Genomic DNA, 144,179 nt, shown 5'->3' with positions numbered 1-144,179 from the left:
ATGTCTGTATTTACCTGGCTTGGAAATATTGGTTTCTAATCAGCATATCTGTACTTATTAATGTTTGGTAACCATACATTTTGTTAACTTGTGTTTTCATTAATTGTTAAACCCAAGCAATTTAGATGTGTCATTGATTAAACTGTTTGTCCAGGACTGACAACAGCAGGGACTGAAGTAAATATAAACTCCTGGGCAGCAGAAGGCAGGAGGAACAGTCCACAGAAAACGCTGCCAAGGCACTCGGACAGAGCACAGGGGCTTGCAGGCAGACAAGGGTACATGGCTGGCACGACGTGAGGCACAAGGACGGCAACACTTCCAGGGAGGAAGAGACAGCTCCACAAAGAGACGCCGGATGTGGGTTCAGCGAGAGAGGGAATCCGCATGAAAGGACCAAGTGAAGCTGACAGACAAGAAATCAGGCGTGCCTAGGTCCCAGCAACACAAGGAGCCCAGAGTGGAAGAAAAAGGAACAACGAAGAGACGCTGACAGGGATTCAACAATTTGACACAACTTCTGTAGGGGAACGAGTGTCCGGGGAACAGAGTGCATCCATGGACAGCTGAACAATTAAGTGTTGGGGTAACACAGTGCACAAACTGGACTCTGCACCACTAAAGGTTGTATCCTCCAATTCTTGTTTTTAACGGACATTTAGAGGGTGGACTGTGTATTTTCCTTTTTTAAAAAAAGGGAAATTGATTCCTGATATGTTTAGTTTTTGTTATGTTCGTTTATCTTTTTAATGTGCCTTATATTGTCTTGTGTGATAGAACTTACTGTTGCTTTTTCTAAAATTACTGTTGTGTCTTTCATTGTGTGTTTACTCACCACTCAATTTAAAGAAACCTGTGTGCTATTATTGGTAAATTTCAGGAGTTCCCAGTCTCTTAATAAAACTGGGTGGCGTAGTCGGATATTTTAATGGTGTCTAAGTTAGATTACCTATAAGTGTGACCAGACATCTGTGACACTTAACTTGCACGTCCTTTGGGATTTGTGGAAGTTTTAGAATGAAAATTCTGGTGTAATCGCACACTACTGAAGAGAGGTGCTGTTGAAAGTGGCACAGACAATCTGAGAAGCCGTGCAGAGAGTGCTTGTGTTTGTGTGTGGGACAGATCACATTGGACAGATTGTATTGCCTCTGATTGCACACAAGGGATGTGAGTTGGCATGAATCTGTAGGGAACATGGCAGAGAAAAGATCACTGGAGAAACATGGAAGGAGCTGTGAAACACAGGAGCAGCGATGTTAGAGTATGGCCAAGGAAAGTTATGGCCTCCACTAAACCCTGTGTTAGTTACCAATGGAGGGAAACAGTGTTTCACAAAATATTAGACTACTAGCACCAGCGATAACAAAATGGCAGCAGAATAATGCCAGAAAAAAATCATGAAAAATGAACACCTATCAACATATTATTTTGTCATACAGTAGAACATGCAAAGGGTAATGTTAAAAGATATCTCAATTTGAACTTCAACTGCTCAGCATCTAAAGCAGAAATGCAAATGAACTTTCATAAATTTCATTTTTTTTCAATGGACAAAGCGATAATCATATTGTACATAAGTACTCAACATGCTTTGTGATAATGATAACTGATTGATGATAATGATTTAAGTATAAATTACCTATTTAACCCTAATTGTTGTACATAATTGATTCCCTAAGCAAAGGTAAGCCTAGAATGCTGCAGGATGCAAGGGCCTACCCAATCAATCCAGGAAATAAGCTGGTGGCAGCAGGCACGCAAAGAATTTCACATGCTCAAAAAATAAATATTTTTCCAAATAAGAAATTTGATGGAGCATACTGTGAAAAATTTGAAACATTTTAATTAAGCTTGCTTTAAGCATTTTAGTAAGACTTTAAATGATTAAAGTGAGGTTGCTACTTACTTAATGTTTTGCAAACAGCGCCATCTTCTGGGAGATGGGGAGCAGTGACCCATATGTCCTTAATGCAGGGAAGAAACAGTCTGAGTCACAAATCAGCATACCTGAGTTAAATACACACACAAGCATAGGGAAAATCTGTAAAGAAAAAAAAAACATGGAAAATGTCCAAGCAAAAGAATTCATGGATAGTTCCACACTCAGTGGTTAAAATCTTATTTAAAAATGCAAAGTAGGACATATATCAAATAGCAGATTTGCAAAAGTTGTGACAGGAATAAAGGTGATGCTTCTAATATGCTTTGCATTGCATTACTGACTACAGGTTATAACAAAGCTAATCTTCATAAGGGCTACAATATTAATTTTGATCTAGTTTACCATTCATCAATAACAACAGCTGGCATTTCTCCATAAACTGAAGCAGTTGCCAGTTTGGAGAGCAATCTTTAATTTGTCCTCTGTTGCAGCCTCTGAAATGTTCAATGCCCAGAAATTATTCCTATGTGTATTTTATTTTTCTACTTTGAGAAAATGTCCAACAATATGTGAGAATGTGGGAGCTTACTGAAAGGGTCAGTAGAACATTTGATTTTTTTCGTTTACCATGAGAATAAACAAGTGAGATTAATGGAGCATGTTTTGTGCCTTCACATAAATAGTATCAGAGCCCGATATAAAGATAGAATAAATCCCATATGGCGTTTTGCTCTCCATCCAAACTAACTACTCAGCTTTGTGACCTTCTGGCATGAAGAATTAATTTTAGTGCCCCTTGGAGACCCTCAATAAAGACATCATCAGCATGCTTAAGGACTAGATGAGTATCAACCTAAAGATTTTGATGAATAATTGTTAGTAAGTTGAATAATCCAGTATTTCACTGAGTTACAATATTAAACATTAGTGTGATTAACTGTTGCAGAAAGATGCCAAGTGCATTTCCTCCTATGGATAAAAAAAATACTCAAAGTACAGTGACCAAAAAGAATTAGAAAAAAAGAGGTGGTACAAGATGATCCATTACATTACATACCATCCATGTGACTTTTCAATTCAAGTGAGTATTAGGCAATATCGCAAATTTATGCTTTGGATTTTTACAGGCTAGTGAAGAACTTAATGAATCAAATCTAGACGTTGCTCCTCTGCATTATCTAATGTGTCCTATATGTCCTTTGCCCCACTTTGAGTAAGTTTAGCAAATCATCCAATTCACAGTAACACTTAAGAGAATTTATTGTTCATCTTTAGTATTTATTTAAAGTTACACTAACACATACAGTATAACACAATTTATAGATGCATATATTCATACAATTAGAGCGGAGATGGGGGAGGTCATTGGCACAGGCCATTAGAAAATCAACATTAAGACTGAGCGTCAAGCTACCTGCTATAACTGCCAGGTCACAATGCTTTTGTCTGTCTATTAACTTTCTGACTGTGGGAATCCAAAATCTAAACCAAACCGGTATGAGCTGCCAATTCATTAAAAGACCTGTGTCATGCTAATTTCAAGCAAACAAACATATTAACATGTATTTTAAATGTAAGAGGAAATCAGAGTACCCAGAAAAAAAAAATCCACACAGACCTCAGGACAATGTGCACACCTGACATAAATCGCTGCCCGACTGTTGCTGTGGTGCAAAAGTGCCAGACAGTGAACCACTGGGCCACCTTTCATTAAAACATCAAGCCACTCATTTTCAAACTTGTTTAATTTAATGCAAGTCAGGGAGCCCATGCTGAGTCCATGACAGTGTACAGCAAGTACCCATACCTGGACAGATCTGCAGTCCATGACAACATACATCCACTCATATTGGGACAATTTAATGTACAAACTACCATAACTGACATGTCAATGAGATATGGAAAGACCACTGAAGTACATAGAGTAAAATCCAAACAGACACAGGCAAAATGTGCAAACTCTACAAACACTACGACTGACCCTGGAGTTAAACCAAGGACTGTGGAGCTGTGAGACAGCAAAACCAACTCTAGCCAAAATATACACACTTTATTACAATAGATTTGATCAGAAGGCTGGTCTTGTGCAAAATTAGAAATAGCAGATCATTAGAAACTATAAACACATTACTGCATTATAATTGCATATAATATTATTGCTGTATTATAAATGTATTTTATTTTAATTCAATTCATGTGAATGACAGACTCTAGACATTATGGATTTCAAATGGATTAGTCACTCATTGCCAATATGTATGTCTGTTTTTCAGAATTTCAGATGGCCATGTTTTTCATTTTTATATACAGTAACTTATCCAGTTTAGAAATTATGTGTCTTTTTTGTTTTGTTCTATTGCAATCTCTTTCTGTTCCTGTCTTATTAAATGAAGCACTGTCTAAAAGTTACATCAATCCATCACTTTTCTGAAGCACCTTTACCTACTACCGTGTCATTCTGCTATCAGCTTTTTTCACATAACCACAATAAACAACATTTGTCATCCAATCTTCTGACTTATATGAGTCTCATACAAATTGAAAAAATGTATAAATACATGACATATCCCCTTATTTGTTTTAAGATTATCAGACAATTGCCTTTTATACCATACTTGTCAACCCTTCCAAATAATATAAATAACTGCATGTGTTAAATAATGAATTCAGAGCTCTCGCTGGTTCTTTTGTCAAGTTCATTCATTCATTTTGTAATCTGCTTCTTGAGTTAGGTTTTCAGGAAACTGGTATTTATCTTGGTAGCAGTAGGCACAATGTGGGAACCAAGGGAAGCAAGTCCATTATAGAGCATACCTGAGAACCAGTATTAAACCAGTATAGAGAATGTTCAAACTGTAGACAATTACAAAACACAACTCAAAAACCAGAGAACATGCAAAATCTATCTATTAAACTTGTATTGTGTATATTTTATATAAAGCTCAGGGTCTTACACCTGTATAATAATTTGCAGTTTGTTTTATTTTTTATTGTTTTGTAATGTTTTATATATTTTATGATCCTGCTGGAGCAAGTGTTCCTTAAATTGAAATCTATCTATCTATCTATCTATCTATCTATCTATCTATCTATCTATCTATCTATCTATCTATCTATCTATCTATCTATCTATCTATCTATCTATCTATCTATCTATCTATCTATCTATCTATCTATCTATGCAGATGCCAAGGAGGATTTACAGGGTCAGAATAAATTGCAACAATTTGGAGCACAGGCAAAATGCTCAAATAGTCTGTACAGTCTTATTCTTGACTGCACAGCCTTGTGTATCTGTACTTGGGAGATTTCAGGTTCTAAAATATAAGTTACAAATGGGGCACCCATGACCACCAGGATCAGTCTGAAGACTGAGAAGCAGGCAGAGCCTACTAATAAATACATTCTAGATAAGTTACACAATTAGTTAAAAATGCCTTCCTCTTTCAAAGTTCAGCACTGTTCACAGTTCAACAGTTAATTAATGGAGAAATATTGCTGGCCTCCATTTACGTTAGTAAGTATTAAACCAATTTGTTTCCTGTGTGTTTAAACAAATCTGTGTCTTTATGTGTACACATCATGTAATAAGTAATTTTTAAAGTCTGCATTTGTATATACCTATGAACTTTTCATAGTGCTCTGAGCCTGCATTTCAGACTAAACTGAATTCATTTTTGATGTTGGATATTACTTAAACAATAATCAGCATATCCTTTCCATAGATGTAAAAGGCAAAAATATTTGTAAAACTGTTGCAGAGGTACACAGCATGACAAAAAGAGAAAGAAAAAGAAAGAAACAGCACAATTTCTGGAAAAAGTTAACCGTGTGCAATGTGATCATCTTTTGGAATTCTTGATGGTCTTTTTGGCCAATGTCCCCATAAGCACACATTGGCATCCCCTACTCTGTTAATTAAGAAAGCATTCCTATACAAGCATACTTCCCCTTTCAAACAATTACAAGTCCCCTTTCGCCTCTTTTTACAAGAGCACTGGCTGCTGCCCTGAGTCTACTTATGTGCTAAGATATATTAACTTCTGTAATAGGGTTTGATGTGTTCCTGGGATTTTTTTGTTCCTACACAAATATAACTATATAAATTAAAAGAATATAGATATACTTAGTGCAACATATATACTGTAATCTGTAGCCTAAATTGTGTCTGCAGCTTTGACTATTTATAAAGTAAACACAGTATATATAAGTGACAACTGTGGAAAGTCACTCTAAACCTTGAAAAATAAAATTGTGTGCCCCTCTGGGCTTTTCTAGTTTAGGTTCTCTCTTTCTCTACCCACCTCTCAAGTAACAAATCATAGCCTCATTTTGTCAGAGTCCAAGTTGACTCTACATTCTATAGCTTTGTTCTAAGTGAAGAAATTGTTATGATAAGGGAATAGAAGGAGGAGCTGCTTGCACATTTCACCTTTACAATTAGGATAATAAATAATGTTCTAATATGAAATGTGATATGAACTCTTGTGACTGTTGGTTGCTTACTGAGCCTACTCTATTTCTTCCATGCTACAGTAAATCATTTTTCATTCTTCTCTTTTAAGTAAAAGAAAAAAGTCTCTTATCTGAGAGAAGATTTCTGAATTTCAGAAAGGGTATTTCTCTTTCGCCTCAGAATTTCCAAATGTAACGTCCCCAGTGCATAACCTGTTTGCTATAACAGCAGAGGACACCATCCTTTTGGAAAGTAGGCTGCGCTTCCATTTTCCAGCCAAGCATGAGCCACATGCCTAGAGTCATTCTTCCATTTGTTTTTTTCAGACAGAATTTATTATAGTAAACAGAGACTTAGGTTTACTGATGCCACTATTTATTTCAGGCCACTCTTGGCTTATTATTATGGCTTGAGAAGGAGATGAAAGTACTATAAAACAAATGGGTCACATCAGCTTTCTACAGGTAAGTCTAACAATGGTAGTTGTGTCTTAGTACATGCATGTATTTTTATTTAAAGAATTAAAAACAAGTTACTGTACGTCAGTCCTAGAGTCAAAATAGAAATTGACTTTTTTCCAATAATAATACCTCACACCAGGGGTTAACTATACAGGAATAGACAAAAAGTGCATAATACTGTTTATGCTGGCTTCAACTTCATTCTATAAGTTTATCTAGCTGGGGACAAAGAGGCATTAAGTGTCCAGGCCCCCTGCATTTATAATAACAGCTGTTCTCATTCATGTCTCTTATGATAATAGTCTTAGACCTCCCAGTTTTCTGTCACCAACTTGGTTCTGGCCACTGGGAAGTGCTACATCTTTTGTGGCGGCCTTCTCTCCATTGTTCTAGTTGGCTCAGGCTCAAGCCTTTTTTCCTGGAGCATCCCACAATGACAGTCAGTTAATTTTGTAAGATCTTCCATGGTTTTCTTTGCCCAGGAATTTTCTCCGGGTAATGTCATCATTTATCTCTTCTCAGTAAATCTTTCTGTGGCATCACAATGCTCAATACTGCCCACTGGTTGTGAGCCGGAGACTGTAAGATTATGAAGAAACTGTCTCATTTTGACCATCTGATAAAAGATCCCCCTCACCCTGTGAACAAGACAATTACCAAACTATAAATATGCACTTCTGTGTGTGCGATACCAGACTGGCTCTGGCCCATCACCCACGCCTGCATTGTCCTGGAGTGTTACAACTGTGATCCAGGAGTGATTCTGCATGAACCTGGGTAGAGAAATTAGGAGACTCTGGAACAAATTTTTGACTGTAACCATTTCTACAATTTTTTTCCAGAATTAATAAGTCAAACACTTGGTGTCTTAGCCCCTTCTCTGGGACATTAGTGTTTTTTAGTACTTCATATTTGTGGGTAGGTTATGGTATGAAGTTGAAAAAATGACTGGAGGGGCTTAAAGTGATGATATGAGCCCTTTTTATGGTTGACTACCAATACCTGGTCATAGTCCTACCAAACATCATTAAAAAATCTTCAGAATCATACCACTGGGTGAGTTTAGTGAAAACCTTCATTAGTTTAACCTCACATGATGTTAAATGGTACAAGACCTCTTCTGCTGTTCTTGTAGCACTGAATTCAGCTAGAAGTGTATTATGGTTGTCATACATGCACAATCTGTAGCTTCAGCTGTTGAACTGACTTCACCAGTTGACACAGAATCTCTACCTTGGTCTAAAATCATTGAGTGTTGATGAATAAGTTATTATTTGGAGAAAGTGAATTGGAAATGTCATAGTAGTGCTGTTGTCAGTGACAGTCCTGCAAGTAATCTTTTGCTTCGCCAGGATAGATCAGAAACTAGAAACTTTTTTATACTTCAAACCTGAAAAGGAGGATTAACTTGCAGAGACAGATTGAGGATATTGCAACACCAGGGCTGTAAGGCAAGGAAGATGGTATATGAAGGGTAGACATCAAACCCTTACCTTTAATTTGGCACCTGTAAGACTGGTGGAATGGTCACAATCTGGACAATGTTAGGTAAGCACTGCCCAGATATGAGCAAACACTGATCCTCCAGAAGGAAAAGCAGAGCCGTCCGGGTATACCACAACATGTCCAACAAAAACTGCTGTGTTCACCAAGAGAGGAATTACAGTTCAAGTCAAGTCAGCAAGGAAACAGACATGACAGATCAATAGGTCAATAGTCCAAACACAATAATACAAAGGCAGGCAAGAGGACAGAACAAATGAAAGCAATCACAGATAAAGATATCCAAAGTGCTAGACAAAATATCAGTATCTTGATTCCAATATGTTTATTCTGTGTATAATATGGGTTAGATAATGGATGATAACCAGCTCTTGTTCTGTCACTAGGCCTCACTAGACAAGTTTGGAAACTGAGATGATCTAATTAATGGAATACCTCTAAAATATAACATCTTTCTAACTTTCCATGTACCTCTCTATCACGACTCCAGCCTCTTGTGAATTTTCCCTTAGGATTAATAAAGTATCTATCTATCTATCTATCTATCTATCTATCTATCTATCTATCTATCTATCTATCTATCTATCTATCTATCTATCTATCTATCTATCTATCTATCTATCTATCTATCTATCTATCTATCTTCTACTAAATATTGGGTTTTTCCACCAAAATCTCTTCTTGACTCTACACACCATTTTCTCTTTGTCACATGAGTGCTTCAAACTCTATATTAGGGTTACTTTAGGTTAATTTTAGAATTAGTTCCAGAATTAATCATGTCAATTTTTGACTGTACAGATTCTAGGTTAGAACACTCTCAATTGGCTCCTAGTATCTCTGCATCCCTAGTTTATGTCACCAAATCAATGTTCTAATTTCCCAGTCCCTCAAAAGGACAACAATCTGCTGTGTCCTAGCAGTGAGTCATAACATTACCTTCAGCATCTTGCCTTTAAAAACAAACAACCTGGGAACACTGTGCCTCTGCCTATGGGCAAGTGGTCTTATAGTTTCTTGCCAGCCAACTCTTTTCTCTCTCTCTCCTTGAAGTTCAGGGGACAAATGCTTCAAGCATCTGCTTAGTAGCCTGCCCGATATCCTGGAAGAAAATGGTAAGTTTCCATCTGGACCACCATTGTCTCTCACACTACTGCCCATGCCTATTACACTTTCACACTCTATTTTCTAAATAATTAAGTATTAAATGTTGAATGTGGCAGCTAACAGTTAAATGTTATGTCTTAATGTTCATAAACACAAATCATCTGTCACTAGACAGACCTCAAGAGAGCATAACCAGCACCTATCCATTACTTCACACTTTGTTTACTTCTAAATATTTTAATTTTTCAAGTGTGTGGCTTTTCCTAATGTAAAAATACATTACAGTGTGACTTATTTTACGAGGGGATTATTGTAGGTCACCAAACATTGCCACTGGCAAACCAAAACAGTTTTATATTAATAAGATTTATGTTTTATAATTGGAACTCCGTTAATGTCTCTAGGTTAAAGGTTAGTCAAAGAAAGGCTTTGTTCATATATTAAAAAAGTAAATAATGTTAAAATTTATAAAACAAAACATGGGCATCTTCCTGTGCTGAAAGCATAAACTATCACTAATATAAACATTAGACATTAAAACTCGGTGGAGCAAAAATACATTATTAAACAATTATTCCAGAGATTACAATTCTTGACTTTTAAGATTAAAATACAAAAAATCAATTGTATCTATGATGTAGACAATATGTTTTAGTGTCAAAAATGTACTGTGCTGCAAGTTAAGTTAAATATACATTTTTAATTACAAAGTATCATATGGAAGGATAAAGATCTCACTAACATCCAGATTCCTTTCTACTCCTTGCTGCTTCACTTTAACATAACCTAAAATTCTTAAAAACTCTTAACCCACCTCAAGGTCGGGGGATGAATCTCATCCTAACAACATCGGACACCTGGTAGAAACCCCTCCGTCTGAAGTCCCACATGCTTATGTACCCACACACACATCCACACTTACTCCAAAACAGGATCTTTTTAAAATCATCAATTAACTTACAAATACTATCTCATAATAAATCAACAATGAAAGATATGTTTTGGAGAAAATACTAAGTTTTTAAATAATCAAATTATGAACTATAATACAGTAAATGGCAATATTTGGAATATTGATTAGAACATGCAAATAAGAATTTCTCTACTTTGTACATGTCATGATTATGATCCTATAATAACAATATTCCTAAGATAGTACCGTACCATTTTCTAAGCCCGTTTAATCATGAGCAGGGTCATAGGGGGTTGAGCCTATTCCAGCAAGCATAAAGTGCAAGGCAGAAACAATTCCCAGACAAAACAGAGTCCATCTCAAGGTAAACAAACACATATATCACACACACTCTAAGGCCAATTTCTAGTTGTCAAAATGTAATGAATTATTATTATTATTATTATAATGTCTTTAGACCAGGGGTCCCCAACTCCGGTACTGGAGGGCCCCAGTGGCTGCAGGTTTTCATTCCAGCCTTTTTCTTAATTAGTGACCTGTTTTTGCTCCAAATTAATTTCTTTTGAATTAATTTTACTTACCTTGCTTTTGAAGACTCAGACGCCTTAATTATTTCATTTTCTTTAATTAGCGGCCAAACAATAATGAGATACAAAATGAACCAAAACATGACCATCATATAATGTCTGATAATTAAAGAAAGGTGAAAGTCTAAGGAATGCTGATCTGCTCAGGCCACCAAAACAATAATCAGAGCCTAATTAAGCAACTGGTTGGAGTTTCAGGCCCTGACTTAGTTGGTCTTCTGTTGGCTCACTCACTGGGGCCCTCCAGGACCGAAGTTGGGGACACCTGCTTTAGACTATGGGAGGAAACCGGAGCCCCCAAAGGAAACTCACATGGGCATGGGAAGAACATGCAAACTCCATGCAGGGAAGACCCAGGACATGAACCCTTGTCTAATTTCTGCAAGGCAGCAACACTACGACTGCACCACCTTGCAGTCCCATTCCTGTAATAGAAGAGGGCGCTTGCCACAACCACAAATTTTGCATGTGGCAGGACTCCAAGTTGTGTTGGAAGTCCGATGTATATAGGCTGAACAGGATCGGAGAAAGTACAGTCCCTTGTGGAGCTCCTGTGTTGCTGACCACAATGTCAGACGTGCAGTTCCCAAGACGCACATACTGAGGTATGTCTTTAAGATAGTCCACGATCCATGCCACCAGGTATGAATCTACTCCCATCTCTGTCAGCTTGTACCTAAGGAGCAGAGGTTGGATTGTGTTGAAGGTGCTAGAGAAGTCTAGAAACATAATTCTTACAGCACCACTGCCTCTGTTCAAGTGAGAGAGGGATCGATGTAGCATATAGATGATGGCATCCTCCACTCCCACCTTCTCCTGATATGCAAACTGCAGAGGGTCGAGGGCATGTTGAACCTGTGGCTTCAGGTGGTGAAGCAGCAGCCTCTCCATGGTCTTCATCACATGTGATGTCAGAGCAACAGGCCGGAAGTCATCCAGCTCACTAGGACGTGATACCTTTGGGACTGGGGTGATGCAAGATGTTTTCCAAAGCCTCGGATAAATAAATAAATAAACAATAAACCGAATAAAAATAATAATTTCTTTCTTATACTTCTGTAACCATAGCACTTTTTGAAAATTGTAGCTCCGTAATATTTTTATTCAACCAAACACTATTTAAGGAAACACTATGATTATATTGTAGCACTGATGTTGAGCTGGAATGGAGCCTTTGCTATTTTCAAGGCTCTTTTAGGTGGCTTGCTATTCCTAAAATGACTGATTGCTTTTGACACACTAGATGGAATTTTGCTTGCAAAAATTGCACACTTGCTGGTTTCATAGGCACACCTGCCGCTGACTTTCAAGATGCTCATTTGCATGATGGAGTGCCAGCTCATAGTGGTGGTGACTCATGCCTGGCTGTTGCCAGCACTTCTACATAGCTCTCCCTTCAACTCACTGTCTCCAGTGACCACGTCCAAGTCCTTGAAACAGCACACAGCTCTTAAAAACAGTGGGGTTATCTTTCCCACTGCAGTTGTGCTGACTGTGATGAGGGCATAGCAGGGTTCTTGGTGGCTTGGTTGTCAAGTGGTGCAGTAGGGATGTTACATGCTGCATTGTCTGTTGGCGCAGTGATAAACACTGCACTTCTGTCTATTACAAGTGAATAGGTGAACCTCCTTATCTTAAGCTGCAGATGAATCTCTTGGCTGTTTTCCTTCACTGAACTAACACTGCAAACACCACTCCAGGTCTTTGCAATCTGCTTTGTCCTTTGCTTGCACAGTTTTATAAACCTGCCGTGCTTCACATGGCTCACCTGAAGTCATCTTGAAGAAGGGGCCTGAGTTGCCTCGAATGCTTGCATATTGTAATCTTTTAGTTAGCCAATAAAAGGTGTCATTTTGCTTGACTTCTGACTACAAAGTCTTCTTTTATTAGTTTCAGTGTAACTAATCATGATCAATTTATTTACATTATTACATTTTTATGGTTTACCACCACCTTTAAAATGTTTCTTTTTGAAATAATACTGTTATTTAGTAACATAATCTTATTCTGTCTCATACAGTATAAACAAAGTAAGTATAAATCATTTCACCGCATAGTAATTTGGAATCCCTAGAAACAATCACATTGAGAAAGATAATATATTGTGTAATGCAGATTTATATTAAAAATGTTAAAGAGAAATAATGAGTACACAGGGAAAGTTTGCTGACTATAGCACAGTTTCTCAGTTGTAAAATGAACATAATGTGAGCTGATGCCTGTTAAAGCCTCGGTCGCCCTTGCTGCATGTAGTAGAAGTTTGCATCTCCAGACAGCATTTAGGTCTTTCTTATTTCACCTGGCAAATTGTTAATCAGTTTGTGACAGCATAAATAAATTTAAAGAGTTTAATTAAAACTAATGAATAAGCATGTGGAGAGTGCATCTTCTGCTGGCAAAGCATTTGTGCTCTAAATAATTAAAAATGTCAGCTACAATACCATGTTTTAGTAGAAGAATTCAAATTACTATTAGGATTGTATACTATTGGGGGGGCTTCTTGAATTTTAGTAAGAATTGAAGTAAGATTTTTCATTAAGAAATAAAACAATTAGCAAAAAAGGTAATACAATGAACTACATCTTCTTTTCACTGTAGAATTAACCAGAGAAAATAATTAAGACAAGCCTTGTCATTGTTTGTGTGTAGTTTATGCATTCTCCCCATGTCTCTTTGGGTTTTCTCCTAGTGCTCTGGTTATTCTTTATATCTCATGCTAAGATTATTGGTAAATTAGCCTACAGTGAATTAGTGTGGATGTCTCATTTTAAAAAGTGCATATTTAATTTGACTGGCAACTATAAATTGAGCCAGGGATATTATGCCCTTTAGTGGACTAGTATCCCTTTCATGGTCAGTTCCTGCTTTGTGTCTACTATTGACTAATGATTGTTTCAAAAACAAGTTGAAAGAATTTTTGTGCTGTTTTCAAATATTTGCATTATTTGTGTTATTTTTGAGGGCCTGCAATGGATTAGTGCCACGGATATGATTGGATCCTAACATGTACCTGATACTTCAGGCATAGCTTCTGACCCGCATGACTGTGAATTGGATTACGAAGAATTGAAAATATTATATTGTGTTTACGTTGTAATTTTCTTCCTACTGCATTTTTCTGGCCCAGTATTCCTTGCTTTTTTAAATTCCAAAGCGACTATAGATGTTTCGACTTCACTTCCATACTCATCATTCTCACGCAAGTATAAGACACAGATGTACACATGTTTACATGTTTACATATGCCTGGCATATATTGTACCAACAATCTTTATTTTCCTACAAAATGGGACTTAATAAATTTAGAAGTTCTGCATTTCAGAACTGTGTTAGAAAACAAAATATTACCCAACTGATATTATTACTACAACTGTTATTATCAGTCTTAAGTTTCTTTTGTGCCTTTTGGTTTTGTTCTTTAATTACTCTTTTTGAGTGCTTTAGGTTTTGTGTTTTTCATTCTCATCTTTTTTGCTTTTTAGCAATGCTCTGACTGGAACTCACTGGTAGCAAATTATTTAGGCCAAGCTTGCCTGACCAAACAAGAACATTTAGTGCTTAGTGTCCATTTTAGGTTAGCACTAGGGCTTTACATTATGTGCTGTTTTTAGAAAATCTCCATGTCTAGCAACTATCTAGGTAATTCAGTAAAACATATTCTGTGTTCTAATGAAATCTATCCTTTATGTATCAGCAGAGTTGTGACACCAGGACAAAATCAAGTCACAATCAAACTGTAAAAGAATAAACAGGGTCAGAAAAAGGATGCCCATTCTGGATTGGCTTCTGCTTTGCACCTGACGCTGCTGAGACAGGCTGTGGTCCCATATGACACTTAAAATCAATTGAATTGGTTTCAATAGATGGATGAAGGAATGGATGAATAAAAAATGAGAGACAAAGGACCACATTAGAGTTCTTCCTTATTCACTGTCTTCATTTTTGGTTAGTAGTTTACTTTTTTATTGTTTACTTATTTGCTCCATCTTTAAATTTTAGCATCAGCAGTTTTACTTCCTTAACAACATTCTTTATGAAAGACATCAATCATCTGGTTTAATTGGTCATAACCATCAGGTATTACTTATAGATCCAAAATTTGATTTTGATCTGTGATCGATACTGAATAAACATCTTACAATGCAAGATACTATTGATATTACATAAACTTCAGCACTTGTTTATGTCAATAGCATGATTGTTCACATATGCCTAATGGGACTGAGCACAGGGAATCACAGGATATGCTAGGGACACAAACGTCTGTCCAACATCACAGATCCAGAAGAAAACAGTAACTCCTGGCTTGCTCCACATGCTTCTCTTACTTTTCCCACTCTCATTCCCTCAACATATAAACTACAAAACAATCCATAAATGTCACGGATGATTAGAGGTTTAAGGGAAAGCTGCACTGTGCTTTGACTGACATTAGTATTGTCTTAACGCACCAGCAGCCTCAAATCACTATTAAATATGCACCTGAATTTGAAATCCAAATCATTCCATTGTTTCACTCCCACTCTTTGCACTATTTTATCTCTTGAATTGTTAAAAATGTTTAATAATTATAATAACTAATCATGGTGCCAGAGTGTGGCAATGTGTTGATTAGCGCAAGCAAATAAGAATTTCACTGTATTCTGTATATGTGACAGTAACAAATCTATAAATCTATGAAGCTATAAAATTAAGTAATATTTTTGCAGTAAGTTTCACCTTCAAGGAAAACTTCAATTGAAACCATTTTCATCATTGAGTTTCTGCAGTATCTTTAGTTGAAAATCACTGAGTTTAAGAAAAAGTTTATTTATATGTACCATATTAAATGGTGGGTTATCACACACCAACCAGTATGTATTCCAAGAACAGTGTGAGAGAAGACATTAGGGAAGAGATGTATCATCAATACTTCAACAGAGATGTCTAATCATTATCAGTGCCACCAAAAGGAGAATGGAAGTGCTACAGCTGCTGGGTTTGTCCTACAAAAGATGGATGTGAAACAAATACTGTGATAACCAAGGGTTTTCTTCCACAAACTTTTTTCCTTTTTTTGTGTGGAAGAGAATAAAAATGTGCTAAGCATAAACTGTAATACTGAACATTCAAGCAAACTTTCATAAAAGGATAGACCAGTAATCGCAGCAAGTGGGCATAGTCAGTAAAATGAAATATTTAAATATGCTTAATTTTTAAAATTGCTTTGTTAGAAGCCTTTATTTTATTTTAAAGAGCATAGGCAATATTTACTGACTTACACGTATTTCAGTCAGTCTGTCTGAAATAAGGTGGTGTCTAACATCAATCATCAATTGCCACATGTGCAGTTTCTCCTGGCAATAGGACCACATCCTAGGTTACCAAGCACAAGGATAAACAACAGATGACATCATTATAATTACGTCAAAAATATCTAGAAACTATAAACAAAGCTCATTTTCAAGGAATCAAAATGGGAGATAAAATTATCCAGAAGGAACACAAATGAATTTGTTCTGTGATACCAACCGAAATGGTTATGAGAAAGACAATTGACAAAATACTTTCTCAGAGATAAGGAATGTGAATAGGAAGAGGAACCTTTGGAATGCAAAGGAATCTGTACCTAAATGGTGATGTTAGGTTTTGCAGTTATATATACCTTGTTTTCTTCTGCTCTGCTATAATACAATTGTTTCCTCATGGCTACCTAATTAAAATCACATTCTGTAATAATATAAATCACCCAACTACATAAGTACTTCTTGTTGTAGGTAGGAGTGAGGGGGCTGTGGCCATCCAATCAGACTGCTAGGCCCACCCAGTGCTAAGTTTTTTAAAGAGGAAAAAATACTCTTTTGTATAAAATATACATACAGGTAGATCAAGAAGGATCGGAATAGCTTATTTTGATGGATAGGTAACCTCCTAGCGAGTATAACTGTGTTTCATATCTGGTTAGTCAGCTCTGGTGTTATGTACATCCACAAGTTGGACCACTGATAATTACAAAGTAGAGTCAATCATTTTCAAAATCTTTTTCTTTTTCAAAAAATTACATTATACATATTACAAAATTCCTGAAATTGCCTTCCACCATGGAATTACATGATTTCCTATCTGATGTTGCATCAGAAGACCCTCACATTGATAAAAGAATTCAGGTATCAAGCAGTAGGAGTGGGACTTGCACTGGCATTAACCATGAAGAAGATGTCATGCAAAGTTGGACGTTTCAAGTTCGATCACTGTGGATGACTTGGGCATGGACAGTTCTAACCAAGTTTTACTGAACAAATAGGAAGGAAGCTCCATATGGAGTGATTTTTTTGCTTTCTTTTGTGCTTTGCAGCATGTTTTCATGTCTTGCACCCACCATGGTGTTGCTTTATAAACACAAGTATTGTCTGGCATGGTGATGCTCTGTTCTTGTGTGGAGTATGCCATTAACATGCTCTGTAGCATTTAGATTAAATTAATATAATATCTGATTTATATAGTCTTGTACTCTTTTTTTCTTTAAAACAACAAATGTGGCTCACCAAAGTGCTGTACAGAGTTAAGACCATATGTAACAGATAATATGAACAAAAAAATAATACTGAAAACATCACATTACGTCAACACTAAATTGAACCAATGGATATGTTCCCATCATCAGACATCATATGCAAATACTTTACACTGCATCCTCAAAAGCTAAAGTGAAAAAGTGGGAATTTAGGTGTGATTCAGAGCATTGGGAGAAATCTAACATCCAAAAGTAGGACATTCCAAAATTTTGGGGTATCCACTGAAAAAATTTGATCACATCTGTATGTGACAAGAATGTAGTACAGCTAGAAGAGATTGAGAAGAGAATCTGAGGGAACTGGAGGTGGAATGCTTGAAAAGAAGGTCTGAAAAATAATGAGGAGTCAGGCTATTTAGGGCTTCAAACACAAACTAAAGCACCTTAAACTCAATCTTATATCTAACAGTTAGCCAACGAAGAGAGACTAACACAGGAGTGAGGTGTTCCCTCTTTCAGGTGTGTGTTAGTAATTTTATCTAACGCATTTTAAACCAGCTGTGCCAGCTAAACAGGGCTAACTGATACCAAATAACAGTGAATTACAGTAGTCCAAATGACTAAAGATAAAAGCATGGATAACTGTCTCCAGGTTTTTAGGTGATAGAAAATGTTTAATGTTAACTGTATTTCTAAGATGGAAGAAACTACCCTTGACCAAAGCATTTATCTCGTAGTCAAAATAGAGGGAAGAGTCAAAATGACCTACATATTTTTGCATATGATTTGATATAAGGGGAAAACTGCTAATGACTGTATTAGGACCAAATTTTAAATTTTCATTTAGCTGGAGAAAATGACTTGCCATCCAGCATTCAATATCTTTGTGGTATTATGCCTGTGGTACTCATCAAGGTGTGCAAAGCCTGTGTAGCAAAGGACCACTTTATCTTTCGTATGTTCAGGACTTATAGTGTTCACTCCGGAGTGTCGGTCAGGACACTGGCAAATGATGCAGAATATTCCACACAGCAGCTTAGTTTGAAATTGAACTTATTTATTTTGGAGATATACACCTGCATTCGAATAGGTATAGGTGTATTTGTAGTTGTGTGTGTGGTCTCTGGTCATCAACGCACACTTATCTTAACTCGGTACACTGCTGATTCTTACTTAAAACAAATAAATGTTTCTTTTTGTGGATTGACTATTGCGACACCTTCTTCACTTTTTATTTATTTATTTTTTTTATATTTTTATTTTATTAATTTTCATTGTAATCATTCCATACAAACAGATCCATTTATAACCCAACAAATTTGAAAACAAATCAAACCCCATCCCTGAGAAGGAGAGCTTAGCTAAAGGAAAATTTCTTTAAGCTTTTTAATAAGGCAACATTAGACAAAAGAAGGGGAGAAGTAAATATCTATATAAATAAGAGATGGAGAAGGGAGTTAAATACAATAATAGTTAATTCTCTTATTCTAAAATAATATTGATTAAATCCTGCCAAGTTTTGAAAAAATTTTGTACAGATCCTCTAACTGAAAATTTGATTTTTTCCAATTTCAAATAATATAAAACATCAGTTTCCCACTGACTTATAAGAGGAGAATTAGGATTCTTCCAATTTAACAAAATAAGTCTGCGTGCCAAGAGTGTAGTGAATGCAATCACCGTTTGTTTGTCCTTCTCCAATTCAAGTCCATCTGGAAGGACACCAAACACAGCTGTTAGTGGGTTAGGAGGGTTTGTGATACTAAGGCTGTCTGAGAGGCACTTAAAAATTTTTGTCCAAAATGATGTTAGTTTGGTGCAGGCCCAGAACATGTGACCCAGTGAGGCAGGAGCTTGGTTGCAGCGCTCGCAGGTTGGATCCTGGCCTGGAAACATTTTGGACAGTTTTAAGCGAGACAGATGAGCTCGATATATAATTTTTAGTTGAATAATTCTATGCTTTGCGCATATAGAACTCGAGTGAATTCTCTGCTTTGCTACCTTCCACTCCTTTTCTGATATATTGATTAAGAGATCTTCTTCCCAATGTCCTCTTGGATCTTTGAAAGGTAGGGACTCTAATAAGATTTTATATATTGCGGAAATAGTGTTTGTTTCCTTGGAATTGAGCAGTATTTTTTCCAGCATTGTGGAGGGTGCAAGGTGGGGGAAATCGGGCAATTTCTGTTTAACAAAATTTCTAATTTGAAGATAGTAAAAGAAATGTGTAGCTGGGAGGTTAAATTTTGAACGTAATTGTTCAAAAGATGTAAATATGTTGTCTATATAAAGATCTCTGAGCATTTTAATCCCAAAACTTTTCCAGGTATTAAAAACTGGATATACTTGCGAAGGTTGAAAGAGGTGGTTCCCTTGCAAAGGTGCCACTGATAAAAGATTTTCCATCTTAAAATGCTTCCTAATTAGGTACCATATTCTGAGTGAGTAAAGCACAATTGGGTTATTAGTATATTTGCGATAACTTTCATTTATTGGAGAGCAAAGCAGGGAATATAAAGAAGTACTACAGGATTTTACTTCTATTGCAGACCAAGCCTGTGTATGTGCATTTATTTGTGTCCAGGTTTTTATGGCTTGTATGTTTGCTGCCCAGTAATAAAACTGAAAATTAGGTAAAGCCATGCCACCTTCTGCCTGAGGTCTTTGTAGGGTCGCTCTTCGGATACGTGGGTGTTTAGAGTTCCAAATGAATGAGGTTATTATTGAATCTAACTGTTTAAAAAACGATTTATTGATATATATTGAAATGTTTTGAAATAAAAAGAGAAGTTTAGGAAGGATATTCATCTTAACAATGTTAATTCTTCCGGCTAGAGTGAGATGAAGGGTTGACCATCTATGCAAGTCTTGCTTAATTTTTTCCATACAGACGCCAAAATTTTGTTGATAAAGAGCTTTATGTTTACTTGTGATATTTACCCCTAGGTATTTAAACTGATCTGCTATGGTAAAAGGTAGGGTGTCTAATCTAATATTATATGCTTGTGAGTTCACTGGAAAGAGTATACTTTTATTCAGATTAATTCTAAGACCAGATATCTTTTGAAATTCTGTTAGTGCTGTTAAAACAGCAGGGACAGTGTTTTCTGGGTCCGATATATATAAGACCATATCATCTGCATATAGAGAAATTTTCTGTTCCAGTCCTTCTCTGACAATCCCCTTTATCTGATGAGAATTTCGGCAGTGAACCGCCAGTGGTTCAATAGCGATTGCAAACAACAGTGGCGACAAGGGACATCCTTGTCTGGTACCACGTTCTAGTTTAAAGTAGTCTGAGCAAATTTTATTAATACAAACTGAAGCTTCTGGACTGGTATACAGTAGTTTAATCCAAGCACAAATATTCGGGCCAAACCCAAATTTCTCCAATGCAGTGAAAAGGTAATTCCATTCGATCATGTCAAATGCCTTTTCTGCGTCTAATGATAGTAATATCTCTGGGGTGTTTGATTTTGCTGGTGAATATATAACATTAAACAAGCGTCGGAGATTTGAAGATAGATGTCGGCCTTTAATAAATCCAGTTTGATCTTGTGATATTACCGAGGGCAGCACTTTCTCCATCCTTCTAGCTAGGATTTTTGAGAGTATCTTAACATCATTATTCAGGAGTGAAATTGGTCTATATGATGCACATTGTAACAAGTCCTTATTTTGTTTAGGAAAGACGGTGATTAATGCTTGTCGAAATGTTTGAGGTAGTATTTGGTGGTCTTTAGCTTCTGTAAATGTTACCAATAAGAGTGGAGCTAGCTGAGTGGAGAATTTCTTATAAAACTCTACGGGGTAACCATCAGGGCCTGATGATTTCCCGCTTTGTTATGACTTTATAGCGTCTAGTAATTCTGTTAGCGTTAGAGGTTTATCTAGTTCCTCAGCACTTAAAGCATCTATTTGTGGTATTTGTGAATTATCCAGAAATGCATTAGATTGCGTGTTGTCTTCTTTGAGCTCAGTGGAATATAAAGACTTATAGTAATCTCTAAATGTGTGCATTATTTTATTATGGTCGATGATTTCTTCTCCATTCTTGTTGGTGATTACTGGTATTGCATTGTGAACTTCTTGTTTATGAATTTGTTGAGCTAAAAGCTTATTAGCTTTTTCTCCGTGTTCATAGTAATGCTGTCTAGACTTATAAATAAGTTGTTCAGTTTCTTTAGTTGTTAAGATGTTAAGTTCTGTATGCAAGGCCTGCCTTTTCCTGTGAAGAGCTTCACTTGGACGCCTGGCTTGTTCTTCATCTATTCTAGTAATTTCATTTCTTAGCTCTGACACTTTCTTGGTTTCTAATTTATTTCTATGGGAAAGATATGAAATAATCTGGCCTCTTAGGAAGGCCTTTAGAGTTTCCCAGAGTGTTCCTGCAGAAACCTCTGTAGACGTGTTTGTCTCTAGGAAGAAGCTGATTTGTTTGGATATAAATTCTGTGCAGTTCTCGTCTGCCAATAAAAGAGGGTTAAGACGCCATCTGCGAGGTGAGTACGAGGGGCTTATTGATTTTAGCTCCAAGACTAGAGGGGCATGGTCAGAGATAACAATTGTGTCATATTTGCATGATTTAATTGTAGGCAGGAAATTATTATCTATAAAAAAATAATCAATTCTTGAGTAGCTATAATGCACTGGTGAGTAGAACGAGTATGTTCTTGAGTTTGGGTTAAGAAACCTCCAGGGGTCTGATAAGTTGTGATCATTTAAAAACTGTGTAATTATCTTTGCAGTATTAGATGTCGTCCCCCCTGTCACAGGAGTCCTATCTAAGAGTGGATTTAAAACACAATTAAAGTCCCCAGCCATTATAATTTTATGAGTGTTCACACTGGGAATGGATGCAAATAGATTTTGCATGAATTCCTTATCATCAACATTGGGTGCATAAACATTTATCAAAATCATTTTACTGTTATATAAGTTGCCCATGACCATCACATGTCTCCCTTCAGGGTCCGACACTACCTCTGATGCTACAAATGGAACTGTTCTATGTATGAGAATTCCCACCCCTCTAGTTTTCTTTATAAAGCTAGAATGGAACATTTGGCCAGTCCAGTCTTTTTGTAATCTGAACTGATCCTTGGTTAGTAAGTGGGTCTCCTGTAAAAATACTATTTTAGCGTTTAAGCCTGTTAGGTGAGAGCATACTTTCTTTCTCTTTAATTCGTGATTCAGGCCTTTAACATTCCAGCTCACAAAGTTAACTGTCCCATCATGGAGACATTGATTCTGAGTTTTTAATGTCATTTTATAGTTTTAATTGGTAATATGGCAGTTTTAATCTTAGTTTCAAGATTCCCCAGGAGTTGTTGCATGTTAGCCTGTTGCTGCATTGATATTTATAATTATAAGGATTATAAGAATAGATTAGATATAACCTGCTCTCCTTCTCTCCCCCCTTTATCCCCCCACCCCCCCCATTTTGCCTCCCCACATGAGGCTAGACCCCACTTCGCGATGTTCCAGTCCTCTGACATACGAAGAGACAGAGCACGTCCAAAACAAAACAAACCCCACCCTGCAGCGGCGTTACAGAATTAAAACAGAGATATCTTTTACAGTTAAATCCTTAATACTATCTGCCGAAAATGTTCTCATTAACAATATTTAATCTTGAAATAATCTTCAGCGCTTTTAAGTTAAGATATTAAGGTTAAAAAAAAAAAAAAAAAAAAAAAAAACAACCCTGGGAGTGATTTTAAAAACTAGTCCAGGATAAACCTGGTAATTCATACTGTAATAGTATAATGGTAATTGTATAAATAGTAGAACAAGCATTAAACCAAGGGTATGAAGTTAAACAGTCTACTTTAAGGTATAGTAAAATAAAAAAAATAAATAAATAAATTAAAAAAAAAAAAAAAGAAAAGAAATAAAAAAATAAATAAATAAAAATCAAAAATCCTACTTTAATCACTTCCACATTTTCACACTCACGTCTATAACTCTATAACTCTGATTAAAACATAAACATATAACATATAAAGTCCAGATAAAAAAAAAATTTAAAAAAAGAGAATAAGAGATGTATAATTATAATACCAGTCTCTTTAAACATGGATCCAGCGATCAGATCATGGGTCTTTCCCGTGCCTTGATAGAATACGGCTCTTTAATTTTAATTAACTTTCAAAAAAAGTGTCGGAAACAGCTTCTTTAATTCTTTTTCAGCTTCTTCTTTGCTGAAGAAAATATAATGTCCGTCTTGAACTTCCACTTTCAGTTTGGCAGGATACAAGAGGCTGTATTTGATATCGGCTTCCCGTAGCATCCTTTTAATGTCGTTGTAGGATCTGCGTTTTGCAGCTGTTGATGGTGAGAAGTCGGGAAAAATACGAATAAGATTATTTTCGAATATAATCTCTTGCTTGTGTCTGAGAAGTGCCATCACATCAAGCTTACATCTTAGTCGTTCGAAGCGGACAATAAAAGACCTAGATTTAAAGGCGCTTGGTATCTTTGTGCGATAAGCCGTGGCTATCTCATTGTCGAGTTTAAAGTCATCTCCAATTATTTTAGACAGTAATTCTACTGCAAATTTCACTGGGCTTGAGCTTTCTCGTTTCTCAGGTATACCCTCAATTCTTATATTATTTCTTCTGCACCCATCCTCCAGGGCTGCAAGTCTGTCTCCAAGTTTTTTGTATTCCGAGTTCGCAGCTGTGGCTTTTTCATCGGCGTTAGATGCCATTTGTTCCGCTGTTTCCACTCGAGCCGTGAGTCCCTGCTTAACGTCTTCCAGCTGGTCTGAAACGTCATTAATATGATCATCAAGCCTTTTCAGTTTGGAGTTAGTTTCTTCAATGTGTTCCACTAATTTCTCCAACATGCCTTTAAAGTTCACGTCGAAACGTTCAAATAGACGCGTTTCCTTATCTTTGTTATCCTTCTTGAGCTCAGTGGCCACCTTCTTAAGATCATTTGTGTTATCTTTCTTAAGCTCCTTCATGGCCGTAACCATGGCAGTGGCCAGTGTAGTGTTCATCTCTTTCTGTGTAGCTATCTGTGTAGCGATCATCTCTTTCAGTTCGGACAGTTCGCTTCTGCTTTCGTGCTCCGCAAGTGAAAATGCAGCTCCTGTTACAGGCTCGCGATGAGTAGATGAGAGCACGTCCTGCAGAGCCCTTTCTAGTCTCGAATGATCCTCAGTAATCGGCGATCCCTCGCGACCTGTATCACTTGCGCCTTCGCTCCCATTTTCACTCTCGACTGAAGACGATACAATGGAGCGGGGCCCCAGGAATTCTGCGCACTCTTCTGCCTGTTCCAGGTCAGTCTCCGTGATGCCATACCTTCTTCACTTTTTAACATCCCATAATAGACACACTCATGCATGCTGGGAGGTGCACCCTTAAATGTGATCCGTGGCTCTTTATAATTGATACCTCTCTAACATTGCCGCCCCCAAATGTGCTATGCATATTTGCTATTTATTTCAAACAAAAAATATTATTAAACTTATGATTTATTAATATCAGAGTCCTGATGTTGAATGTCTGGAAGGGGAATAAGACGAGCAACAGGCCTAGTATAGAGTCTATCCTTCACCTTCACCTCTACAGCTCTTACATGACCATCTGGGCTGGGGAAGGTTCTAACAATTCGGCCTATTGACCAAAGTGCTCGAGGAAGCTGAGGATCAATGAGCATGACTACCATCCCTTCTAGTAGGTTTTCAGGCTCCTTATGCCACTTCTGTCTGGCCTGTAAACTGGGTAGATAGTATTTAACAAAACTTGACCAGAATTGTTCAGTAAGCACTTGACTCTGTCTCCATCTCCGCCGCCCCATCAGCTCATTAACGGGATAGACAACCTGTGGTAGAGAACTATCAGACCGCCCCATCAGTAGGAAGTTAGGTGTAACTGGGTCCAAGTCGGCAATGTTTGATGACACATACCCCAGAGGCTTACTGTTCAAGATTCCTTCTATTTCAATGAGAACGGTTTTAAGCACTTCTTCAGACACCGACTGTGAACCTATTGTGGTGTAAAGGGCCTGCTTCACGGACCGAATTTCTCTCTCCCATGCGCCACCAAAATGTGGTGCTCCTGGTGGGTTAAATCGGAAACTGATTTTTTGCTTTGCAAGCAATTTCTGAAGCTCTGAACTAAGGGTGGAAAATGTTTCTGTTAACTCCCTCTCTCCACCACGGAAATTTGTGCCTTGGTCAGACAATAGCTCGTAGGGTGTGCCCCTTCGAGCTATGAACCTTCGGAGTGCCATTAGGAAGGAATCTGTGTCAATACTATTGAGAACATCCAAATGCACACATCGGGTAGTGAGACACTTAAAGATAATGCCCCATCTCTTCTCACAACGCCTACCTATCTTAACCTGAAATGGTCCAAAGCAGTCCATGCCAGTGCTGAAAAAAGCAGGTTTTTGAAGCCTCAATCTTGATAGGGGTAGGTCTGCCATTTTAGGGATAAGGGGCTTTGCCTTTTGTTTACGGCAATCGGTGCAAGTATGTTGGAATTTGCGAACTGCTTCTCTGCCTCTTAGGATCCAGACATTTCTCCTTAATTCGGCAAACACTCTCTCTAGACCTGGATGATGAAGTTTGGCATCATATTCTTGAATAATTAATTTAGTGACTGGATGGTGAGGGTCTAAAACAATAGGATGAATTGATGACTGCTCAATCTCTTCAATACGGCGCAATCGCCCTCCAACTCGGATAAGCTGACATGATGTGTCAAACTCTGGTGCTAAAGTAAGAAGTCGGCTGGTGGCAGGAACAGGCTTTCCATTCTTCAGCAACATATATTCCTCAGGAAAACTGTCTAACTGTGAATTTTGAAAGATAAGAAATTCTGACATTCGATAGTCTTCAGCGGTAGGAATGGTTTGGTCACTCCTGCTTTGAACTACAGCTTCTACTAATTCCATCCATGTATGGTATTCCTTAGGGTTAGGAATTAGATGAGACGTCACTGTACTACCACAGAAGACACTCTTCCGTTGCTCTGCTTCAACTTCTGGAACCGTAATATTTGGCCTTACTGGCCATTCTGACTCAGGTTTAAAAAGGAATGATGGGCCTTGATTCCATCTGTGTGGTACAGACAATTCAGCTAGTGTTCGACCCCGTGTGATATCATCTGCTGGATTCCTGTTGGAGTCCACATACCTCCAAGAATGGCGATCTGTTAATTCTTGGATTTCAGCTATTCTGGTTCCCACAAATACTTTAAAGCGGCAGGATTCAGACTGAAGCCAGGATAACACCGTTGTGGAATCAGACCACAGAACCACTTGGTTTATTATTAAAGTAAGCTCATTTTCTAAGAGTTTAGCTACCTGTGCTCCATTTAATGCAGCACATAGCTCTAGTCTTGGTATGGTTTGTCGACGCTTTGGTGCAACTCTAGATCTGGCCATAATGAAGGTAAGATGAATATTACCATCTTTATCTTCGGTTCTTAGGTAAGAAACGGACCCATAAGCTTGTTCAGAGGCATCACAGAATATGTGAATCTGTCTGGTAATAGGAAATAAGTCCATATCAACAGGTGTATAACATCTTGGGATACTAACGTTATCCAGAGCGTGAAGTTCTCCTTCCCATTCATTCCAGGCTCTTAATAGATCTTCAGGCAACATAGGGTCATCCCAATCTCTTTGTTTATCCCACAATTTTTGGACCAGGACTTTGGCACGTGTGGTGAATGGAAGAATATACCCCAAAGGATCATACTGACTGGCGAGTACTCTGTATATGTGGCGCATAGTAACAGTTGTCTTCTGCACTGGATGAGACTTGTACTTGAACGTGTCTGAGGAACAATGCCACTTCAAGCCTAAAGTGGATTCGGTGGAATCTGATCGATCCTGAGACAACCAGAGTTCTGTACTGATTGAACGAGCTTCTTGTGGCAGATGTTCTAGTATCTTGGGAAAATTGCTAGTCCATTGACGAAGGTCAAATCCACCATTTGACAAAAGATCTCTTAGTTTGTCTATCAGTTGCTTTGCCCTCTGGGTCGATGGTAGACTCTGCAAATAGTTGTCTACATAGAAGTTCCTTTCAACTAAGGATCGGATCTCATCCCCTGATTCAGTGTTGTCCATTACATGTCGTTGAAGAGCAAAAATTGCACAACAAGGACTACAGGTGGTGCCAAAGGGAAGTACTTGCCATTCATAGATAAGGGGGGAAATGCTACTTTCCAAATTACGCCATACAAAACGGAGAAGAGGTTTATCTTCAGGTAAAAGGCGGATTTGATGAAACATTCCTTTGATGTCGCTACCTACTGCTACAGGATGTTCCCTAAAACGTAAGAGCACTCCTAATAGGGACGGACTGAGGGCTGGCCCAGGGAGCAGGTATTCATTCAGGCTATGTCCATGATATTTAAAGGAGCAATTGAATACAACCCGGTTCTTACCATTATGCTGAACCAGATGGTGAGGAATAAACCAAGATTCTTCAGAGGAGGTGATTGTTTCTGCTGGCAACTTAATAACATATCCAGCCTCCTCCAGTTTTTTAATTTCTTCATTGTATGCAGCTGCCTTTGTAGAGTCCTTTGACAGACGTCTTTCAATGCTTCGCAAACTCGGCATAACAGCTTCTTGGTATGCTTGTAGACAAGGCATATCTTTCTTGCGTAGCAGTGGTGTGGCATAACGGTTTACACCATCTACCATTACCTTTATCGTTTTCGCATGCAGTAGATCTATGGCCTCTTGATCTTGTTTAGACCTTGTTAGGAGTCTCTCATTTCTGTAAGGTATGATGTCTGTTTGCCAGAGTCTTTCAACATTTCTGAAAAGTTCAGACATTAAAGGGGTGAGGGTAATATGAAGGCATTGCTGTGGTTGCAGGTTCTCCTTAAGTAGTTGTGCTGGACCTTGTAATGTCCACCCTAATCTGGTCTTAACTGCTGCAGGACCCCCTGGTGGTCCAAGGCGCACAGGTGCAATAGGGGTGATCAAGTGTGGATGATCAGCTCCAATTAACAAGAGAGGGCATGCTTTATGAACAGGTTGTAGTGGAAGACCCTTTAAGTGATTGTATCGTTGCTGTAGGTCTGCTATTGGGTATGAATGTTCTGCCAGACTCAGTTGATCAGCTGTAAAGGCTCTTGTGATAAGATAATTCTTTTTAGGTTGTGAAACTGAAGCTATTCTGAAGGATACTGAAGCACCATGCAGTGTCTTCACATCTTGTCTAATAGTCCTTAGTATTAGATCCTCTGGTTCTCCTTTCAGACCTAGTTTCTGGGTAGCATCAGATAACAGGATTGTTCTCTCTGATCCATCATCAAGAATAGCATAAGTGTCTAAAACTTTATCTTGGTGTTGTAGACGAACTTTGATTATTTTAAGGAGGACACAGCTGGAGCCTTCAGGTTTATCTAGGTAAAGAGTTTCACTTATAGAACTCACTAAACAAGTTTCTTCATTTGGTGATCTGTCGTTTACTTCATGCAGGATTTGAAGATGCTTCCTGTTACAGATATGACATGGTTTCTTCAGTGTGCACTGAGCAGCTTGATGGGCTCGTCCACACCTCCAGCATCTATTCTTAGTTTTAATCCAGTTGATTATCTGCTCCTTATTAAGCTGTTGAAATTGAGAGCATTGACTCAGGTAATGCTCAGTGCTATCACAGTATGGGCAGAAAACTTTGCTCTTCTCAGGCTTCTTACTTGTAGACTGTGACACGGATGCTGATGATGTCAAAGTAGGTGACGCTGAAGATTGCTCTGTGCCATGAAAGATAGTGGTCTGTCGGGTTTTAGCTCCTATATCTCTTCTGTTGTCTGGTCTGTGCATCGCTCGATCCTTGTGTCCTTTGCCTCTGGTCTGGCCTTCATAGTTTTGGCACCAAGATTCAAATTTAAGCCATTTTGCTAAATCCAGAAGGGAATAAATAGTGCCTGGTTGGTAGCACATTTGTCTTCTAAAAGATGATCGCAACTCCGAAGGTAATTTGGTTAGTAAACGAGCGACATGTGAGCCACAATGTAATTCGATATCACCTTTTGGACCTAAAGTTTGGAGTAGGCCCACTAAGGCTTGTATCTGAAGGGCAAACTTTTCAAATCCTGCTGCATCACCAGGTTGAATATCAGGCGAGTCCATAACTGCGGCTATTTTGCTTAAAGCTAGGTGATGAGGTTGTCCGAATCTTTCTGTTAATGCTGCCATTGTGTCTGTGTAGGGAATAACCGAGTTCAGAAATGAATCAGCTATTAGACGTGCCTCTTCTAGCTTCAGATGATCCAACAACACCTGATATTTAAAGAGCTCGGTGGCATCTTCTGGCAGTAGGTTCATCAAAGCTAATCTGAGACGGGCAAACTCACTGGGATCCCTATGACTGAAATGTGGAATTGTTGGTTTTGGACCTCTATACGTCATTTCTTGCTTAATAACACTGTGCTGCTGTCCCGTTTGAGCAGAGTGCAACATGGAAGGATAAGAACAGTGTTGTTCGTGTGGTACTGAATAGGTTTGAGTCAGTTCTAGTGGCTCCGACTTCCGAAGATCTTGATATTGTCTAATAGGAGTATGCAATAAAAAACTTGGTTGTGGAGAGCAATGGTTTACAGATCCATACATAGGAGAAGATTCTTCACATACGTATTGAATGCCTGGGGGTTCTGGAACCATAAGAGCTTGCTGCTCTCCTGATGGTCTATGATGAATGAAGTTTCGGCCCGTACTAGGTTCGTTGTCATCAAGAGAGGCGCTTTCTTGTTTATCTGCCACTTGTCTACGCCTCGGAGCGGGTAGTGGTGGAGTATTTCGATCAAAGTTAAAGGCAATCTTCTCTGCTGATCTAATATGAGTTCTGGGTGCAGGCACTGGGGGAACTTGATCTTGGGTCAGTTGCCTGTGGGTTGAGGGCAGTTGTTGATTTAATTTTAACTGCTCTTGAATGCCTACCTGCATCTCCCAAAAGCGCCTGATCTCCTCTCTCATGGACTGTGTAGTCTGTCTTAACTGTTGATTCTCAAGTTCAAGGTCGTGAATAACTAAGTTGTATCTCAGTGGTAAGAAATCAGTATCTTCTGTTTGAAGTAAAGGTGTTTTCACATCTTGTACATCCCACCGATCTACTGTAGTGTACAATCTATTCTCTCCTCCATAGGAACTGTACTGACTGGTAGGAGATGAGGCTGTAAAGTGATTTGTTGACTTCATTGGGATGTAGTATTTATTGGTATACTCTTGATACCTTTCCTTATCAGGTGATGGGCGTGCTGTATGGGCCACAGGTGGTAAAGGAACTTGACCAGGATACTGAACTTCAAATTCTTTAAGATAGGCTGGTGGACGGGTCAAGCGTCGAGGACAGTCACTGTAGGACTGATACTCCGACATCCTTCTTCCGTTGTAAACACACTTTCCAGCTCGAAGGACCAAAATTTATAGCAAAGGACCACTTTATCTTTCGAATGTTCAGGACTTATAGTGTTCACTCCGGAGTGTCGGTCAGGACACTGGCAAATGATGCAGAATATTCCACACAGCAGCTTAGTTTGAAATTGAACTTATTTATTTTGGAGATATACACCTGCATTCGAATAGGTATAGGTGTATTTGTAGTTGTGTGTGTGGTCTCTGGTCATCAACGCACACTTATCTTAACTCGGTACACTGCTGATTCTTACTTAAAACAAATAAATGTTTCTTTTTGCGGATTGACTATTGCGACACTCGCGCACCTTCTTCACTTTTTAACATCCCATAATAGACACACTCATGCATGCTGGGAGGTGCACCCTTAAATGTGATCCGTGGCTCTTTATAATTGATACCTCTCTAACAGCCTGCAATGCATTTATTGGCTGGCTGCAATTTGGTTTGGATGGCTTTGCCTTAATACTGTTCTTCAGTTAAATCTATAGGGTGGCGTCTGTCCTATGGATGTAAGCTTGTCTGCTGTTCATAGTGCTGACCGCTTATTATGAATCAACTCTTCAGCCTAGTGCTCAATTGATTAGTATATCAGCATCTTTGCGATTCATTTAATTTAAATTATATTTTAAACAGTTTACTATGATTAATTATATTTCAAAGTGGAAATTCATACAGTCTAGTGGCTGTCCACAGAAACCCAAAGGCCTAGATATGGTTTGGGCAATGGGTCTGATCCATAATAAAGCAAAACCCAAGGAAAATAATATATTATGATGAGTAGACATCTGAGTCATTTTTCAAGTCATAAATTATATTTGATGAAATATGAGCAATCTAATTTCAGTGCCACTCACAAAGGGGCTTATTTGGAATTTTCGAATGACCCACCATGCATCACTTAACGGATATAGGGAAAAAAGTGAAGCACAAGGAGAAAACCTTTGTGCCTACGTTAGTTTTCCTCCCACATCTCTAAAGACGTGTTTGTTAGGTGAATGTTTGGTGATTCCAAATTGGCTAATGTGGAAGGATAGCGTATGTGCTTGAGTGGGATTGAGATGGACTAGCACCTTTCATTACTACTGTTGTGCCCAGTGTTTAAAGGATAAGCTATAGCCTGATATGACCTGAAATGGATTAAACAGGTTTCAGAGAATTCTGTTTTGTTATGTGATGTAAAACATGGTAACGATATTTCTTTTGAAGTCAATATTTCATGAATTTAATATAAAAGGAGATTCAAATGCAATGACCTGTTTTCATCTTATAATCCAGGTTCTCCTTTATAACTACTATATATGGTTTCATATGCAATATTTTTCAACTGTATTAGCAAAAGGAACTGAGCTTTACATATATATACAATATGCTGTAAACATCCTAAATGTCACATTTAAATGTAAGTTTCCTCACATTAAACAATGAAACATACATGTTATGCTACCAAAATCAAGAAAAGTGATATCTCATCAGATCACAGGATTAATAAAAACATCCCTGTGAATATCATGAGTCATTATTTGCTCATTTCACCTACTTCGTAAAGCTACCTTTACCTTATTAATCCAAAGTAATCAAGCACTTAAGATATATTCCTCATTATCTTCTTGTTGCTTTTGGACTATTGTAGCTTGCTTAACCACGCCATGTAAATAAACACCCACCCAAAGGCTGATTCCCTAATGTCATACAATAAAGCATGGCCTTGGTAAAGATGAAATGGATACCACATAAAACAAGCTATGAGCAGGAAAACAATCTTCTATGGTCTGCTGCAAAGCAATTCCCTAACCTGCAGGTATAAATAAACTGGAATGGTCCGTTCTTTTTAAAACAATTAAAGAGAGAAAAAAAAAAACTAAATTTTGTCAAACTAAAAGCAAGCCCTTAACATATTAGCCCCTTGGTGTCATAAGAAGAACACTAATGCTGGATGCTGTCAACAAGGAATCTGTAAATCTGCTAAACCCTGGAGACATGTCTGAGTTTGAGCTGCTGCTGGAAAAGAAATAAATTTTCTTTACAGATCTTTAGGGGCAATTAAACTACATGTATAAGGAAGATTAATCAACAAATCCAGCATCTAACTCGTACTTCTTTTTTGACATCGATAACTTGAAAAGACTTGTAGTGAAAGTTCATGACATATTGGGCTTGAGGGGGACAGAATGCTGCTGAATGCCTTGTATTTTATAGTCATTTCAGCCAAAAAAAAAATGACCAAACAGCAACTTAAGTCCGGCAGAGACACCACAGTTGTCTTGCAACTCTAGCAATTAAGTATACTTGTGCTATTTGTAGCTGTTTGTTAGTGGTTTAAAATAAATTAGGTCTTCGAGTTGTACAAAAATAGATTTTTGTTGCTTGATCTTTAACAGTATTTCTTTATGTTTTTAAATGATTTCAATGATAAGTATCATCTGCTCCAAAAAGAAATAGACTCTAGATGACCTAAATCTAAAACAGAATTGCAGAGAACAACCAAGTTACAATAGTTTTTACCAATCAATCTGACGGCTGATACCCATGTTTACATAAACAACACATATGAATCTTGACGCAATGTGGACTCCAGAATATACAGAGTCTCCAATTAAAAAACAAGTGGGTATAGGTTTTCATTAATAATTATACCTGTCAGGAATTACAGAATTTTCATCTCTTGTTATATTTCCATTTTTAGTATTTACAAATAAAGTCATCACTGGTATATTTTCAGGCTTTGTTGCTGTGCCAAATGGTGTGCATTAAACATCGTATTGTTAGTTAATAGCTAAGGTGCCCCAATATTACATTCACATATTTTTCTACAAAACAATCAAGATCATGTTTTGAGTCATGATTTTCTTTTTTTTAGGCTTTTTATACATGTTCATTGAATTCTGAGATAAGAAGGCAGTACTATAATGCATTTTATTACTAAAAGAATATATACAGTTCCTTTCAGCTTTCCCCTAATACATGAGTGAAAGCAACATGAGTGAAAACAGAGAGCATACAAATAAGAGGTTTAATCTAATGTTCTAAAGGATGAAAAAGACAAGCTGTATGCAAGAAAGATTGCCATAACACAAAGAATAGCTGGACGTTTCACCAATGAAAGAGTAAACAATTTTTTCCAGTTTCAAATACCATAACAGAAGAAGAATGTGCAGGGTTCTTCCTATCGAGAAAAAAAAATTGTTGACAAGCTTGAAATGTAATAAAAGGCCAATAAATCAGAATAATCACTGAGGGCAGGTGTTTCATGAGGGAAAATTCCAAGAAAATAAAAACACTCAAAAACAGGATCTAGTTCTGGGAAGATTTTAGAAAGTCTGAGCTTACAGGGATGCATATGGTGAACATTCTAATAAGCATGTCTTTCACAAATTTCAGAAGAATGTATTCTTTACAAATGCCATTCTACTCACCTTCTATGACATCAAAAGCAAGATAAATTTGCTTTAAAGATTCCAAAGGTGAGTGGTTTTCTTTCGGGTTGTTTACTAGTAACAGAAAGTGGTTGTAGAAACAGAGAATATGTTAGAACGAACAATTTGGTTTTACAACTAACTAAATGCTGAATATTTCAAGGATGAGGAAATGACAATATATGATTTGCTTCCAAGGATGTGATTGTTAGTAATGGTATTAGTTCAAAATTCCACCTATATTGGGTTCAAATTCAAATCTGAATGTTAAAGAAATGATCATTGAAATTTTTCAGAATTCCTTTTCATTTATGCCCTAAACAAAAGAATACCTTCTAACCAAGATATTAAATGATTTGCTGACTAAGTGGAACTCACACTTCCGAGTAACCATTGTAAGTGGCTATTAACAGGCTGCATTTTCTAAACCTATTCTAAGTCATTTCAACAAGATTTAAAACATTGAAAATGACAAAAACATATATTTAATGATAATCAATTATAGGTAATAGCTCTGTTAATAAAAATATTTATATACTGTTAAAGGCTTATTCATAATAAATACTGAAAGTAAAAAGTGAAAGTGTAATTTTTGTTTAGTAATGGGCAAGTAAATATAGTAAAATAATAGTGAATAAAACTGTAATATTTCTATGAATAATACAGCTTTAGATAAATTAAGTGATATTTCAGTTATTATAATCCAACCCACTATATCCTAACTACAGGGTCACGTGGGTCTGCTGGAGCCAATCCCAGCCAACACAGGGCACAAGGCAGGAAACAAACCCCGGGCATGGTGCCAGCCCACCGCAGGGCGCGCACACACACACACTAGGGACAATTTAGGATCGCCAATGCACCTAATCTGCATGTCTTTGGACTGTGGGAGGAAACTGGAGTACCTGGAGGAAACCCATGCAGACACAGGGAGAACATGCAAACTTCATTCAGGGAGGACCCGGGAAGAGAACCCAGGTCTCCTTACTGTGAGGCAGCAGCACTACCACTGCACCACCGTAATCTATATCATTTTAAGTAAAATTTTATAGTAACAGATTTTTTCTTCTTTAACTGGATATATGACAAAGAATCCAATTGTAACTCTAATAAGAACAGTAATTTTTCTGAATCACTTTTTTGAATGACATACTATATTTTCATATAATAAAATATATTTTAGCAATATTTCTAAAAAAATAATAAATGTATATTTGAAAAATATATACAGTGTATTCATATATAGCAATATATACCAAAAAAATTGCTGATTTTAGAATATACTGTATATGCAAAACATTGAAAACTTTCATTAAAGTAGTATATTTTTGGTTGTTTTGGTTCAGCTTCAGGATCAACTCAAAAAATTCAATCTGTTTTAAAAATTTCAGTCTGGTTTCTGAATTTCTCACAGCACAGAGACAGCCCTGGTTAGAGTAACCAATGACCTCCTGATAGCTGCTGACCAGGGCTCTCCATCACTCCTTATCTTCCTGGACCTTACAGCTGCATTTGATACGGTAGATCATAATATTCTCCTTCATCATCTTCATTATACAATTGGACTTTCTGGCATTGCTTTTGAGTGGTTCAAGTCCTATCTTACAGACAGGACTGAGTATGTGGCCTTGGGGGATGCTAAATCTCATACCCACACTGTCACTTGTGAAGTCCCACAAGGATCAGTCCTTGGGCCGACCCTCTTTAATATCTATATACTACCCCTGGATCACATCATCCGCAAGCATGGAGTTTCATTCCATTGCTATGCCGATGATACACAGCTCTGTGTGAGACTGGATTTGACTTCTCTTACACCTGCATCAACTTTTTCCTCTTGCTTGGATGAGATTGAGGCCTGGATGTCCAAGAACTTCCTCAAGCTGAACTGCACCAAAACTGAAGCTCTTTTAATTGGCACCCCCATCAACTTCGTTCCTCTGTAAATTGTATTTCCTTTTATGACCGTACCATTACCCTCTACCCTTCTGTTACAAATCTGGGTGTCAAGTTAGACTTCCATCTGTCATTTGATATACATATCCATCACCTTTGTAAAATTGCATTCCTTCATCTCCGAAACATAGCCAAACTCTGTCCCTACCTCTCCCTCTGTGATGCTGAAAAGCTAGTTCATGCCTTTGTCTCATCCAGACTGGACTATTGTAATGCACTCCTCGTCAGGATACCCAACAAGAGCCTTCAAAAGCTCCAACAAATTCAAAATAGTGCTGCAAGAATCCTGATGAGGGAGCGGAAATATGAACATATCTCACCAATCCTTCAGTTACTTCATTGGCTCCCTATCCATCTCCGTATCGAATTCAAACTCTGTTTGTTTACTCACCAGTGTATCCATGGAAATACTCCACAATATCTTAAAGAACTCCTTACATTACAATCCACTACAAGAAACCTCCGTTTTACAAATACCCACCACCTTTGCCCCCCTGTGACCAAACTTCATACAATGGGTGACCGAGCCTTTGCAGCCGCTGCTCCACGGCCCTGGAATGCCCTGTCAGAGAGCCTGAGAACACAGCAGATTGTGGGCTGTTTTAAAAAAACAGCTAAAGACTTTTCTATTTAGGAAAGCATATTAACAAGAATGCTATAACTATTGTTGTTTTATCTGTGTTTTTTATCTTGCCTTGCCTTTGTTTAATCTTTTTATGTTGTACTTTGAGATTTACTGCTAACGTAAAGTGCCCCTATAAATAAAATGCATTATTATTATTATTATTATTATTATTATTATTATTTTAAGACACTACATAAAGAAGTATATTTTAAGATTAAGGGAAAGTGAAGATTTGGTTCACAGCTGAGTGTGAAGCAGCTGGGATGGGAATCAGCACCTCCAAATCCGAGACCATGGTCCTCAGCTGGAAAAGGGTGGAGTGCCCTCTTAGGTTAGGAGGCGAGATCCTGCCCCAAGTGGAGGATTTCAAGTATCTCGGGGTTTTGTTCACGAGTGAGGGAAGAATGGAGCGTGAGATCGACAGGCGGATCGGTGCGGCGTCCACAGTGATGAGGGCTCTGTATCGGTCTGTCGTGGTGAAAAAGGAGCTGAGCCGTAAGGCAAAGCTCTCAATTTACCAGTCGATCAATGTTCCTACCCTCACCTATGCTCATGAGCTATGGGTAGTGACCGAAAGAACAAGATCGCGAATACAAGTGGCTGAAATGAGTTTCCTCCGCAGGGTGTCTGGGCTTTCCCTTAAAGATAGGGTGAGAAGCTCAGTCATCTGGGAGGGGCTCAGAGTAGAGCCGCTGCTCCTCCGCTTCGAGAGGAGTCAAATGAGGTGGCTCAGGCATCTGATCAGGATGCCTCCTGGACACCTACCTGGTGAGGTGTTCCGGGCACATCCAACCGGAAGGAGGCCCTGGGGAAGACCCAGGACACGCTGGAGAGACTATGTCTCCCGGCTGGCCTGGGAACGTAGCCGGGGAGAGGGAAGTCTGGGCATCTCTGCTCAAGCTGTTGACCCTGTGACCCAACCTCGGATAAGCGGAAGAGGATGGATGGATGGATGGATGGATGGATGGATGGATGAAGATTTGGTGGCTCAGGTCTTACTTATAGGATAAAAACAAAAGAACTTAAAAAGTATTTAGGCATCTTCATAAGTAACCCTTTACCAAACAGTATGCTGTTCACTGCACATTATCTGATTGAGTTATGTGTCAGTGTATCTATGTATGTACTGTATGTCGCTGTGATTAGTCACAAGTTAATGGCCATTACTCCTTTTCCTTAACCTTGTCTTCGTAACTTAGGCATGATTTTTGACCAGCATCTGAGTCTGGGTGCTCATGTCTGTTCTATTTCTTGTTTTTGCTTTTTTCATTTAAGGAACCTTTCTAAGTTGAGATCAATGATCTCCACTGAATAAATTAAAATGCTTGTTCATGCTTTTATTTCAACACATTTAGACTGCTGCAATTCAAAATTTACTTGTTTGAGCAAAACATTTTTTTCTTGGCTACAATTCATACAGAATGCTGCTGACAAGCTGTTAACAAGGTTTCATATTACTCCAATTTTGAGATCTTTACACTGGCTTCCAGTGGAATACAGACTTCATTTTAAAATTCTGGTATTCACTCACAGAGCACTGCACGGTTTAATTCTGCAGTATATTGTTGATCCTGTGCATCGCCATTCTTTCATGGGCTCTAAGGTCATCCTACCATGATGTTTTAGTTGTTCCACATGCAAGACTGAAGACACACAGTCATTGAGCTTTTCAATCTGATGCACCGAGTATATGGAACAGTCTTCCTCCTGCTTTGCCTGCAGAGGTTTCTCTAAGAGTATTTGAAAAGCAGTTAAAAACCCTATTGTTTATGCAAGCATTTAATTTGATGGAGTAATTTAAGTTGAGTTAAGATGCTGCTTATTGTATGTTTTTATGGTACAGTCAGTTATTAAACTATTTTAATAATGATATTGTGTTTATGTAATACTAGCCGTCCCCCACGGCTTCGCCCGCGTAGAAGTGAAACAGGACAGTGAGGAAGGCCCTGTCTGGCTCCCTATTCCTGATGTCACGTCTTCCCCCTCCCCTCGCCCTGCAGCATCTGTCTCGGATTAGTGTGAATATATCAGTCCTGCAAGAGAACTATGATTCTTAGCGCGATGAGAGAAGTCGTAAAATCAACTGGAATGTTCAAGCAAATTCTAGAAAAAAGCCCTACCTAAATCCGTTAAGTGGTTCTCTCGTTTGCTAGCTAAGCGGATGTAAGATACGCCCTGAGGCTGGTGCGTGAGTGAGGAGGGCTCTGCCCCACTCCCCGCAGCCCACAGCGTCTCTCTCGGATTCATGCAAATAAATCGGTAACGCAAACAAACTATGATACTTAGCACGAACAGAAGTCACAAAATCAACCAGAATGTTCAAGCAAATTATAAAAAAAAACCTGATCTAAATCGTAGTTCTCTCATGACGAGCAGACAGACAGACATTGGATTTTATATATAGAGAGATGTTACTACTTTGTATAGTGCTCTGAACGGAGCCCCTAAAGGGAGATGGGTAAAAAAATAAATAAGTTATTTCTCATGCACATACAAAAAGATCTTGTGATCATGTAAAACTTTCTCATGTGAACACAAAAAGAACTCATGAGCACAAGATCTTTTTGTGTGCACATCCAAGTATATATTGTTGTGCGCGCACACAAGAACGTTTTGGGCTCTGAATATTTCCTGTAGACCCAATAGACTCTAACTGTGGACCTCCAGAGCTCCATTCCATTGAGGAGGTGGTTGCTGTATGTTACATGTCAGTGATAACACCCGGTTACACTAGGGTTAAGATTAGGGTTGGGGGAGGGTTATCTGACTCAAGTCAAGTAAACCAAGTGACAAAATATTCAATCCAATTAGCTGTCCAGCAGAGCTACTAAATCACAGAGTTGCAGAAGTCTGAAGACTGGACCTATCACGGCAGACCTGTTCTGTTTCTCCAAAACTTTCTTGTGTGTACAAGAAATAAGATTTTTTTTTTTTACTCATATCCCTTTAGGAGCTCTGTTACTGCTGTTTAAGATGAGTGCTTTATAAATAATTAAATAAATAAATGTCATTACACACTGTGACTTAGACCACAGATGTCGAACTCCAGGCATGGAGGGTCGCAGTGGCTACAGGTTTGCATTCTAACCCTTTTCCTAATCAGTGACCAGTTTTCACTGCTAATTCACTTTTTTCCCTTCATTTTAATAGCCTTGTTTTTAAGGATTCAGTGCTCTGAATTGATTCGTTTCCTCATTAAATGACAGACAAACAGAAATGAGATGTGAAACGAGCCAACAGATGACCAGCTAAACTGGGGCTTCAGACTCCAACCAGTTTCTTAATGAGAACCCAATGCTTGCTGTTAATTAAACCCGTTATTTAATTATTCTTTCTGCCACAGCAGACATTTCTAAAAATGAGGATTTTATGTTTTTTTTCTAAGAACACCGTCAAGATGTTTTGATGACCTGAGAGATCAGACTTACTGAGACCTCCACCTTTCTCTGTTTTCAGATATTGTGTAATGGGCACAGGTGAGCTGGTCGTGTGGCCACTCGTTTCATGTCTCATTATTGTTTGGCCGCTAATTAAGGAAAAAGAAACAACTAAGGGGCCTGAGTCAAGTTAATTAAAAGAAGTAATTATCAGCAAAAACTGGTCACTAATTAAGAAGATGATTAGAATGAAAACCTGCAGCCACTGCGGCCCTCCAGGACTGGAGTTCGACACCCTTGACTTAGACTGACTGCAGATCAGCAGACCAGAACTAAAAACATCTATTGGATATATTAGTGAATTTTGTTGATTGATGCATCTAGCAGCTCATCAATTTGGCGCCCCCTGGATGCTATGCCCGGGGACCCCCCCCCCCCAAGCTACACCACTGATGAAAGCATGTTGTCTTTCAAAAATGAGGGTTAGGGAGAGGAATATAATCGAAACTTGACACAAGTCTTTGTGTAAAATGGATCTCTATTAAGTTTTTAATCAAACAATTTGATTAATTTTAAAGCCTTAATTTAAATTCAACCACTTAATAAACTTTTTAAGAACTTTCAAGGTTGCTGTTTCAATTCTGTAATAGCTAAAAAGGGAAAAAATAAAAACATAGACCTACTGTAATATTAATTTTTAGCACAATAGATCCACTGAACAATTGAATTAGAAGTTAGAACTTAGGAGAAATCCCTGTTCGCTTTAAAAATTACTAGATTTAATGTAACATTTTGAAACATAATGAAACAAGTCTCACCAAATAGTCTGTCACTTCTGCTATTGAGCTTTCTTCTTTAAAGACACTTTTGTGCTTTTCAGAGCGAACATGAACATTATGTTAGGCATGCCAACTCTACTCATTGTACTTTTGGCCTTCAATTCGTTACTCCATAATCAAAAATTTTTTTTTAATGATAGCTCTAATTGTACTATGAATAAGAAAAAAATAGTCCTAAACAGATTTATGATATTATTTTCCTTATAAATCCTGCTTTTTTAACAATCAATTTACACTATGTGCTCATTTTAAGTGCCCTTTACAGGGGAAAGTGCAAATTTAGTTGTTAATGGAATGGAACCTTTTGCGTGAGTGGGAGAAATTAAGTGGGAGGGCATTGAAGTGAGCGCTGCTGCCTCGCAGTTAGTAGACCCGGGTTTGCTTCCCGGGTCCTCCCTGCATGGAGTTTGCATGTTCTCCCCGTGTCTGCGTGGGTTTCCTCCGGGTACTCCGGTTTCCTCCCACAGTCCAAAGACATGCAGGTTAGGTGCAGTGGCGATTCTAAATTGTCCCTATTGTGTGCTTGGTGTGTGTGTGTGTGTTCGTGTGCGTGTGTGTGTGTGTGTGTGTGCGCGTGCCCTGCAGTGGGCTGCCGCCCTGCCTGGGGTTTGTTTCCTGCTTTGCACCTTGTGTTGGCTGGGATTGTCTCCAGCAGACCTCTTTGACCCTGTAGTTGATATAGCGGGTTGGATAATGGATGGATGGATGGTATTGAAGTGGGTGGGAACGGACCAAAAATCAGTACTATACTGACCTATTCCTTGCAGTCTATGCAGCACATATAGGCACATTCAAGCTGTGATCCCAAAATGACTTGATTAGTTTATGGATGGATAGATCTTTGGGATATGAGTAAATGATTCAGTCATTAAAATTGCTGTAGAACAGGAGCTAAATGAAGACAGTAAAATTTAACAAAAGAAAATATCCAATTATTCAGGATGTGTAAACTTTTATATATAATATACATAAAATATTCTTCTTTTCTTTTTTTAATTTTCCTTTCGATAGGTACATGGAAATATAAGTAAAAACAATCAGAAGGTTTCTAGATCTCTAATTATTGTATTCTTTAATTAGTTCAGCCCTGTCCAGCTATACAAATACATGGCAATCATCTATATTTATCAACATTGCTGAATAGTTTTCATCTACTTCCAACATATGTGTTTGATTTATTTTTTGTGAAAATTTCCACCAACTGGCCTACAGGTGCTGTCTGTTGTAGGCATCAGGAAATTGCAGACAGAGGAGTGCCGACAGTATCCATTAAAATGACACTGATTTTTTGTGCATAAGAAAACACTCTGACAAGCTGTTACATCTTAAAACCATGTGGAGGTGAACTAAACATTTGGAGGAGGTGTTGTAAAATTTCTGCTGACTAAGTGCACAATTTTTGTAAGCCTTGGGAAAGATTATTTTTTTAGACATTTAATAAAAATATTTACTCATTTTTTGCTGTGTCCCCAGTTTCTGCAATTCTTTAGAAATGAAAGAAACCATCATTATCTACACAATATTGCTGTAATTTTTGGCTTCATCAAAACCATGCTTTTCTCAAAATTCTGCTTATCAGTAACTAACTTCCCTATCACCTCCCTTATTCATTTATGCTAAAGAAAAAAATGAAAAAAAAAAAAAAAATCTAAAATCACCCTTGTCTTTTCCTCACTGGCTTGAGACAGAGAAGTTAGACTGGGAGATTACGGCTGCACTATGGCAGCAGCAAAACTTTTCGGAAGTGTATTTTCCATTGAGATTCTTACTTCATCGATCAATGTTGAACCTCTCTGTTCATTTGAGGTCTGTATTATGTGAGCTGTGACATTCCTTGTCTTGATCACTATTCTTATTGAGCCTAATTTGAACTTTGACTAATGGTGGACTCTAGATGTACTTTGACTTCTAATAAAAATGGATAGTTTTTCATGGTTTCCAAGTTACACTGAACAAACTATTCTCAGAGTAAAGGATTTAATTTCTAGTCAGTATACAGGCCTCCACCTTTGACGTCAATGAGACCCCATGTCTATCCTAAAGGTCTTTGATTGTCAAATTTAGCGTCTCCATTTGCTTTTGACTTGTCTGTAAACTTTCTCATGCTTTAAAATTCGTACACTCTCTGGGTTAAAACAAATCAGTCTGCACTGTTTTAGCTTAAGTCACTTTCCTTTCTTTGCTGATCCAAGCTTTATGCACAAATCCCAGGCCCTACGAGAAAGCTCTAAGATAAATTACCATATGATATGTGTACAGTAGACCAACAACTAATGTTGATTTTGTTTCAAAAAAAGATATTATATTATCTTCTCCAAAGCATTATCACAAAATAATTACTCAGATTATGTTTAAGGTCACAAAGCAATTAGTGCTGTGATTCACGACTCCTGAGTTCTGCTCTCTCCTCCTATCAAAATTTGCACCCAAAGTTAATTTATGTCTCTAAATTGGTTCTTTATGAATAAATGGGGATGTGTGTGAGAGAGCGAGTAAGTGCGCTCCATCCAGGGTTGGGTTCTGCCTTGCAATCAGTACTGCCAAGGAAGGCTAAGATTTCATTTTAGCAGCTGACTTTACCTAAGGCAATTTACAAGATTCAGTTACAATTTCTTATAAACTCTAAAAATAAGTAAATAAATCAATCAATCAATCAATCAATCAATCAATACAGTATATAATTAAATGCATATTGTCACATGTGTCATCATGTCACATCCTTGCAGAATCTTTACAGATTCAAAAAAGAACATGGTGAAAGAATTTAAAGCTAGCACTGCGACTCACATGTCTGTGCTTTTATCCTACACAGGAAGTCAATATCTAATATCAATATCATTCATTTTGCCCTTGCTATGCCTCTGCCAGTTTCAACCATAGGCCACATCAATGTTCACCAGATGTGCTTTCTCTCTTCACCTGCTGACATAACAGCAATAAATAAGATTATTCCAGTTTTTACAACTATTTTGCTGTTATTACTTTATTTTATATGTATGTACTATATGTATGTATACTGTAACATATAATATATAATGTATAATAGGAAGTCCCTTAACCACCATATAACCCAGAGTAGTTACCATCCATCTATCTTTCCAACCTTCATATACAGTATATACTGTAAGAGAAACAAATGACAACAATAAAGAGTTGGGGTACTAGTCTGGTCACCCCGTCTGTTTTTGAAAAATAAACAAAAATATATGCAATTATTGCAAACTTGTTTTTGCGGATGTGAATTCAGAACATAACTGTCCCAATATGGTGGAAGTTCTTGTTTTGGGTCCTTCTGACAGGGTCTGGCTGTGGGTCCAAGTGGAAGGACACTGGAAGTGACATCAGAGGTATTATAGCCATCAATCATCTGATCTGCAGAGGAAGAAAGAGAGGCAGATATTAAAACACAGCGCAAACCCCTGGAATGGCAGAAAAATTAGAGTTACTAGATCCCTTCAGCTGTCCCCAATGAGCATCCGCATCACAAAATATATATTCAGAGAGAGAGTTAAACATGAGAGCCTAGAGAGTACCTTACTGGGGCCCATTTAATGAAGCACCAAAGAGTCTGGAAATTGAAAGGGGCATTATACCATATACTGTATAACTCCTACTTCTGTCCCCATACTCAGGGCAGAAGAAGGCCCACCTAGACACTGCTGATGTCACTTTCACTCATATCAAACTTCACTTCTTTCTCACCATACTGCATAAAAGATGTCTCCACTGAATTAAGGTCTCATTTTGAGAAGTGTAGCAATGAAGGATGCAACAGGGTTTTCCCAGTTTGGGACTCCAGCTTTTCATATTTTATTTGACTTCTTCTACACACAAATACTGCATATGGTAGCACCAAGGAGATCAGAGTTTAACTCTCAGGTGTTCCCTATATGGGGTCTGCATGTTCTCTGCATGCCCTCATAGGTTACCTGTAGTGCAGGGCTCCAGATTCTGAATTGGCCTTAGAGTGTGTGTCGGTGTGTGTTCACTCTACAGTGATTTGGTGCCCTGCCCGTGTGTTGTACTTACCTTGTGTACAGTGATTGCTGGGACGAGCTCCAGCTGCCCCTGGCACTGTTTCCCAGATATGAAGGTTGGAAAGATAGGTGGATGGTAACTACTCTGGATTTTGTAGTGCTTAAGGGACTTCATATTATAACCCTGTGTTTACTTGTGGTCTTGCAATTTATTTTATGTATTTTAAACCAACACAGATAAGAAAATTTGGAAAACATTCACTTCTCAAAGAAGTGACACAGCAGCACAACAACACAGCTAAACTTGGTGCTTCACAGTATATAGTGTTCCCTTAGGCAGCCAGCTTCATTAGGGTTCAATGCCAAGCTCAGATTTAATGTTGAGAATCTCTGGCAGCTGATTTCTGCCCACAGTATGGGGCACCCTTAAACCTGGTAAGTATAGACTTTCTTGTAAGCAGAGGAAGAAATGGCAAACCAAAATATGATAAAGTGTTTCTTAAAGGTTTTGTTTTTTTATCGTGTGAGAGTTGGAGGTCCGGAAATTTCTGTCACTCTGCATTTTTCTTTGCAGCTATAACTTTTCGAAGTGTTTTCTAGTGGCTTCTGTCCCATGTGAGAACAGGAACTACAAGCCAAGTCAGCAGAACCTATAGCTACTATATACACAATTAACTATAATACACATATAGTATTTGTATATGTATACACATTATATTTACACATATATAGTATACTAGTCTGCGGTGGGTTGGCACCCTGCCCGGGATTGGTTCCTGCCTTGTGCCCTGTGTTGGCTGGGACTGGCTCCAGCAGACCCCCGTGACCCTGTGTTCAGATTCAGCGGGTTGGAAAATGGATGGATGGATGGGTAGTATACTAGTAGCCCATCCAGGGATTGTGTCTGACTTATGTGCAAAGTTTGCTGCTTCGATTCAGTCTTTGCCGTGGTGAGAAGTGTCTCTCATTTATCTACAGTATATGAACACAAGGCTAGAACTCCCCCTAGTGGCCTGGCTGTCCATGCACTTCCCATCCCATTGATCTGATTTTCACAACAGCTTACCATTTACTCTTTTCCTTGAGGGGCTCCCGTACTTTAGGTCAGAACCTGTATGCTACCACCTAGTGATTGTGCTTGAAAGTATAAGCCTTCCATGAGACCTCCCTGACTTTGTTCTCAAATGTCCAGCTTTGTTCAAATTTCTTGGTTTCAATTAATCTTATGCTGCTCAAGTCTATGGAAGGCAGCAGGTATCTTGAAGAAGAAAGTCAAGTATCCTTGGCATCTATGAGGACATCTTCCCTCTAGTATCTTTGGGAAGCATAGCATGTCTCCACTCAGGCCACCACTAACTGTCTTGCCTTAGTGCCCCTGCCCTTTTCTATTCTAGGGAACAATGGCTATTGGGCTTTACAATACACTAGAATTCAAGAGTCCTGCATTCCATCATCCTGAGATGGTCTCTTTCTCCTCCAGTTCGTCTCTTTATCTCACAGTCTCTCTCTGTCTAACACAGAGGCACACACACTCTGAATGGCTCCTCAGGATGACCCTGTCCTTTGTGACAGATTTCCTTTCCCAGTTGCATGTGGCCCAAATAGAATTTTCATTCAAAAATGCCACTGATCCACAAAGACGTGCGGTTTAGGTTAATTGGTGACTCTAAATCGTCCCTTTGTGAGTGTGCATGTGTGCGTGAACAGGCACTTCAATAGCACTGACTATAACTATTTCCTCCATTGCACTCAGTACTGCTGTGATAATCTCTGTGTCCCATATGGCCCTGAATTACATTACATAGGTTTGGAAATGTTATGCTTTAGGTGTATGAGGATGTCTATCTCTCTGTATCTCTATAACATTTGAAGGTAACAGAATAAAATATTAGGTTCAGTTAACAGATATTTATCTAGAAGTTTGTACAAATTGTCTCCTTTAGAGTAAATTTCTTTGTGTAGAAGCAATTATATATTTTTGTATGCAGTGTATCCATGATGTTCTTGCAGCTACAATCTAATTCTCTCAGCTACTGTTAAAACAATGCATTTCCAGTTACAATCTTTGTCTGCATTTCTCAGTTCAGACCACAAGGGGATGCTATTTGTTATAATCTTTTACAGTGCTACATTAAATTTACAGTGTTTCCTTTCCTGACTCTAGCTAATTTCACATCCACATGAACAATGAAAAAATGAGAAAGAAGTGGTTCGGGAGGTAGTTGCCCAGCAGAAAAGAAAGTTGGCTAGACAGTTTTTATAGTTACCTCAAGCCTCTGTGCATTAATAAAATGTTTTAAAAGTCAGAGAAAAGCAGTATTCATACATTTCCTAGGCAAGGAAGGGCTACAGAATCCTGAGGGTCTTAGTACAAGCTGTTATACTACATTCTCCCCCCTCCAAAATTACATCTCTAATAGTTAAAGAAATTTTTCGGTGGTATAACTGGAGGTCTATTTCATGCTCATTGAAAGATTTTGTCAGATCATGGGGAAATAAAATCATGCAGGAATTACTGTTGAGGTCTTTAATTACATTTTTGTTTTTTCAGTGTTGTGGTTTCTAATTCATGTAACATTTAGAAATCTATTTTTGAGCATGACAAACTCCAAAATCCAAGTAAATCTATGTCAGGGTTTAAAGAAACAAAATTACAGAACAATAAAGAAAAATAATTTATGTGCAGAAAGAAGTATGGTTTCCTTTAACGATGTTACACTGCTGAACTTTAATATCTTCTAAGCTTTATGCTATATTCCTCATGCCATTTCAAATCACTACAAACAAGTTATGACTATTCAGAATATTAAGATAAATGACTAGGACATTCCATTGATATGTTAGCTTGTGAAGGGGAAAGGCAAAACCTTTCGTGATCTGTCTAGTATTCCATTTTTAAAGAAATAACATTTTATCACATGTAAACAAATACTTACATGAAATTAGCTTTAATGTTAACTTTGTAAGACTGGTTTTTACAACTTTCTTCTTTTTTTTTTTAATCCATAAAAGAATCACAAGCACTGTGAGCCCACGTCAGTAGCATCACACACAAGACAGGAAGCTGTGTTGACTGTGGCACCAATTCATCTCAGGTTACGTTAACATACAACAAACCCACCATCACTCACACAGTAGTAGAACAGTTTACAGCAGCATTTCTTAAACTTTGTGTTGCAACCCTAACCAATAATATCTAACTGCAGACCTACAAGAGTTGCAGCACCATATGTCACCATAGGTCTACATCAGCAGTTTACCAGCACTAGGGGTTAGTTATCATGTAGAATGCAGTTAAGATTAGAGGTAACTTAAGGTTAGGGGTTAGTGTTGTTAAAGTTAGTGGTTAGTGTGGTTAGCAAGTAGTATAAATAATTAAGATTAGAGGTAAATTAAGCTTAGGGGTTGGTGCACCAGTGTTACTGTGTACTATTAATGACATCACTTCCTCTGGAAAACTGCTGGTGTAGACTTGTGATGCGGCCCTGCAGTTGGGTACTTCTCACCCAAACTGGGTCAAGGATATGTTTGTGACATTGACACATCACAGGGAAATTTTATTTCTATGGCACAAAGACATAAAAAACAATTCTTTATGACATCACCTCTTACAACCAGTGACACAATCAATCTGAGATGACTGACAAGCAAAGACAGGAATGACAAAAGAGCTTGTGAAATGAAGGGACAGCAACATTAGTTTAAAATGTCAGGTCCGGCACAAGAATGTGACAATTTTCAGGATGTCATGGAGGATTGAATCAAAGATGGTAACAAAAAAAAACTAATTTTGTATGAATTCTAAAGTGCATCAGTTAGGGAGAATTCATTCACTGTATTAAAATAGTTAAATGTCAGTCTAATTGTGGAGGTCATGTTTGTTGGACCTTTGAGAACTGTAAGAAAACAAGAAGATATCCAAAAGATTGAGACAAGCTGTGGGCATTCAGCACAATGTCAGTCAGTAGCATTAAACATTTCAAACTGTACTATTCACCAAATTACTCAAGATTTATCTGGTCAACATACAGAATACCAAAAGTGCATACATTTTTGGGAATAATTGAGGTACTTTTTTACTCAGCTTATTGAACTGAAAAGTAAGGTATGTTGAAGTTACCTTATATAGAAAATATACCAAATATAGAAAAATGCATTGTTAATTGTAGAGCTCATTTAAAAAAAAATTATAATTTCAGGCTAAGTAAGAAAAACTGTATCAATTATTTGTTTTTTGACTGCTTTATTCCTTATACAGTGCCATGAATCAGGTAACTAAAGTAAGTAACTAATAATGCTATCCTTTCAAAAATTGTCATGGCCTTTCGTGTGACCTTTCACCACACTCCAAAAAAGGATTTCTCTCAGCTTAACTGAAGCTTAAACCAAGTATTTACACTAGAAGTGATGTACCTCAGGAACGTATTCCTTGTTTTGAATGATAATTATTGTTTTATTATCAATACATTTTGTAATATTCATGTGAAACATTTGCATGAAATGAAACACTTAATGTTTTTAATAATATGGTCAATTCAATTTGTAGCTCTGATGTCATTATGATAGCAGTACTTTTCTTGGATCTCAGTATGGTATTGATTTTCTTATTTGGGTCCTCAGATTAAAAAGTTTAAGAATTTCTGGTTTACAGTCATCATTTAACCAAACATGCAGATCTTCATGAAATGGAGGAACACCAAAAACTGAAGGAGTAAAAGACACACAGATGCTGGGATTGCTGGTCATGGGATCAGGACTACTTGTAGGACTCCAGTTCCTGCTGCTGTAAGGCACTAACACTAATCCCTGTGTCCCCTTTGTGAAATACACATTCTTCTATTGTTATTGAATCTGACAATATGTGAAACACCCTGAGACGATATTCCAAGAACAGTGTTATACAGTATGAGAATTAATAAAATGGAGTCTTGATTTCAAATGCATTTCTGACCTTATAGCATGGATGGGTGGCCAGTACTTTTTTTTTAATACTCTCTATGTTCACTAGGAATAATGGAGTTGATGGGTAATAAGAATATACCCATATTTAATCCATTAACCTTTTTTACCAGATATATATATATATGTGTGTGTGTGTGTCATGAGGGGCCGTTCAGGAAAAAAAGATTGGTTCATAAATATTTACATTGGTTCAGATATATATATATCGGTTCGGATACATTTGTTTGAATATATACATTGGTTTAATACATCCGTTCAGATATATATATCGGTTCGGATATATACATTGGTTGGGATACATTGGTTGAGATATATACATCGGTTTGAATACATCCGGTCAGATATATACATTGGTTTAGATACATTGGTTGAGATATATATAAATTGGTTTGCATAGATCCATTCTGATATATATACATTGGTTGAGATATATATATTGGTTGATATACATTGGTTAGGATATATATATATATTGGTTTAAATAGATTGGTTTGGATAGATACATCCGTTCAGATATATATATTGGTTCAGATAGATCCGTTCAGATATATACATCGGTTGGGATTTACGGGCAGGCACAACGCGACCACTCAAGTTTAGCATGTCCCTTTCGCTTCATCATTGCTTCAACACTGTTGTCATTATTGTGCATATTTTATACAAGTAGCATATGCCTGTCTGTTGCGTTTTGTTTCGTAAGCCGTCTTGGTTGGGGGTCCTTGATTTCAAAGCACTTTTTTTCCTTTCATTATTTAAAACACTCGCACAGATACCCGCCTCCTCGCCCCGCTCCGTCCCACCATGGCTCATTGTACCCGCCTCACTCGCTCCATCTTGTACCTCCCCATGACAGATTCTTCTCAAAAGCCAGGTTACTGGAAAGCATTGATCGCAACTGCAGTACGTCCCATTTTTTCACCTCATGAGACGCTGGTTTATCATTGACCGAAAACCGCCCGGTGATTTCTGTTATTCCATATTGGCAGCATTTCATTAAAGGGCAATCTGTTTCATCAAGGACATTAGTCCTGTTTGCTGAAATGATGTTATGGAGGAAAACACTGGAATAGCGCTGTTTCTTCTGAATGTTTATCTGTGATCAGGGATCAGAATGATCAGAATATCCCTACTTCACAAATAACGGGTGTTTAACTGTTTTTATAGTAAAACTGACGAAACGACACACATGCACACATACACATGCACGCACACACACATACACACACACTCAAACTCATAAATCGTGGGTCGCACACACTACTGATTAAGTGTATGTGTCAGGGGCGATCATCAAGAGACGCTGGTTTATCATTGACCGAAAACCGTCCAGTGATTTCTGTTATTCCGTATTGACAGCATTTCATTAAAAGGCGATCTGTTTCAGCAAGGACTTTAGTCCTGTTTGCTGAAAGGATGCTATGGAGGAAAACACTGGAATAGCACTGTTTCTTCTGAATGTTTATCGGTGATCAGAATTATCAGAATATCTCTGCTTCACAAATAACGGGTATTTAACTGTTTTTATAGTAAAACTGACAAAAGCACACACATGCACACGCACACAGACACACACGCACACATGCACACACACGCACACACACACACTCAAATTCACAAATCGTGGGTCGCACACACTACTGATTAAGTGTATGTGTCAGGGGCGATCATTTTTTTCACCCCATAAAATGTTAGTTCATCATAGATAGAAAGCAGCACGGTGATTTCTATTATTCCTTATTGGCAGCATTTCATTTAAAGATGATTCACGTCAAGAAGGAAAAAGAGTCTCTTATTTTGACAGGACTTTTTTTTTTTTTTGTAGGTGTAAGCACTCACACATGCACGCGCTGATACAAGAAGAGAATATGTAAACTGGCCTATCTGAACAGACTTATAGTGCTTACGCCTAAAAAAAAAGATCGTCCTGTCAAAATAAGAGACTCTTTCAGCTCTTTTCACCGGGCGGCTTTCGGTCAATGATAAACCAGCGTCTGTTGAGGTGAAAAAATGGCAGGTACTGCGGTTGCTATCAATGCTTCCTGGTAACTCTGCTTTTGAGAAGAATCTGTCATGGGAGGGATAAGAGGGAGCGAGTGAGGTGGGTACAATGAGCCGGTGCGGGACGGAGCGGGGCAAGGAGGCAGGTATCTGTGGGAGTGTTTTAAATAATGAAAGGAAAAAAAGCCAACCAAGACGGCTTATGAAACAAAACGCGACAGACAGGTATATGCTACTCCTATAAAATATGCACAATAATGACAACAGTGTTGAAGCAATGATGAAGCGAAAGGGACATGCTAAACTTGGGTGGCCGCATTATGCCTGCCTGTAAATCCCAACCGATGTATATATCTGAATGGATCTATCTGAACCAATATATATATCTGAACGAATGTATCTGAACCGATGTATATATCTAAACCAATCTATTTAAACCAATATACATATTTAAACCAATGTACATCAACCAATATATATATATCTCAACCAATGTATATATTTGAACGGATGTATTCAAACCAATGTATATATCTAAACGGATGTATCTCAACCAATGTATATATATCAGAACGGATCTATTCAAACCAATTTATATATATCTCAACCAATGTATCTAAACCAATGTATATATCTGACCGGATGTATTCAAACCAATGTATATATCTAAACCAATGTATCCCAACCAATGTATATATCTGAACCGATATATATATATATATCTGAACGGATGTATTAAAACCAATGTATATATTCAAAGCAATGTATCCGAACCAATATATATATCTGAACCAATGTATATATTTATGAACCAATCTTTTTTTCCTGAACGGCCCCTCATAATGTGTGTGTATATATATATATATATATATATATATATATATATATATATATATATATATATATATATATATATATTAAGAGGACTATTACATGAAAAAGTACAGAGTTATCAAAGGTAACTTTTTCTTTAATGAAGAAATATTAAAGGCTTTCTTTCATTAAAATCTGTTTAAGAGCATCAGCCTCTCAATCTAAAGCTTCTTTTTTCATATCCTGAAAGTTTTCTCTTGATAACGTATGTCAGGGCCCTCCTTATATACTTGTCTTTTATAAAATGCAGCTCTGAATTGATCTGTTCACCATTAAAGACTGAGGTTTCAGCCAAAATCTCACTGGGGGCAGAGCAGAATTCTTTTACCAGCAATTAACTCAAATAGTTTTTGCAGGAAAAAAATAAGAAACCTTTGATTGTTCACCAACCTTCCTCGTAAAATGCTTTTCCACAGTGCCTCTGTATAATAGACAGAGAAGGTGATTAAATTTAAGTTTAGTCTGTAGAATAAAGAAAAAAAATCTACCTTTGAATTTCTCAGCAGTTAATTATATGGAGTGCTGAGAAATGTGAAGATGTTAAAATGTGAGGATCAAAGCAAAATCAAAGTGTCATTAGCTAATGTTTTGTAATAAATCCTTTTGCTCTTATCAAATATTGGTGTTCTAGCATGCTTCATGCTTTTGCTCAAATTGTACTTTGACCTACATTAAACAAAAGAAGCAAATGGTTAAAAAATACTACATAATTAAAAAATAAATACTAAAACCAATGTCACATATTGGGACCTTTATTTGTTCTGTATGTCAGATTTGCCAACTTAATGCAGTCACTGATCTCATCACTGGACCATGTCAGTTTATACGATTGAAAATCATTCACCTTGTCATATTTAGTGACTGCATGATGACTTTCCATTGCAGCTGTGCTACTCTTTTTTTGTGACAGCCAATAACGTGTTGCCTGATGGAAGCCACTGCTAACACAAGGGGTTGAAAAGGTACAGCTAGTTCAGCTTTAATCTTGGCCCCTTTTTTTCTTTTATTCCATTCTGTTGTGGTACATAAAACGTGAGACATCAGACAGACAAGCTTCTTTTCTGTTTGTGAGGCCCAAAGCAACACTCTCATTCCTTATTCATGTTGCTGCATTCTATAAATTGTACTTCCGGGTGAGTATTCATTCAAGCTTATGACTAAAGACAAAATGAAACCTGTTTGAATCTGTCAGAGCAAGTCACAGACAAGTTGGACTGAGCTGCTGGGCAATGTCAAATTGCATGACTTCTTCACAGGAGCGTACTGCTGACTGCCTCTAGCTCACTAAGATTATGTAAATGAAAGTTACAACTGAAAAATGATACGAAATGTGGTATAGCTTTAATTTAAACAGACACTTCAAAAAGGGTTTAGTTGACTTAGTGGTGGTTGGTGTCAGGGTAAATTGAGGGAAACCCACATGAGAAGGCAAAGGTATGAAAACCCAACCCAAAAAACCTGATAACCCTTAATTAATCAAACCTGAACCAAGTAATTGAATTTCGTCAACCGTTATAAACGCAAGAGTTCAAATGAAATGTTGGGATGCTAGGTGCCATAATGAACAAAAAGCTATGCTCAGTCATTGGCTGCAGTAAAAAGTCTCTGGAGAGCCATCAGGCTTCAGGGTCGGAGCTCCATTGGGTGGGTGGCTCATCTCTCCAAATGAGACTCCTACTTCCAGGAGTGCCCTGCTTGTATAGCTTGTGGACCAAAAAGAGGTGGAGTCAGTTGCCCTCAATGGGCATCTTTTTGGAGCTGTGAGTGATAAAAGAGATAGAAGAGTCAGCAACTGTGACCTTTGATGAGCTCAGAAGTTAACCCTCTGACGCGCATGTGTGACATTAGATCACAGGAAGCAAAACACAAAGAAACTAAAAACTGAGAAGGAAGGGAGATAAACACTGAAAGCTCATTTGAGATCCTTCTTAGTTATGTTGGTGTTGATAAAATGAAATATAAAACAGTGTAACATTATTTTATAAGGCCACCTAGGTGCCAATTTGTGAGTATCTTTTTCTAGTAATGTGGTTTCTTTGGGTGCTGCCATGTTGTTGGTGGCAACAATGTTTATTGTCAGTTAGTTGTGTTACCTCATGACATTATAACATCAAAATTATAAAGGATAGAGGTTCACTCTGCCTGACATTCAAGCTATGGATCTTACTTCTTAAAAACAAATCCTAGAGTAGCGAAGGAAAGGCTAAGAGATTAGCGTTTTGACTTCATTCCAGATTTTAGTTATTTACTTTTGTGACTTGAAAGGTATTTACACCTCTGCCAGTCTACTGACTATTCTTTTGGTTTCCTTTTGTGAAAGACTGAAAGTATTAATAGACAGGGAAGTGACAGTTTCCCCCTTGGAACTTCCACATACCAGCTTGGCCATAACAGGAAGAACACTACACTCTAATAAAATAAACTATGATAAAAAAGTCATAAGATTTAGAAAAAATAAGGACAGAGAACCAAAAACAAAAGACAGAAAAAATCTAAAGCAAAACTAAAAATACAGAACAAAAGTAAAAATATAAACGTGATGACCAATAACCAAATATACAGTATAATCCAAAACTCTTAAACAACAGATAAACAAGACCCAAGACTGAGAACAGATGGACAAAAAATAAAACCTCAGATTAGCTTGACACTTGCAAAGGCACACAAGTTAATGAATGCCTCAACAAACTGAAACTGCAATTCTCTCGGTTGATGGCACTAAATTACCAGCCACATCTGAGAATGAGTCAAGGTTGGGGGACTTGTCTCCTTTGACTCGAATCTTAATTGAGAAACAATTAACAACAAATATGGGAAAAATCAAAAAAGGAGTAAAAATCGAACTGGGACAGAGTATCAGCAGTACCATAATATTTAGGCTGAAGGGCAAAAGGTAGCCATCTATCTGGATAAGAGACCAAGTGGATCAGAGCCACCACAGATTATCTGAAAAAGGAAAACAAACAAAAGTAGTGATTAGTGAAAAGTAGTGAGTTTCTTCATCCTCACTATGAAGGAAAGCTAATGATGGTAATAATTTACTGTAAGTGATCAAGTGAAAGGTTATTAGTTTTTTGAAGTGTTCACTTGTACTGGCCTGGCATATCTCTAATGGTAAGAGTATTCCAGGTTTTTGGTGCTTAGAAACAGAAAGTCACCTCCCTGATTTGTTCAGTTCAGAGTCAAGAGGTCAGATGTTTTCTTGGCCGGGGTCAGTCTTAGGGGCAGCAGGAAGCAAACCTGAGTCACTTGACTTGAATCATCAATAAACCTAGGGTGCACACTTTTTGCAATGAGACAGGAAAGCCAAAGTACTCAGGGAAAAACTCACATCTAAATCGATGAATGTGAAATTTCCATACTAACAGGGACAACCTGAGACTGAAACCCAGTCTTCTAGAGCTATGAGCTAACCAGACGCACCATGAAAACAAAGAAGAAGACAGGCCTTTCACCTTAGGTGGATTCAAGACTACAATTTTCAAAATGATGATTCACTGAGAAGAAATTTTTCAACTGTCATGTCTATAATTACGAGTATTGTTTTCTAAGATAAATATGGGGTGTGGACTTTCCAACTGTTCAATAAAAAATATTCACCTATTTTCTAAATCCATTCATACAGCTTTAGTATTCCAGGTCAAGGCAGGCATCAACTCTGGACTAGATAACAGTCCGTCACAGAGCAGCACTCACTCTTATAGTCACACTCAGTCATGATGGAGCAATATGAAGTTGGCAATCACCTAACAAAAATTACTGCATTTTAAAACCAGAGATGGAAACACTCCAGCCGTAAGGCAAATTGAGTAACTGCTCTAGTAAAAATCATCACAGGTTGTAGGTGAGGTGGTGTTATTAGTAGCACCAATAATGTCAGATGGAAAAATTTTTGTTTAACCTCTGGGGGTCAGCAAATTGTCCTAATATTGTTACCATTATTATAGGCAATTGAAAATTGAGGAAATATTTTTCTCAAAATTGCTGAGAATTTTGACCATATATTGCTGGATCTAAATGACACAGTATAATGTAATTATGAGAATACTTACTCAGCATACCTGGGCACGAGTTTCCAAGAAGTGGAGTAGTATAAGATATTATTATTTAAGTGTATATTATTTAAATCCATGAAGTAAAGAAAATGCTCACCTTAAAAGTATTTTGCACATTTAACTCTGGTGTGCTAATAGTTATCTGGCTTTTGTAAATATCATAGATGTTCATTGTTTCTGCAAGGAGACTCCTTGTGTTTCAAATTTGAAAGACCTTTTAAAGGAGGCCTGGGTCAAGTTGATCCTGAATGGCTGCAGCGGTTCCAGTTTATTCTGACAGTCAGTGACTTTTTTAACCTAAATAATGGAATGTCTTGCACATCAAACTCTGGCATTTAAAAGACTTTGGTATGGTGAGTTCTGATTTTCCATTTTAAAAGTCATGTTAGATTTGTGATGTTTTGCTATAAAGGTTGCTTTCTGACATATAAGAGGTTTCTTGTTTATGTAAAAATAATAGTTTTTTGCAGATAAAACATTCACTTCTGATTCACTATGTGGCCCAGAGTGAGCCATTCAATGTGCCTTGGGCTACAATAGTGAATAATCTATATGAAAATCATTGTAATGTGTCCTGATCTTCTAAGTGAAATATACAGAAAATAACATTTAAGAAAGATGTATCAAGATTGAAAACAGTGTATCAATATCAAGAGTAAGATAAATCTCTAAGAACGGAACCACATAAATAAAGTAAGTAAATAGAAATGACACCTAATAATAATAATTTCAAAATAATTTAGCTTGTTAACATCACATTTTCTGTAACAACAAATTGCAGCCATTGTGTCTCTGTAGGAAAAGGTGGAAAAGTTTGTTATCCCTTGTTATGATGATATCCAGCACTTTATGGTTGCCGGCACAATGTCAAAGGGTGGATTGTTACAGTTCAGTTATAGGTTTGAAAAGATGCAAGGCCAGGTCAAAATCCTTGATGGGACACCATTGCGTCAATGGCCACATTCACGCATCACCCACACTTGGCAAATTTAAGTTATCAATTAACCCAACATGTATGTCTCTGGAATTTGAAAAGAAAATCACAGAACCTGAGGAAAAAAACATGCAGACATGAGGAGGACATGCAAGACTTAATAAAGACAGTGACTGATGAACCCAGGATACTGAATCTATGATGGCAGAAGGACTGCCCACAATGCAATGGTGTATTATGTCTGTGATCATTTGTACAAATACTTTCATTAAACTATTTGCTTTGTAGTTTTCAGGACTGGCTTTTATTTCCTGTTTGTGATGCTGCCAGAAACAGTTCTTCAGAGTCACCTTTGTAGTGTGTCTTATGGCACATGCATGATTTTGAGGAATTCTGCAAACAGCACTCTATACCTTTCACGATGGCAGCCAGCCTACAAGAACATGACCACTAAAATGAATGGAAATGTCAACTAAAAACATGCTTTTTGTACAAGCAAAAAAGTACAATGAGTCTCATTATATTTTCAGTAAAAAATCATGCTACCCACAGCAATTTGAGGTGGACACTTTATATTTGGTCTGCCAAAAAGGTCCGTATACAACTATGTATTTAAACAGTAAACTTTTGAAATAAGTGATTCCAGTTCTTTAGCAATATTAACATTTATATTTTTTTATTAATGATCTTTAGGCTTTACAATATCCACTGATAGGTGGTACTAAGGTGAATACTGCTGTGTTACAGGTCAAGCATTGTGAGTTTGAGTCCGGTGTGTTGTATACAAATTCTGCTTCTGCCAGAATAACTTTTTCTCCAGGTTCTCAATAGGTGAAAGTGCTCAGTTACTTCACAACTTCATAAGGCCAATGGGTGTGTGCATTGCTGAGCCCACAATGGATAAGCATGCAATCCAGTGATGGTTCCTGATTTGCGGCCTATGCTTCACAGATAGATTCCAAATTACCATTACCATGAATTGGATTCTAATGATTTGAGAATATTAGGCTGCGTTATAAGGAATCAGTGTTGGCTCCACCATTTGGCAAACTAGGTGGTCACTTAGAATTTTTTGTAAAGAACACAGCCTCTGACTTGTCAATACTTAGACTGAATAGAACTTTCCAATTCCCAAAATCATATGCTACAACATAGCTAGTAATAATAATAATCCTCAAACTGACATAGCATAGGACACATGGACATCGCTAAATAAAATTAGGCGATCAAAATGGCAATAGGACTGCAGTTCTTGAATACATTGCTAAAGGCTGATTTAATATAAATTGTTATCATCTTCCATGTACTTACATTAAAATTTGGCAAATATTGTTTTCAATTGATTATCACCATCTATGTTATTGGCTCTTGCCAAGCTAAAGAAGTTCACAATAGCTTTTCTCTAACTGGGTAAAAGTCTCTGAGGTCATGCATCGACTGTTATAGTTATATTGCATTATTTACATAATTAGTCTATTACAGTAAATAGGAATCATGATTAAATATTTAAAGATAATCATTATATTTAATTTCATTACATTTTTGTGATAGTTTTAAGCTTACCAATTTATTTCAATAACCAAAGTGAAAAGTATATGTTTATGGAGCTATCTTTGAAAGATTATAATTAGATTGTTAATGTTGTCGTAAACCTGTTAGAGAAGTGCTAAGCATACAGTAAGTACTGTACCTGTAGTTTAATGGATTATTTGATGCATACTTTTTTCCTTATAGCAACATTAAATGTAATAAAAAATAATTAAATAAATCCTGCTAATACAGCCCAATTCTTATGTGTTTTCTAAAATGGGAAACCTCTAGCATGTATTTTTCTTAAGCAGTCTTGTAAACAGATTTTGCTGTAAAAACTCGTATGACCCACTCAACATTTTCATATTGTAAATTCGCTGTTTTGTACCCACGCCCTTCATATTTTGCTTTCTTCAGTCCTGGCTCCTCCCTCATATCCAGGTTTCTATATACAGGTGTGGTAGTGATGATTCCATTCAAAGCAGAAGGGGGTGGTGGGGTGTCATTTACAACTTTACTTAGAGCAGCAAAAATGCTAGAGATAGATCTGTAAGCACTAATAGATAGTATTACAGGGAACTAACATTGTCTTCTTGTTACTATTCTTAGATGTTGCTGTGATGACAAATGATATGCCTGAGTATGAAGACTCCCAGCCTTACCATCGCCATCTTCAGAATCACAAAAACCTGCTCTGAGATTTTAAAATATATACCAACTCACCATCCAAGCCTATAAATTGCCTGGGATAATATTTGGGAGTTCTTCCTTACCTCAGCTTCTGGGAGACATGTGATATTTTTGATTTTTCTGCACTTATGGCAAGAGTCTGCCTTTGAGGATATGGTGTACCTTGGGAGACTGAGGATCTATGCTTTTCGTAATTCTTGTGGTGTACAATAATTTATTTCAACATTTTTATAAAAGTTTCAAATTACTTGGCCTCAAAATAACAATCTCCTGGGTAAGACCATGGAATCTTTTGCAAAAATCCAGGCCACCAGATAATCGCTGTGCTACAAAGTGTTGTATGCCAAGTCCTATCCGTGACCTTTAAAACTTAGATGAGTAAGTCTTTTTATACACAGCTGCAAAGTATGGTCTGAGTTTGTCCAATTTTGGTCTGTTTGCTACTGCCACATATAAGATTATTTGCTTTATGTCTCTAGTGGCTTCACTCTTCCCCTTGGTGGCTGCTGTGAGTTTTACTGGAAATCCAATGCTGGCCACCTCTATATCCAATCTGCATTGGCATTAATGGATGCTACCTATATTTAAAGGCACAATCTATACTAATAAAAGGCAAAGCCCTCACTGACTCACTGACTCACTCATCACTAATTCTCCAATTTCCTGTGTAGGCAGAAGGCTCAAATTTGGCAGGCTCATTCCTTACAGCTTACTTACAAAAGTTAAGCAGGTTTCATTTCGAAATTCTACGCATAACAGTCATAACGGTCGACAACGTCCGCCATGTTAAACTTTCTTATTTATGGCCCCATCTTCACGAAATTTGGTAGGTGGCTTTTCCTGCGCTAACCGAAACCGATGTACGTACTTATTTTGGTGGTATGACGCCACTGTCGGCCGCCATATTGAACTTTCCAAATTTTGTACGTGGGTTTCCAACACTAACTGAATTCTACTTACGTACATATATACATCCATAGCCTGTAGCTCGGTCGCCGTTTTAAGGCGGCGTTGGGTCCCCCATCCCCACGCCTCCCACGTAATTGGCTGCCTGCCTATATAAGGCCATCCGTCGCTCCGGTCTCTTCATTCCCTTCCTTGCTTCGCCACGGTATTCACATCTCCCTGCTGATAACTGCAGCCTTTTTATTTAATCCACGGCTTCTCTGCTGTTTTATTGTTCATTTATTACGATTATAGTTATTGTGTAGGTATTTTAGACTTAGTTTACATTGTTCAGGTACCCATTTCCTTTATCGTTCCAACTGTACCCCCATTAACATGTCTATCGAGGTGATCACCATCAATCAAAGAACTGTCACTTACCGAGTGGTTTCCATGCCCGGAGATGGCGCCTGCCTTTTCCATTCTCTGTGTTACATATTGCACGGCCATATCAGGCTCACTCTTGATATCTGGAAGAACATTGTGTCTTATGTATTGAATGACTGGGACAGGTTCAAGGTGTGGACTGATGACGGTACAAGAGATAATTATACTACACAGGAGCACTATAAGAGTGAAATGCTTAAGCCCTTCACCTATGGTTCTGCATGTGAGTTGATGGCTGCCTCTGAATTGTTCGGTTGTCGCTTTCAAGTTTCCCGAAATGGCCAAATATTTTACACCTTTGGACAACCGCCAATGCCTCTTACAAAGCCTTCTTCAAAATGTTTACCCCAATCTATGAAATCTCTACGAAAACAACATGTCATGGTTGAGGGGGAGAGCTATCCTGACACCAAGAAATGACATGACTACGACTATAAACCACATTTTACTTCAAGAACTACCTTCACAACCGAAAACATATCAGTCTGTGGATCCAGTTGTAGAAGTGGAAGACGCGGTGCACTATCTGGTAGAGTTTCTATACACTCTGAATCCTCCAGGCACTCCTGAGCATAATCTAATTTTGAAGGTTGGGGCACCAATAATGTTACTGAGAAACTTACAGCCACCGAAACTTTGTAACGGCACGAGACTTCAGGTCATGTGTCTGCAAAAGAACCTAATTGAGGCAACTATTTTTACTGGCAGTGGCTCAGGGGAGAGAGTTTTTATTCCTCACATCCCCGTTATACCCTCTGATCTCCCATTTCAATTCAAATGCCTCCAATTTCCAGTAAGGCTCTGCTTCGCAATGACAATTAATAAGTCTCAGGGACAGACCCTACAAAAGGTTGGCATTGATTTGAGGCAAGATTGCTTTTCACATGGCCAACTGTACGTTGCATGCTCAAGAGTAAGCTCAGCGCACAGCTTGGTCATATTACAACCAGAGGGACGAACTGACAATGTGGTATACAAACAGATCCTTAACAAATAATTATTGGTATATTTTCCCTCAGTTTAAAAAGGTTTACTTTTCTTCTTAATAAAAATTTTAAGGCAGTACTTCGCTGCTGCGAAGCGCGGGTATTTTGCTAGTATTACATAAAATGCTAATGGCTTGGTGAGTCCTCATATTTTAACTAAAAATCTCTAGAAGAGTGGATTTAAAACTCCTGTCTGGTCAATAGCTGAGTGAATTTTGCACACTGTGTCCTTGTTAAGTTAACATCTGTCTTTAAACTGGCTGGGCTGTGCATTGGTATGTCCTGCAATAGATTGGTGCCTCTTCCAGTGTTGGATCCTACCAGTGTCCCAGAGTTGGCAGAATAGAAACATGATCTGCCTGACCATGAGCTGGATAAGCAGAATTCAAAACAATGCATAGATGGAGTCATAAAAAGAAGGTTACCATGCAGCATCAATACCATTAACAGAATATTTCTCTCTCTGAATATTAGAGCAGTCATGAAACCTGAAAATATGATAGAAGAAGGAGGGTAGGAATTTGGAATGAAACATTTCTCTTAGTGACTTTTCAATGTTGCAGTATTTCCATATTTAAAATGCTAAAAACTAAATGATCCTGAAACAAAGCAGTCATCAGGTCAAGAGATTTTTACTTAATGTAAAGCACTTTAGTATGATTTTAAAACATTTACAACTTTTAATTTTTAGCCTGTGACTTTGTGCCCGTCACCTCTACAGAAAAGTTAATTTCAATGACCAAACCCCAAATAAATCATAGATTTCTATAGATGAAATGTTGAGCAAGACTGAAACAGACTACAGCTATCATTTTTATTCTTGTTCACATTGGGTTTCAGTGAAACCTCTATTTTGATTGAATGCAGGATGCTATAGTTTTGGAGGATATTTGTGTAGCATGATTCTTAGCTCTATGTGTGTGAACAGTTTTCTGAAGGAAGATTTCCCAGGATGAACAGAGATCTTGTCAAAAATTGTGCATAATAGAAGGTTCTGGTCTCTTGTGACTCAATATTTGATTAAGACTCATCTACAAAAAACATATCCAGGTTTTCACTGGCAGCACTTGTTTTTCTGACATCTTGATCTTTTCCTTATTGCCTCATTTGTTAATGAGTAATGTTGAATTGGAAACAAATGTATCAAGTTAGTAAAGTATTTACAGAGGAATGCTATCACCAGTTGTGCATATGTCGGCATTTTGTGTCACAAAAGCCCATAAAATGTTAAGCAATCAGTTAAAGTATATACTTTTTTGGACAGCTCATGAGAAGAAATTATAAATTTAATTAGCTGCCTTTGAATGTGAAAATAAGCCTGGAGTCATATCTCTGCTTGTACCATTAACTTTGATTTTTGTGAATTCAAAATAAATACCAATATTTAAGATAACTTGTATGACAAGCTGGTGACCACTATCATTGAATAATTCTAAATATCCACACTCAGTGGCGCAATGATGCAATGTTAGCATTGCAGCCTAGCAACAATCAAACTAGGGTTCAAATTCCATGTGCTCCCTGCATGAAGTTTGCATATTCTCCTTGTGTCATGACATGCACATTGGGTGGACTAGTGATGTTAAACTTGCCACTGATATGTATGTGTGGCGGTGAGTTTTTATGCCCTGTCCAGAGATTGTTCCTACCTTGAGCCTGATGCTTGCTGGGATAGGCTCCAGCTTCCCTGCGACTCTGCCCTAGTTAAGCAGGTTTGGAAAACAGATAATGGGTTTCCCTGCCGTAAATGCCAAGTATTTAAAAAAGAAAGTCAAGTGACCCTAACTAGCATTTCTTAGAGAGGTGGATGATGTGAACAGACAATGGTCAATCAAACATGACAGAAGAAGACAAATTCAGCATTTTGTAAGTCAGAACAAGTTTGCAATCACCATAACAACAAAGCAAAGAAATAAATAAACATAAATGAGCACCTATGTTGAATGCATTTCATCACTAAACATCAGTCCTCAAGAAATATACATTATATGTTAGAAGGTTTAGGGGATTTAGAATTAACATTTAATAAGTGATAAAAAAATGTTTATTCGTGTTAACATGAAGTACTTTGATAGATGTGGTATGCACATGCTGAAGAATGATTCATTTTAAAAACAGTTACAAATTGATAATATTTTGGAAACACTATACAAAACTGAAATGAAATGTAGTGGTTTTTGGGCAGAGGGTTACGCGATGGATTGATTTGTGTTATCTTCATTGATAAAGGTGGTTGCTGCATGTGCGACTGTCTAACTTATTATATAAGTGCTGTGAAAATTTATGAGAATCACTCTTAAACCCATAATAAACACTGCCTTAGACAGGAAAACAGTTTTTTCTTAGATCTACAGCCATCTTCTTCAGCCATTTTTCTCCCTCCTCTATTGTGACAAACAGTACAAGAACATTACCTCTCATGGCAATTGTAAATGTTGTTGAACAATATTTAATGTAAAGTTCATGATGCAGGTAAATGATTTATAATGGGTTACATAACTTTATAAATATATAGTTTAAGTTTATCCATCCATCCATCCATTTGCCAACCCGCTGAATCCGAACACAGGGTCACGGGGGTCTGCTGGAGCCAATCCCAGCCAACACAGGGCACAAGGCAGGGAACCAATCCTGGGCAGGGTGCCAACCCACTGCAGGACACACACAAACACACCAAGCACACACTAGGGCCAATTTAGAATCACCAATCCACCTAACCTGCATGTCTTTGGACTGTGGGAGGAAACTGGAGCGCCCGGAGGAAACCCACGCAGACACGGAGAGAACATGCAAACTCCACGCAGGGAGGACCTGGGAAGCGAACCCGGGTCTCCTAACTGCGAGGCAGCAGCGCTACCCACTGCGCCACCATGCCGCCCTAGTTTAAGTTTAAAATATCTAAATTTTAAATGTGATGTGTATAGTAAATTTAAATGTTACAATTCGTTTGTTATTGTTAAGTGACTTTAGGATAATTTATATGTAAAGTAATGTGTCTCGCGAGAATGCACTTAGGAGTTATCAAGAGAACATGAGAAAGTTCTGCCATGTTGCATTTAAAGTCAAAACTATAAGTGTCTGAAGCTAAAACAGACAATCAAAGTGATTTAAGGACCTCTTTTCATGACAAGCGGCCAACGAGGTTACTTTATTTATAAAACGTCTTTTGTTTCATGTTTGCATTAAATGTTTTGTATTTCATCCTGTGTGCACGCAAGTTACTGTGTATTTACTAATGTGTTTTGTACTGATTACTCACCATGTAGTTCTCATGGCGTGGAGGCGTGACAGTGTGAGTAAGACAAGCCCAAGCATTAAACTCCCGTTTCAAAGAACCGATCTGTGTCTGTGTTGTTGTGAAGAGAGCTACAGCAATAGATTCAGGGATAGCTCTTGTACTGTAGTAGAAGTAGTAGTCATAAGGCTACTCAACAGCCCCTTGCACTGACTACATCACTGCATCCCTATTGTCTAATGTGCTATTTAATATATACTGTAGTTTTATATTTATTGTCTGGTGTTGGTAATGTATGTTTATATTAATCTTTGGGACATGTAAGTAAGAACCCCATTGTGCTTTGTAGACGTGCCATTAAACTGGAACCAGGATTTAATGTCTACAAGTAACAGTTTATTAGTAAAAATAAATGTTAGCATCAACCCTGTTTAACACTAGCCATGATCAAAATGGTGCCCTTTACTTTATAATGAGTTTAATTTCTTTCTTTCTTTCTTCACTAAATAAGAATAGTCAACATAGATTGCTTCATTATGCCTGTACAATTATATTTATTACCCACATTTTTTATTTCAGACAGAAGGTTTCACTGTGAAGCAGCAAAGATATACATAAATACAACAATGAAGAAGAAGACATGAAGCAAAGCATTAATACTGAAGTTAAAGGAAAACTTTGCTTGTACCTGTGGATTAGTGAAAACAGAAAGAAGTGTTTCTTTATCTCCTTTTCATAGAACTGATTTTGTAAACCTTTTACAAACTGACTTCAATAGTAACTTAGGTTTACATATTATCTGAGAGTCTGAAGGGCATAATATTGAAGGGATCTCCAAAGGCAGGTCTGCCAGTCATGGCCCACCAATCAGACAAACAAGGAGGTTTCTGGACCATGGATAAAATTAGCAGCTCATCCAGTGTGGCTTCATCCCAGGAAATTAATATATTAATTTCTATTTGTCTGTCATTTTTGACAGGTATCACCTTTGAAGTTGGCTATTATTATTATTATTAATGTTGTTAATAATACTAATGATAATAATAATGATCACTATTTACCTTTGTCTTGAAACTTTTTAGAGATTTTAAAAATAATAAAAATCTAGAAAACTAAAGCATAATTCACAGTAGCTGTAGTAGTGCAACTGTTCATACCATTCTAATTTATGTTTTACCACATAAGTACTTCCAGCTCCTGGAGACTTGTCTCTGTCTTTAGGCAAACCTTTAAAACTTAAGCATAAAATATTTTGTATTTTGAATTCTTAGTGCCTTTAGTGTACTTTCAAAAGCTTGTATTTCCATACAATTAATGCAAATTGTTGCCTGATGTGTTTTTTGCATCCTTAATGGAACAGCAAAGTATGACACAGTTCGTAAATTCAGTGGTGCTGTTCCAAGGGTGAACTCAATTACTGTACAGAAGGCAAAAGGTTCTCCCCACTGAAAATCAAAACAAATTAACCTTTGACAATCAGCTGTATTCTTAATATAAATTATTGGTTATATTTAAAAAAGAGATTCAGAATAAAGTAGACAGAAATAAATATAGGTGAAAATATTTTCAAGAATGAGGATGTTGCTCCCTGGTATCTTAAACCACAGGTTTAGACGATATATTTTATCAAGATGTCATGTTCAACTTTAGTGACTTAATAGGTACAAAGGAATTACTTGTCGGAATTAAAAGCAGTTAGCCAAACTTTCTGTCACAAGTAATGCCAACCCCAAAAATAATTAGTTTACCAGTTATAGTTGTGTTATTGTTTCAAGTCCCAAACACAAAGTATTTCTAATTTGCTTTTGCCCTCGATAAAACAAGCAAACATATAATACGTATTGTGATTTCCACAACATACATTTTACAATAAAAATCTACAACATAAATGATTTAATACAGTAATTTCAATATTACCATCAGGCATGGCTCAGAAGTGAAATCAAAAAGTCCAAAAGTAGCTATTTGTCTTTGCTAATGACACATTATTCATAATGATTCAGGAGAAATTATGCACCAGTTATTAAGCAAGCTCACGTACTGACGTCAACAGTAGAAGAGCAAAGGTCAGCACAGCCGGAGACACATGCAAGAGCTGCAAATATTCTCAGGAGTAACACATGTTTAGAGTCACTACAGCCATTCTCCCTAAGGCATCAATAACAGACAACATCGACAACTGGAGAATGTTGAGCAAATCTTATCTGATCCAGAATTCCCAATCCAGAATTTCCCTGGAAATCCAAAAAGGCACCAATTTCATATTGTAATGCATCTTTCCCGCTTTATCTTTTTAATTTTAACACAAGCCCTTTCTGGGCAATGTGTGGAATAGAAACTCCTAGTCTGATCAAAGCAGATAAAAGTCTTTGTTCTCCATAAGTATAAACAGGCTATGTGATAACTGTCATGGCCTTAGAGACCACTGAATAGTATTTTAGCAGTTTTCTAAAGACATAAAAAAGACAAAAAACAGATGCCTGGGAAAGATTAGCACATTTGAACATTTGTTGTGTAAAAATGTTTATATTATTGAAAATTGATTGATGAATAGTAAAATAACATGAACTTAATAAATACAGATTTATTCTTACAGTCTACAATGATCATCCATCATTCATGTTTTGTAAAGTTCAAATTTGTATCATCTTTCTGTTTTGTTTATTACATTATTGAGTAACATGGAATGCTAGTGAAGATACTTTAAACCTGCTACACTGCCAGTGCTCATTTGCAAAGCTGGTCAAAATATTTTTTGTTTCACTCACAACAATTCACACTGCCCTGGCAAATGCTGATATCAGAGTGGATGTTATGTCTAGACTAAGCCCAGTGACATGATGTGTGTTGGTTTGAGTTGGTATTTTAAGAGAATTATCATATTTAAGTGAATGCTAAATTTTGTACTTTCTCAAAAATGATGAGAAACTGCCCAGAACAATGTGACATTTTGTTTTTGTGCCTATAGATTTCTCTTTCGATTGAAGCCAGTTGTTATTTCTAAATGAGTGATCAAAACTGCAAATTACTCTTCATATTGCAGTTAACATACTGTATACCTTCCTCTCTCTTTACCTTTGCTGTTCCACTTGTGACCAGATCAGCAATTTTGTTTAATGTTATCATTTTGCCACTAAGTTGATAAACTATGCGAACGTGGAATTCATGTCTTTCAAGAGCTGCCTCGTCTGCTACCTTATCTGCTGCCACAAACTCATAATGGCCACAATGTATGGCAAATTTTCTCTTACCACATTGAACCTACTCTTCTCTAATCACTGGAATTTGCATGACAAACAATTTAAACCTCTTTGTTTTCTCCCTCATCTGTGTTATATTCAGACCCCAGCATGCACATTACTGCACTTGTGTTACGCATCTTTAGGAGCTAATCAACTCCTGCACATTCTCAGTGCTTATATTATTACTAGTTTAACACACGTCCGTGGCATATTCATAGGCCAACTGGCCTGGTGGTTAGTGGGAGTAAAGGTAACATTAGTTTTGAAGACATTGGATATCAGAGGAATACATAAATGGTATTAAATATGTGGGTTTTTCAATAAGCAGGACAATATCTTTTTGAGTATGAAAATAAAAAAAGTTCCCTTTTTATCCCAGCATTTAAGAACAACAATTTTTCAGCTCTTTATTAAGTTCATGACTCTGCTAGGAAATGTGCAATTTTGGTTTTAGTCACATTATTTCTAAGTTAGCAGGGGGGAAATAAATTACATACTGAATTGTGTGGTTGGCAAATTACACTGTTTAGAAGGATCCTGTGAGTTATGTCATCATTGTAAACTACTAAATGTGAACCACATCTTATGTTTCTTTGTTTTTTTTATTGCAAATTCACTCACATACCAGTGGAATCAAATAATCCATTTTCTATTTATATCTTTTCTAGTTTTTCTAATAATCATTCAATTATTTTATCCCAGTTTGCCACATATTCTTTTAAAAGTGGGAGGTCAGGTATTGCTGCATGGACTCTAAAACAGATTAAATCTCTCTAATATAAAAAAAAACTTGGGACGAGACTGCGACGAGATGTGATCTTTTGAAGAGAGATCTTTGAGAGACAAAGAGACACTTTCACATCCCGCAAGATGGGCAAGTCACCTCATACTTACAACTTTTGGAAGCAAGTCCCGTGATACACATGCAGAGCAGGTTAGAGATAATGGAAATAGAGATAATAGAGTAGGAAAATTCGAAAGTCTCAAGAAAATGAGAGTAAAGCTCACATTAGCGCAAACAAACAGAAAATATTACTCGGTTAAATGACAGAACAGCAAAACGAGATTGAATAGTGTTTGAGGATGTCTGGGGGACAAGAGAGACAAGGCAGTGACTTTAAAACGTTCAAAGCGCTGTACAAAATGCAGATCACGCTGCACAGGAGCAGCAGCAAGCCAGCAGCTGATCAAGCAAAGAGGAGGGGAAAAGAAACAACTATTATCTGACGCAGCATCATTGCACTAGAAGACACACCTAAAATGCATCACTGTGCACATAACTGATAATATAATATTATAATAAATTATAATGATAAATTGGACTGGACTGCCAATACTGATTCTCTGTGCAAGAGAGGACAGAGCTGGCTATACTTCCTTAGAATACTGTCATCCTTCAACATCTGCAATAAGATGCTGCAGATGTTCTATGCAGTGGTGTGCTGGGGAGGCAGCATAAAGAAGAAGGACGCCTCACGCCTGGATAAACTGGTGAGGAAGGCAGGCTCTATTGTAGGCATGGAGTTGGACAGTTTGACATCCGTGGCAGAGCAACGGGTGCTCAGCAGGCTCCTATCAATTGTGGAGAATCCACTGCATCCACTAAACAGTATCATCTCCAGACAGAGGAGAAGCTTCAGCGACAGACTGCTGTCACTGTCCTGCTCCACTGACAGACTGAGGAGATCGTTCCTCCCCCAAACTATGCGACTCTTCAATTCCACCCGGGGGGTAAATGTTAACATTATTCAAAGTTATTATCTGTTTTTACCTACATTTTTATTACTCTTTAATTTAATATTGTTTTTTGTATCAGTATGCTGCTGCTGGAGTATGTGAATTTCCCCTTGGGATTAATGTAATCTTTCTAGTTAGCCAATAAAAGGTGTCATTTTGCTTGGCTTTTCCCTTGGGATTAATAAAGTATCTATCTATCTATCTATCTATCTATCTATCTATCTATCTATCTATCTATCTATCTATCTATCTATCTATCTATCTATCTATCTATCTATCTATCTATCTATCTATCTATCTATCTATCTATCTATAACTGTTTTTTCAAAACAGAAAAACTCAGTATACAGAAAAATTCCTTCTTTCCTGCTGATACCTAACAACTGCCCTTTCCTGTTTCTTGATTCCTACAGATGAGGCCTTGCATGCTCCTGGCACTGTACCGCTTTAAGTTTCATTTCAGTCACCATTGCATCTTTAGGATTGTCAACTGAGTATTACCAGAATAAACAAACACACACTTGTGATAGCTCAACAAAATGTCTACATGGGTCAGAAGTTGAGTCTGGATTTTTTTTTCTTCCACTATAGATCTTTATTTAAATACTAAATGACAGGCTGAAACGTGCAGAATTAATACATGAAAATCCATTTAGGCAGGAAATAAACACTTTTCTCCTAGTGTGAATGGCCCAAATTTGCTCAAAGCAAAATGCAATTTGCTTTGCAAATTTTTGTGAAGCTAAACAGTGAGTGTGGCCGTGAATACAATTTCAAGTCATTTATTTTACTCATTATTACTCCTAGAAGAGTGCTCAAAACCGTTTTTTTTGCAAAAGGGAGAATGGACACATTGGCTTCTGCACATGGAGACATGAACTACATTTTTAGCAATACATAGCATCATAATTACCAAACATGCCAAAATGGTGGCATACCTTAATTGAAGCAAGTGTATGAAATTGAAGGGCTCATGAAAACCAAACACAAAAAACATGGTGGCAATCCCAGTATCTCTAAAGAAACTGTTAAAAGATGAACAAAGAAATTCAAGATGAGGAATTGTTTATTTAATCCTGACAGGGCCTCCATCCTAAGGCATGCACACTGAATGCACACATTAGGTTTAGATGGCACCCTTAGATGATATTGATGTAGAAAAAAATGCCTGCCTGGTATGCAAAAATGGTCTTCCAGATTAAATCTCAAAAACAGTAGCGGAGTGGTGGCTCTGAGGCTAGAGATCTGCACTGGCAATCGGAAGGTTGCTGGTTCAAATCCCGTAAATGCCAAAAGGGACTCTGCTCTGTTGGGCCCTTGAGCAAGGCCCTTAACCTGCAATTGCTGAACGCTTTGAGTAGTGAGAAAAGTGCTATATAAATGCAAAGAATTATTAAATTAACTAAATATTGGAACCAAGATAATAGTCAGCAGAAATAAATAATAAATAGAAGAGGTGTTGTAGGCAATAAGGAATAATAATAGAATAAATGGATTTTAAACTTGTTATATGGAAGGAGGAATGCATTTTCTAATGAACTGACAAGGCAAGCTTATATATAATTGTTATATTTATTTTGAAAAAAATAATAAATCGAAGAGATAGTTTCTGAGTTGAAATCATCAACCAGAAGTCTGTCATAGAGAGCCATACTTTCTGTCTGCATCTAGAGGAACCCCTGGCTCACAAATTACTAAAGTTACTAAATAAATTACACATAATATAAATACAAGACATAAATAAATAATCAAGTATTAAGGGGATTCATAACCATAAGATTCATAAAGGGAGATTCCTACGGCACTTGATTTATTTGTTTGTTAAAGGAAGATTTGGTCTCCAGTTAGACTGGAAATCATTTAAAACTTCTTACATGCATGATTTAGAAATATAATGTCTCTTTTTAATGTTATCTAGAAGTGAAGAAGTGTTTGCCAAAAGTTAAAAAAAATCAACACCACAATCAGCCACAATTGATTTCAGAAAACTAACTTTCACTCAGAAATTTTCAGTTATTAATATATTGACCAGATTTTGCAGGGGGAGGGGGGGGGAGTTTTGTCAAGGGTATGGATTGGGTACCTTTAGAAAATCTATCAATTATTATCAATAGTTTTATATCAAAACCAAAAAAATACCAAAATTATAAAACCTGCAATAAAACCCACTGAGATTTGTTCCCATGTGCTATATGTGGTGCAATGGTTGCTGGACAACTTATTAAGGAATTACGTAACTACATTTGGTAAACTTTTATATAATCCTCTGTATCTTGTCTAATCGAGGGCCATGAGAACTATCTAGCTATAAGTTCCTTAGTTTTCAAAATTCCCTGAGGCCTGGAAGTTAAAAATCATGATCCCAAAACAGTACTTTCAGACATTCTGGTGGAGTTATGGTTTCTGACTCATGTTCATTTTCACTTAAAACAAATAGATTAAGGACCAGTGGGTAGTAGCTCCACTAGACATTGTGCTAATATAAGTTGTGCACTATAAATTAATTTGGTTTACTTACAAATCCTTAAATGACCAAGTTCCATCTTATCCCTTTGATCTTTTACACCTGTATGTTTAAGCCCACCAACTCCAGCCATCTGAAGCTGATCCTATACTGTTTTGAGATTGCAACACAAACATGGTGAAAAGGGTGAAAGCCCCCAAAAAGACACCCAAACCAGATAATGACCTTCTCTGACTTTCGTAGAGAAGAGGCTTCACTGAAGGCAACTTAACGTCAAACACAAGAGTGAGACTTTGGCCTGTACAGGCCCACAAATGGAGGACTGGTTTTTAAACATCAAAAATATCAGAATTCACTTTATTAGCCAGGTACACTAATGTGTATCTAGGACTATGCTTTGATAGTGTAACATACAAGGACAACACAGAATACAAAAGATAAATATAAGTATATAAAGTATAAAATGATAAAATATGATGCAGCATACAAGGGCAATAGAAAACAATAAAGAGATAGTAGGATTAAAATGTCCAAGCAATCTAGTGTACAGGTATGCATAGATACTGAGTAGAACCTGATTAGTAGGAATAATTGCACATTGGAAAAAAACAGCTCAAGTGACTTGCTGTTTTAGCTTTAATTGCACGAAGATGTTTGTTGGAGGGAAGTCTTTGGAACAGATGATGCCCTGGGTGAATCGGATCACTAATGATCTTTGGGGCCCACTTCATTACCCTGGACTCATATAGGACTTATGTGGTAAGTTACATCCTATGATCCTTTCACAGGCTTTGATGATGTGTTGCAGATTGACCTTAGTCTGAACAGAAGCAGCACCAAACCAGACAGTTATACATGAGGTCAGAATGGATTCAATGATGGCTGTGTAGAATTGGACCAGTGGAATTTCCTCAGCTCATGCAACAAGAACATTCTCTAATGGGCTTTTTTAATAATGAATGTGATGTTATTATCCTGCTTAAGGTTTGGTGACAGCACAGTGCCCACAAACTTAAATGATTTTGTTATCTCAACTGCTGAGCCATTTATAGCAAGTGATAGGCGAGCAGGTGACTGTTTCCTGAAATCTATTATCATCTCCTGGACTTTTTGAATGGACTGGTTCAAACTATTATGGCTTCACCACAATGTCAGATTTTCCACCTCTTGTCTGTATCTGGACTGATCATTGTTTGAAATGAGGCCTATTAGTGTTATGTCATCTGCAAGTTCGAGATGTTTGACAGACAAATCACCAGATGTACAGTCATTTGTATAAAGTGAGAAGAGCAGTGGGGAATGGATACATCCCTGCAGTGCACCAGTACTAAGAGTTAATGGGCCAGACAAGTGTGTGCCCAACTGCATGTACTGTTTCCTGTTTGTAAGAAAGTCTGTGATCCAATGGCAGATTGAACTAGGCAGGTTTGAACTGGGTGAGTTTCTTATTTTGGAGCTCTTGAATGATTGTATTGAAAGCAGAGCTAAAGTCCACAAACAAGATCCTCACATATGCCCCTGGTTTATAAAGTTGTTGGGAAATAAAGCTCAGACCTAAATTTACTGCTTCATCCACAGACCAATTGGTTCTGTATGCAAACTCAAATGGGTCCAGGAAGTCTTTTGTAGCATTCATAAGGTAATTCAGAATAAGGCATTCAAAGGTCTTCTAGGAATATTCTCTCAGTCCAACTACATGGATTACAATACCCTTCGAACCTTTTTGAAATTAAAATTCTTAATTTGGTTTCTTTTCTGCATTCCTTCTGACTTCTCTTTTATTGTGATTCTTGGCTTAGATTACTGGTAGTTGTTCTCCTGGTTCTGACCCTTGCTATGTATTTTTTTTTTTTTGACCATACCCTTGTCTTCAGGTTGTCCTCTAAAGTCTTGTGCCTGCTGGGCATAATAACTGCCATCTGAGTTTTGCATCAAAACCTTGTGGAATGCTATATATACTGTATAAATACACTCTGGATGGGGTGCCAGTCATTCATAAGGCACATTTATGACTGCACCTAAGATTAATCATGTAATAAATCTGGGTTTTGACATGTTTCATTTTTTGGACTGTTTCCGTTTGTTTGCCATTTTTATCATTATTCTGGCACCATTTTATGTTTTGTCTTTTTGTGACACAGTCTTTGCATAGCCACAGTCATGTTGTTTTCTGTTGCTATGCCTGTTGCCAGTCACATGACATATTGTGTCAGAAAGTCACAGTTCTCTGCATCCAAACTTGTGGTTTCACTACAAACATTACATTTAGGGGCAGATAAAAACAAGGCTTTGTGAAGACGTTTACAATATTATCATTACTTCAACTCTTGTATTTTGTATTTCAATGTATCTAATGGTATTGTGACCTGTATTTACTTAACAGCTCAGTCTTAACCATCTCCTATTTGCTTTTTTTATATCTTGGTCATTTTATTCTTACCAATTTCCCCTTGGACACTATTTCTTTCAAGGTGTACATAACAAGTGATATGGAACTAATTTACAGTCACCAGAAAATGCAACACATCTCTGGGATGTGCAAGGAAATCTAGAGCTGTCACACACATGGAAGACGTGCAAAGTCCACTCAGACAATAAAAAGGCTTAGATCTGAAACCTGAACTTAGGACCTGTGAGGCAGAAGTGCTAACCAATGAGCATCAGATATATTGTCACTATTTTGTTTTTTCTTCTTCTTTTTTCTCCCAATAGGTAACGTTCTTTCCTTTAAAGACACCAAAGTTGAATAATTGTTTCATGTGCCAGAATCCCATGCTTCATTCCAAGAGTGAGTGTCAGGTCATAGTGATTATGGCTTGAGTAATAATTTATTAATTTTGGCATGTTTTATTTTAATTAATGCTTTTTTCCCCATTTTCTTTATAAGTGATGTCATTTTTTGGTGTTTTAATATGGGTGCGGCCATATAGTTATAATAACAGCACACTTTGCTGATTATGTGTTCAGCTGAGGTCACAATGTGTAACCTTCTCATAATGGTACTATTATTAAAGACAGCATTATGCATTGCCTTGTGTGTAATGTTTGGATTTGCTTCATTAAAACAACTGAACATTTCTTTGTTAGCAAAAGGACAGTGGACTAAGCGTAGGAGCCTTGCTTTGTTAATTTTTTGACCTTGAATTTTGGCACTTGGTTTTCATGTGCAATTTTCATTTTTGGACATATTTGTTCTTTTCTACCAAAAATTCTGAATTTCCAGAAAGAAAAGCCTCTCATTTCATGATCAAAATGTCAGTCAACATGGTTTGCCAAATTTCATCTGACATACCATTAAGTTAACATTAAGCTTTTAACCCTCTAATAGCAGTGATTTTAAGCAAAGTGCAAGTTGCCATGGACTTACGATTGCACTTCATAGAACAGCAGTAGAGTGTGAACTGCATAGCATTCTGACGTGTTTTAATTAACAAGCAAGGAATCTTCAGTATACAATCTTCAGTGACAAAAATATCAAAGTTCTTTAGAACTAGGGCTGAATACCATACTTGAATCTCTTAAATATGTTCTACTAAATAAGTTTTAAACCTTTTTAAGAATATAATATGCAAGGTTATTGTGTTTCAGACATTCCCCTGAATCAGGCAAAGCATACAGTAACTGTGCATGAGAAGCACTTTTTCAGCCTCTGATGAAAAGTGCTAAGTATTTAGAAGGAAATGAATTTGACTGATTTGTCTGTGTGGTTGGAATATTATATTCATACAATTTTGTACTTGATTTCAGCCTAGTGTCCAAGGAATAATGAAATGAAATTAAAAGCATATTTGGAATGGTGAATGCCCAAGTGACCCTGAATGGGAAACAGCGGACATGGAAAACTGATGCATAGAAACTTTCAGTGATAAAAGTGTATTAGAATATATGCTCCTTTGTATATCAATTTAACATACCACATCCCTTTTTAGGGGTGGCATGGTGGCGCTGCTGGTTCACAGTAAGGACACCAGGGGTCATGTCCTGGGTCCTCCCCCTGTTGGAGTTTTTATGTTGTTCCTGTGTCTCTGTGGGTTTCCTCCATGTACTCCAGTTTCCTTCCAATGACATGCAGGTTAGGTGAACTGGTGCTGCTAAATTGGCCCTGGTGTGTGTATGTGTGTTCACCCATCAATGGACTGGTACCCTGTCCAGGGTTTGTTTCTACCTTGCACACTATGCTAACTGGCACAGGCTCTGGCACAACCTTGGTGTGGATTCAGTGCGTTAGAAAATGACATGACATCCCTTTTTTCTCGAAACATCATAGAAAATATTTGCAATATTTTTTTAGTTACTTTTAACACACCACTGCATCACATTGTTCTGTCTCTTATGTACACCTTTATTCCACCATTCCTGCATCACACAATCATTCCCTAATTTTTCCATTTTTATAAAGAGTACGTACTACAGTGTTTTTTTCAGTTTTGCTTAATTATGTAAATATAAAAAAGTAAATGAAGGCTATTTCTACTATGAATATTATTGGCAAGGTGAAAATCACAGGCTTTCTCTTGTGAGTCTTCAGTAGCTCTCTGATTGTAGTGAACTCACCAGGTAAGCTATAATGTTTGGGAACATGGAAACGATAAGAGTTCAGTGGAAAAAAGGAGAAGATTAATTGAGATATTTAAAGGTTAGTTGGTTACTTCTTCTTTGAGAAATGTATATAAGATTAATTTGGGCTTCTTTTGTTTTTCTTTAGAAGGTGTCTTTGAAACCTTGTGGAAGGACTAAAGACATTAAACATTCTACAATAGGCTTGGTGAGGTGCTTGGTCTTGATAATGAAGACATGTGGTCAGAAACAATCTTTGAGTCATATCCCAATTTAACCTATGAATATTGCACACAGGTTCTTCAGGGACAAAAATAAATAAGGCTTTTGGACAGGGACAAGGTCTGTTGCATGACCCAAGGCACACATATGGCCATACTATTGAAACAGTTGTAAGTGGTGACAGTGGCCTTTGTTTTAACACCAAGTGCTATCTGAGCAAAAGTAGTTGTGGATAATGAAGGTGTTTTCTTCTTTCTTATTTTGTTTTTGATAATTTTTTTTCAGTGCACATTGTTGTTTGTTGTTGTGATGTTGCAGGGCACTAGGTACTTTACTACATGTGAGTAGGGGCTTAGGTACATGACCATCAGGAGCTTCCCATTAAAGTCAAGATAGCAGAGATTTATGGGCTGTTATAGGAGGCTGGTCAGGTGAATTTAACAGATCAATAGACATATCAACATCTTCAAAGAAAATCAATAGATTCTAAGTGATAAATAAAACTAGAGTCATAGCAAAAATGACAAATGAGAAGAATGCTGTTTTCTCACTGGCAAACTGTTAGGCCAAGCTACATGTTTTCTGTTAAGGAATAGTGAAGAAATTCTAAATTTGTGACAGTTATCTTTTGTGTTGTATGGTTTGGTGTTTGAGTGTAGGTATTTCAGGGTAGAATTAGCATTGTTTTATTGGAGCATTTTTTTTTTGTTTTTGAATTTAGCACTTTTTTTTGAATATGTATTGTATTGAGTGGAGTATTTTTTATATATTTTCATTATTGCAATTGTGTGGCAATGTATTGGTTGGGGGTTTGTTTCTTTTTTTTCCATACTAATTTTCGACACCTGGACATTTAAGTGTTGATTGACTGGCTGTTGGATTCACCTGTGGAAGTTAAATGATGCGGATTTTAGGTCAATGATGTACGGGTTGAGGGAGGGGCTGTAAGTTTTTAAGCAGCACAGCTGTGCCCTTTTAGGGTGAAGAGACACACAGTGTGGAAAAAAAAAAAGCATCGGAAAGTTTGACAGAAGCACAGGGGATTATCGTTTGGATGGTGGCTACCAGATACCCTCTCCAATTCAGAGGCACATCGTGGAGGAACGCAGGAGAATGAGAGGGTGTGTCTGCGGAGAGCGGAGTACCACAGCTGTCCAAGGTGACAGAAGAATAGTGTCCCATGCAGCTTAAAACCACAAGGTATAAGTGACAGGGTCTGGGTGCCTGATGAAATGCACAGCCCAGACAGAGCGTAAGCAGCCACGTTTTTTTGTGGTGTAACAGATTGATATATAATAGTGGGATGCGATACATGGAGTGCTGCCCAGTGTGCGTTTTCTTGTAGATGCTGTGCTGAAGAAGAGCGTACGTGAAGACATGGAACTGCGGATTTGTGGATGGCGAGTGCGTGTATGGTGTTAGGACGGGGATCACTTAAGACGATGCTTGTTTTTTTTTTCTTTAAGGAAACAATTAGCACGACACCTAGTGATAAGAGACTCTGACCTTTTTTTTGGGGTAAGAGCAGGTTTTGAATGTTTTAATTATTGGTTTTATTTTTATATGTATTTATTTTACTAGTAAAATTAAAAGTTATATTGGTGTCTTGGAGTTATTGTGCAGCCACAACTCTGGAATAAAAAGTACCTGAGCAGTGGGGGTGAATTAGTGAGGAATATCATTGGATTCCCCATATCTGACAAAACTGGGGTGCCGTAGTCGATGTTTTGAATTGTTAGAAGTGGTAAGGTGGGAACATCTAGGTTCTAATAATTGGATACCTCTAATGTTGGGGTATAATTTGCCCTGCTGCCCCCTAACATAGGGTGTTGTAGGGTTTTGTTTCTTGCCTGTTTTGTGGTCAAGAGTTCATTTTGCCACTTTGGCTTTGGTCTCTGATTTTGCTTAGTGTTATGATTCTCTGTTACATTTCATGATTCCATTTTAATGTTTATACTACTCTGTTCAAATACTTTCCAGACATCCCTTCCATTTTGTAGAGTGATGTTAGCACATAAAATGAAAGGGAGCAGAGTACATGATCTACAGTTAGAGGCATTAGACAGATTTGAAAAATAAGCTCCTGTGAAACAATCAATCTAAAAAATAAGAAAATGCTGTTTAACACACTGACCATGTAAGTCCATTGTTTAGTTCCTGCTAGAGCTAGGGATGTATATATGCATCCTTCAGTTTTTTTCATTGACAGATGTTCACCATCATGACAAGCTCTTTATTAGAGTCCTAAAGCAGAAGTTTTTAGTAATATACGAGGGGTGGACCAAAATTTCCAAGACTTTTTAATAAAAACCTTTATTACAAAACATACAGCAATTCCCATTAAGTCACCTTCAGAATGATTTCCTTGAGATGTAATACACTTAGCCCAGTGCTTCTCCCATTCTATGAATCATTTCCTGTACTTATCTTTTGTTACCATGTCTAGAGCTTCTGCATTTTTTGGATTTCAATTACGGTAGCAAATCGTTTTTTTAAGCTTGAAGTTTAATTTCAGAAACAAAAAACAGCCACAAGAGGGAGATCTGATAAATATGAGGGGTGCAATTTAACAACCACATTGTTTTTGGACAAAAACTTTTTGACTGACAACATAGTGTGTTGTCATGGTGCAACTCAGTTTTTGGTGCACCACTTCTCCAGATACTTTTTCCTGATGCTTTCCCATAAATGACTCAGCAGTTCAATGTAATTCCGTTGATTTCAGTCGAGGGAGAACAAGCTCCTTATGATCATCTCCATTAAACGCTCTCTTGAAAATTTGCCTCGGTAACTTTTAGAATAATCACCAGAAATACACACCAGATCAGCTCTGCACATTGCCACTCAGCTGACTGATTAACTAGACTTTAAGCATTTGATACCTACGGCATATTCAATAACTACACGTTACTCCAATGCTATTGACCAATTGTAGGAATTTTTGGGTCCCCCTCATATAGTACAGAAAAATATACAGTATAAGTTACATGCATTTTCAAGGCAATTCAGAGGTGGCTGCTGTGCTCTTGTGCTGAAGCAAGTTACAAAACATTTTAGTTTTGAGTTTTAGTTTGAGAAAGATAATGCTGTCAGAGACAGTAATTACAATGTTATTGTTGATGATGTTGATACTGTTCTTTGTGTTAACATAACTGAAGTGCACACTGTCAAACTCAGACTTACATTTGAAAATGTGGAGTTGTGGGCAGTGTTTCCAGCAAAGATTCTCTGGACTGTGGATCTAAAGGTCTGACAACACTTGATTCAGATATTTGGCAAATTGAAGTAGACTATTCTCACTCTACTTGTGGAATGATAGTGCCTGCAGGTTTATCATTGCTCACTGATACTGCATGAGTGTTAGGCATCCAGTGATCACAGAAAAAAAAAAACTTTATGTAGAGCAATTTATAGTACAATTAGCTACCACACAATAATCAAGTTTTTCTGTTTAAATCATAATGGGGAAAGAAAAGGATATCATTCCAAATTTCCCAAAGCTATCATTTTAGATTTTCCAAGGCATCAATTATAAATAAGAAAACCATTCTAAGTAACAAATATAATGCAGCAGCATTGTCTTGATAGATGATGTAGAACTAAACTAAATTAAATAAGGAAGCAGAGCCTGGGGACTCAGAGGTGGGCTCCCCCATCTCTGGGACTGAGGTCACCGAGGTGGTCAAAAAACTCCTTGGTGGCAGGGCCCCGGGGGTGGATGAGATACGCCCGGAGTTCCTCAAGGCTCTGGATGTTGTAGGACTGTCTTCGTTGACACGCCTCTGCAACAACGCATGGACATTAGGGACAGTGCCTCTGGATTGGCAGACCGGGGTGGTGGTCCCCCTCTTTAAGAAGGGGGATCGGAGGGTGTGTTACAACTACAGAGGGATCACACTCCTCAGCCTCCCTGGAAAAGTCTATTCAGGGGTCCTGGAGAGGAGGGTCCATCGGATAGTCGAGCCTCGGATTCAGGAAGAACAGTGTGGTTTTTGTCCTGGTCGCAGAACAGTGGACCAGCTCTACACCCTTAGCAGGGTCCTGGAGGGTGCATGGGAGTTTGCCCAACCAGTCTACATGTGTTTTGTGGACTTGGAAAAGGCATTCGACCGTGTCCCTCGGGGAATCCTGTGGGGGGTACTCCGAGAGTATGGGGTACCGGCCCCCTTGATAAGGGCTGTTCGGTCCCTGTACGATCGTTGCCAGAGCCTGGTCCGCATTGCCAGCAGTAAGTCGAATCCGTTTCCAGTGAGAGTTGGACTCCGCCAGGGCTGCCCTTTGTCACCGATTCTGTTCATAACTTTTATGGACAGAATTTCTAGGCGCAGCCAGGGCATTCAGGGGGTCTGGTTTGGTGGGCTCAGGATTGGGTCACTGCTTTTTGCAGATGATGTTGTCCTGTTTGCTTCATCAGGCCGTGATCTTCAGCTCTCTCTGGATTGGTTCGCAGCCGAGTGTGAAGCGGCTGGGATGAGAATCAGCACCTCCAAATCCGAGACCATGGTCCTCAGCCGGAAAAGGGTGGAGTGTCCTCTCAGGGTTGGTAGCGAGATCCTGCCCCAAGTGGAGGAGTTCAAGTATCTCGGGGTCTTGTTCACGAGTGAGGGAAGAATGGAGCGTGAGATCGACAGGCGGATCGGTGTGGCATCCGCAGTAATGCGGGCGTTGCATCGGTCTGTCGTGGTGAAAAAGGAGCTGAGCTGCAAGGCGAAGCTCTCAGTTTACCAGTCGATCTATGTTCCTACCCTCACCTATGGTCATGAGCAATGGGTAGTGACCGAAAGAATGAGATCGCGAATACAAGCGGCTGAAATGAGTTTCCTCCGCAGGGTGTCTGGGCTTTCCCTTAAAGATAGGGTGAGAAGCTCAGTCATCCGGGAGGGTCTCAGAGTAGAGCCGCTGCTCCTCCGCATCGAGAGGAGTCAGATGAGGTGGCTCGGGCATCTGATCAGGATGCCTCCTGGACGCCTCCCTGGTGAGGTGTTCCGGGCACGTCTAACCAGGAGGAGGCCCCGGGGAAGACCCAGGACACGCTGGAGGGACTATGTCTCTCGACTGGCCTGGGAACACCTTGGGATTCTCCCAGAAGAGCTAGAAGAAGTGGCCGGGGAGAGGGAAGTCTGGGCATCTCTGCTCAAGCTGCTGCCCCCGCGACCCGACCTCGGATAAGCGGGAGACGATGGATGGATGGATAAATAAGCTAGCATTTATTTTTACAAAAATTAGAACTTTATAGGTATAACAACTCTTTACATTTTCAGTATTGGCTTTTTGCCTCTTCTGAATTTTGTTTTTTCACGATATTTAAGAAGAGAAGAAGAGGAATTAAGAATAGTGGCCAAACTGTTAACCATCTTTGGAATAGAAAACATGTTAGGGTGGAAATAATTTTGTTGAATTATTATCATCTTACAATACATAGCTTTGATGAGTTATTTTGTCATCACCCAACTCTACTGACCAAATCCCTTATTATTACTATAGTATTTCATGAATAGCTATTCTTACAGTACCATAATTTTTTGTTTTGCTTATTTTTGCCCTATCATATTTTTCAATCTTGTGTAAATTCATATGTCCAAGGCTAGATCAAGTCAAAATAATTTCTCTGCATATAATTAAGCAAAGGCAAATAAATGTACAGACTCCAATTTCCCCTTGTGTGTATTCTTATTTCATATTTTCATATACAGAAGAAAGCATAACATTTGATTTACTTCACATTAGGTTTAATCTGATTCAGTCTCCTTAGTCTTTCCAAGACTTTTCAGTGTGCCATTTCAATCACATTAAATGCGACAGATCTCGAATTTGAAACTGTACCTCTTTAAAATTATTGGCATTAGCAAATTGTTATATGACAATTGTAAGTGCTTTTTCCTTAAGCTGTTTATTTGAATGACTTTGCAATGTTTTGAGTGCCTCTTTCACATGCAAAACCGCACAGACGCACTTGAGTTGTCATAAGCATTTATTTTAGCTTTCGGTCAAATAGAGTACTTATATTAATATGAATAACAGTCTTCATCAAGCTCTCGCTGGCATATTTCCTTTAAAACATTCCAGATTTGTATCTAGACAACCATATACGGCAGACATGGCAATGAGTTACTCTCTCACACTTATGTTAAATCTTTCCAGTATTAGATTTTTCATTCTCCATCTGGATCACACCTAAATGATTCTATGCTCCCAAGAAAAACACAGAGAGCAACTGTTGTTGCAAAAATCCCAGATGAAAAGAATTCAATTGTCTAAAGTTTACATGGATCATTGCATTAGGGCCACATGCCTTCAGCTGTTAAGTGACATGAGGATGTTAAGCAGCCTTACAAGCAAAACAGCATGAGAAAAAGTGTAAAAGAGGTAGCAAAAAACAATACAAAAGAGCAGCAGTTTGATATTTGACTGGTAATCATATCGGCAGGGCCCCTCTGTAAAAATGTATTTTAGGAGATCAACATTATTCTTTGCCACAAAGAAAACAGTTTATCACCCATTCAATAAATTATATTGTCTACAGGTTTAATGTCTATATGTGTCAAGAAAATGTACACTGGTACTCTGAAATCAATAATACTATGTATATGGTTTAGGCGAAAAGGTAGAAAAAAATATTCTTGTGAACTAAGAATAAATCAATAAAATAAGACTGTAACTTGACCCTTTGGCCTAAATGCGCACGCATAAATACTATATATATATATATATATATATATATATATATATATATATGTATGTATGTATAACTAGCCATCGCCCATGTATTAGTGAAACAGGACAGTGAGGAGGGCCCCACCCAGCTCTCTACTCCTGATATCACTCTCCCCCTCCCCTAGGCCCACAGCCTCTGTCTCAGATTAGCATGAATATAACGCTCCTGCAAGCGAACTATGATTCTTAGCGCAACAAGAGAAGTTGCAAAATCAACCAGAATATTCAAGCAAATTATAGAAAAAAAGATCTAAATCTGTTAAGTATTTCTCTCATTCGCTAACTAAGCAGAGTTTAAGGTTACACCCCAAGGCAGATGTGTGAGAGAGGATGACCCCGCCCCCCTCCCCGCAGCCTGATGAGTCTCTCTCAGATTCACGCTAATAAATCGGTACCGCAAGTGAACTATGATACTTAGTGCGATGAGAGAAGTCACAAAATCAACGGAATGTTCAAGCAAATTATAGAAAAAAACCCAATCTAAATCCGTTAAGTACTTCTCTTGTGAAAAGCGGACAGACATACAAAAAGGTCTAAAAAACAATAAGAAATTTCATGCTTGGACCATGAATTTTTAAAATCGTTTTTTAGCGAGTACCTATGAGCCAAGGGTAACCTACATTCCAAATTTCAAGTCCCAAGTTCTCATGGTTCGGGAGATTTAGTGATGAGTGAGTCAGTGGTATTTGGTTTTATATACAGTATATATATATATATATATATATATATATATATATATATATATATATATATATATATATATATATATATATATATATATATATATAATGTATATATATATATATGGATTTCCAGGGAGAGAGTAACTAAATAGGCTAATATTGGAAGGTACTCTCTAATGTGCAAAGAGGGCTAAAGATTCTGTAACACATGGAGCCATATAAATGTAATAGGCAGAGGCAGCAGCAGACGAGAGGTACCATAGGTAGTGAGGTACCAACAAGACTGTATTTTTATTGTACTCTACACATGAGCAAGTTTTAACATTTGAAAAAGTGTAATGAGAACAGGCCATTCAAGTGAACAAGTCTGTCCATCCTTTTCACTTAGATTGTCCAAAATAACATCAAGTTAAGGTTTAAAGATTCCTAAAGTCCTAAACTTTATTTCACTAATTTATTCCATGTGTCTGCAGTTCATTTCCTTAAGAAAGACTTTCTAATCTCCCTTTAACAAGTTTCCAACTGTGACCCTGTGTTCCTGTTGCAGAATTTATTTTGAGATAACATCTAGGATCTCATGTACTAATTCACTTTTTAACTTTGAACTCTTCAAGTCATGTTCCCTCTTAATCTTAATTAACCTAAACTAAAAAAGGTCCAACTCCTTCATTCTCTCCTCATAGTTCATAATTCTCAGTCATTGAATCAGCTTAGTTGCTCATCTTTGGACTTTCCCTAGTGCTGCTTTGTCTTTTGGAAATATGGATACCAAAGCTGAACATAGCCCTCCATTTGAGATTTCACTAGTGTGTTATGTAACTTAAGTACAATGACCCTTGACGTGTACTCCACACCTTGTGATATACTGTATAACCTAAAGTCATATTAACTTTTTAATCACTTCTGTACAGTCTGAATGTAGATACTGACTAGTCCACTTCGTCTCCTAAATCCTTTCATAAGGTGTAGTTTCAAACTTCACACTGTATATTCAAATCTAACATTTGTACTTCCTACATGTAATACTTTGCATTTCTTCTTCTTCTTCATTTCCCACTTTTATTTGTGCTTAATCAACATTCTCCAAACAGCTCAATCCTGCACCTCCTCCTCAGTCAAACCCTTTTTCATCAGATCTTCTTTTACTTTGTTAATCCATTCATTGTTTCTCTTCCTCACATTTCCATACCACTTTAACCAACTTTCCTGCACTTTCTTAAAAATATCTCCCAATTTTGTTGTAGCACTGATTGTCTCATTTCTTATTTTGTCCTTTTTTGTAACTCTACATATTTATATCAACATTTTCATTTCTGCCACATCTAACATCTTCTCCTGCGCTCTCTTTACTGCCTTTACTGTCTCAGCTCCATACATCATTACTGGTGTTACCACTGTCTCAAAATCCTTACCTTTAACCTTCACCGTAATTCTTTGGTCACACAATACTCCAAGTACCTTCTTCCAATTGTTCCATTCACGCTCCACTCTTTGGGTTACCTCTGTATCTAATTTTCCATCTTAGGCTACCACTGATCCTACATTAAATTGTATCTGCCATAAATCTGTCCAAGCCTGTATGCTGTCCAAGTCCCTTCGTAACATGTGACAATAACGACCCTATAAACTTTATTTAATAATACAATACATTTTATTTATAAAGCACGTTTCCCTTGCTCAAAGAACTTCAAAAATGTAGTAGGTGATGGAAATTGTCCATCCATTCATCCATTCTTGAATCTGCTTAATTTAGTTAAGGGTCACATGGACCATTCTCAGCAACATGAAGCATTAGATAGGAACAAGCCCATTTGCACTCATATATCAGACCAATTTACAGTCACATAGACAAAGGAGAATATGCCAACTCCATAAAGACTGTGACTGAGCCATGATTTCATAGTACGACTCTAGAGCTGGGGGGCAATATAACATAACATAACTTTCTCAACCCTACCTAATCAAGTTCAGAGTAACTAGCAGCACTGGTTGCAAGGTAAGACTCATTTTTGATCAGAGTGCTAGGCCATTGCAGGGCCCAATAACCCACATACATCAATATTTGCACTGTCATAGAGTTAGTCTGGAAGTGAAAATTGAATCTAACCAGTAGGTCGTTGGGCATGTCAAAGAAAAAACAGATTTTTTACTGTCAAATACTTTCAAGTTTTTCACCCACTGCTGATATGTTTTACCTCTTATATGGTATTTGTATGCACATTATTATTCTTAACTGTGCTTACAAATTAGTTTAATTGGCCCTATAATAAAACTACAGAGCTCCTGGGCTTGGAGGAAACATACTCAATTGCTTCCCAGGCAGAGCAATTGCACATTCTCAAGCTTAATTATTATCAGCCTTCTACAAACCCCATGATGCAAATGGTTTTCTCCCATTCTGCTCCATCCCCTCCAGCACTTCATGTCCATGTATAGCATTATAGTGTGTGTCTTCTCCCTCATGCTTAACCCAGAGCTACATTTTCAAAAACAAAAAAGTAAAAGAAGTGGCACTTTGTGACCTAATGGATTCTCTCAAGATTGAACAATGCAATTTACAGCTATTATATACAGTAAATAGACTGAATTTGCTTCTCATTGAATTTAAACAGGAAAATTAACAAAAATAAGTGCAGATATATGCAAAAGAGAAATTATGAAAAGGTGCATAGTAGAAACGAAAGGCTAAATAAATGGTCTGAAATTAATTTTACAGAATGTGACATTGTTCTGTGTGCATGCTGAAGACCAAGAAGATACAGAAACTTCATCATGTTACAACACATCATTGGTCAAGGTCCTGTGTTTCCACTTGCAACTGACTAAAATAATTTCATATCTAGTACATTTTGCAGAAATTCCTGGAAACACCCATGAAATTTCTACTTTTGCTGGGTTTTTCCTTTCTATGTGGATTTTATTACTTCTCAGTGTTTACAATCATTTTTGCATATTTTTAGTTATCATTCTAAATTATTATAAACTAGTATTTAACATTATTTAATTTCTATTTTCATGTTCGAATTTGTATTTTTAAGTGGTTGTGATTGTGGCCATATTCTTCATAGAAACAGCTTTAGTTGCCAAGAACATGACTGATGCCACACTGCATGTGCATCATGTCGCTTACATATAAGATGGTGGCATGAAGGGACTTTATCTAAGCTTTTAGATAAACTTAAATCTACACAAGAATTTATTACAGTGAAGAAAAGGAATATTAGTTACAGTTTGGTATTTTGACACCTGAATGTCATGATCTGGACTTTGGTATAAAAAAGTTTAAGCTTTTTCTTTGTCTCTAAAAATAATGTATACTGTAAATCATTCTGGGGGTTTCATTTGTTCAAGCAATTTAATGATCAGTTTGGTTTTCTGATTTAGAACATTTTTGAACATGTTATTTTTTAAAAAGTCTTATCACGGCACCTTTTAGTTTTTGTTATGGACGCTGCCATTGTTTGCTCTTTGTGATGCAAGATTAACAGTCTTTTGTTAGGCAGGACAGCCAGGAGTATTCAACTCATGATATAATTACCATAACTGTATAAAGGTCAGTATTAACACTTTCTGGCACACTTTTGGCACGCAGACTTATCCTGTTACATTGGAAGAATCCTAAGTCTCCTCTGATAAGTCAGTGGGAAACTGATGTTTTATATTATTTGAAATTGGAAAAAATCAAATTCTCAGTTAGAGGATCTGTACAAATTTTTTCAAAACCTGGCAGGATCTGATAAATATTATTTTAGAATAAGAGAAATAACTATTACAGCATTTAATTCCCTTCTCCGTCTCTTATTTACATATATATTTATTTCTCCCTTTCCTTTGCTTATTGTTGTCTTATTAAAAAGCCCTAAGCAATTCTCCTTTAGCTAAGCTCTCCTTCTCAGGGGTGGGGTTTGATTTGTCTTTAATTTGTTTGGTTATAAATTGATCTATTTGTATGGAATGATTACAATAAAAATTAATAAAATATATAAAAAAAAAAAACACTTTCTGGCTGTTCAGATTTGTGGTTAAATCAAAACTAAATAAACCCCCCACGTTATTGTTGTTTAAAGCTCTTTCTGGCTAGAAATTCTCTTCAATTTTTCGACTTTTAATTACGTTTTGCATTTTGGCTTTGGATGCATGAAATATTCTGGTTTGTGACTCTTTAACTACATTTCTTGATCTTTGATATTGTCTCATATCCTGAGCTTAGTTTATTTTTTTAATTCCCACACTCTAAATATGACTTTAATTAGTTATTATGTGGTGGCACGGTGGCGCAGTGGGTAGCGCTGCTGCCTCGCAGTTGGGAGACCTGGGGACCTGGGTTCGCTTCCCGGGTCCTCCCTGTGTGGAGTTTGCATGTTCTCCCCGTGTCTGCGTGGGTTTCCTCCGGGCACTCCGGTTTCCTCCCACAGTCCAAAGACATGCTGGTTAGGTGGATTGGCGATTCTACATTGGTCCTAGTGTGTGCTTGGAGTGTGGGTGTGTTTGTGTGTGTCCTGCGGTGGGTTGGCACCCTGCCCGGGATTGTTTCCTGCCTTGTGCCCTGTGTTGGCTGGGATTGGCTCCAGCAGACCCCCGTGACCCTGTGTTCGGATTCAGCGGGTTGAAAGATGGATGGATGGATAGTTATTATGTAAATGATTCATCTTCTGATTCCATCTTATATTAAACTTTGGCCTTCTTGTGTAGTCAGTACTTGAATTTAGATTAAAGTTTTAGTTTTTCCTTGCAGGCTCAAACTGAGTTTTGGCATAGTCCCATGTTTCTATTGTCGACATGGTTTTCCCTTATGGTCAGTTTTTTGTTCGTTTTGGGCTGACCTTTTTCCTATTATGTACACAACAGTAGAACAATCCCAGTTCCTTTAAAGACATTTTGTAACTCTTTTTGTAAACCTAAAATGTCAATAAAATTCTGATTTGCCTTCAATCTATATAAACAAATCTCTATTTGAAAATGACACAGTTATACTTTTGTTTAAATGGAATACAAAAAGGCCACATTAAAAAAAAAAAACACCTATTCCTTCGTGGAACAAAAAGCAGAGGGGCACACGGCTCTACCGAGTTCACAGTTTTTTGATACCTGTTAGTATCAGTACTCTGCAACTGCATTAATTTGCTATTGAGTTAACATTTGAGACATTCATCATCCCACGTTGTACATTCCCACTTGAAGTCTTGACATTCTCAGTCCTAGAATGCTTTGACTAGGATGACAGTGAAATAAACTTAGTGCAACTCAAATAGGTTTTGAATTTATAATGCCTGCCACACTACTTCTAAAGCCCCATAAAATGATCTGAGATTTATAAGGAATTATTTTTATTTTATTCTTTTCTTGAAGTGACAAGAGAATACATGAACCTGCAAAAAATTAAGGATTGCTGAGTAAACACCCCAAGTTTGCAAAACTGAGGTGGTGTCATTCTTCTAATGAGAAATGTGCGGATAACTCCTTAAACAGAATCACAGCTGTCTCATTAAATTATATATTGATGACTTTATGGAATATGGTATCTCTAAAACAAAAATGGAGGAAGTGGGTTGGGGGCGGTTTCTTGGAGATTACAGATCACTTTTGATAGTCAGGAAGGTTGCTGTTGAATTGCATCTTCATCTGCACAAAAAATACACAAAGAAAATTCATTAAGGTGGTACCCCATCACACCAAATAAAATGCAAAATGCTTTTCCTGGTGTACCTATTATTCTTTTTATTATGTTAAATTAAATAAAGTGAAGGCAGCATTGTGTCAAAGATGGCAATATTGGTTAATTACATTGTTTTAACATTGTCCAACCTGGAGCTACTACTCTGAAGGCTGTTCGTGTGAAATTTTGCACTGTGATGATCACATGTCAGACTGAATGTGAGCACACCAAAATACTTTGGATGGAGTCTGACAACTGTGAATCTCCACTTTCATGGCTAACAACAGAAAGAACCTGTTTTCACCTTTTGTCTCTTATTGCTTTATTCCTTGAGACACAATAATATAAACTTCAGTAAACATAGCTATACCCTAATGGTTCAAAAATCACTGAAAATTTAGTAATACTTCAGATGACACCTGATGATAGAACAACAACTACCAATTATACTGTAATAAGCCAATAATACTTTTTAACTTTCTTTGAATGTTTCATCTCTCTATATATATAAAATCCAATGTTTGTCTGCCTGTCTGTATGTCCATCCACTTTTCACATGAGAACTACTTAACGGATTTAGACCAGGTATTTTTCTATAATTTGCTTGAACATTCCTGTTGATTTTGCGACTTCTCTCATCGTGCTAAGTATCATAGTTCACTTGTAGAAACGATCTATTTGCACTAATCTGAGAGAGCAGCTGCGGGCTGAGGGGAGGGGGAAGTGTGACATCAGGAGTTGGGAGCCAGGCGGGGTCCTCCTCACTCACACACCAGCCTCTGTTTGAGTCGGTGCATCCTTTGAATAACTTTGTCATTAAGATAATTTATTGCCTAAGCATCTATATATATAATTCACAAAGTCGCCGCCAAAGGGGAAGACACCCATGAAAGCAGGCACACCAAAACAAGACAACCATGAAAGCACGCAGGAAGAGGCGTGGATTCACTAAGCTGCCGACAAGTAGGAAAGAGCCTCGCCCACCAACTCTATGACCATTGGATACGAAGACAACTCGCAGAGCCACGCCCACTAACTGGGACACGACGCCTCGAAAAAAACGGCGTCATTTATGTTCATCTGTTGTACGCTACACATCAACCTCTGAGCCACCTTGAGTTGGGGGCAGCAAGTCTTTGATAGGCTGCAACAAAATGATGAAAGTACGGGCGCATTTTTTTACACAAGCTGTGTGTGTGTGGGTGGGTGTTAGTTAATTTGTTACTCGAAGGATTTCAAGATTTAATATGCACAGGCGGTAACACTGCAAATGCAGCCCAAACGAACCAAAAATCTTCCACAGTCTCCTTACTGTAAAGCAGCAACACTACCACTGCGCTACAAGACAGAGAATGCAGTTAAAGAATGCACCAGGCTCGATTTTATTTTCACTTCTGTTTGGACAGCTGTGTCGTTCAGAAAGTGTTCACCTATCAATACATAATTATGCGACATATGATACGCCATGAGTTGGCACGAGCCACGAGTGTTCAGCGGTGTTTCCCAAACTCGGTCCTGCTGAACCCCTGTGGCTGCAGTGTTTTGTTCCAACCAGATTCCTAATCATTAATGCCGGTGAAACTCATCTGGGATAAGTCGGTTTTTCAAACGCAGTCCTGTAGCAGATTAGCTGGATGTAATAATCCAAGATGAATGCGCACCTCTGCGCTGAGTGAATACACAATGTATATTGCTGCAACAAAATGATGAAAGAACGGGCGCATTTTTTTCACACAAGCTGAGTGGGTGGGTGTTAGTTAGTTAATTAGTTACTCAAAGGAATTCAAGATTTAATATGCACAAGCGGTAACACTGCAAAAACAGCCCAAACCAGGAAAGACAGCTGGCAAAAAGTCACCAACAAACTAAACGCGTGTACATTGTACTTACTGAAAGCAGCGTTACGGATTTTACAAATGTTCATTTTTTTCCCTCTGCTTAAAAAACATTGAAAAAGCGGCGTATACTACGCCTCGGGTTGGTTTGCAGCGTGTAAAACAGTTTGTTTGTTGTGGATAATTTGCTATCCACACAAGGAGGAACCAGGAAGCGAACCCACAATCTTCCACTGTCTCCTTACTGCAAAGCAGCCGGACTATGTAGCTGCGAAAAAATAAAACCAATACGAGTTTTAACAGACGTCATTGAAGTGTATCATAAGTTTCTGTAACGTTAATAAAAATGGCCAGGAAGTGTCACTACAGAGGTGAGTGTTAAATGCTTCGAAGCTTCGATACGATTTCCGACACAATTGCTTCAAACGTGTTGATGCTTCGTGAGGCTTCGGCGTCCTTCCCCTCTCCTCCGGATTTTTCAAATGTTAATTTTTTCCCTGTGCTTAAAAATCATTAAAAACCCAGCCTGATTATGCGGCGTATGGTACGCTGCGGGTTGGCTAGTTTTTTATATTTTGCAAAATAGGCTTTTGGACAAACAGCCTTGCAAATGTTTCCTAATTTGCCTCCTTTATTTATTATGAAGCCTCTTTTGTATGCACTACTAATTCTGATAAGTGAAGTCTTTCAAACCTATTCACTCACTTCATAACCTGAAACAGGAAATTGGACCTTACAACAACATTTTTAGACAACAAATAGATGTTAACACATAACTAGTGTTATGTTTCATCCAGCATTTTCCCCCTGGCTAGGGTTCACAGTTGTATTTTTTCTTTATAGTGTCTAATTTCATGTCATTTATTTGTGTTTATGTTTCTCCTGTTTATTATGTACATTTTTCTTTGTGTTAGTTTGTAAGTTATTGGGGCCTTAGTTATGTCCCTTGTGTTTTGAGGGTGGTTCTGCAAGGGGTGGGGCCACTTGCTAATCACCACCAGGAACAGCCCTTCACCCTATTTAAGGGAGGGCCTCCCATAGTTCCTGGCTGTTCTTTCGAACACACTAGGGAGTGGAGAGTATTGTGACTATATGTACCTTGTTATTACATTTGCTATTCTGGATTTTTGATCCTCTGCTCTGTTTTTGACCATGGCACTGGATTTGTATTGGGACTGTGTTCATTGTTTTTTTATAACCTCTGCTCTGTTTTTGACAATGATTTTTGGATTCTGTTTTGGAACTTTGTTTGCTTAATTACCTTGTCTTTCTGGCAGTTCCTTTGTGTCTTTGGAGCTTTTGGGCTTGTACAGCCTTTGGTTAAAATAACCTTTCATTTTTTAAAGATTTTGCTAGGCCCTTTTTGGCTTCTTGTCAGGGTTTTTGATGGTGTTTTCCCACCTCTAGTGGGCAACGTTTGAATATTTTTTGGTACATGTGCTTCTGGGACTCCCCAATTACATGACACTTAACTCTTAGCATTGTTCAGTTCATTTTTAACATTGTTACGTATGGTTTTTAAGCACCTGCTTTGCTCGGAAATATATATTGGTTGTTAAAACCTTCTGAAAAACAATTTCCATCTACCCTTCAGAGAGCCTAGGGACTAAATAGCCCATTATGGGGTGACAATATATGGATCGCTCATGTCACACATGCACATTCACTTTATAAGATCACCTTCTGGGCTCATTTGAGGTACACGAAACTCTGCCAGGATGGAAGGGACGCTGTCACTAATAGTCTTGTCTCCTTTGGTTTCTATCACAGTGCTGAGAAGATGCCCAATGATGGTAATTGAAACAGAGAAGCCTGGCTCCTTCCAGCCCAGACACTATGTAAAGCAGATGTCCCCAAAAGGTGGTGTCACCCAAAGCAATGATCAGTGCAGAACTCCCCAAAATCTGACCTAACCAGAGAGCCATTTGAAGGCCTATGTTCAAGGTGATTGCCTTTATTTCAGTTGGTGCACCCTCAAGCGCCTATTTCATTGGTTGTTGTAATTATTATTGTTTTATCAATTAAATGGGTCAGTCCAGTTGGAGCTCCAACCTTTCTTTGGAACACTGTCAAATCTGTCTCATAGACCACACTCAGCTGTCATAATATACCGTACAGGAATTTCTTGATGTATAATTTTACATCCTACCTTTCTAATGGTGGCCCGCTGGCCACATGCAACCCAGAAGCAACCTCCGAGTGGCCCAGCCCGTGTTCCTGCCAGAAACACAGTGATAAAACCCAGAAAAACACCTTTTGTGAGCTTTCAGAAATTCCTACATAAACTAGAGTAGTATAGACTATGAATGCAACATTCTGAGTAGCTTAGCAACATTCAACCCACAATGCAGTGCATTGTTGTGTGTCTGGAAGTGGTGGTAATAGTCTATAATACAGTGAACCTGTGTTAGGATATAGCGGGTTGGACAATGACTGACTGACAGTGATATTTTTTTTTTTTGTGACAGTACGAGCCGGTAAACCTCGGCTGTGACAGCTGGTCATGGCAATGACTACATATTAAATGATTCTGTAATCAATTGTGTGCTGAGTCTTAGTTGTATTTCAGTGAGTGTGAATGTGGGTTTTCGCAAACTAATCCAATTATTACTCATTACTGACAGGCACTGTCTCCACACTTCTTTTCATATAAATGGCTGGCCCTCCACTCACATGCTTCAATCCTGCAGATTCATGGCTGTTACGAGGACGACGATCAGCCTTTGATACTCAAAGCAAAGAATGAACATGATGAAACAATGCAAAGAGTTTGGAATTTTCTTTAAAACTCAATCAAATTAAGCACAGGTTTAACACCTTTTTCTGTAGTACTATTAACCTGTGGTTGATATTCTTCGATTTCGGAAAATCTGATTTTAAACTATGAAGCACAACATTACATTGTACAGTGCATGTGGCACGATAATAGCACTGCTGCCACCCAGTAAGAAGATCATGGGTTCGCATATTGGGTCCTCTCTGTGTGGATTTTGCAAAGCGCTTTGAATGGTGAGTAAAGTGCTATATAAACATAAAGAATTATTATTATACCTGATGATTTGTAAATTTCAAATTTTAAACATTTAAATATTTGGTGTTTTTTCACCAAATAAACAAAACATGTAGCTCTAAGACCCCCTGCCTCTAAATACCTTCACAGTACTCCAAATTCGATCCAAACACAATGTATGCGTACCGCCACCTTTTAAATCATGTGGCGATTTAAAACCAACCTGTGTTCCTTAAGTGCGCAGTAGATGTTGTGTTCATGTGTGTTCTCACTTGTTATGGATTTGTGCACTGATAGCTTTGATGGTATTGATAGTTCATTTTTATTCTGTTAAATGCACTTTGTTATGTGCTTAGGTCAAATATGACCAAAATATTTCTTTTATTTCAAAAGGGAAGCAAATGTTATTGCTAATACTGCATACTTTTTTGATTTTATACACTTTGAGATGTGCCTCAGTCAGATGTGAGCAAAATGTTTATTTTATTTCCAAAGGTAAACAAATGTTATTGCTACTATCTCAGATTTTGTTCAGATATAGCTTTTGTATTTTTTTATGCATTTTTTAACGTGCTGGTGTCAGATGTGATCAAATTTAAAAGGAAACATTGAATAAACATTACTTGTTTTTCAATATATTCATTTGTGTTGGTTTAAAACTTGTCATTACCTTATGCTTACTGGCCACTGAAAATGTGTGGCCTAGCTAAATTTCTTGGTTTGAAAATCTGGTCCAACTGAATTTGTAATTGAATAGCCCTGTTTTACACCATTGCAATAATCCAAACCTGCCAGCCATAGTGCAATGGGAAACTGTTGTTCTGTACTATTTAAAATTAGAAATAATTAAATTTAGACTTAGAATAACAACTGAAATGTTTTTAGTAAATGGCAGTCTCTCAATAATGTTATCTTCAGCGAGCACTCTTTACAGCAGTCATTTAACAAATTCATCTGCCACAAGCCCTTTAACCACGCAATTGCTTGCCATTCTACTTTTACAGCAACAACAACAACACAAAAATATTTCTTGTATAGTCCAAGGTCACACAAGAAATGCCTCAATGGGCTTTAACAGGTCCTGATTTTTGACTTTGGCTCTGCCCTGCTCATGCTGTCTCATGTTTGGTGTGATTAGGGAGATTAGAACATGATAGTGAGATGGAGTACCAAATTGCAATGTGTGTGATGTACTGATATGTTAAAATCAACAAAAACGTCCAATTCAGCACAGTATCAATACCTAATAAGTAATATGCACAAATAAAACATGTCAAGTACTTCCTATCAACTCCAAAGTAACACTTTTTTCCATATTCTACAGTAATATGATTGTACTTTACAAACAAACATCAATACTGCAGATGTCAAAATGTCATTAACAGTTAGCATTAGTTCTTCCATTAGTCCTTCCAATAGTTGTAAATTGCCATATTTGTACAGTAGCAGCCTTTCTGTAAGATTATAAGTAAAAAATACAGATCCAAATTTGTTCAGACGCACAATAGAAATTTCGTTGGACTGCGTTGAATATTAAATGGTCAAGGCAAAAGTAGTCTACAAATTTTATAAAATTAGCCAGTACTTTCTAATATACAGAATAACACTAAAAATGAAAGTACAGTAAAGCGTAACACTGCATAGTGAGTGATATTCACTGGGGACATAATTTAGGAAATCAGACCACGGGCTAGTGTCAGAAAGGTTTACTGCCTAACAAAAATCAGCCTGCCAACAAATCACTTCTATTTCCTCTTATACTGTTGCTAATTAGCACTTCATTTGAAAGTGATTCTAGCTTACAAGTAAGTTCCTTACACCTAAAAGCCTAATTCACATCCATGCCATAGTCCTAATTAAAAATAAGTGTAGCCATTTTCCTTGTTACATCCAACTAATCCACAATGGGTGAATATCAAATACAGTGTGCCTCATTCCAGCCGAGGGGATCTTTGCAGATGCTTAGCTTGTCTTTCATGTGTTTTTGATGCATGAGGAGAAAATGAGTATCCCAAAGACACTGGGAGAACATGCAAATTTCACATAGTCACAGAACTGGAATTCATATGCAGTCTCAAGATGTCAGATTTATCTTTTTTCTAATTAATACATCAGTTTTAAGGAAATATCTACAATTATGAATTAATGAATAATCAAGAGAACATGTCCAATAGGCCCCAAAACCCAGGCTTTATTTTTAAACAGATGTATCACGATTGTACTTACTACATTTCCTATGTTTTATAGTCTTGAAAATAATATATTTGATTTATGAAACCTATCATTTTGTAGTATAAATGTAAGCACTTTGTGTCAAATAAGCAGACTGTTTGAAATGTAACATTGTATAGCAAAATTTATGTAATTTATAATTTTATAAATTGACAGAATGGCATTTTGTTAAGGAATCACAGCTGCTAATATAATTTTTATATAAATGCAATTATTTAAGCATTCAGATAAACTTGTAGACCTGAAGTAGCATCTAAAACGTGTGCCAGAGAATGCTTCCATCAATAAGCAGTCTTTTCTTTTGCTGTTTTCGTTTCAATGAGAAGTCGAGCAAAGTGACCCCTTTTATTGGCTAACTGAGTAGATTACAATATGCAAGCTTTTGAGGCAGCTAAGGCCCCTTCTTCAGGCAAGATGTAATGTTTTATGGCAAACACAGTTTACACAGTTTCAGAACCAGACTCTACATTTTTGGGTTACCACCCTCTAGTGGTTGTCCATAGCCTTATATTTTCTATTTAAGGGATTCTGTTCTTACTAAATAGACGGCACGGTGGCACAGTGGGTAGCGCTGCTGCCTCGCAGTTAGGAGACCCAGGTTCGCTTCCCAGGTCTTCCCTGCATGGAGTTGGCATGTTCTCCCCATGTCTGCGTGTGTTTCCTCCGGGTACTCCGGTTTCCTCCCACAGTCCAAAGACATGCAGGTTAGGTGCATTGGCGATTCTAAATTGTCCCTAGTGTGTGTGTGTATGCGTGTGTGTGTGTGTGCACCCTGCGGTGGGCTGGCGCCCTGCCCGGGGTTTGTTCCCTGCCTTGTGCCCTGTGTTGGCTGGGATTGGCTCCAGCAGACCCCCGTGACCCTGTAGTTAGAATATAGCGGGTTGGATAATGGATGGATGGATGGATGTTCTTGCTAAATAGACTTCAGTTGTTAATAATCCTGCTTTACTGCCTTGTTGGGTAGCCCTTGGCATTTAAACACCACCATACTTTATAAAAACCCTGCAGAATCATGTTTCTTTCTTAGTGTGCATATAAACACAGGTAACTCCAGTTTCTGTATTACATCTTGCCTGAAGAAAGGGCTTGAGCTGCCTTGAAAGCTTGCATATTGTAATCTACTCAGTTAGACAATAAAAGGTGTCACTTTGCTTGACTTCTCATTGCATCCATAAATAGCTAACATGGTCCAACAATCCACTACTACAGGGCCATCAATAATTCAGATAACAAGTTGCTGAATGTGTTGTGTATTCATTTGAAATATAAACATGGCACATAATTATTGTTTCATGAAACATGAGTCTGTTAGTATTTTTAAATATTAATTTCATATGTCTTTATTTATGTCTTTTAATCATTCAGTATGTCATGGTAAAGTGTTTTATAAATTGCACACAAGAACAGCTGTTTATATTTACTTTCAAATATTGTAGTACTGTAAATAATTGCTAGAAAGTAAAATAAATTGAACACTTTACTTGAGACTGCCTACTAATTCCTAATTTGCTTTAGGTTTTCATTACATTCCATGTCATAAATTGCACTGTCAGGTCACTGGAAACTTAAAACGCAGTAATATTATGAATGCCTTTGAAATGGCCAAATGTTTTCATTTTCCCTTTACTCTTTATTTGTAGAAATACCTAACAGCTTAACACAGTTGCTCTTCCTGCATCGGTCAGTGCACTTGGTGAAATGTAGAGCGTCTCAATTCTCCAACTTGGAATTATTAATCAGAATGCTGCATTGTTCACATTTGTAAATATATCATTTGAAAAAACAGAAGACTAGATAATAAAAATGGGAAATGATCATTTGACTTTACAAGTTGACACTATTCTTTGCATGTTTGCTGTCCAGAATATAGCTATGAAAACTTGTGGTGTGCTTTGTCATTCATCTGAGATGGCATACACTGCTTCAATATCCCTTCAAGAATAATGATTCTGCAACAAGACTTGTAAACGTTCATTTATCCATCCATCTTCCAAGTTACCAGACAGGATAAACCTAGAATGGGGTCTACACATCTTCACATGTATACTCAGCCATATTGGACTAAATTTGAACTTACCAGGAAAGTAACTACATACCGGTATACATATCATACATATCATATATGTCTTTAAATACAGATAAAACAGAGATGTTAATTGTTGGAGGGAATGACGCTGATCATAACAATATTTTGTCATCATTTAACTCAGTTGGAATCCCAATTAATTTTACTGAATCAGTCCGCAAGCTAGGAGTTATCTTTGACTCTAGCATGTCATTTAAAGCGCATATTACAAAGTTGTCCAAAACATGCTTCTTCCATCTTAAAAATGTTAGGAAATTAAGACGCTTTCTAAATAAACAGGATTCTGAGAAATTAATTCATGCATTTATCTCTAGTAGGATTGACTACTGCAATGCGGTGTTCACTGGATTTTCAAACTGTTCTTTATACAGCCTCCAGTTAATACAAAATGCAGCTGCAAGAATTATTACAAGAACAAGCAAATACGAACACATAACTCCAGTTCTTAAATCCTTACACTGGCTTCCGGTTAAGTTTAGGGCAGATTTCAAAATCCTTCTTTTAACATATAAAGCATTAAATGGCCGCGGTCCGGCTTACTTGTCTGAACTTATCATGACTTACAAACCAGAGCGCACATTAAGATCTCAAGATTCTGGTCTGCTTATGGTTCCAAGGATTAATAAAATAACAGTGGGAGGTCGAGCTTTTAGTTACAGGGCCCCTAAACTGTGGAATGGTCTTCCTGCTACTATAAGAGATGCCCCTTCGGTCTCAGCTTTTAAATCCCGGCTGAATACTCACTACTTCAGTTTAGCATATCCTGACTAGAGCTGCTGATTAACTGTACATACTACATCTCTGTTGTTAGTCATTAGCACTAAAATATAAGTAATATGATAGTTAGAATTGGATACTAACCCTCACCTATTTTGTTTCTCTTCTCGGTACTCAAATGTGGCACTTGGTACCACGGCCCACCTGCCAAGTTGTTTTGCCTGCCTAAGGTAAATTCATCCCTGATGGAGGATCACAGGAATCGTGAGAAAGAGGGGTCCTTTCATCAGATTGGCTGGCCCAACACTGTTTCAGCCGTGGAATGGCCAAATGGGGGAGGCAACTTGATGGATGAGGTCTCCAGGAGTCTAAAATTATCCAAATCTTATTATGTGATATCATCTACTGTTAAATTCTGCTCCGTACTTCTAAAAAAATTTTATTTTTTATTTTTTATTAAGGATTTGTTCTGTTCTGTGTATTGTATTGACCCCCTTCTTTTGACACCCACTGCACGCCCAACCTACCTAGAAAGGGGTCTCTCTTTGAACTGCCTTTCCCAAGGTTTCTTCCATTTTTCCCTACTAGGTTTTTTTGGGAGTTTTTTCTTGTCTTCTTAGAGAGTCAACGCTGGGGGGCTGACAAAAGGCAGGGCCTGTTAAAGCCCATTGCGGCACTTCCTGTGTGATTTTGGGCTATACAAAAATAAACTGTATTGTATTGTATTGTATCTTGTGACGGTGAGTCCTAACTTCATTATGCACAGCACAGTAAAAAGTCCTGTGCAGACTACAAACTACAAACACCTCAACCAGGTGTATTTCCACTGGAGATCAAAAACTAAAGTTGTAATACTACCAAACTACACCACCTGACAGAATACGCTTACCATAAATCTATTTTTGAACTCACTTATCCATGTCAGGGTCAAATTTAAAACGCAAAATTCACACGCACATGAAAAAGTTTAAACACCTGTCAGGGCTGTCTGACTCGTGCAAACTTGCCCAGTATCGACCAGGTTATCTCCTTATCTGTTAGTTGTGGAGCAGCCATCATAAGAATGCAAACAAGGAAAAAAAACATTTGCACAAGTCGCAGAAATAAACCTCCAAGGGTCATTGTTTCACAGATTTATCATTGTCCAGATTTACTGTCAAACAAAATATTGAGTCTCGTCTTAAATAAGGTACATGTGTCTCAGTAATAACACTCGGCTTTTTTTTCTGCCCTGAGTCTGCACTCTCTCTCCTTCACCTCATTTTCCTATGCATGACCCCTGACTTCCTGAAAGAGGAGAAAGTATATCTACGCAACTAGCCAGAAAAACAAAGCAAGTCCTTTATCTGGTGTATCTCTAAAAAAAAGGCTACCACTTCCACAGTACAAAAGCAGTTAAAAAGCTCTCACCTTCAGGTCTTTCATCTTCCTGTCTGGCTACATTCATCCTGCTACAGAGTCCTTATCCTGTAATGCCCAGCTCTAAACTCAGTGGATTTACCGGGTGTGGAATATTTTGCAGACTCAATAGGGGTTCCCTGGCTTTTATCTGAGTTGTCATGGGATGCTGGCAGACACAAGTATTACTGAATACCTTAACAGAACATTCATGTACAGCATAGGGGCCAGACATTTACAATGCTTTTGGACTGACACTGCTCAGTTGGATCAATTAAACTCTTATTGCACAGTGAGCAGTGGTCCTTTACAAAAATCGCCCTGAATGACCAGTTTTGATGCAGGGTATACGAGGTCTAATGGTGTCTGGTGAAGTCAGAGCCACTTTACGGCTGTGTCAGCAGTTTCTAAACAAGGAACCCCATTGTTGAAAGGGAGACCACATGCTTGATCTTGGCAAATGGCTTTGTTTGTATTCCTGCTTGGCAGAAGATGAAACAAAACCATACATGCAGTAGAAAATAAAAATAAAAAGGTGAGCCTGGTGCATCAGTGATATGTGCTCACAGTGCGATCACACTAGTCAAATAACTGTAAACAAAGCAATATCAAAAATCATAAAGGACTGTGATACGAGAAGTCCTGATAGCTCTTGCTGGATCACTTTGTAAGGTGCTACAATCAAAATAGGCTTCCACACTGCAAAAAAATGCATATAGAAAAACTAGACAAAACAACTTTAAATGGGAGTTGTTATGCTTTTCTTTAGCAGAAATATCTGCCAAAGGGAAAAGTAAAATTTACTTGACAAGATTTCTTAAAGTAAGCTAAAACAAAATCATAAATACAAATTTTTTGACAAGTCAATAATTATTACAATAAGGACAACAAGATTTAATGTCATGATATAAGCACGTTTAACTTGGATTTCATTTTTTGCAGAGCATATTTAGCCATAACTTATGTGAACATTTCCAGATGAATAAGGGTGTTTAAATGTTGTTCAGATCATTTGTCATAAAATGCTTAAACATTTTTCTATTATTTACACAATTTGTTTTGTAACCTCCTGCTTTTATTCAAACTTTTTTATGTTATGAAGCTGTTTATATACGAATAAATATTTTTATTGCTATTGACTCTAACTCCAAACCATGTTAGTAGGCAGATTTATCTGTGGTAATTGCTGCTGGCCAGTCATGAACCCACAACATCTGAGCTAATAGGGCCAAACAGATAGCACCACCGCACCACACTCCACAGGGCAAATTCAGCTGACTATGCCAAGTGTATTGTCGTATAGTCACACCATGAGCCATCTCAGGTCAGAGATTTGCACTGTGGCAACTTACAATGACTAGCCACTTACCTATAATGTCTGGACAACAATGGCCTCAGAAGCAGTCTGTTATCAACCTGAATTAATAGGAGACTACCAGCCTTGGCCAAGCAGGTACAGCTTCTGAACACTGACAATAGAATGCTTCCTGGTGACATCAGCTAAGCTGTCTCTCTCACTCAGCCCCCATTATACTGTGCAGTACCTCCACACCACCCTCCACCCTCAACACTGCAAAGCCAGCTGACTATGCCAAGTGTGTTGTCATGAACCTACACCACAAGCCATCTCAGTTTGCAAATTTGTCCTGTGACAACTGCTGGTGACCAGCCACAAATGGATTATAATGACCCTCAGAAACACTCGGTTTTCAGATAATAAGAAATCCCTACTTGGCCGAGCAGATACTGCTTCTGAACGCTGCAAGTAGAGAGTTTTCTGGTGACTTCAGCTGGGCTCCTTCTCTCTCTCACTCAACTGTACCACGCAACACCACCACAGTGCAAAGACAGTGAAATATGCCAAGTGTATTGTCCTGGACTCACACAATGAGCCATCTGAGTTCATAGATTTGCATTATGGTAACTGATAGTGACCAGCCATCAACCCACAATGCCTGGATAACAATGGCCCTCAGAAGCAGTCTCTTATTAGCCTAAACTTGGATGAGCAGATACTGCTTCTGAACATTGTGAGTGGAGCTCATCCTGATGATGTCAGCTAAGCTCCCTCACTAACTCAGCCCCTACCGTACTCTGGAAGAATACTTGCAGTTAAAAATACATCCTGGCAAATAAATGTTGTGGTGCAGTTACTGACTGAATGATGAATATGCATTATAGGCCTAGAGTTCTGGGTGATCTTAGCTGCAGAGCACATTTTTAGTGGATTTGGAGAGCCTACTATGTAGAGTAAACTGTAATTTTATCTTTGATTCAACTTCTGGGACTGTTGTTGGCATCATAGTGCCTTCTTTGTTATTGCTAGTGCTGTTCTACTCTATCTGTAAATTTTCTCTAGTAATGCATCATATCCCTTTATCGTAATTTATTAAAAAAGACACAGCTTTAATCAATGGAAATAAATTTCTGTAGAAATTAGCTTATTAGAGAGAATTTTTTCCATTCACCACAAATTGTGAGTAACGCCAAGGCTAAATTTTAAAGCCACGATAAACTCCCTGTGCATCACCATTTGACTTTGGGTTCTATCCAGTGTGAGCTAGTAAAGCAGATGCCTTAACACCAATTATCTACCAATAACTAAAATACTGGATAATTACAGTTGACTGTGCTAATGAAAAAAATGTCTTCAGAATAAGAACATGTGTGATAGATCAAACCACCATTGCTTTTGAAATTAACTGTTTGCCAAGTGCTTGTTACTTGTGGAGAGACCATCAGCCCCATCACGCTTACTTCAGTTTTTTAAAACTGCAGTGAGCTCTCTGGATCTTTGATAGCTGTCATATCTCCACCAAGCACAAAGTGTGCTGCTCCATCCTAACTCTGTTTCTGTGATAGTTCATTCTATGAAAAAAGGTTCTTCTGTATCAGATATGTTGGAGTATCTCAAAACGTCAGCCGATTAGAGATTCTGTTTAAAATGCTGTTGAGATGGCCTCATGCAAACAAGAAAAGAGCCACTAAAACGAATTGGACTAACCAGGTCTATACTGTATCTTCATAATAAGTGACATTCAAGTATTTCTTTATAATTATCACATTGAATATCTGATAACTACTTTACCACATCAAATATGTGATCTGCATTTATTTATTTAGAAAACAATATGAGCAAATTTCAACCTCTTCAGACATAAACTCCTTGAATAACAGCAGGACACCGGGGATGATTTAAACCAGATTTTGGAGAGCACTCGTTCAGGACTCGGGTTTCAGTAGACGTTGGCATTCACTCAATGCAAAGAGAGTGAGGGATTATAAAATAATGTTTAGGATATCTGAAAACACAAACATGGGGGTATAAACTGATTAAAATTTTTAAATGTGAGCTCAGTGTCTGGCAGCCAGTCCAGTCAGAAGCCCTGACTCCTATTGCAGATACTTGAGGAACACTTCTGGGGAGCCAGTTACGCATTTCAGCTATCTTAAGGGAGGGATGTGAAGCTTTCATTAGCTATGACTGAGTTTCTGGGCCAACAAATCAGACTTGTCTATAAGACATTTGTTGCCAGATTATCTTTCTTTTTCTTATAAAGCAAGTGATTTTTATGTGTTATGATTTTATTTTGCCTTATCAAACTTTTGGTTTATAGAGGTTTTTAATTAAACTAAAGCATATTTATATATACAGTAGTTCATTCCTCTTTGCTAAGGCTAGAAACCATTATTTTATGTTATCAGTTTTCAATAGGAGGTCTTTCAGTTAAGTTACTCTTTAAATCCTTTAAATGTATACAGCTTTATCCTGGTGTTTTCTGAATAGAGGATTCAGTTGCTTGGAGCAGGGATGTATGACAGCAATATGGAGTGAAAGACAGGAATGTTTCGAAAGTGAAAAAAGATATGCAGTAACTACAAATGTGACTGAGTAATCCTGCACTTATGGAGGAGGAGGAGAAGTAAAGCCAGACTTTAAAAATGGGAGATAAAGAAATGTGTTGAGTGCCGCTGAGATGCCAGTCAGTCACTACTTAGTCCTGAACAGGGTTGTGGGGGGTGCTGGAGCCTACCCCAGTTACCATAGGGTGCAAGGCAGTAACAAAAACTCTGGATAGGGTGCCAGTCCATTGCATGGAGAACACGCAATCCAAACATACATTAGTGCCAATTTAGTATTGCCAGTCCACATAACCTGCAAGTCTTTGGACTGTGGGAGGAAACTGGAGCACCCGGAGGAAACCACAGCTGAGATGTGCTGTTGAGACTAAAAAAAGGGTTGCTAAAAGGACACAACTGCCAGTTACCATATCTTTGGCTGTTGGGAGAAAATCTGAACCTCCAGAGAAAACCCCATGAGAATGTAGAATGTGCAGCCTCCAAACAGAAGAAAATCAACCACAAATTAAACTGTGGTCTGAGCACTTTTGGCCTGTAACACTGCCTCTTGCACCATTGTGTTGCCCAAAGAGTTACATGGTGTATTATTGTATAATATGACCCGATAAATAATGTTCAATTTCAGTTTTTTGTAAATGACTGAGTGCAGCCTCAGAGAGCCGTAAGAGGTTCACAAGTAAATACAACAGTTTTACAAATTGCTACATTTTTTCTTCCTGTATCTATTTCTTTTATTTTAATAAGAATTCTATACATCTTTTTATCATCAGAACAGTTTAATCCAGTCAGAGGTTGCATGAGAGGTACAGCCTATCCCAGCCACTTCGGGTGCAAGGTAGGAATGAACCCTGGACAAGACAAAAGCCCATTGCAAACAGAACCTGATTCACTCATATAGTGTCAAACTCCACTCACATGACTTTCCAATGAATGTAAAACTTTTCATTTCAAAATTAGTGGTGCATTGTATAGTCCTGGTTCAGGATGCTTGGCTGAAATTTCGGTCAGGTCATTGTTTTCCATGTTTCGGCATGGGCTGCTCTCCAACCCCAAAGCTACGTAAATTTGATTAACTGGTGACTCTGGTCTGGAATGAGTGGGTATACAACTGCCATTGAGTATGTGCCACCTGTATGTGGTTTATGCTAGATTTTGCCAGGATAGGTTTACTAAATGCTTTTTTCAGCATTTTCATGTGTGTATTATTTTGAAGCTCACTTTTTGTCTTCTTTCTTTAGCTTAAATATTGTAGAAACTGTGTCTTTTTTAAATTCTGTCCATAATTTGCCCATCTATGCACATTCTGAACCCACTTAATCTATGACATTAGCTGAAGAGCTGAAGCCTATCCCCAGAAGCACTTGGGTCTGGGCCAGAGCCGATACTGGACAGGGCACCAGTTGTTTATTATTCACTGCCTCCCATTTACATAGCACCACGATACATCTGACTTGAATTATCAACTAGGATTTTTCTTAAATCAGCATGAGGAAAAGTTCAGTTGTAGAGCATGTACTGTACAGCCATGAGCGTAAGCTAATATTGCTAGGAATTGTTAATATCTCAGTAGCCTTCCTGGTAGGAAGGGCTCATGGGGAGCGAAGGAAATAAATTCTTTGGAAAACCTTTTTGATCCATTAGGTAGCTGGGAAAGTGCAAACCTCAATGGGATGGCACTAAGTTTATCATCCAATGAGCAGGCATTCCCATAGGATAGTGCAGGGGAAGGTAAATATTAGTGAAACATCTGTAAGTGGTTCTGTGCATTTCTGAGATGAACTATATGTCTCTAGAGGAGAAAATGTATCTCAATGCAAGGCAGTTTGCTTGCTACAGTGCATTAGATCTTTAGCTGATAAAAAATTTGTCTGAAAGGCCTTAAACTGCAAGGGTGGATGATTTTGTTTTAAATATAACCTTCATTCAGTGGATTGCTGAGAATGTGCCTATTTAGAATTTAGGTCAGAAATGCTCATCATACAATAAGGTAGCATTTACCATTGTTTAAACACTTCCACTCATTCAGACATTCATTACGGTGACATTGAAATAATCAAAACTCTGCAATAATCCTCATGGGCTCTATTGTATGCTCCTAATAGGATGTACACTTTTACTTATTGTTTTGTTTTGTTTTTATTTCACCTCAATAAGTATCCCCACCTAACGGTGGTCATTCCTATGTAAAATTAGTGCAGTAGACATTTCCTTTAGTCAAAATGAATGTATTAAGAAAAAGACTTGTGGAAGTCATTCAAAAGTCAGCAGCAGTTTTTGAGTTACTGGCATTTATTATAATGACTTCCTTTCAGTAATCAATGCTAAAACAGGGTTCAGGAAGAGATCTTGCCGATTACATATACAAGGGGTCTATAGTCTAAACCTGGAGTTTTCCGTTCTTACTACTGGTTTTCTTTTCTACTGATCAGCTATATATAGCAATATCTTCACACTACCATTCAAAAGTTTGTTTTTTTCTTAGAAATGTACATTTTTTGATAGAAATTGATACCTCTTATTTTCATGGTACCATTAAACTGATAGCCAAAGCATTTCTGGTGTTTATAATGGCTATTACTGCATGAAAGACTGATTTTTACTTTATTATTCACATATGGCAGCAATTCCTTCAGTGTCCTAATGGTAAACTCCCACAGCATTATCCTTAATTTGTGGTATTTCTACGCTTATTGGTTATTAGAGAAACCTTTACTAATTGTATTCTGTTCACTTGGGCTTCAATGTACTGGCATTACTAATGTTCAGTGAAAACAAGTGAAACAGCTTTCTCAAGAAACATGTCAGTCTATTTTTTTTTTTAGCAAATGGAAGGCCATTCTATGTGACAGATTGGCAAGAAACTGAAGATTTCATACAAAGGCTTCTCTTGTTGTCTTGAGAGAAGAGGGCAAACTGGATCTAACCAGGATAAAAAAGAAGGGCAAGGCCCAGATGGGCAACTGCATAAGAGGATAAGGGCATCAGCATCTGTATTATGAGAAACAAATGCCTTACTGGTCAAATACCAATGTCATCTACAACAGTGTGTCTTTATCTTTAATTGAGCTATAGCACTTCTGTATGTGAGTGACATCGAAGCGCACTAGTAGTGTTGCTTCCTCACAGTAAGGAGACCAGGGCTCGCATCCCATGTCCTCCCTGTGTTGACTTTGCATGTTCTCCCAGTGTCTGTGAGGGTGACCACTGGGTGCTCCAGTTTCCTCCTTCTGCCCAAAGATATGCATGTTAAGTAAACTGGCAATGTTAAATTGGCTCTGGTGTGTGTGTTCACCCTGTAATGGGCTCTGAGTCCTGTCCAGGGTTTGTTCCTGCCTTGTGTCATATGCTAGCTGGGATAGGCTCCAGCACTCCCCGCGACACTGGTCTGGATTATGCAGATTAGAAAATAACATGACATGACACTTCTGCACAGAAAGCAGTCCCCTCTTCAAAAGCTACAATATATCTGTTGGCTACACATGCTGCCCACATTGTCTTCTCTTGGCCCCTCTATTCACACTAATTTACCTAATGCTAAATCTGCCTTTTCTATTCTAAATGTTAGAACACATTACTTTTGCTCAGATTACTTATCATCTAACTGTCATTTTTCTAGTCTTTATTTTTTGCTTCACTCCACAGCTCAGACACTGCATGTATTATGAATGTTCTTTTCTTTACTTCTGATGCCGGATGTACAGCTTAAACACTACAGTATGCTGGGTTTCCAGGATTATTCTGCTTTGTAAAATGCTGCTGCCTCTTTGGTCAGGTGCACTCAGGCGTGTTTAGTGATGAATCCAGCCATCTGTGGTCTCTCCCTCCTACAGCTTCTTTCAGGTTTTGATGTTTGATCCAGCATTTTGCCTCTAGATGACCCAATTTGCTGCCATTATAATGACTCCTAGGTTTATGGGAAAAGTCACTTCTGGATGCATATTAGTTAAAGATAAGCTAATTTTATGCCATAGTAACAGTACAAATATGTCAGCTAACTTTGTAGACCTGAACACTAACAAAACCAATGTTCTTCTTCTTGTGAGATCCCCAACTCAGTGCCGGAAAAGTTTCTAATTTTCACTCTTAACTTCTTTCAAGCATGCTTCATTATCCTCTGGTCATTGTCAATTCAATCGTTTACAAAATATTCGGAATATCACACTTTGGCTAAGTCAAAATCTATCACTGTCATCTATGAAACGCTGTCAGTATTACTTTCTGCCTCTGGAAGAAAAATATTCTGTCATTGTTTTCTTTCAGATTGATTGTGGCAACTCTCTTTCTAATAGTTTTTATGGAGGCTTTGTAATGTGGGAGGACGACTGAGTAAGGGAGTCACAAGATGAGTGGGGATGGCTGCACCATCTCCTTCCTTCTCCTCACCCTTCTTCTCCTCTGGATGGAACCTTTCTGACACTCAGCAGCCAAACATGATGACAAAGCATCAGTAATGGAGGATGCATTACCCTTGTCTTAACTGTAAGGTTTATATGGAGTGTAACTGAAGGGGCCCAAGAGATGGTGGATAGTAGGAGAATGGAATGGAGGTAGATAAGGGAAAGATGTGTGCAAGAATCGGCTAATGTTTCTTCCTGGTCTGTTATTTTAAAAGTGTCTAAGGTGACTTAATAGGAGGGGCAGCTGGGATTGTTTTAAGGCATAAAATAAGCTTGGATTTACCTACCAATTCAGTGTGTTGGGTTCTTCATTTCAGCACTTGTTTGGAACGAGGAGTTGGAGGGAAAATGTAAAAACTGACAGCCTTCGTGGAGACATGGCATTACAGTTAGAATATGTCAAAAATGAAAGATAAATTGTAAATGAAGGTTCAACAAGCCATGTGAGGGGGCTGGACAAACTTAAAATCAGCATAATTGTCTGTCACTAGTGATTAATCACTTAGAGAACTTCCCCTGTATTTTTCACTTCTTCCCACGAAGAGGCTGCATTTCTCCATTGTTTACTTTTCTTGCTTTTTGACTTTTGAATTTTCTTTATTAAACTCTTTATATAATTAAAACATTGACTTACATATAGTGATACAAGTTTCATTGGTGTGGCTAGGGTTTTACCTGTTGGTTTCCCTCCTCTTTTGACATTCCATTTGGGCAATAAAATCTTAGCAGGGATCATAGTGATCATCCTGTATTACTGACCAGTGTTAAAATAGAGCAAAGCTACTACAGTTCTAAAACCATACAAAATTTGACAAATGAGAGGGGACCATTCAGCCCTTCAAGCTTGTTTTGTTATCTAATAGCTAATGCATCCCAATATCTCATACTGATACTTTTAGAAACCGTCCAGTTCCAGCCACTGTGCTACAAAAAGTCATAGCATCACTGAGAGTACTCAGAAATGCAAAGAAGAGCATCTCAGAAATGAAGCTCATGGCCTAAAACCACTTTCTCACATGCAAAAATAAACTTATACTGCATAATTGGTGCTGCTTAAGCAAAAGAGATGGATGGACAGCATGGTGACACCAACTCTGAATTCGTTTACTTAGAGTCAAGATGACAACAAGGCAAAACACGCTTCTCTTGTATGAATAAGATGGTGTTGTCACTATGGCAAGAGAAAAACATTTTGTGAGAATTAGGAATGTAAAGAAAAGTTTCCAATAAACTCTGCCACAAGGAGCTAGAATGACAATTTTAATACACTAAAATTAAATGAATCCTGTCAGACAAGAAATCTCAGGAATTGTGCAAAATATCAAGACATCATCGATTCAACCAACAGTTTTTTTTTACTTTCTTGTTAACATAGTAAAGAGAAAGTGTAGGAATCGTGAAAAAATTTGACCTCGAGATTTTGATGAATCTTGACATTTTAAACCTTCCTGAGCATGAAAATACAATTTTTGAAATTATGTGTGTCTGTGTGTAAACACGATAACTCTTAGGTCAATGAGATTTTGTACACCTGCTTTATATCTAAAATAAGGAATCCTATCAACTTTTGGGCCACTTCCAGCAAATAGAAATGGTACTTTAATTGAATACTTTCACAAATTTTCAACTAAACTATGGTTATAATTACAGATAGATGATTCAAATTTTGTATAGATATTTATAATGATAAAAATCAAACAGATATCAAATTTGAGAAAAACTACTCAGCCAGAAGTAGTATTTTACTTAAACAACCATTCTAATTTTTTGTATCATGGAAATATAAATGTGTACACAATATAATGTCTCTAAAATCATGCACACCCCTTTTCTTATTGTAATTACTGTGGCTACTGCAAAGAGAGGAAAAGGTCCTGGACTTTTTATACCTCTTCATTTGCATGTATTGCATATCCTAGACTGAGAAGGACTTTTTATACCTCTTCATTTGCATGTATTGCATATCCTAGACTGAGAAATGCTCAAACCGGAGGCACAAATGTGCAATTAAAAAAAGTACTTATTTTAAAATGGCCATCTATATATGTAAAATGCTAAGGATTGTCCGTCAGTTACGTAAAAACCTGTAAACCACCAGCCCTTGTCCCTTGATCTTGGTCTTAATCGAGAGATTATGACATGATACACATAACATGACCCATGAAATGGAAGTGCTGGCTATCTTGACCAAGTATTTGGGTTTAGAGTCCTTCTCACAGCAAGCAGCAGTGCAGCATTATGGTCAGGAAACTATTACATGATAAGAAGAAGAAGAAGAATAACAGCCCTGTTTCCACTGCAGAAAACCTGCTGTTACTCACAAATTCCTGGGGCTGGATTGGCAGTGTGTGTGGCAAATTGCAGAAGCCGATTATGAAATAGGAAGAAGAAGAATGATGGCTCCAACATAAATTGCCTATCAAAAAGCACATGCAGTGGGTAATCTGCTGGTACTTGAGCACTACTGGGGCTGAAACCTCGATCTTTGGAGGACAGCGTATTTTTTAGAATTATAAAAAACTGAAGAAAAATTAATTAAGAAGACAGAGTTAATGGCTGTTATAAACATTTTAATAATATGTTAAATTATTGAGGGAAGCTTATTATTTTTTCTAACATGTGGTGGTTCTCAACCCAACTGACCGTGAATGCAGAAACGCCACTGCACACAAATTTCACACAATAGGCACTAAATGGTGATTACACTGAAATTTATTGAGTTTAAGACAAAATGTGATGGAATGTGTTGAAATTCTACTTGTTTTTAAGGTTTCATTTGTAAAAAGTAATGTTTTTGATTACTTGATTATGGAAATGTTCACATGCTCTTTATTGCATTATTATAATTGCATTTCAGCATAATGCACTGCATATATATAGCTCAGCCAGATTTGCAGTCATGGAAATTGCTTTGGCACAGAGAAGTATTCCTGTTGGATGAGGATTTCCTATTGTTTGTTTTAATAAACAGGCAGACAGAGAACAATTCAGACAGGGAACTCTTCCAAGAAGCTTGTTTTTAATGTTTTACATTATCTATTGGCATTTTTCAGTTTTTTTTCAGTTTCAGGTTTATTATCACATTTCTAAACTGTAGCTAAAACTATAAATATGTTTTGGGCTTGCTTAGGTTATGTTATTTCGGGATGAAAATTGATGTTTATGCTTTGCAGATTCAGTACCATCTCTCAGATTAAAGTAGTCCATATCATTCAGTTTTGCTCTACACCTATGTAAGTTAGTTCAGGATCACTGGGGGGCCAACGTCTTTTCAAGCAACACCAGACACTAGATAGAAACCATCCCTGAATTGACCACCAGTCAACAGCATGGCCCTCCCTCTCTCATTCACGTATAACCAATATGAAGCCATCATTCAACCTAAAATGGTCTTTGGAATGATTTAGTCAATGCAATGAAAACATCTTTGAGAACATGACACACAATTAACACTTTTGAATTCTGTATGTCCTACTATATAGGGCCAACCCCGGGGCATTTTGGATGTTCTAAAAGAGGGTTGGGAAAGGGAGACACTTCCCTCCACTAATATATTAGAGTATATCGCCCAGTTACACGATAAATTGGAGAAAATTAGACCCTTGCTAAAAGAGCACATGTCGAAAGTTCAAACAGCGCCAGTGCGGAATTATAATTGAAACACCTCCCTGCGAGAGTTTCAGCTGGGAGATCGAGTAATGGTGCTATTGCCCACTTCCCACTCCAAATTGTTGGCACATTGGCAGGGCCCTTACAAGGTTAAAGAAAGAAAGGGGCTCATGGACTATTTGGTGAGTCAACCAAATCGTCGACTGAGCGAGCGGGTATATCACGTCAATCTATTGAAGCCATGGAAAGACAGGGAAGACCGCCCTCTTATTGGTGCTACCCTATCCCTTTTCTCGAAAACACCTGACCTTAACCTCGGCCACAATTTGACACCCCACCAGTGACAGGAGCTTGAATGAGCGATCCTGTCTGTCTCGGAAGTGGTCAGTGAAGCACCAGGCCGCACCTCGCTGATTCAGCGCAATATAGTGACGGACCCAGGGGTGGTAGTCAGGGAACGGCCCTACTGCCTCCCGGAGGCGAAACATGCAGAGGTGGAACAAGAGGTCCAGTGCATGCTGGACATGGACATCATTGAAGAAAGCCACGGCAAAGGCTGTGAATACTTATGTACATGTGCTTTCTCAATTTTTTTATTTTTAATAAATTTTCAAAAACCTCAAGTAAACTTTTTTCACGTTGTCATTATGGGGTGTTGCGTGTAGAATTCTGAGGAAAAAAATGAATTTAATCCATTTTGGAATAAGGCTGTAACATAACAAAATGTGGAAAAAGTGATGCGCTGTGAATACTTTCCGGATACACTGTAAGTCGGGTCTTGAAACCCGAAAAATCGATCATAAAATCAGACCCTGACTTGTACGCCTGTTCAAAAATGTGACACTTGATTTTTTTTTTACTTCTCCTTGCTTCCTCCAATCTCACATCAGTTTCTCAGACACATCGAATTTTGTTGCAGCAGCACAGTTACCAATTTTTTTCACAACTTCAACGACTTTTAATTTAACACCAGCTTCATATTTCCTTCTGATCGAACGCTCCATTGTAGATAAGGGATGCTCTTACTATAAAGTTGTACGAGGGTGTGAGATACAAAAAGCACAAAACAGTGCAAACGTCACTTCGGAATAGTTTGGGTATTACTGTGTGGTCACTTAGGCACAATACATAGAATAAAGGCAGTGTGCTCCATGGTTACTCTCTCAGGTGGCCGTTAGCATATCATTATCTCTTGGACCAATAGTGTAAGTTTTCTGCATTCGACTTATACAACCGACATTATAAAATACTGGAAATTATACGGTAAAATCAAGTCCTGACTTTTCTGCGGGATAACTTAAATGTGAGTATATATGGTACTCAATCCAAATACCACAAACAGCTCTACTCACACCTGATTTGAAGTTCACCTCATACATGCATTCCTTCTTCATGAACATTTTGTTATCAGACTCCTGCCCTATGAGCTCTGTTAATTCAATTCAATTCAGTTTATTTTTGTAAAGCTCTCTTTAGTGCAGGTGCAAATTGGAGTGACAAGTTGTCAGGTAAAATGCAAATACAAACTTTATATATAACTAATTACATAATGTGTATGCATAAACAAACCAAATTTGTTTAAACAGGAAAACAAAGTAGTTTGAAACTGATTAACATAAAAGGAGCCCAGCACTATCTGTCCATTGATCGACTGCTGAACTATGGCCAGTTGACAACAAAGTAGAGGAAAGCAAAAACTCCAATCAACAGCATCCCTGGAGAATATAAACTTCAAGGAGATCCAAAGTCATTTGTAACAGAGGAACTCGGAGACAAAGTCAGAGACAGTCACAGTTCTGTAGATCTTTGCCAACTGGGTGCTCACCCTCTACTGGGCATCCTACAGTACAGTCTATACTGGGCCATGTAACCTGATGACAGAATCTTATCATCTGCAGATTCCAAGATTCCCAGTGTTTCTGGTGTGTTTTCCATGGGGAGGAAAACAGCTTGGAAGTAGAACAGTTTCACCAAATACCATAGCATGATGCCATGAAGAGAAAGACAATAGGGTAAGGTTAGTAACAGTTCATCATTATTGTATGCCTATATTTTTGGCTGTCAAACGGAGATGGAATATGCACAGCTTTCAGCAGCTCCGAGCAGGGTATGCTAAACTAAAGTAGCAAGTCTTCGGCCTAGATTTAAAAGCTGACACCAAGGGGACATCTCTTATATAAGCAGGCAGATTGTTCCACTAAAAGCTCAACCTCCCACTGCTATTTTATTAATCCCTGGAATCTTTAGCTGGCCAGCTTCTTGAGATGTTATTGCATGTTCTGGGTTTTAAGTGACAATAAGTTCAGATAAGCAAGCAGAGTCTTGGCCATTTGAGGTTTTATTTGTTAAGATTTTGAAATCCACTCTAAATTTAACTGGAAGCCAGCCAGAATTGAAGTTATATGGTCATACTTTAAAGTTCTTGTAATGATTCTTTAAACAGCCTGTGAATAATACATTGTAGTAGTCAATGTTACTAGAAATAAATGCATGAACTAATTCTTCAGTATCCACTATTTTTAGAAAACATCTTCAATTTTAAATGTTTTTAAGATGGAGAAAACATGTTTAGGATAGTTTTGCAATGTGTGTTTTAAAAGAGATACTAGTGTCAAAGACAATGCCCAAATTGCATGCTGATTCAGAAAAAAAAAATGTTGGTCAATTAAGTTAAAAAAATGACAGAATATTATTGTAGCCTTCATCATTTCAACCAATAACTAGAAATTATGTTACATTTGTATTCAGAGGCAGGTAGCTCCCTTCCATCCACTCCTTTAACTCACTGATGCAATTAATAAGGATACCATGGGTGAAACATCATTTGGTCTTAAAAAAGGTATAGCTGGGTATCATCTGCACATGAGAGAAAATTAATGTTATGTTTTCTAATGATTATTCCAAATGGAAGCATGTAAAGTGAAAACAGTAAAGGTTAGAGTACTGTGATGCCATATTTAACTTCTGAATATAATGACAGAATACTGTCGACAAATTTTTGCACATACTGAAATCAACTGGATAAGTATGAGTGCAAGGATAGTGCCTGGGAGCCAAATGTAATTTTCAGTTCAATATAATTGAATTGTATGATCAATGGTGTCAAAGGCTCTGCTTAATCTAACAAAAAATTACAGGGGATTTCCTTCATCTGAGGATATTAAATGGTCATTTACAACATAGGTTAGTTCCTTTTCTGTACTGTGAGCAGTGTGGAAGCCAGAATGGAACTAAATCGGGATATGATGCATAAGGTGAAATGGAAATGGAAGCCGTATGGTGAACTGCTCTTCAAAGAATTTTAGAAAGAAAGGATAAATTTGAAATTGTTCCACAATTGTCAAGCGTATGTGTGTCTAGCTTGTTCTTTTGCAGTAATGGTCTGGTAACTGTGTCATTCATCCTGCTGAGAATGGGTGCTGCCATTTCAATAGTTTTGTTCGGACTGAGTTTGTGATGGAGCTTATTTTAGAAATTGAAGTTCTGACTTTATTTTCTTCTATCAAGTTAACATTACTAAGGTAGTCCTGTTAGCCACTATAGTGGTGCTTTTGACTAGCTGTTTTTTTTTTCAGCGGGCTCCACTGACATATGGTTTCCTGTCATTGCCATCTGGAAATTGTTCAATTTTGAGTTCATTTTGTTACTCGAGTGCTCTCTTGAGTTATGTTATCGATCATTTCCTTGATTTACAACTGCAGTTTTGTTTTGTCCTTCTATTCCTAATTCTTTAATTGATAAAGGTGTAAGAAATGAGAAGACACCTTTCAGCCCAAAATAACTTTCAATCCCTACTTACCCAGCTTTTTAAGATATAAAGATAGTGCAACTTTATAGTACATTAATTTATAAATTATATCATGTATAGTTTTTCTGGATGTGTAGGGGATTTCTAACATTAAGGTAAAATTAGTGATTAACCAACTTTCCACTGTGCCACTCAGTTTAAAGTAACAGCTTTAAAAGTAACAGTAACTTAAAATATTTATCTGTATTACATAAAGTAAAATGAGTTACCTCCTTCAGTCTTACCTTAATGTCCACAGTCCTGAAATAACTCTATTTGCTTATTTCTGGACTTGTCCTTTTGCTAACATTCCCTTTCTGTAATATTGTAACCTCTGATTTCTACTGTATACAGTAACGTAACATTCTGAATGCATGTTTCTGGATTACTATCGTGGCTCCACCCATGTTGTTATAGTTCTTTCAGATTCTTAACTATGTACTATATAAGCTTTTCATTATTGTAATTATGTTTATTTAAATCCACTTTTACCATACTTTCCTTTTGTTGTTCCCCAAGTGTCTCAAAAACTAACTGATCAGGCTCAATTCATCGTATCTAAGGTAAACATGTTCCAGATCTCCAAACACCATGACCCAGCATACAAATGTATAGGAAAAGAAATGAATTAAAGCATCACTGATTCATTTGCCAATTTTAATGAAAACATTGGTTCTAAATTCTGCCATATTTTCTAAAATATTGTGTATGAGAATACAAAAGTAAAGTATGTAACGAAAGTAAATTTAGTTTTTTAGAAGACATTTGCATGCTACTGCGGTGGGTTGGCACCCTGCCCGGGATTGGTTCCTGCCTTGTGCTCTGTGTTGGCTGGGATTGGCTCCAGCAGACCCCCGTGACCCTGTGTTCGGATTCAGCGGGTTGGAAAATGGATGGATGGATTTGCATGCTACTCGCAGAAATCAGGTTTTCTGTTTTTCTGAACTAAAACCAGCATTTTGGCTGTAGTTCCATAAATTCCAAGAAAATGCAACAAACCGTAGGAGGCATTCTTAAAATTATTTTAGAAAATCAATGACCCAAGTGTTAAAGTAATCTGAAAACTTTAGTTTGATAATTGGCAGTGGTATCATTTTATCATGAAGTATACGTATTTATTAACTTTGTTTAAAAAAATATTGAGAAGGTGTTTTTATCAAAGGGTCATGTCGGACCTGGCCTTACTAATGAAAACATAATGTTCCACTTGACAACTAATCTTTTTGTCAACTTTCTGAAAGTGCCACGGGAGCTAGAGCCAGAGCCAAGGCAAGACAAATTGCGACATCAATCTATTATTAGCTGGGGCTGAAAATTAATTTGTATTGGTGCACACAAATCAACAGAGGGTCTGCTTAAGCTGTATAGTGTGCTGTTGAGACCACACTTGGAAATCTGTGTTCAGTTTTGTTCTGTAATATACAAAAAATGTATACTAGTAATGGAAAAAGTGCAGAGCTGAGGTAGTAGACACAATTCCGGACTGTTGGGGTGAAGCAATGAATAAAGATAAAAGGACGTAAACCAAGAATAAGATGTAACATGATTAAAGTTCACATATGAAATTGATAAAAGAAAATAAAAAAAACCTCCTACATATTTCTTTACATAATAAACTATAGATACAGTGCATAAAACAAGTACTAAATAATTTATATGAGGATGATATTTTTGAGATTTTCTGTAAAATAAAGTTGACAGTATTTTGGAAACATTAGGTAAATCAGAATAATACAAGCTATGTTTGGCTGAATGGACAGTTGTTGCCAAGCATTTTCTTTTGCCATACCTTTGGTGCAATACAAACATTTGTTAAAAGCAATTATTAACCTCCATCCACCCATTTTCCATTCCCGCTGTATCCTGAGTAACCTAATTCTTCCTTCATCCAGTTCCAAGTTTTGATTTGTTTTTTGGGTTAACCGTACTTAAAATAACACCTTTTATCAGCCTTTTGTAGTATTCCTCACAAGGGTTATGCATCTTATTATTCATTTTGTTGTTTTTCAGTTATTTGTCATATTTTTTATGTATTTTTTATCATTTCTATGATTGTGTACTTGTGGGTATTTACTTATTTTGTTTGGATTTTCTGGTTCTTTGATTTCTTCTTCTCTATTCTTGTATTACATTTTCTGGAATTATTTATTGGGACTTCTTCACCTTATCTTTTGGCACCTCAGTTATGCCCTTTTGAGAAACTTTTAGTAAACCCTTTTCTGTCTAAATAAATATTTTTATTCATAAACGAATCCTTGGCGTTTCTAAATTGGCCCTAGTGTGTGCTTGTTGTTTGTGTGTGTGTGTGTGTGTGTGTGTGTGAGCCCCGCCCAGGATTGGTTCCTGCCTTGCTCCTAGTGTTGGCTGGAATTGGCTCCAGAAGACCCCCGTGACCCTGTGTTCGGATTTAGCGGGTTGGAAAATGGATGGATGGATGGATAAACGAATCCTATTTCCTTTGGTTCGCACACTGGAGTTTTTCAGTGATCCCCTTTCCTTTTTTTGAACATTTAAGTTTATTTGTTAACTTTCATCCAGTTTTCCCATTTTAGGCCTGGTTAGCCTTAGCCAGCTGCTGTGATTTGGAGTAAGTAGGGCAGGGTGAGCCTCAATTGGACTGCCCAGTGGAGGCCCTGGCTTACTTTCATGCTAATTTACTCTTCTTTATTTGTCCTATATTTTAAACATAAATAACTTCAAATTTCAATAATGGATGTAGATTTTGCACTGTGCACACACAGCTCTTTGGTAATTTACTTTTATGAATCAGTCATAGTTCTATTCAAAGCAGACAAGATATGATAAATCAGTGTTATGTCAATGTGCTTTCTGTCTGCATTAGCGACACATGTACCTTGCAAAAGATCACTTCAAATGAAAAATCCAGACATCAGACAAAGAACAATCAGTGAAGCACCTTCAGCTTAAAAAGAACAATTTTCAGTTTAGCATTTGTAAATTATATTGCAGCTGATAGTGACATCAGAAAAATCACAGACTGTTTTTCGTTATCACTATTGGTTTGAGATGCAAAATGTGTTGTTTATAGTGTACCAAATTATATGGCCTTTTAAAAGAGTGTCTGCATGGGTTCTCCTTCTAGTACTGAGGAGCAGACATATGTGTGAACACTGTTCACATGAGCATAAGATTTGGGTGTGTATTCTAACATTGGCATTATAGTAATCTATTTCCTAATATGAAAAATTGCACATATAAGACTACACTCTAAATTTAGTTTCCCATCAACACAATTTTTCCACTATCTCCAAATTAGAAACTCTGCTAAATAGAATCTGCCCAAATTTCATCATCTCCCACGAATTTCTGTTCTAGAAGAGATATTGATCAGTCTTGAAGACTCAGACAGCATTTCTATAATATATAAAAACATTTCAAAGTCACTTCCTTTTAAATATCTCAAAGTACAGTGAGAAAAGCATCTCTTACTCAACATTTCAGAGAAGGAGTGGAAGGCAGCCATGCACAGAATTCACTGTAGCACCATATGTGCAAAGCATACAATTATTCAACTTAAAATCTTTTATCAAGCACATCTGCCTTGTTTAAAATTGTCCAAAATGTTTCCAGGGCAAGATCCAACATACGAACATTGCAATTGAGCTCCAGCTTCACTAGGCCGCATGTTTTGGATGTGCACCAAATGAACATCATTCTGGACAAAACTTTTTAAACGCCTATCAGACAGCCTTTGTGTCACAATCCCTCCTAATCCATTAACAGCTCTGTTTGGTGATGGGCTTAAAGTGGAGAAGAACAAAGAAATTGTGATTGCCTTTACTTCACTATTAGCACGTAGACTTATATTGCTCAACTGGAAGAATCCTAACCCACCTCTTTTAAGTCAGTGGGTAATTGATGTTATATACTATTTGAAATTGGAAAAAATCTAATTCTCTCTTAGAGGATCTTTTCAAAACTTTTTTAAAACCTGGCAGGATCTAATCAATAATATCTGAGAATAAACATTTATATTGGGGTGAAAGACTCCTTTCCCTCTATACTATTGTCAAAAGTTTTACTTTGGCTGTTGGCCTTTCTCTCTTTCTCATGAGTGCGGGTTGAATTGAATTTAGTTTAAGTTTGAGTTGATTGTATAGAATGTTACATGCTTTAAATAAATTCAATAGAAATTTTAAAAAAGACAGTATACGTCACTCAACTGAATGCCACAAACTTTGGTGCTTAGAGTTACAGGAATATTGGTCTAACATACTAGTCACTCTTTGAAGGCACATTGTCAAGTGTAGGTATGGTGTCCTGACTGTGATTTCACTTAGTTTGCAGGCATGGATTTAAATGATGTACAGGAAAATGATGCAACTACACTTGTCTTTCTGTTTCCTCCACATTTTGAAAGTCACCAATCTGGAATAAGAATAGTGACTTGGACTTAACTACATCCATTAGTGCAGCTGACCACCCAATGAAGTTTTAGCTTTATTATTTAAAGTACAACTAGGTGTTGTTGCAATGGTCTAGGAAACACAAATAAATAACTGCAGGACTGGAAAAAAATATTTTAATCTAGTGAATCTCAAAGTCTGATGATTCGGATTGACTGAAGGTCCAATGAATAATAACTCCAAAGAATCCAAGGATGCATCTTGCCAGTTGCCAGAAAGCAGGTGATGACTCAGGTTGACTGGAAGGTTGGTAAATAATAAATATAAAGAGTCCAAGGATGGAACTTGCCAGTTGTCAGTAAACAGGCATGTGGGGGTGGCAATGTAATGGTTTGTAGAGCTGGGATTTCTTGATATGCATAGTGTAAGTAGTCCTATTTGAAAATTACCTTTTTGAAGAAGCTTATACCAAATGTCAAAAGTTTTTGAAGTATCTGGGTTGACTCCAGTAAACTATTTGATGTCCCCTCACAACCATGACAATTTCCAGATCTTTATATAACGGAGCATGATCAAATTGGAGTAGAAATCGCATTCTAGCTTATTTAGGGCAATTCAGTACAGGCCAGCACTCATGTGTCACAGTTTCAATACCTCGCTGAGTGTCAGTTACAGGATATTTACGAATATCAGGACAAGGATCTCAGGCTGTTCCCAGGGAAAATTAGTTAGTGTTTGTTCAACTATATCCATATGCAGCAGCAACACAGTGTGAAGCATTGCTTTTCTCTGAGGCAAAATGTTTCAAAATAAGTATGTTAAAAGATGGTATTTTCTAAAGTGCTGCTATATATGTATTTGTGTTATCCAACTTCATGAATAAATCTAGCATTCTGGTATACACAAATGATACTTTCAGAAACAAAGTAATTTGCAAATAAAAAATGTAATTAGCCACTGAATGTTATTAATAAATGTCTAGATTATAATAAATTGCTTGAATATTATATATACTACACAACTAAATGACAAGCAGATAATTTAAATGAGCACTTACAAAACAAAACCGTATGTATGATGTACTCTGTCTTCTAATTTGAAATTTCACAATTGAAGAAATTCCCTGCTAAGCGTTAAGAATTTGACTGTGAGTTTATTGACCCAGTGAAAGCTTGGCTTGGACAAGCCATTACTGCGTGTTAGGCTCTGTCTCTGTTTCTCTTTTTCTCTTTCCCTTGCATTTTGACCACAGAGTGCCAATTTTCATTCTAGGATTAGAATTAGGGCCTGTGGTGAATCAAACATAACACACATTCAGCTGGTTAGAATTCTGGGTAAAACTGCCACATTTAGTTTTGGTTCCAGATTGGCTGTAGTTAGCCAATAAAACTAGATTTTGAATAATTGTCTAAACTGGCTATGTAATTTTCAGGAAAGAAAAATATTTTTTTAACCATTTTGTGTTATATACTAGATTGAATTTAGGAAAAACTTTCTTGCCACTTTAGAGAACACATTTTTAAAACAATTTTAACATCTACAGTATCTGTTGAAGTAGGGTGACTAAATCTGAATGTTGTCCAGGAGTCCACTTGTGGTTTTCTCTAGTTACTTTGGTTTTCTTTTCAAACAACACACGTGAAAGTGGTCTCTGTCATGGACTGTTACCCTGTGACCATCCCTGTGACTCTGTGATCTGTTATCTATCTATCTATCTATCTATCTATCTATCTATCTATCTATCTATCTATCTATCTATCTATCTATCTATCTATCTATCTATCTATCTATCTATCTATCTATCTATCTATCTATCTATCTATCTATCTATCTATCTATCATATTTCATTGAGTTAGAAAGAGGCATAAAACATGGAGGGTTTGCAACAAAGATGTTATTTAATTCATGCAATTAATTCTCTTTCCTTTAAATGAAATGTAATACTGTTGAGAGCTTTGGCTATACTGTAACAGAAATCTTAGTGATAGCAGAATTAGCGAGGAGAAAATTGTTGCATAGCTTGAAAAGCCACATTGGTAGTTACTGAGGTTTTTCTTTCACAGGAATGATAAGCCATGAAAGAAAAAGCACCATTTTTTAACATTAAGCAATAATCCTTTTTATTATATCTGCGTAGCAGTTTTTCACAATGATCGCCAACGGCTGTCTCATAGCTACTCCTGCTTTCACAATCACTCTGTGTAGATATTAATTTTCTTGCTACAACTTTGGTTTTACTCCCACATCCCAAAGTAAAGATGGTCTACGGGTCACCATTGCTTTATGCTGCAGAAAGAAGTTCAAGAATGGATATGTCTGGACACAAGATTATAGCCAGTACGATGCAATACTTCTGGAAGGTGATTGGGAAGATAAGGAAAGACAAGTGATGGTGTACAACAGTAAGGGCAGAGGTGGAAGAAGTACAGTTGGAGGAGGCTGTTGAGAAATGGCAGCTGAAATGGGATTGACATGTAATGAAAATGATAGAGGATGAGGATAGATTAGAAAAACAAGTCATGGAGGCTTGGCAAAAATGGGGATGAGACAAAGTAACACAATTGTGAAGGGAAGACCATAAGGATATTGTAGAGTCAAGCACGATGGTTTTGGATAGGAGAATGCGGATAAGATGGGCCTAGTTTTTAAGATGATTGACGCTGAAGGTCTAAAAGGCTGGAGAAAGAAGAAGAATCACAAAGACACACAACTTAGGTGAATTGGACCTTTGTGAGTGGACACTACGTTGGACTGTTGATCCATTTAGTACTGGGCTTTTCTTGTGCTCATTGCTGTCAGAATAGACTCAAGCTTCTTTGACTCTGAATTTAGAGAACTAAACACAGAAAATGGATGGATGGTTGGAACAATTAATGATATGGAAGTTAGTGTTCAATTAATAGCAAAATACATTCATAATATCCATTATAAATGGTCACGGACAAATTTGCATTAATGTCTCTTTGAAAACCTCTTATACAGTATATTAATGTCTTTGCTACTTAAGACCCAAAGTACAATTGAATGGTTTTCATTGTTTTGTTGTTCAACAAAATGCTAAAGAAAAAAGTCAGTATGACACCTGAATTATTCTTTTTAAAATATTTCCTATATGATGACTAAAATTGTAAAAAAAAAAAAAGTTTAAATTTATGAGATCAGATGGGTATCAGCAGGAGTGAAAGGGAAGGTCTACAGGACAGTAGTGAGACCAACTATGTTATATGGGTTGGAGACGGTGGCACTGACCAGAAAGCAGGAGACAGAGCTGGAGATAGCAGAGTTGAAGATGCTAAGATTTGCATTATGTGTGACGAGGATGGATAGGATTAGAAATGAGTACATTAGAGGGTCAGCTCAAGTTGGAGGGTTGGGAGACAAAGTCAGAGAGACGAGATTGCGTTGGTTTGGACATGTGCAGAGGAGAGATACTGGGAATGTTGGGAAAAGAATGCTAAGGATAGAGCGGCCAGGGAAGAGGAAAAAAGGAAGGCCTAAGCGAAGGTTTATGGATGTGATGAGAGAGGACATGCAAGTGATGGGTGTAACAGAACAAGATGCAGAGGACAGAAAGATATGGAAGAAGATGATCCGCTGTGGCAACCCCTAAAAGGAGCAGCCAAAAGAAGAAGAAGAAGAAGAAGAAGAAGATGAGATCAGTTTCCACAAATCTTTCTCTCTTTCTAATTTGCTCTTGTTCTGTCCAGGATGCATTAGAGCAAGATCATACTTATGTGCTTAAAACAGGTTTTGTCTTTTTTTCTTTTCTTTTTAAGATATTTTTTCAATCGTGGGAAAAGGGAATGGCCTTTAAGGTCAGCATATTGTTATTTAGTTTTGGATCTGCCAAAGAACTATATTGTGCAATGGCAAACTCTTTGCCAGATTCCCTTTTTTTTACTTATTCTTTTCAAATGCAAGTTAATTTACCATATGGTTTCTGTTCCTCTTTTTGTTTCCAGAATTTGAAACAAGCTCGTAAAAATACATGAGAGTTTAATATTTAGCCACTGAGATAAAAGAAATGAAATGATACAATAATATGTTTTATATAATGCATCATCATGTTACATTAAGAAATTAAATAAAACCATTATATAAATATTTGTCTATTAAGTGTATATGTTGTAACTTGATTTTGCTGCAGTCAGGTGCTGCACTTTTAAAATGCAAAGGAAACCACATAACATTGAGCACAAATCAGAAACACCTCTGTGACTTCCAAGCCAGCTGTCACATTAAACATTCACAGCAAAACAATGGAGCTGATTTAGTGGTGTAAATCCAATACATCGACTCTGATCTAAAACATTTCAAAATAACTATACTAGTTGAAACCTCCTTGTCAATGATAACGACGCTGTCCGAAATCTAAAATCAAGGCTTATATATATATATATATATATATATATATATATATATATATATCATTCACATGAGAGTAATTCTTTCTTCAAAAATATAAACGAGATAAATTCCTACATTTAGTGGAATATTCTCATAATAAAGTTTCAGTCATTAATTCCTTAGTGCTGCTGTTCTTAGTGCTGGCACCTAACAACTTGAGAGTCCAGGGTTTGAAATCAGGCCACAGTCTGGACACAGCACCTTCTGTCTGTATCCATGCATTTCTCTGAGCACTCTGGTTTGCTCCCATATACCAAAGATATGCATGTTAGGGATATTAGAGCAATATTTCTCAACCAGTTGCTACCAGTGGGTTGTGAGTTGCTGTTGTTTATAATGGGAGTGGTTTGTGAAGTTGGTTGAACAGTGAGTAGCCGCTTCAACAATTGTGCTTGACCTAAGATCTGATGATCGTACTCAGTTCACCAAGTTTTCAACCCGTCCAGCACAAGAAGCAAAGACACTTACATGGGGAAAAGTGGGTTGACACGCCAAAATGGTTGAGAAACACTGAATTAGAGCATTATGCTGGATAACTACAAAAGCAATTTGAAAGGTAACCAGGAGAAAAGACACAGTCAAAAAAAATGAAATAAAATGTTGAAAATTGAGAAAGCCAAGATGAGGGTATAGTAATAATCAAAGACGAAAGACAAGTTTGAATTGATAACCAAAAAAGTACCGTATATTCTCGCGGATAAGTTCTTCCGCAGATAAGTTGGGATTTGATTTTACAGTATAATTTCTGGTATTTTATAATATCGGTCATATGTCGAACGCAGAAAACTCACGCTATTGGTACAAAGGATTATAATATGCTAACACCCACCTGAGAGAGTAACCACATGACACACTGCCTTTTTTTCTATGTGGGTGCGGTAATGCGCTGTATCAGCGCATGCTCCTAACCTCTCTCTATCTCTCACTCGCTCTCGGTCTCTATTGCGCCTACGTGACCACATGGTAATACCCAAACTATTCCAAAGCAACGTTAGCACTGATTTGTGTTTTTTGTATCTCATACCCTCATACACCTTTATCGGAATAGCATTCCTTATCTACAATTCGAACAGAAGAAAATGAAGCTGGTTTTAAATTAAACGTCATTGAAGTAGCAAAAGAAATTGGTAGCTGCGCTGCTGCAATAAAATTTGATGTGTCTGAGAAACTGATGCAAGATTGGAGGAGGCAAGAAGATGTTAAAAAAAAATTTAAGTGTCGCATTTTTGAATGGGTGTATAAGTTGGAGTCTGATTTTATGATCGATTTTTCGGGTTTCAAGACCCGACTTATACGTGAGTATATACGGTATTTAGAAAGTTGAGTTTTTGAGAAAAAAAAGAACAATCAACAAAAATGGTTTTAGTTTTCACAAGCAAAAATGTATAGTAAAGGCTGACCTTTTCATTAGATATGTAATGAACGCTGGGGTCGCAACCTCAAACTCCACCCCTAGCAATCATTGAAGTGACCCAGCAATGAGTCGACAAAATAGCAACACCAGCTATAAACCAAAATGGCATCTTCAAAATAAATATTCATAATAAATAGCCAGTTCCTAATATAACAATTTTAAAACTATCATTTCATGAGTGAATGTGCCCTAAGATGAACTGGTGCACTGTTCTAGTTTGGTTTCTGACTTCTAGCCCAAATAGGACCAGTTTATTTGCTGCCCTACTCAACCTTAATCTAAATAACGTAGGTTGAATAATTTATTCGCTAATATTTTTGGTTCTTATGTAATGAGGAAGGCATACAGCTTAACCTGGAAATTAACATGTAGTTATTTTAGTGTTTATTTATACAACTTGTTATCTCATTGTGTTATTTTGCAGATTCAAATTTGGATACTTTCATGGTGATTTTTTTTGTCAACTATCTACATCAGAATATAAAATCAAAGAGGACAAATTGCTCTGGACGGTCTAAAGAAAGGAACCAACCCTGCATTGTAAAGCACGTTTGCTGAAAATGGGAAAATTTCAGAGCTGCCAATCGGTCTCACAAAAATGTCTTTGAGATCTGAGAGGAAACAAAAGTATACAATATGAGGAGTGAGGAAGAAGCATATTTAATATTAGGATGAAAATTGATCTCAGAAGCTGTAAGCCAGCAGTGTTAACCACCATGCTTTTGGAACTTATGTAAAACAAACATGAACAATTGTAATTGGTTAAACTATTTACCCTATTTTTAAAATCCCATCCACATTGACATTGGAAGCAGTTCACTTTCTTTTGGTTCAGTATAGCTTGATCAGTACATATAGTGGTAGCTTTTACCATACACTGGTAGCTTTTACTTCAAAGTAAGATAGCACTATTGTATTTTTGGCCGGTGTCTTTACCTCAGACATTATACAAAAATCAGGATACAGTACAACTCTTCACATTGTCATTTTTCACAAGCTGGAGTGTGAGCAGGTTAATGGGTTAGTTTGATCTTCTGTACACTACCAAGAGTACTGGTTAACTTATAAGAAATAAAGAAGAACTTCAATATAGTTGAGGGTTAGCTATGTTACTCTTAAGTCTTTCACAACTAGTCCACAAATGTTTAACTTGATATTTTTGATTGTTTAAGTGAGGTTAGAAAAACAAAACACATAACAACAAAGTTATTTTGCATGATTCATAAATGAAGTCATGGATGGATCTACCATTAGGCCATACTGGGTGCATCCTCAGGGCCCACAAATGCAATGGTCTCCACTAGAGTAGAGTCTCCACAGGCATTAAACAGCACAGTCTCCGTGTGTTGCATTGTTAAAAATATGATCAACTTTATGCTAAAGAACTGAATGACTGAACTGAATGAAACATACAATGTCCGGATAATTGTCCCAGATACATCTGGGCAGGTTTTTTCATTGAGTCATGTAATAAAACATAAAAAAACCTGTGGGGAGGCAGCATGGTGGCGCAGTGGTAGCACTGCTGCCTCGCAGTAAGGAGACCCAGGTTTGCTTCCCGGGTCCTCCCTGCATTGAGTTTGCATGTTCTCCTGTGGTATAGCGGGTCCACGGCTCTCATCAAAGGCCAGTTTTTAAAATAAATAATCACTGCACTCACGGCTTAGTGAGGGGGCGTGGTGGTTGTGTGGCTGAAGCAGTTCTCAGGGCGATTTGCGGTGTGGGCGTTTCTCACCTAAGTGCACAGGTGAGAGACCACCCGCATCCGTGATTGTTCCTGGGGCTGCTAATTTGCTGCAGCTGCCATGCCCTCTTGATATATAGAAGCACGAGCTGGCTGAGGAAAAAAGAGAAGAAAAGGAAAGAAAGAAGAGAACAGGAGGTAGTAAGAGAAGGCAGGAAGCAGGTGGAGAGAGCCGGTGTGAGGAAGAAGGAGAGCGAGCGGGCGAGCAAGAGCAGGTTCGAATGAGAGAAAGCAGGCAGCTGGGAGGCGAGCCCACGAGGGGAGTGTTTGGCCGACACTCGGTGGGGCTGAAGGAAGCAGTCGCTCCAGCTGAGCGATTTAGGAGCTGGAGTGACCAGTAGAGGAGACAACTGACTGTTGAAAGGAGCGGGAGTTGAGGAGGCTTTGGGCTGGTTTAGCCCCAGCATGAGCGCCTTGGCCGCTGGGGAAATAACCCAAGTCTCAGTCCGGTTTGGAGCCCAACATAGCCAGGGATCGGAGGGCTACTGGACCAGAGTGAAAGGCAGCTGTTCCTGCAGGTAGGCGACTCTCCTGTTGAGTAGCCCAGATGGGAGTAGCAGGGGAGCCGCCATGGTAAAAAGAAGACACCGGGCTTTGTGTTTTTAAAGGATTGCTTTCTGTGCTGTTTTAACCTCGTTGTTTTTAAGAATTTTTTCTAATGATTTTAACCTCCACTTTTCACTTCTGGTTTTATTGGATTATTTATTTGAAGACTGTTTGGAAGGCACTGCACTTTATTTTGAACACCTTGTTTTTGTTCTGTTTTAAATAAAAGCACCTTCCACTTTTGCACCAACCCCTTGCTACGTTGTGCCTCACTGCTAAGCTCATCGGTAACATTACCGACAGTGTAGGGTTTAGATAATAGGAGCATGCACAAACCCGCAACGTCACATCTCCCCGTGTCTGTGTGGGTTTCCTCTGGGTGCTCCGGTTTCCTCCCACACTCCAAAGACATACAGGTTAGGTACATTGGCGATCCTAAATTGTCCCTAGTGTGTGTGTGTGTGTGTGTGTGTGTGTGTGTGTGTGCCCTGTGGTGAGCTGGCGCCCTGCCTGGGGTTTGTTTCCTGCCTTGCACCCTGTGTTAGATGGGATTGGCTCCAGCAGAACCCAGTGAACCTGTAGTTAGGATATAGCAGGTTGGATAATGGATGGATGGATGGAAAAACCTGTGGTGAAAAAATGAGGGAAACCTACAATCATATTTAAATGGTTATCAATTTAATATGGGAGCCATGTATGTGTCTCTATTTAGTCATTTACATGCTCTTTAACAAGACCTTAGCAAACACTTAGTATGGCTTTAAGACTTACTGAGCACCGATAAACACTTAAGAGTATGGTGTATCTACTAGTCGCATACTTTAACTTTTAGACTTTAACAAAGGCGTTGTGTCACACAACATTAAATAAGTGACAAATAGTTGCTCTTAAAAGTTCTATACTAAAGTGTTACAATTTTAAGCACTTAAATATGCTTTTTGAAATGTAAATAATTTAGAAAGAATTTTTCTAAAATATTTTGTTTACATGTTTTCTCTTGGTCAGTATCATGGATAACTGTTAAAAAGCTAGAACCAACATTGGGAGGGACGTCAGTACATCACAGATCCCATTAATGCATGCCTCTGCACTTGGGCCAGCTTAGAATTGTATATCACTAACCTGGACGTCTTTGGAATGTGGTTGAACAGCAGAAAAACTTGAGGTACAGGAGGAAAAAGACAAAACATATCTCTGGAGATGTGATGAAGCATCATTAGCCACTGTACCACCACACAATAACATTATACATGAAATAATTCACTATTTATTTGTCCATTGATACTTACTTACCTTAATGAGAAGAAGAAATTTCATTTTACAGTTTAAATATTTAGCATGTTTTGAACAAAGATGTTGTGGCCACCAAGAGGGGCTGCAACTCTCCAAACACCCAACACAAACAGCCTGTACACAGGTTGCAATGGATAAAGGCTTTCATTGTGGAAAACTGTTCCCAGCAGAAGCGTTTCCCACACACCAACCGCAATACAATACACAGCACACAGCAATACTCTGTCTTCTTTTCTCTCAGCCTTTCCTCCGCTCCTCCCAGCAAGACAAAAATTATCTATCCATCAATCCAAATGTGTCTAATTCATGTTCTAATCATGTGCAGCCAGAGCATATTAAGATTGTCCTGTGGTCAAGACAAATCTGACCACATCCCTGTCAGAGCACACTGCCATACCGACTCACATGTGACCAATTGAAAGGCATCAATTAGCCCAACAGCTTCCAACAATTTTTGTATCCAATTATCTAGTACAGGGTTGTCAAGTTTATCCAAACTGCCTTGTGCTTAAGACAAGAGCTAACCCTGCATGGGACATCAGTAAATTGGAAGGCATCATTGACAGAGTTCTAATCAGTATCCCTTATGGTTTTCTTTTTAATCAAGGGACACGTCCAGAGAAGAAATACTAGACTGGTTAGAGGACTGTGGAACGTGGACAATGAGGATAGAATGAAGGAATTATCAATAAATTACAAGATGATATGATTACACTATTTAGAACTACGAAAGGAATTGGTAGTTCGGATGTAAGGTGTTTCTATAGAACAGGGGTCCTCAATCGCGGTCCTGGAGGGCTGCAGTGGCTGCAGGTTTTTGCTCCAACCCAATTGCTTAATAAGAAGCACTTATTGCTCAAGTAACACTTCAGCTTCACTTTAGTTGTCTCGCTCGTTAAGATTTTGAACCCTTATTGCTTATTTTAGTCTTAAACAGCTGTATTCTCTGTTTTTAATTGCTCCTAATTAGCAATAACATGTAAATGACAAAAGAGACCAGCATTTCTCCATTTAGCTTGTTACCATTTACACCTGTGTGTATTTATCATGCACTACTGGGTTGAATTAAATACTTGGAAGGAAAGCGAAGAGAAAAAAGTGAAGGACTGAGAATTACTCATCCATGTTAGCTTTCAAATCATTTGGATGATATCCTTAGAAAGCGAAAGAAAATCTAGGATATGAGAATTACCTGACATAGCAGAGTTAAAGCACTGACAAGCCATGAAATTAAATTATTGGCAAGAATTGCTTTCTAATTAAGAAACCGTGTTAGAACAAAAACCTGCAGCCACTGCGGCCCTCCAGGACTGTGATTGAGGACCCCTGCTATAGAAGAAGACCAAGGCAGTTGGTAAGGCAGTAGATGGCAGTTGATTAAGGGGTCTAAAGATGTATTTCTTCATACAAGAAACTGTAAATACATGGGATAAGTGACCAAGAGTAAAAACTTGGAGATACCCCAATCTTAGACTTACACTTTTGCAAATGTGAAATAAAAAGGAAATGATGAGCTGTGCTGGCCTTAATGGTTTATGTTCAGTCCCCTTGCTTTATAATTAAGTACTACTTCATGTAAATAACCACTAATATAATTCTTATAATTACAATTTGTTTGCAGCTGATATTCACTTAGACTATTAAAAAAATAAAAAAATGTAATTCATAAAACTCAGTCAAGATTTATAGGTTTTCGCATTGTAAATCAAAATATTTTGTCTGATTAGTGTTACCTAAAATAAAATTCAAAAGCCAACAGACAATATGATACATAATGTACCTGCAAAAGAATGCTTTGTATCCAAGAGCTGGTAAGCAGTGGAAGACTAGAGAGTTTATAGCATCTTTCAATAGCCAGCACACAGAGGCATAGTACAATTGTGTACATTGATTTCTGCATAGTTAGAGTTAAGAGATTTGCTTGTGGTTATACAGTGGGCCAGACACAGCAGCATTGGCATTTAAAATTCAGTGCCTTAGCAACTAGACCACACAGCCTAACAAAGGGTCCAGAAATATGTTTACAAATATGTAACTAATCATTTGAGGAAATGACTTGCTGAAGCATTTATCTTAATTAGAATATACAGCTCTGACACATCTAAAGAATAAATGAAGAAAAGATCACAGTAAAGCTTCCTCCCTTCATGACCTGGACTGCACAACTATGCGATAAACAGCTAAGTCAATGACCTGCACTCATCAGACCACTGTTTGTCAAATTGCTCCATATCATTTATTTGTACTTTACTTCAGTGCCCTTCTGTTCTGAACATATAATCTTACAACATTAACATTTCATTTCATGTTGCATAAAATATCTATATATAGTATTTATATTTCTCAAACTAGTACCTGTCTAAACTTTTGCATTTTACAGAAAATATCTTATTTTCTGGGTAATTCTTCCTTTTATCCATATTGTACATTTTATGAACCTGTTTATTCCAAAATACAGTTATTAGGGTGCTGAAGCCCACCCAGTAACCCTAAGAACAAAAACAGAAATAGCTGTGGACAGAACATCAGTTGTGGGTTAGTTTTATAGGTTTATAGATTTATTATTCTCTCACGTGCAGAGTACATTAAAATCTGTACTTATCAATATGTAACCCATCGGTATGCTCCTGAGCCATGATAGTTGAGTATTCTGTTTCAACCTTACCTCAAAACTTCCTTCTTCCTTGCCTGACAATTCTCAGAGCACAGTTTACAACACTAATCACCCTGTTATCATTCTTTTGTGCTTTGAAATATTTTGCCCTAGGCAGCACCAAGGTGTTGCTTCTATAGCTGCAGATATTATAGGCAATATTGTATTATTTTATTATGTCTACTATGCCATGCTCCTCACTATCCCAACTATGAGTTTAAAATTTATACACTCACATTAGCCATTTTATAGTCACTACTTAACATTACTGGAACCTATTTGGAATGGGTGAAGTGTCGGACAGGAACATTTTTTGTACAATGGATCATTTTCTTTTTTCTTTTAAGCACAAAACATGTAAATAATAAATGTTAAAAGCCAATAGATGAAGGGGCAATAGGCACCCTTTGTTGAGACCAGAGTGATTAGTGAAAAGGCTAATTTCCTGAATAATTCTGTTACAAGTTATGGTTAATGTCTGTCTACAGGATATAGATACTGTATTTACCTGTCTTGCAAAATAGTCACCTGCTTCCTCGGAAAATGTTTGTATTTTCCTGGTTTAAAAATTAACATGTTCTGGGTATATGAACTTCTTGATAGCTGACAATAATACTTTTTTTTTTTTTAAATGCCATTGTTTAATCAATCCTCATGTTGATCTAGGCATAGACTGAAGCAGTGATACACTTGCGGGCAGTAGGTGGTGTAATGAGAGAGACGGTCCACCAAGAACACTGTCAAATCACTCGCACGAAGCGCAGAGACTCACAGGCAGATGTGGGTACGTGGTTGACGAGACGCACGGCACACGTACAGTGACACCTACCTCCAGGGAAGAAGAGATAATTTCACCAGAGGGAAGACTCACGAGAGGACCAAGAGAAGCCGGTGTACAAATAGCAAGACTTCTGTTGGAAACAAGCATTTGGCGAACAGAGTGTTTCAGTGGGACAGTTAGAAGATTAATTCTTGTGGTAACACAGCACCCAGCTTGGACTTCACACCACCAAAGGTTGTATCCTCCACTATTATGTTTTAACAGACTTGTAAAGTGTAGACAGTATGCTCTCTTTTTAAAAGCTTTTCCCTCCTGATATTTTTAGACTTATTTGCTTTTATCTTCTTGGTGTATTTTATATTGTCTTGTGTAATGCAAGTTACTGTTGTTTCTCTTGAAGTTGCTGCTGTGTCTTTTATTCTGTGTTTACTCACCTCCCAATTTAAAGAAACCTGTATACTGTTATCTTTCAAGAGGGTGGCGTAGTCAGATATTTGAACTGTGTTTAGGTTAGATTACCTATAAAAGTGACCAAGACAGCCGTCACAGTAGATACCAAAAGTACCATTTGAAGATTAACATTATCAAGGTGAAAATGTGCTGAACCAGAATGGATTTGAAGTCTGGTTCTTTAAGTAGTGCAGTGGCAGCAACAACAACTTCTATACCACTGGTTTAGATGTAGGATTTTATTAAAGACATAAGACTGCTTGTTTTCAAGACTATTGGCAACACATTAACGTTGTTTATCAACAGTCATTTGCCATTTGTTTGATCAAGGCATACACAAATTATGCCAACGGCCCCTATGCCAAGCCATGAACCTATTATAATGCAGTGCGCCATAAGTGGAGTACATTGTATATCAGTGGTCTTAAACTCCAGTCCTGGAGGGCCGCAATGGCTGCAAGTTTTCATTCTAACCCTTTTCTTAATTGGTGACCAATTTTTGCTGCTAATTAACTCCTTTTCCTTTCATTTTAATTGACTAGTTTTTTAAGATTTGTTTCCCTGAATTTCTTCAAGTCAGGGCCTCAGACTCTAACCAGTTTCACTCCAATCAGTTGCTTAATTAGGTGCTGATTCTTGTTGTTAATTAAGCCCATTCTTTATTTCTATGGCTGGTTGGTGCTCTCATTGTGCAATAGCATACATTTCTGAAATTGTTTATTTTCTCTTTTCTAAGAGCACTGTTAAAATGTTTTAGGGATCTGAGCAGATCAGCATTCCCGAGACTTTTGTCTTTCATTATTTTCAGATATTGTAAGATGGGCACAGTTTGCTGGTCATGTGTTGGTTCATTTTATATCTCTTTATTGTCCATTCATCCATCCATTATCCAACACAGGGCACAAATTCAAAAGCCTTCAAATAAACCCATCCTTCCATTCCTTATTTGGCCCACCTATTTCTAATTTGTGTCAAAGTAAGTCTTTAAGAATTGGCAAGTAACTTTTAATACAAATCTTTGCAATGTCATATATCAGTTAATTTCACAACATGCTCAAACCAGATTAGTTTACAGCTGCTCATTAATGTAACACCCATGTCTTTCTAATATAAGAGAGAAAGAAAACACAAAGACAAAGGTAGAGAACATACAGCCCAAACCCTGTATAGACAGAGCCGGGAATTGAACACAGGCTCCTGGAGCTGCACTGAAAAATGATTTGTTGAAGGAAATTAATTCCATTACATGTAAATTGTACATGGGTGGGTAGACTTTTCTGTGATGCCTCACCATGTCTGAGAACAGAAATCCAAGTGTCTGTATAATATTAACATGACTCTTCTAATTTAGCTTAGTATTCCCAATTCTTTATTTATTTATTTATTTTTTCGCTTAAGCAGTAGCAAAACAATACTGAGATGCAATGCCAGCAGATGAACAGCTAACTCAATCCATTATACACATACAGTATGTTTTCATCATAAAATATCTGTTTTTCAATAAATTATTTGAAAAGAATAAAAATAAACATCTTAGATTTATGGATCTGCTGTAATCCACAAAAAAACCTGAAGGTCCTCTCTGTGTCTGGTGTGGCAGAATGAGAGCTATAACAACAGAATTTATATAACGTGTTCCATTAACAGCAAAAATTGGTTTCTTATTGAGAAATTGGTCGGGGAGAACATGGTGACCCTCCTACAATTAAAGTGAAAGATCCCTGAGTTGGCAGCTCATCTTTTGGCTAACTTTGCATCTCTCTAATAAGGTTCTGAATCTTGAAAAGAAAGTTAGTTAAAGTTAAGGCAAAAGATTTATTTTCCATTAGCATCAGTAATTGGTTAGTAATTAAGAAAATTCCAGGAACTAAGACGTAGAAGTCACTTAGGTGCTCCAAGGTCTGTGTTTGATACCCTCACTACCTGAATTACTGTTTTAAATGAAATCCTTGAGAACCCCATTGAACAAAAATAAACATTTTTCAGTTACCCATATTTTAAACCAAGTGATTTTCTCTTTCCTGAAGCACCCATCTAGGATTGGCTTCTGTCTTGTACAAGATGCTTCAAGGCTGTGATCTGATCATCTGCAACCCCAACATAAATTAAAAGGTATTATTTTACGTCATACATAAAAAATGTATTAATCTCATTATATCTCACATTAGATACTTAATACCTTTGTTTTCATTCTTTTGTTTTTTTAAGTGTTAGTATAACCCTCTGTGAGAGGTAGCCCGAACACCATCAGACAGAAACCGGCAGTTCTACAAAACACACGTTTATTTACAGCAAATAGTCCCACACCCACACTGTGCCCCTTCACCAATCACCCTTCAGTTCTCGGGCCTCTCAATGGTCTTCCTTGGGCCGCCTTTCCTCCTCACTCCCGAGCGTTGCCTTCTTCCACCCGACTCCAGCTCTCCGACTGTAGGAAGGCAGCCCCTTTTATATTCACCCGGATGTGCTCCAGGTGCTCCCTGACGTCCTTCCTGGGCATTCCTGGAAGTTCCTCCACCAGCACTCCGTGCAGACATCCCGGGCTCTATGAAGCTCGGGGCGCCCCCTGGCAGTGGCCACGGGCCCCAGTGGGGTTGAGCCTCCATGCTCTGTTCCTGTGGTCCCCACACTAACCAGGGTGGTTGCCCCCTCGTGGCCTGGGGGATGTATAGTCCGCCTCCCAGTCCTTCCAGGCGTCCCAGCTGGGTCTGACCCCCAGCCGCCTGCCACACCTCCTAGAGATTTCCATCAGATAGGAACTAAAAGCTCTTCTCCAAAATCACCTTCTCAGAGTGTACTTCCACTGACTATTAAAAAGAATTACATTAACACTTAAAAAAGTAACATCCAGTTTTGGAAATAAAGAGTAAAAATCCTATAAAGTTTGTTACGACGATTAAAAAAAAAACTTTGTTTTTATGAGAAAACAAAGGAAAAAATCCTAAAAAATGTCTAAACTAGATAATAGAATACCCCCATTGGTAATGTTTTTTAAACACATAATTATGTACATTATGTGTAATTTTATCCCAGGAAATGGTGCCCTTGTTACAATGAGCTGTCCAAAGTTTGAAAATAGCATCAGAATGAAAATTCTATTGTTAGCTTTTTAACTTGTTTTTGGTTATATTGCAAAAGAAAGTAAAGCCCTAGCTGGAAAAACTCCCATACATACATGCTGTAGTTGTCCCATGGAAACTTAAGCATTTGACTCGCAAGTGGCATATAAATCATTCAGGTCCACATTGTGGTGTAAGAAGTACATTTTGCTAAGTTGTTGTACATGTTACTTATTTCAAGTAGCACTTACAGTAGACTTTAGATGGCTTTAATTTCAGCTGAGCATATCTGTTCCTCATAAGGGATCCTGTCGAAGCTTTTAACTGATAAAAGCTGATGACATATATATTGCCCACTATAGGCATTCAACATGATGTTTTAATGTCAACACCCCTGACTAAGTTATTTTCAAGAAAGCACTGCAAGAAATTGATGACAGTGAAAAATTATAAAAAAACTCAATACCTGAAAGTGATTTTTTTAGAAAAAATTTCAAACATACTTGATTACTTTTCCTTTTCATGGTCCAACCATTGATTTTTGATTTTCATTTTTGAGTTGCAGATAGCCCCTGAATAATGATACCATTAGGTTTTCTTAAATAAATAACCTTTAGAATATGTATGAAAAAATAAGGAACAAAAAGTTAAAAAGCATGATCTGACTTGAAAAAACCAAGACCCTAAGACATAATGTTCTTGAACACACTTAATCCAATTAAGTACTGTATTAATGGGGGTAGGAAAAAAAACTATCCTAGCAGCATCAAGTGCAATATAGGAACTTAAAATCCAGTACTTCACAAAACCCACTCAAACACCCCCACATAGAGCCAAAGTAGGACTACTGTATCTACTAACTCAGCGAACACTTGTTTAGAGTGAATGCCGGAGTACTAAGAGAAAAATCCTACACAGTTTACAAGAGGGTATAGGGTTTGAACTCAGAATGCTGGATCTGTGAGACACCATGTATTGTAAATGCATGAATGGATGGATTGGCATCTTGACTGGGATGGAGGGTGATGCCATACCCGCCTGGGAGGCCATAATAGATCGACTGCATAAGCGGAGTTGCAACCCAGGCCAGTTGGGGCAATCATACAATGGATGGACTGTGGGAGACTAGTTATCGAGGATAGTTTATCCCCCAGGGAGAATGGTGGCAGTGCTACTCTGGTATGGTTTCAGTTTGGACTCCCCCAGGTTCCCATGAGACCTGTAGTTCAAAAGGGCAGCCCTGTAGTGGTCCCTGGGTGTCGCTAGAGGGTTCTGCTGGGAGATGGTCTCCCTACTTCAGGGAGCTTCCACATATCCCAGGAGTGCTTCCACAATGTTATGCTGTAGCATTGGATAACATACTCCAGGGTCCAACATAAAAAGAGCCACTGAGATGAGTCAGAGTAAGCAGGAAGAGGGCAAAGCTCCAGTGGGGTAGCTAGGGATGGGCGGAGGGGGCAGTTTCCCCTGGGCGGCACATTTTTGGGGGCGGCATTATTGGCCAAAAGGCTCAGTACAAGGGTTTGGAAAAATATCACTCATGAATGAAAAAAGTAAAATTCTGATTTTTATCCACAAATGCTTCAAAAATAAACATAAACATTACACTGTTAATAATTTCTAGGAAGATAATCAACTAATTTACAATTTATAATTTTGTTTCGTTATCAATCCAAATGCATTCTTGCTCTGCACAGAAAACTTCCCCACCTATCACTTGTGCACTACACTGGTTCTGGTTTTCACAATGTAATTATCCATCCATACATCCATTATCCAACCCACTATATCCTAACTACAGGGTCACGGGGGTCTGCTGGAGCCAATCCCAGCCAACACAGGGCGCAAGGCAGGAAACAAATCCTGGGCAGGGCGCCAGCCCACCGCAGCAACGTAATTATATTAAACTAATAATAAGAACATGGCTTATCAGTGCGTCTATACTATATTCTTGTACAGTTGATGCTTATAAATAATTATATGTGAAAAATGATTGCTGTTTCTCTATATATGAATAAATGTATGCAAAAATTATCTTAATTTTTCTCTGTACGTCATTTTAATTTTCTATTTAAATAGGTTAACATATTAATATTTTGGATGACGGCAGATTGAAGCACCTTCCCGCCCTGCTCTGAGCGGCACGAACTCTAGCTACGCCACTGCAAATCTCACCTGAAAGAGTTTAAGTAGAGGGACCATTAGACTACAGTTGTGTTATTTGGCCATTGTTCTCCTATAAGGGTATTGTTTTTTTTAATTTTTTTTTATTTGAAGCTGGGACTGTGTTTGGTAGAGTTTTGTGTCTGTTGTTCGGAGCTCTGTGGTGCCCCTCTGTGGTCACAGGATCTTTCCTATATTATCTACATAACCTTGGACAATTGCTTTGGCAGTTTTCTCTGTGACAAGGAAAAGCTTGTATAACCAAATGTTCGGTAGATTTGCTGGACATATAATTAATAACTAACACATGCCTGGCAGTTTCTTCCCCTAGAATTATTTTTTTTTCCTTAACCACCATCCTCACTAAAGTCACTACTGCCTTTGGAATGTACCTAATATTTCTTTTCCCTGTAAATAATATATCAGAAGATATAACATAAGGTAACATTTTCAAACTTAATTGATCCAGTCTAGGGTCACGAGTTGCTGGAGACTGTCCCAATAGCATTAGGCACAAGGCAGGAAACAGCCATGAAAATTCATATTTTGTAGTCTGTGCAGCTCATTTACAAAGTCCTCTGTCCAGTATACTTTGTAATAAATAAGTTACACAAAAACATTATTTCAGCTTGAAGCTGTAATCTTTCAAAAACCTGTTTTCCTTCAAGTAAAAACTGGTGTAACAGAAATAATGAAAACGATGAGTTTAAGTTATTTTTTTAATGATATATTTATTTATTACTTTACTTCAAGGAAAAACATTGCATACAATTAAGCTGAGAATATATGACAAATAATTTTATAGTTAAACTAGAAAAATAATAATCAGAAAATTAGAAAAGAAAGCAAAAAAAGACATAACCTAACAAAATTCAGCATTCAGCAAGTTAAATAGTAAAACACACATACAAAGAAGAGCCAGTGAAGGGAGAAATCAAAGTGCAACAAAGTGAAAAAAACACCTGACATTGCTAAACAGGCTTGAATCGCTTTCCACTTGGCCATCTCTTAAAGGCCATCACAAAGCACTCTACGATCTCACCTAATGTCTCTCATTCTTTCTTATAACCCTGGTGTTTTACTTAACCACATTTCTGTTTCTGACTCTTGACATAAGTGGTCCTCTGGAGTGAGGTGGCATTAAATTCTGTCCAAGATCACTTCTGTTCCAGAGATGAGATCATTTTTGGAGTCAGGTTAATCCCTTTTTGGACAGAGAAACTCTTGTGACTTCTGATGTACCTGTACCCCTAAAACTTCAGTACCGTTTAAAGTGTTTATTCTCCAAGAGAGTCTCCATCCATTCCTGTGAAAGAGGAGCATGGCACCACTCCTTTGAGTCAGGGGCACTGTGTTTCCCCCATAGCTGTTGTGCAGGAGAGCACTGTGCCCATTTTTATCAAACATCTCAGAATTACTCCTACACTTCAAAAAATTAAGTCTACGCCAAGTGAAAATTATTTAAATCATGATATTAAATCTAGTTTTTCTTATTGTAAGAATCATTGACTTATCCAAAAATCTGTATTTACTCCCAAGCGGTTAGACTCCTTAACACCATGCTGCCCCCTGGGATCTTCCACATGGCCTCAACCACATCTAAAAACAGAACTTTTATACATGCGAGCCACTGTCCTGCAAAGATGAGTGTGCATGGAGAAAAGAACTGAAAATCTCATACTGACCTTTAAGTATTTTGACACTCTTGTTATCCTTCTGCTGTGAAACATTCTGACCTGTCATTGTTTACACATCTTAAACAACTATTAGCATATACTGATAATTTCTGTATTATCTATATCTATTATTTATTATTTCTTTATTATATTACATATCTTACACATCAATATTGCTGCTACTTCTTTGTCGTGTCTTTGCATAATGTCTTGTCTTGTTTGTGTTTTAATTTTAAATTTAAATTTTAATTCTATTTTTAATTTATTATTTGCACATCATGTTGTTACACTGTGGACCCTGAGCTTCACAATTTCGTCTATCTGTATACTTGTATATGGTTGAGATGACAATAAAGTTCACTTTGACTTTTGACTTTGATTTAGCTTACTTTAAGAAATCTTGTCAAGTAATTTTTTCTTATCCCTTTGACATATTTTTTTGCTAAATACAAGCAAAACAACTCCCGTTTAAAGTTTCTTTGTCTAGTTTTTGCTAAACTAGCGGTGTAAGCCCGTGCTTTAAAAAGGCTTGGCTCCTAGAAACCAGTGATTCTGGCACTTCAATCAATTGCATCGGTTGTGTTTTAGCAGCTAAGCGAGGTTCTCTTTCTTGGCGGTTTCATTTTGCCGATGTGCTTGCCTCCATTGTCTATCAGCGGCTAAGCGAGTTTCTCTCTCCTCTGAAGTTTCGTTTTGCCGATGTGCTTGCCTCGCTTGTGTATTAACGGCTAAGTGAGTTTCTCTTTTCTCTGTGGTTTCACTTTGGCGACAGAGTCGATTTCTTTGGGCTTCATGCTGTAGCCTCACACTTCTGGGCTGCCTCGCACTTCCAGGAAGGACAGACAGACACATTTCCACACGTAGACGTTTATATATGAGAAGTCTGACTAGAACTAAGAATTTGTCCTACCCAAGATGCAGGGCATTAGGAGTAGTTATGAAATGTCCTGCATCTACTCCCAGTGCAGAGTAGAAATTCACGTTTGAAAAAGAATAACGTCACAATTTTATAGCATCCCAAACAACAAAGTACTCATGGTGACATTTAGTAGTTTCCTTGGAAATCATGTTGATGCTTTCAAGTTTGCTGATACTAACACTCAGGGTTCATAAAAAAGGTAATGATAACAGTAATGATAATAATAATAATATTCAAAGAGAAAGAAAAAGGAAAACATAATAAGGTAGAATATTGAGCTAAGTAGCTTGTAATTGTTGCCACTTTACAACATCATCAAGAATAATACTGTAACGAACACTGAGATGGAAAGACTGAGACACACATACTAAATGAAAGATTATTTTGATAAAAGGCCCGCTTTTTAATAATGAATGATTCACAGCTGCACTTTCATAAGGATCTCCTTCTCGCTGTTACACCCATGGGAAACACCTCATAAAGTAACAATTAAACTGAAACTAGCCATGGTGCTGTTTGTGAAGTCACATTGACTCTTCCAGTGTTTGTGATCATCTTCCAGAGTTTCATGCCATGTGTGCCTCTCTACATGGTCCCCCTTATCTTCTAAGAGGCACTGTTCAGCCAATGCCCCCCTCTTTGAACCTACTTGTGTTTGTAAAGTGTAACACAATTGATCCAGGTTTGCGTGGATTGCAGAACTCAATGTATATCTGCTAACATTTCACTGTTAATTACCCATCCTTCCCTGCCTATCTCCAGGGTAACATGCTGGCTATCACCATACAGTTTACATCCATAACCACCTCTGGATTGATACTTTGATATCATTTGCAATTCACAGATGCATGCTCATCCATACTTAGGGCCATGATCTTTATGTGCATGCCGATGAGAATGGTGGAGAAATG

At 37.7% G+C, this 144,179-nt stretch overlaps 2 long non-coding RNA genes across 2 annotated transcripts in view; one reads left to right on the top strand and one right to left on the bottom strand.

Annotated features, from left to right (window-relative positions):
- Positions 1-42,340: 42,340 nt before the first annotated feature.
- Positions 42,341-123,259, bottom strand: LOC127526672 (uncharacterized). The gene is made up of 3 exons (XR_007934099.1): positions 123,220-123,259; positions 55,693-55,772; positions 42,341-44,388 (listed from the first exon to the last, which is right to left on the bottom strand). It is a non-coding gene; the product is annotated as an uncharacterized LOC127526672 (long non-coding RNA).
- Positions 123,260-134,861: 11,602 nt separating this feature from the next.
- LOC114647091 (uncharacterized) overlaps positions 134,862-144,179 on the top strand; it is a 25,457-nt gene continuing 16,139 nt past the window's right edge. Inside the window, exons 1-3 of the long non-coding RNA XR_003715456.2 lie at positions 134,862-135,235; positions 137,479-137,563; positions 140,590-140,754. This is a non-coding gene — a long non-coding RNA (uncharacterized LOC114647091). The remainder of the gene's footprint in view (positions 135,236-137,478; positions 137,564-140,589; positions 140,755-144,179) is intronic.

Source organism: Erpetoichthys calabaricus, chromosome 2 (assembly GCF_900747795.2).
Source record: "Erpetoichthys calabaricus chromosome 2, fErpCal1.3, whole genome shotgun sequence".
Lineage (NCBI taxonomy): Eukaryota > Metazoa > Chordata > Cladistia > Polypteriformes > Polypteridae > Erpetoichthys > Erpetoichthys calabaricus.
Note: the sequence above shows the minus strand (reverse complement) of the source record. Positions and strands in the feature narration are given on the sequence as shown.